Source organism: Dermacentor variabilis, chromosome 4, assembly GCF_050947875.1.
Source record: "Dermacentor variabilis isolate Ectoservices chromosome 4, ASM5094787v1, whole genome shotgun sequence".
NCBI lineage: Eukaryota > Metazoa > Arthropoda > Arachnida > Ixodida > Ixodidae > Dermacentor > Dermacentor variabilis.
Window position 1 is genome coordinate 171,888,506 of NC_134571.1, and position 144,179 is coordinate 172,032,684.

Sequence of the window (144,179 nt, forward strand, 5' to 3'; positions counted from 1 at the left end):
TTAGCCGATTGACAAGACCGAGTCAGACATTTGAGCTGCCGATGTAAGCAATTTCCACAACATGGCGCTAGCAGTCCTACAAACATAATGCCGATTTGCGCCGCCCGAGCTGAAGCGGGGAGGCAGTGTATATATATATATATATATATATATATATATATATATATATATATAGAGAGAGAGAGAGAGAGAGAGAGAGAGAGAGGAGAGAGAACGAGCGTGGATGAACTACGAAAAGCGGGCAGAGTTGTTGTACCGGCGAGGCAAGCGGGACATGAAATGGACGTCAGGCAGGCATCGGGACAGCGACCTGAGTCCACGTAGTCTCCGGCTACGTGCGTCTACGTAGCCGGAGCCTCCGTAGACGCGACCCTGAGTCCTTTCCGATCTTCGGCAGTGATGTGCGGTGGCGACTGACCCAGCCGCCCGGCGCCTCCCCAGCTCGGACATCCTACTCGACACTCCGCAGATAAGCCTATGCCACGTGTTCATATTTCTCAGAACTTTCCGCCGCACTTTTTTTTAATCGCGTTTCATCTTTTATTTAATCATTCACCGTGTGAAATTCTCCTCGAAATAGAAAAGGAACTCGAGCTACTGCGCGCAAGGAGTGATTGCGCAAGCAATCGTGGCGGCTCAGAAAGCCCGCCCAATGTAGGCCTAGTGACAGGGCAGTTCGCGGGGGTCAGCCCTCAAAGACTACTGGAACCCTTTAATAAGAAGTCGGATGAGCTGGACGCATGCCTGACGCGCTTTCGCTTTTAGCGAGAGGCCGAAGGCCAGGAATCGGCGAGGGAACAATGGGCCACCGCTGTGAGTACGTGCCTGACGGGAGAAACACTCAGTGTGTTCGACCGTATGCCAGCGTCGGAGGCGTTGGCTTACGACAAGGTTAAATGGGCCCTCCTACGTCGTTTTCGCCTCAAAGAAGAGGGCTTCCGGAAGAAATTCAGGACGGAAGCGCCCCAGGGCGACGACGCGCCATCGCAGTTTTTTGCCCGGCTGGAGAATTACAGGGAGAGTTGGGTCCACCTCTCGGAGGCCTCCATGTCCTACGAGGGAATCAAAGACCTCCTGCTAGCCGAACAGTTTCTTGAAAACTGCGAGCCCGCGCTGGCGATGTTCCTGAGGGAAAAAAAGAGCCGGGATCATCCTGAATATACTCCAGAGGGCCGACGAATATGTGAGCGCCCGAGATACAATCAACTTCGGCAAGCGTGAAGGAAAACAAGGAGGTCAAGCCGGGGAGAATCCCGACGCAGACCGAGGCAAACGACAATCCAACAGTGGAACGGGGTTCCGTTGTTACCTATGCTCACGGCCGGGGCATGTGGCGTCACAATTTACGAGCACCGATAAGGAGCCGGAACCGTTGAACAGGGAGCAGCCGGCCGCTAGGAATGTCTTGGCCGGCCTTGAGGAGGATGGTTACCTCGAAATAAAGGATGACCAGCACGTACCTGACGTAAATCTGGGCACTTCACCAGGCATGGGGGATCGGCCTGTCGTCGAGGGCCGGGTTGCCGGGCACGCCGTGAAGGTCCTGAGTGACAGTGGCTGCAAGATCGTTATAGTAAGCCGGGACCTTGTCCAGCCGTCGGATATGACAGGCCGGTACCGAGCCGTCTACTTCATAGACCGTTCAATAAGAACTTTGCCCGAGGCTCGAATCAGAACAGACAGGCCCTACTACCAATGAGAGGTATTCGCGGCATGCATGCAGGACCCACTCTTCGACGTAATCCTGGGGAACACCGATGGTGCCCGAGCCCCGGCCGAGCCAGACGGTGCGTGGGGTGAAGCCTTCGTGCGGGATGAAGGCGACTGGGCGGAGCCATCAATGGCAGAAACCCAGCCTCCGCCTGTAGCTGCTGTTATCACACGCCGGCAGTCACAACAGCAGTACTCCCAGGCATTCCGCAGATTGCAGGTGCCGTCCACCCTGGCTGGGGTTACTCCCGAGCAAATGAAAAGGGACCAGCAGCGAGACACTACCCTGCGAAAGTTCTTTCAGCTACACAGGGATCAACGCACCGTGAAGTGCAAGGGGGGCGGACCATTCAACATCCGACTGAGTGACGGCCTGCTGCACCGTGAATACATGCCGGACTCGCGATCGAGCACGGTGCAGCTGATAGTGCCGAGGCAACATCGCGGCAAAGTTCTCCACCTTGCATATTGCGGGCTAACGCTGGATCACCTCCGACATAAGAAGACCACGGACCCCATACTGGCCCACTTCTTTTGGCAGAGAGTGCATGAAGATATACACACGTTTGTCGCTTCATGCGGCATGTGTCAGAAGACGGCGAGCCGTGGGTCTGTAGGGAGGGTACCGCTCGAAAAGATACCTCAAGGAAGCCCAGTTCGCGAACTCGCGGGTGTGGGCCTTGCCCTACAGGAGTACGACTTTAACGTGCTTAGCGTCAAGGGTGCGGAGAATGTGGGTGCTGACTACCTCAGCCGGGTCTCAATTGGCGCGAACGGGTAGAGGAGTTCGTTCATATTTTCGTTGTCTCCGTTTTCTTCTCCTTTTGCACCCCTAACACTCATCCGGGTATTGCCTGGCTGCGTAGCCTCGTTGAGGGATGCCTTGTATTTTATCTCTTTTTTTGTTGTATGTCATGTGCTCGTACCTGTGCGGGGTCATTGCTAAATCGTGGTGCAGTGGTTTGTGCGCGGGTGTTCGCGCGACCCAAGAACGCTCATCGGCGCGGTGGTGCGGGTAACCACCAGGTGTGCAGGAAGCCGGGGCTCCTTTCAGTGTGCGTACACGACTTTGTGTTTTGTTCTGAATGGTATTCTATAACATTCTTGTCGCCGGAGTGGTGTCACAAAGTGCGTGTACTCCTCGGCGTCAGCACACCACCGCCAAGAGACGCCGACGCGGCGTGCCCGGCGCGGGGAGCGCTGTCCCTTGATCCCGCCGGCATCCAGACCGCTTACACACGTGACAGCCGGCGCGCGGTGAGAGAGAGAGAGAGAGAGAGAGAGAGAGAGAGAGAGTAGAGAGAGAACGAGCGTGGAGGAACTGCGACAAGCGGGCAGAGTTGTTGGACCGGCGAGGCAAGCGGCACGTGAATTGGCCGTCAGGCAGGCATGGGGACGGCGGCCTGAGTTCCCGTAGCTGGAGCCTCCGTAGACGCGACCCCGAATCCGTTCCGACCTTCGGCAGCGACGTGTGGTGACGACAGACCCAGCAGCCCGGCGCCTCCCCAGCTCGGACGTCCTACTCGACACTCCGCAGATAAGCCTACGCCACGTGTTCAGCATCTCTCAGATCTTACCGCCGGACTTCAATCGTGTTTCATCTTTTATTTAATCATTCACCGCGTGTTAATACTTGTCGCTTCTGTTAGTGTAGTGTTTGCGGCGTTTATTGTCGCGTGTATTTTTCAATTGTGTCGCATATTTTTTTTTTGTTTCGCGAGTGTTAATAGTTCCCACGTGGTGGGCTTTGTGTCGCACGTCGCGTCAGAGCTGATGTTGTATGTGACCCGCACGCCTTCCGCGAGGCTTGGTCCCACGTGCTTGTATTTTGTATATTCTTTTCTCCGAGTATGTCTCGGGCCTGATGTTATTTTATTAAACTGAGTGTTTGTCTTAAGCCGTCTCCCGTCTCATGCATCTGGTTCACGGTCAATCAGGCGTGGACCTTATCACCGGTCCGCAGTCTAAGCATCAGTAAGCGCACGCGGGGTGGGTTTGTTGTCACCCCATCACCTCTGGTTTGGAGAGTGCGAATAGCTCACCACCAATCTTTGACAACCAGCTAACACGGACCAAGATTTCGAAAAAAAACTTATGCGTTCTTCAGAACAGAAATCGCGTGGATGTTGTTAGCGTGTGTCTAAACTTACAGTACCATTTTATCGGTCGTAGTTTTTGAGTAATTAGCCGAGATAACTTAATTAATCCCTTAAACATAGGCTGAAACGTTTAGGCGTCAATAGGAAAGTTGTGGAGCTTGACAAATATTGCCCAAACAAGGCACTTCCAACGAGATAGACTTAGCGTGGCCGTTTTCATTCGGGTGAAACGAAAGCCCGCGGAGTTTAAAATATACCACGTGACAGCGCGCCCTGTGCGCCCGAATGCGCCGCGATTAGAGCGCTATCATGAGTGGTTTGTAAAAACATCGCCAGCGCCACGCATTTCCTTCAATGACGAGAAAGGGCTTCAACCTTTGCTCGGTTCTGACATTAACGGCAGTGGATGGCAACAGCACCCCGAAAAAGCGCGTCGTCAGCAGCCGCTTGCGCCTGCTGCCGAAGAACGCACCGTCCTCAGCCGTTTATTCCAATATGACGAGACGGGCAATTCTCTTGCCAGCGTTCAAGTCGATGTTGAACAGAAAAAAATACACATAAAACATGCATCCTACATCTGGAACATGTGCGAGAGAGAGAATCATTCGTTACAATGCTGCTTTTCTTACACGCTGTGCCAGGAGCTACATGCATATGAGCTCGATTGTCTATTAATGTCGTGCCGGGCAACCGTTTCGAAGAACTTGCGGTGCCTAAAACATGCGGTACTCAAGCGAGCAGAAGGCGAAAATGGTCTTGGCCTTGGGAGCTGCACGGGGCGACAAGAGGAAAGCTGCCAAGGTATACCAAAATTGGCAATTTGGGGAAGAGCTAGTGCGAACACAATTATTAGTTACTTGACGCTGAAAGAAACAGGTAGCTTCAAGAAGGCGGCACAGAAAGGGGACCATCAGTGAAGCCACTGAATAAGTTAGTTTGCCTTTCATGACTGTGAACCCTCATACCGGCGTGCGTGATGTGAGTGGTGAGGCTGGCATTTCAAAGTATTCGGTGTAAAGAGTTCTTAGGAAGGCTGAAATGCATAGGCATGACCTCAAACAGCAAGAAAAGCTGCAAGAAACAGACTTTCGATCGCGGCTTGATTTCTCAAATTGGATCATTGTGAACAGTGACGAAATGCCGGATTTGGTCGACAAAGTGCTCTGGACAGATAAGGCAACCTTCTCCAGAAATTCTCAAGTCCGCATCCATAATGCGCAATACAGGAGCGATAGGAACCCGCATTGGGTGTCGCAGACCAGACACCAGTACCAGTGATCATATAGTGTGTGGTGCGGTATCTTTGACGCAAGAATAATTGGCCCCATAATTTTTCACCGCATGCTCACTCTTCAGTGTTACGTGAATTACATATAGGGAGGCCGAGTTGAAGATTTTCGCTGTGATCTTCCTCTTGCGTTTTTAAAGCGAACTTGAGTATCAGCACGACTGTGCACCAGCTCACAGCAGCAGCCTTGCCCGAGCCTGGCTTGACGAAGCCTTCAAACGCCAGTGGGTCAGGTGGTATGGACCAGTGACATGGCCTGCAAGGTCACCGGGCTTGACACCTCTTCACTTCTTCTCGTGGGAAAATGTGAAAGACTGAGTGTACCGCAAACCTACAACTATACCAGAAGCGCTAAAGGCAGAGATTGCTGAGGCGTGCAGCGAGATACCGTCTTGGGTCATCAAGAAATCTACATCGGACGTGCTGAAAAGGTGCCAATACTGCAATATGGCAAAGGGCGACTTGTATGAATACATTCTTTAGACACAAATCACAGCGAATAAATCTCTACAACCATTATTCATGAAAAGAGCCAAGTGTGTGAAACTATTGTGCGACGTGGAAAAGGTACGTAATTAATATGAAATTACAAATTCTGTGCTGACAAGGAATGGACAGGAAGCTAAAAAGCATCCTTCTGTATCAGTTTACTATTCCTCCTTTTGGGACAAACAGCGTTTCACACGACGTTATCAAGCGTGTTATCATGTGTGTTTGTATGTTGGGGTCTTGCTCCCAAATTTGAACTCATGAATTTCAGTAATATGGAAAGTTGGGCTAGTTGGTGATTAACTCAGGAGCTTGTCATTTTTCCTCCGCATACATTCTGCTAGGGTGTGGGTGCCATTATACCCGCAGACACGGGAGCCGCGCCTTATTTCAACTGTCGCTCGAACTCACTGGCGTTTATCTCGGAACCAAGCACAACGCGAAACTCTGTCGTGGGCTGCACGAAAGACGCGAAGCGAGCGATGTATTTTACAAAGCACAGTGGAGAGCGCTGTAATCGTGGCGCATTCGGGCGAACAGAGCGCGCTGTCACGTGGTATTTTTTAAAGTTCCTCCGGCTTTTTTTTTTTCGAATAAAACTGCCCACGCTAAGTCTATCTCAGTGGAGGTGCCTGGGTTGGGCAATATTTGTGGAGAGTAAAAAATGCTACTGTAAGTTTAGACAAACGCGAACAACAATCACGCGATTTATGTTCTCAAGGACCCATAGTTTTTTTCAAAATTCTGGTACAAGTTAGCTGGGATACACTGCACATATATATATTCTAAAGGAGGTTTATTGGGGTTCGTAGCGACCGCCGGTTCTACGATGCACCGAGCACAGTTCCCGAGCTCGAGCCTCTGCTGCGCGCTTGATGCTGCCGATGCTGCTGACTGCTCGCACGTTCGTCATCTTCCTTACAATGGCCCCGCGGAAATAAAGGAGTCATCCTTTAGGCGTCAGATCTTCGGCGATGAATGGGCTGAACACAGCAGTCGATCTTGAGTCTGGTACGGAGAGGGCACTCAGTTCATGGGCGGCAGGAGAAGACACTTCGTCGAGGACGGAGACAATTCGTGTTGAATCGACCGACTCGACGTAACCAAGGCATTCGCGGCGGAGCAGTGATAGCGGCGATTAAAGACGATTGTAAATGGGCATCACGCTCAGACCGCCGGCAAGGTCAAGAGCTGCAAAGGGCAAAGGAAGCGCTTTTCGGGTAACATAGGGACGAGAGGGCATGAAGAAGACCGTCCCATCGGTTATGGTACTACAGAAGACTGGTAGGAATGCTCAAGAGCACGGGGGGATACAGGTGTGTTCTTTCACGACAATTTTAGTGGCAGGATGGGCATCGACCGAGGCCAGGTCACCAAGGTGGAGAAATTCAATCTGAGCCCGCGCGCAATTGATGATGGCACTGTGGCGAGAGAGAAAATCTCATCCTAGAATAACGGCGTGGGAGCACGATGAAAGAACTATGAATTCAATTGTGTACAAAACGTCCTGTATGATCACGCGGGAAGTACAAGCAGCGGTAGGGCAAATGGGTTGAGCACTCCCCGTTCGGAGCGACAATCCAGACCGAGAAGTCGTAACTTCACGAAGCGAATGAAAAAACCTGGCATCCATAACTGAAATAGCTGCACCGGTATCGACTAAGGCGACTGTAGCGACATCTTCGATAAACACATCAATGACATTGGCAGGTAAAGGAGGAGGACTTCGGCATGTCGACACTTGCGCAGTTCTTGCCTCAGGCACTGCGTCGTCTAGTTTCCCTCTTCGTTAGAGACGGGTCATCGACGCATAGGGGAAAGCGATCGACGACGTGGGGAAGGTCACCGAAGGCGTTCGAAGCGAGGACGGCGATTAGTCTGGGAGCGAGCTGGTGATGGGTCGAAGGGTTCGTAAGGCGCATTTGCATCAGGCGGCACATAGGGCGCTCGGCGATCGTCATCGAACGCCTGCGATCGGCGGCGGCAGACCCTTGCGACATGACCGGCATACCTACATACGAAGCATATATGGCGATTGTCCGGCGCACGCCACGGGTTAGCGACGGCGGTGGTGGTCCAGGGGACGGGAAGCGAAGGGCGGTGCACAGGCTGCTGGAAGCGACGCACGGGCACACTGCGAGGGGCCATTGCAGCCACCGTAGCATAAGTGACTGGTGCAGTCAGGAAATCCTGCTGGTGAACAGCCGGCAGCGCTTCTGCGACCTCTTCATGGATCACGTTACGGATATGAGACGTCAAAGTGCTGGCAGACTCCTGAGTGACGGACACCAGAAATCGCTGTCGTGCGACTTCATCGCGGACGAAATCCTTGATTTGCGTTATCAGGGAGGCTTGTTCTGGGCTGCAGAGTGATGCCGCATTTGGTGTGGGATGTCGCCTTGTCAGAGCTCGCAGCTCACGCAATTCATCATAGCTCTGGCACAAGCTGATGACGTCGCCAACAGTGTGCGGGTCCTTGGTCAGAAGCATCTGGAACGCGTCATCGTCGATTACCTTCATGACGTGCTTGATCTTTCCCACTTCCGCCATGCCAGCGTTCACGCGCCTGCACAAATCGAGAACGTCTTCTATATAGCTGGTGAATGTCTCACCCGTGTCATGTGCGCGTGTACGCAAACGCTGCTCGGCTCGGAGTGTCCTGGCGACGGGTCGGTCAAATACTTATGTAATCTACGTCTTGAGCGCCGACCACGCTCGGAGATCCCGTTCATGATTTCTGAACCAGAGACTGGCCACGCCCGCGAGGTAGAATGATACGTAAGCCAGGTTGTCCGAGTGATTCCATTTGTTGTGAAAGCTCACCCGTTCGTAGGGCGACAGCCACTCTTCAACGTCGTTGTCGTCGGTTCCGCTGAAGATGGGAGGCTCCTGCTGGCGAACGGTGCCAGCGCAAGGGACACGTGGCGATGGAAGGATCTGCTGGTCGGCGTCCGGCATGGAAGAGAGTAGCATCCGAGAACGGATTTCCAAGATGGTAGAGTGGAACGTTACCCCACTCGGCTCCACCACTTATAAAGGAGGTTTATTGGGGTTCGTAGCTACCGCCGGTTCTACGATGCACCGAGCACAGTCCCCGAGCTCGAGCGTCTGCTCCGCGATTGCTGCCGATGCTGCTGACTGCGCGCACGTTCGTCAGCTTCCTTACAATATATATATATATATATATATATATATATATATATATAAATATATATATATATATATATATATATATATCTATATATATATATGTATCTATATATATATATATATATATTCTACGCAACGCTTATGCCATTTACCAGAGAGAAGTGGTTCTTGTGGGGAAGGAGAAAAGGCTAGCGCTATTTTCTGCAACCCATGCCGGAGCACGGCTCAGCGCAAGCAGGGTGCGGGGCTGGGGTTAAAAGAGAGAGAGGGTAGCAGGGAGAAAGGTAGAGGGTCGTAGAGGTGGAAGCGAAGTAGTAGCCGATCAGGAAGCCTGAGGTGGTGGTGGGAGAGCCCCGACGAGCGGAGGTACTCGACGACACTTAGGAAGGCTGGTAGCTGATTACGACAGGGGAAGAGGATATCTTCCTGTCGTGAACATGGGAGCCCCAGGCGGTGTAACTCTTGCAGAAGTCGACCGCGGTGCTGCAGGTGAACAGGGCAGGCCAGCAGGAGGTGCTCCAGAGTTTGTGGTTCACCCCAGGAGGCACAGGCTGGTGAGGTGGCTTTCCCAAGGTGGGGCCGGCGGGCTGTCGTCCAGTAGCAGCCACGTCGCTGTCGGAGCAGCGAGGAATCTGTTCGTAGGAGGCCGTGCTGTGGAAGAGGCCGTGGAGGCCGGCCCACGGATACCCGTTTGTCCGGGTGGCAGGCGATGATGTGCCGGCGCAGCCTGTGTCTCGAGAAGTCTGCGGCCGTTACAGCAGGGCTGAGGGGGACGCTTGAGTGGTGGGCACTTTTTGCCAGAGACCGCCTCTTCATAGCCCGGGATCCCCACGTGTGCCGGTATCCAATGCAGAGATACTGAGCATCCTGCGTCTTGAAGGGCCGTCAGTCTGGAAGAGAGCAGCGCTACACCAAGGCTAACCCTGTCAGGGTTCTGCAGGCAGAGCATCGCCGCCTTGGAGTCGTAGAAGATGACTTCCGGGATCGCTGGTAGCTCCTCTGCAAGTAGGTCCACAGCAAGGTGGAGTCCTGCTAACTCTGCTGCGGTAGAACTTGCGTGCCCCGGGAGACGGCACAGCTTGCTCTTTTGTAGGGCCGATGCAACGCAGGCTGCTGTGGATGAGCCAGTCTCCGGTATCACGGATCCATTGGCGAAGATGTGAAGGTGGTCGCCAAGTCTCTCTTGGAGGAGAGAGGCTGCCGTCTGCTGTAGGGCACATGTTGGGGAACGGACACCTTCGAGACACCTGGCAGCTCCGTCGAGATAGGGATTTGTGGTCGATGTGGTGGGCGAGGCTGTAGAGCCTTTGCAGGCGTGTCCCCCCCTATGACCTCCTTATAGAGGCCACACAGCCGTCCCATGTGTGATGCTGGCCGGGAGCGTAGGCGGGTCAGGAGTGCTTGACCATCTGCGGCATGGTGTAGGCGATCAATGTGTCGTAGCCCCTGTTGTATGAAGAGTAATGACAGGGGTAAGGCACCTGCCTCAGCCAAAGTGGCGGCCACTTGTGAGGTTCGGGGAACGCCAAGACAAAGCCGTATTGCTGACCGATGCTGCAGCTCCAGTTGCCGCAGGCGGGGTGGGGGCAGCGCCATAAGAGGGAAGGCATACAGTAGCCGTGAAGTGACTGCAGCTTCAAATAGCTGCAGGGCCCACCTGGTGGTACAGCCCTGTCCACGGGCAAGGAGCTGTGAGATAGCCTTGCGGACCTGAAGCGCCTGGGCGCACAGTGCCTTAGTAGCCGGCAGCCAGTTCCGCCGATGGTCAATGCGCAGCCCCAGGTAGGTGACTGCCTTGTTCCATGGGATCTGGACGCCATCCAACCGCAGCCGGCCAGCTGAGCGGTGGGCTGATGCTCTGGGGTACAGTAGCAAGGCCTCGGTCTTCCTGGTGGAGATGGTAAGGCCGATGCTGCACACTTAGGCAGCCGCAGTGTCCAGGGCTCTCTGTAGGGCCGCACGTGCCTTGCGGATGTGTTGCGGTGGTCCCCACACCCATAAGGCGATGTCGTCCGCGTATATTGAGGACTACACGGGGAAGTGATGGTCGATTGGCAGGGTAGCAGGCAACCATGCCATAGCCAGGTTGAAAAGGAAGGGGCTCACCATTGACCCCTGTGGCACGCCTGCAGCGCCTGGACGGGGGGTGCTCTTCGATTGACCCACACGTACCCTGAGGGTGCGTTTCTGCAGGAACGACGAGAGGAACTCCCGCAGGTTGCCGCAGCTGCCGACGAGGTCCAGGCCCTGCTAGACAACTGCGTGAGGCAGGCTGTCGAAGGCACCCTGTACGTCGATCAGCAAGAGCATCACGAAGTCCCCGCGGCCTTGGCGTCCTCCAGGCTGGACACCATGTCAGCGATGGAGTCCGCAGTGCACCGCCGCCGCCGGAAGCCCGTCTGTTGGTCTGCCAGGAAGCCGCGAGCACGGGCTACCCAGTCCAGTCGTGCCAGTGCCATGGCCTCCCTCACCTTGCAGGCTGCGGAGGTGAGAGAGACTAGTCGATAGGATGACAGTTCCCTAGCCGGTTTTCTGGCCTTGAGCATGGGTGCCACAATGGCTGTGCGCCATGCCTCTGGCACCTGCCCTGCCCAACTACCCCGCCAACGTGTTTTAACCTGCCCTGATTGCCAGATCTAATTGAAGCACTCGAGCAGGTGCTATTGCTGGCTGGTCCCCAGGTTACGGAGCATCTGTGGCGTTACACCGTCTGCTCCTGGTGCGCTGCGGCGTTTTCCTCGTCTCAGAGCCGCCTGGAGCTCGTGCAGGGCAAGTGGCTCTTGGCAGAGGGCAGCGACCTGGCTGGACGTCCAAGCAGGGTGGATGCTGTGTGTACAGGTGGGTCGCTGGGCAGGGGTAAGATGGCTGACCGGTAAAATGGCTGCACTCTGTGGCACGGGAGGGGCGAACCGGTCCGCCAGAAGTTCCGCGAGGGCCTATTCGCTGATTCATAGCGAGATGGCCACAGCGAGTACGGGTTGACGGCTCGTCCTCTTGCCGGTGAGTGACTTGAGTAGTCACCAGGCTAGGGGGCCCCTTGAACGGTCCTTGATGCTGGAGCACAGGCTCACCCAACTCTGATTCCTCCTGCACCGGGCCTGTCTTCTACAGCAAGCATACACCCGTCTGTATTCACTCCAGTGCTCTGCCTTCCCTGTCCGAATTGCTCTGCGCTCCGAGAGGCGCCTGGAGGCGCGGATATTGAGTAGGTGGAGATCCGGGGCAGGGGTGTCCGGTGGCGCAGAGCACTGAACAGTAGCCGCCTGGGCGCACTCCGCGATGGCATCTAGAAAGTCACAGCAATCGGCCGCCTCACTGCAGTGCTTCCTAAACAGAGACCAGTCTATGACGTGGAAAGTTCTGGTCTTTGGCTTCCTTCCATGTACAGCGGTGATCACAATGGGGAAGTGGTCCGAACCCCTAGTGCCCGGAGTTGTGTCCCGGGAGTAGGAGCACTGTTCTGTGGTGAGGGAGAGATCGATGGCTGACTTCACCCCTCGGCGGACATAGGTGGGTCCTCCGCTGTTCAAGATCAGCAGTCCAGCTCTGCTGATGTCGTCGCGGAGGTTTAGGCCTCGGCTGGAGCAGCGGCGACTTCCCCAGTCTGTGTGGTGGGCGTTGAAATCGCCACACAGGACTGCCTGCCTCCCGAGGCGTAAAGCCAGCTGGTCAAGGATAGAGGAGTCCCATGGCTTTCCTGGTCGTATGTGTATGCTCGCCACGGTTGTGTCTTGGCTGCCGAGACGCACCGTGGCAGCACAACACTCCAGAGGGCCTCCTACGACATCGGCCACTGGAACCACAGCGTGCCCCAGATCGCACCGAACGTAGATGGCGGTCCGTGGCTCGCCGGGCTGGTGGCCGTCGTCCAGGCACGGTGCGTCCGTGCAGCCGCGTGTCGTGCAGGTGGTGGCGCCTGAGTAACTGGTGTATGTTGGGAGTCGCAGGTCCTCGGCCATCGCGTACACCTCCTGCAGAGCAAGCACGTCGTAGTCGCTCTGCAGGAGATGCAGGGAAAGGTCTGCGTGTCGCCGCCGCAGAGAGTTAGTGTTCAACTGGTGAACACTCGAACGGCGGCGACCTTTCCTTGCTGTTGAATGATCAGCCAGGGTGGTTGGCTGGCTGATGGCAAGCCACTGCCTGCAGGCAGATGGGTCGGAGTGGGTGGTCAGCTGGCAGCATTGTGCTGACTGCTTCCATGATGAGCAGCATGTTCGCTACCAGCTGATCCACGGTAGTCTGGGCAGGAGGCGCGGCAGTGTCCTGTGCCTTCTGGTGGTGGGAGACACGAGGGACTGGTGCTGGAGGCCTGGGTGGCGGGCTGGGGCCCTTCAGCGCGCTGACATAGGACCTCGCCGGAGGTGAGGACTGCTGCGGCCGCTGCTCCTCGCGGACTGCTGCCCTGACAGCGCGCCTCGACAATGGCGAGGTGGAGGAAGCCATGATTGTGGCTACCTTGCGTTCTTCCTGCAGAAGTGTTCGCACTGTGGGAGCCCCTGCAGTTCCTGCAGCGTACGGCCTGACAGGAGCTGTTCGCCGCGTGCCTTTTGCCACAGGAGATGCAGTCGGTCGGCCACTGACAGAACTCCAGGACGTGCCCAAAGCGGCCGCACTGTCGACACTGTACTGGGCGAGGCCTGGCTGGCCCCACCCTGACGCCGAGCTTGCAGAGGCGTAAGTACTCCGGGGGGACCGGTCCCGCGAAACATGTGGTGACGGTGCTCCCGTCCATCGTTGCCGACAGCACAGGGATGCTGGACTCGATGACTCCCAGTAGGTCCGTGTCTGCAGGGAGCCCTCTCTGACCGTGCAGGAAGCCGGTGCTCTTGCCGCGCTCGGCGCGTAGTCGGGCAGTCACAGGGATCGCGTGCAGCTCGGTGAGCTTGAGCAACCCCTCTAGGCACTTCTGGGTGGTAGTGTCGGCGGCCACGATGTTGCGCCTGTGGTTGACGCGAACCACTGATATACCGGGTCGCGAAGAGAGGGCCGCGGCAAGTGCGAGGCGCGGTGATCCTCGGAAGGCTCCGCCAGGCGCTGCGGCACGGAAGGGCACCGTGCCGATGACCGCAGGGTCCAGCGGGAGCGCAGCATTCTCCAGGGCCCGTGCACGCCGCCTTTCCCCCTTCGACTGCACCATAGTGAAGCCGTCTGGCGTTGGCTCACGGGCAGGTGGTGTCCCCCTTTGTACTGCCGCTGCAGGCGTGCTAGGGGTGACCGGGTTAGCAGGTTGGCGCCGCGAGTCGTCCGTTTCCTCGGGAGAGGAAGGCGAGACATCGGCAGGCTCGGTTCTCTGCTTCTGCTTCTTCTTCTTCTTCCCTTTTGGCTTCAGCCGCGGAGCAGTCTGGCGTGGCGGGTCCTTCAAGAACCGCGCCGCGGGGTGCATGGGGCCCTGCGGCGACAAAACGGTGGTTGTGTCCTCAGCCAGCTCCATCGCGTCTGTAGCGTTCTTGTGTGCAGCCGGACTGCTGGCAGACGACGCTGCGGGGGACGCGCCGCCATCAGGAGCAGACGGCGCTTCGGGGGTGGTGCCAAGCGCGTCATCGCTCGGAGGAGGCGCGAACGAGGTGGCTGTCGCCCTCACCGGAAGGGCTTGCTTCATGGGTTCGCTGGCTGCCGCGTGCTGCTCCGAGCTAGGGGCAGCGCTCGACGGCTGCTTGCGACGCACGGCCGTCTCCTCGTCGTCGCTCTCTGTTTCGTGATCGGGTTTTCTAGAACTGGACAGGTCCATGTCCTCATCGTCAGAGAGAGGGGGCGGGATTGAAGCATGGGGCTCCTCATGTACTGGGGAGCCGTCCTCAAGGGGCTCCGAGGCTTCCTCGGAGGCTGCCGGCTTCGTGGAGTCTCCTGGGGTATCCGCAGGATTGTAGGGGGGGGGGACCACAGCCAGATTGACGGAGGTGGCCCGTTGACTGAGCCACTCGCCCAGCATGCGAGTGGCACGGAGTTCCAGGTCCTCCCTTGCCCGGAGTTCATCGAGGGACGCGGGGCCGTGTGTCATCAGACTCAAACTGGCGTGGCGACGGTGGCGATGCGCGGCGGGTGCTTTCCGGGCGAGGCGAAAACCATCTTGTGCTGCGAGAGCCTCTTCTCGCGCACGGGTAGAAGGCCAAGCAACAGCGAAAAAAAAGCGATGATCGTCCGAGTCGAAAGACAGCAAGCTCTGCGTTCTATACAGGAGACTCAGCGTCGTTCATTTTCCTGCCATTTACCAAAAACAAGCCTATCAATTCAAAAAACGATAAATCCGATGGCGTGATAACTCCTTGACCGTTATTGGATACATGTTTTTGCATAGCCAAAATAGTTTCAAAAGCAATCACAAATGTACTTGTTTTTTGCAGGTTTCACTGAATGGTGGCATACCTGTTTTATTGTTTAATATTAATTACTATATTATTGGAGAACTATGAACGCGGTATGAACTGTGTACAAGTTCGTTAGGTCCTCTGCCAGGAATATGGCGTTTAGCTGAAGCATCCTCTTGTTTCGTCCTCAAGAAAATAATAAAACAATAAAAATAATAATTGCTTGAGATGGACTGCTCATTCTCTGGACTGCTCAATACAAGGGGTGGGACCCTCCTATCATGCTCGCGAACGTTGTCATTTACCTCAGCGGGACACCTAGTGTCTGACACCAAACCCATGAACACGAGTTCACAAGCTCGGACAGCTTCATGCAGAAAACCGACGAATTATTTGGGAACCACTTCGGTCAACAGCAGAACTTTCGAAGTTAATCAACAAGCGTAAGACAGCTGACATAAGGAAGTGTAATATGGATAGAATTGAAGATGCTCTCAGGAACGGAGGAAGCCTAAAAACTGTGAAAAAGAAACTAGGAATTGGCAAGAATCAGATGTATACGTTAAGAGACAAAGCGGGCAATATCATTACTAATATGGATGGGAGAGTTCAAGAGGCTGAAGAGTTCTATAGAGATCTATACAGTACCAGTGGCACCCACGACGATAATGGGAGAGAAAATAGTCTAGAGGAATTCGAACTCCCACAGGTAACGCCGGAAGATGTAAAGAAAGCCTTGCGAGATATGCAAAGGCGGAAGGCAGCTGGGGAGGATCAAGCAACAGCAGATTTGTTGAGGGATCGTTGGCAGATTGTTCTAGAGAAACTGCCCACCCTGTATACGCAATGCCTCATGACCTCGAGCATACCGGTATCTTAGAAGAACGCTAACATATTCCTAATCCATAAGAAAGGGGACACCACAGACTTGAAAAATTATAGACCGATCACCTTACTGTCCATTGCCTACAAACTATTTACTAAGGTAATCACAAATAGAATCAGGAACATCTTAGACTTGTGTCAAGCAAAGGACCAGGCAGGATTCCGTAAAGGCTACTCAACAATATATCATATTCACACTATCAATCAGGTGATAGAGAAATGTGCGGAATATAACCAACGCTTATATATAGCTTTCATTGATTACGAGAAAGAGTTTGATTATGTCGTAACATCAGCAGTCATGGAGGCATTACGGAATCAGGGTGTAGACGAGCCGTATGTAAAATACTGAAAGATATCCATAGCGGCTCCACAGCCACCGTAGTCCTCCATGAAGAAAGCAACAAAATCCCAATAAAGAAAGGCGTCACGCAGGGAGATACGATCTCTCCAATGCTATTCACAGCGTGTTTACAGGAGGTATTCAGCGACGTGGATTTGGAAGAATTGGAGATAAAAGTCAATGGAGAATAGCTTAGTAACTTGCGATTCACTGATAATATTGCCTTGCTTAGTAACTCAGGGGACCAATTGCAATGCATGCTCACTGACCTGGAGAGGCAAAGCAGAAAAGTGGGTCTAAAAATTAATCGGCTGAAAACTAAAGTAATGTTTAACAGTCTCGGAAGAGAACACCAATTTACAATAGGTAGCGAGGCGCTGGAAGTGGTAAGGGAATACATCTACTTAGTGCAGGTGGTGACGGCGGATCCGGATCATGAGACGGAAATAATCAGAAGAATAAGAATGGGCTGGGGTGCATTTGGCAGGCATTCTCAGATCATGAACAGCAGGTTGCCATTATGCCTCAATAGAAATTTGTATAGTAGCTGTGTCTTACCTGTACTCACCTACGGGGCAGAAACCTGGAGGATTACGAAAAGGGTTCTACTCAAATTGAGGACGACACAGCGAGCTATGGAAAGAAGAAAGATAGGTGTAACGTTAAGGGATAAGAATAGAGCAGATTGTGTGAGGGAACAAACGCGAGTTAATGACATCTTAGTTGAAATCAAGAAAAAGAAATGGGCATGGGCAGGACATGTAATGAGGAGGGAAGAAAACCGATGGTCATTAAGGGTTACGGACTGGGTTCCAAGGGAAGGAAAGCGTAGCAGGGGGCGGCAGAAAGTTAGGTGGGCGGATGAGATTAAGGAGTTTGCAGGGACGGCATGGCCACAATTAGTACATGACCGAGGTTGTTGGAGATGTATGGGAGAGGCCTTTGCCATGCAGTGGGCGTAACCAGGCTGATGATGATGATGATGATGACGATGATGATGATGACGATGATGACGACGACGACGACGACGACGACGATGATGATGATGATGATGATGATGATGATGATGATGATGGGTCAACAGCTGGCTAGCAAGAAGGAATTATCATCTCGCGGCCAGACGTCAACGGAGATGTATGCACCCTATATACAAGACGCCTTAGCTCTCTGCCATGAAACCGACGAAAACATGACCGAAGGAGATAAAGTTGCCTCCAAGTTGCGCACGTCCTTAAAGCTATTTCTCGCGATGCCTTTAACTGCCAACAAGCGCCAACGTTAAACAATGCCGCCTAGAAGAAGCGAAAAGCCGACGCTTTGCACATTATTTCAGGCGCCTTCCAAACTCCGCAGAGACATCATGGTAGGATGATGTCTTTCGCCAAGCTACTACCTGCGTTATTGTTACGCCTATCGTTCGGCGGAACTCAAAGCGACCACACTAACTGCCCGACAACCTAAGTCCTTCGGCCCGCCTTCAGTCCTTATGCCTGATATCCAAGCCGTCGTCCCAAAGGAGATCGCCAATATAGGTATCCCGTTTCCTCGGCGCCTCGCTCCGATGTCCGGCCACACTTTGCAATTCTGCCTCGACCCGCTTCAGCCTTTCCTCCCCGGTTCCGTGGTCTGTCCACATGGTACACTTCCAAGGAAAAGCACCTTTATTTTCATTATCACTGCGGGGGCCACATCTCCCGCCACTGCTGCAGTCACTGCAGTTCAACATCACAGCCGAATTTTCCGAGTTAGCTTAATACTCCTGGCCGCTATCGCTCGGGTGTGCCCCGCTTTGACGAAATTGCCCCTTAAGAACGTGTTGCTGAGCCGCACTACACCCGGTTGTCTTCAATCTAACGCCGCCAGTCTCCCTCCACCCAGCCCCGCCGACCCTCCTTCCTGGCATTTCTACGACGCTCCCACACAAAAAGCTAAGCTTTACACCTCAGAGAGGTGGCGCTGCATTCCTTCGAGACACTGGAGCTCTTCTATTGATGATCCTTGCCAAACACAATCTCCTCAACGTGCAGATTGATGGTGCATATGTATCTGCACTCATCGACGTGTGGTCCCACCTTTCTATCATGAGTGCTCATTTTAGGCAAAAATTCAAGAAAATTCTGATTCCTGCGATGACTGAAGTCGTCCGCGATGCCGATGGCAGAACCGCTGCCGTCGTTGACATGTGCACTGCTCGTGTTTGCATCGCTAGTTTGCAGAAAATTGTTCATTCGCCGTCTTTGCCAAGTGCCCGCATGACGTGATCCTAGGAGTAGACGTCCTTTCCGCGCACTTCACCTTTATCTAAAGTTCAGGCGGCACGTTTTGTCTTAGTCTTCCTCTTATAGACCTCACTGACCCTCCTGCAATCCACCTCTGTTCGATCGAGTACACCCGGCTGCCACCGCTGACGTTGACTTACATCGACTTCGTGTCGTCGCCGCCGCAGTTCCTGATGGTGACTAGGTTTTGATGCCCATCACTGACATCCTACTTGCCCACGTTATCACAATACCTCACGCCGTTCTGTTTATAGGGGCCAACTGCACCTGCCTTCCTGCTGTGAATTTCAGCTTGACGCCCTACGTGCTGTCATAAGGCTTCTCACTCGCCTCCATTTCCGCTTTCGATGGACATGAAGTCGAAGCTTTCACTGTGGCCGCTTTACCTGTGTCACCGGCTCATCAACAGTCACATTCTTGCCCTGACAGCGGTATTAAGTAGATGATAGTGACTTAGCAATTCATTTCCTACCTTGACATTTTTGACAAATATGGACCGTTGCTTGGGCCGAGGCGCAACCTCAGCTTATCACATATATACCAACGACGTGCTTCCTATTCGTCGGCGCTCATATCATGCGTATACCCGTGAGCGTGAAATTATTCAAACTCAAATTGACAATATCCTCGCGAAGAACATGATCGAGCGATCTTGCAGTCCCTGGGCACGACCTGTCGTATGGGTCAAAAATAAAGACGGCACATGGCAATTCTGTGTTTTTATCGGCACTTTAACAAAATTAGGAAAGAGGAAATGTTCGCTTTGCCACGTATTGATGATTCTCTTGATTTCTTGTATGGTACCCGCTTTTTCTCATCCATCGACTTACGTTCCGTGTACTAGCACATTGCTGTGGCAAATATGGACCGCGAGAAGAAAGAATTAGAAGCACCTTATAGCTTTTACCAATTGAGTGCGTCATAGTACTGAGTGCGTCATAGTACTGCTGGGCTCTCAGACGCTATGAGGAAATTTTTCCTGAACCAAAGCTTTCAGCGCCGGATATCGCAGTATGAGTGGAGCGCACCAGCTAGCTCCCGTCATACGCACAAATTGTCTGGAGTCAGGGGCACGAATCTTTACGTCGTAATGCGCAGGCGTGCTGATTACCCGTGCGCATGAACACCCGTGTACATGAACATCGGGAGCTGCGAGAGGGACGCGGCGAGCAGTTCCACCGTCTCAAAATGCTCTCAGGCGAGAGGAAGCCGTAGTATGAGGGAAAATTCAAACAAACACATTTTAATACTTGACTTTCTATGACGTCATACACCCTGCGCATTATTCTCATAAATGTGCACAGTGCGATGAATGCGCATCGCTCTGTTACATTGTATGGGATTTCTAGCAAGCATTCCGGAGCTCACACCCATAACACACCCAACCACAGGTCAATGGTAGTCAGCGCTGTCCAGCTCCTGCTCGACGGACCAGCTCAACCTGGTCAACTAAGCGAGAAGGGCAGCTCAGACCGCTGGACTCTTGGACTGAAGGGAACAGCAACTGGAGAGATAAGGAGCGACCTACTTTCGCGTGCTCTTATGTATAAAATTTAATATTTCTGTTTCTAAAGCATTGGCAAGAAATGCGTTCATTGGAAACCGCATATACCCAGTGCACTCGTGGCGCAGCCATCTATTGAGTCGGTTTGCTCTCCTCGAGGAATCCTTGTGACGTGGGTTCGATTCCGCTCATCATCCAACAAATTTAGGGGAACTTCTTCGTCATTGCACTGCAAAGCTATTTACCGAAGTTGGCGTCAAAGTCGTTCATCAAAGATTGGCGCACACCTACTGGCACATCCCGAGTGACCCAAGTTGGCATCAAAAAGATTAATTGAAGACCAGCACAGACAGAGTGTCGCATACGCAGTACTCCAAGTTGGTGCCAAAGAGTTTCTACGAAATGAGCTTCCTACTCAGTCCCGCCTCTACAGTGACTCATGTCGGCGTGTTAAAGCTACGGGGAAGTGTGCCACGTATGCACACATTTTCACATACTCAGTGATGCAACTTGGTGCAGTGGTTCGGTTTGAATTATGTTAACTAAGCAGAGCGGCCCGATGTGCTGTCCATGCGACCACAAACTACCCAGTGACGCAGGTAGGCGGGAAAATGGTTAGATACTAACCCGCATAGATACTAAAATACATAGCTGCCGGAATGTACATGGAGTACCTTAATAGCAACAATATGATTTAAGCTTGGTTCATTTTTAGTATAAATTGAAGCAGCGCAAGAAAGGCGAGGAAAGGAATCGAAAATTGGAGTCACCCTGACGTGTTTGTAGTCGATTCCTGTCCTCGTCTTCGCGCTGCTTCAAGGTATACCCTAATAAGGCTAACACTTTACTAGCTAAATCAGAATCGCGTATCACCGAAGTTAGCCAATTGTTACTTACGTTAAATAACCGAAAGTCATCGGTGGAGTTCCGCTGCTTCGCAGGTTCATGACAGCAACGTGTCAGAATAAAAAAAACTGCAAAGAGGACACACACACAACAAAGAGGCCACCAAGCACTGGACTTTGTGTAGCAATATCGTACTTTATTCGCATTTGCGGAAGCGATTATACTGACAGTGCTGAAATTTAACTAAATAAATCAGAATAGCATATAAAAGCATGTTTCGCATAGGTTTAAGATGTTTTGGAGGCAGAGTGCATTAGCACCGGCAAAAAGTGTATGAAGCTAGGCAAAGTTGAAATGTTTAAACGGGACCAGTGCTGAAGCTGATGGGTTTATAAGACCACATTGAAAGCAGCCTCTTATATATAGCAGAATACGAAACGCCAGAGCCTAATTTGTTTTGTCATTTCGAAATATATAAGAGTACGATGTAGCCACGACGTTTAAAACATGATAAAGAAAGCAGTGCTTTCAGAGGGTCACTGAACGCCAATACGAAAGGCGACGACTGTACGAAGTATAATTAAGAAATACTTTCACGCACTAAGCTTTCTTCGGAAGAAATCAGGTGCGTGCAAAAGGCCATTCGTCAGGTAATGCTGAGAAGAACGCCAATTGAGAGCGTAGGACGTTTTTCATTGATACGGAGAACTCTCATATGACGCACAGCGTTAAAAAGTGTATAAACAACTGTACGAATCTCATTGCCACCTTTCACGAGAAAAAATAAGAAGCGGCAACAGAGGGGGCAGGGTGCATGTTTTCTTCGGCAATCTGTACGCAAAAGAAAATTTACACAAATTAAAACTGGAATGCTCTGAGTGTACGCTTTGTGCGATCTACAATGACTACGAACGCGCGAATAATGGCGCGAGCCATTGCTGAAGAACATAATTTTTGCTCACACAGATTTCTCGAAGGACACGAAAAATGCAAGGAACCCTGGCCATAAACAGCTTCGCTGTAAAGAATTCAGAGTATATCGAAGCGACTGCCAACAACATAAACTTCGTTCTGTCCACCTACGTGGAGTTTTCATATTTCTGTATTTGGCGCTTGATATATGGGACACTCTGTTTAGGCATTCATCAAATGAAAAGGGGCGAGGAAATCTTACTTCTTCATCTTCCTCTCTCTGCCAATTTTGTGCAAGCGTTTATGTGCTGCTGTGATACTTCTCCCAAAATAAACAAATCAGGGGCGTTGGGCTGGTCAAGCAGCCTGTGAGATACTCTTTTCCCTGCGCCCTACCATCTAATATGTATGATGGCAAATAAACGTTCTCTCTCTCTCTCTGTCTATATATATATATATATATATATATATATATATATATATATATATATATGAATATGATCGTCCCTCGAACAAAAGCAAATTCTATCAACAATGCAAACCACGGCATCGCATGAAATCACAGCGAAACGGAGTATATCAAATTAAGCACACTATATTATGTGGACCTTGCTATAATAACAAGTCAATAAATCAGTCATCTATTTTTAGGCGTTCAAAAAACAAGGCAACCTGTAAAATAACCGCTGTTGTCCGGTATTAGGATGAGGAGTCCTGACTAACAAACTTTCTTCATACCTAGTTGGGTAGCATGTTGATTTTTTTTGCAAATTTGCAGCAGTTTGTAAACGAGTCAGTTTTGTTCGTCTTGATTGTTTGGGCAGTAGGTAAGTTTCGCCCTAACCTCAATGGGCGGCCTTTCACGGTTTTCACCAATCACCACGTACTGTGCTGGCTTTCGTCTTTAATGATCCAGCTGGTCGTCTCGGTCGGAGGCCTCTGCGCCTCCAAGATTACTCTTGCCAAGTAGTGTATAAGACGGGCCTACTCCATGAGGGCGCTGATTATTTGTCAGGTCATCCAGCAGAACCATTAGACCAGTCTGCGACCGGCGAGACAACTTGCGCCCTCGCGCTTACACCGTTTCCTGACCTCGCCGATGAGCAACGACGCGACCCTTACCCGATAGACACCATTTTCAGCCAGTGGACCTGACAAGTTCACCTTTTGCGAGTATCTTTGTCCTCAGAGATGGCATATTGTACCGTTATAAAATACATCCTGATGGCCCTTCCCTGCTACTGGTTGTCTCCAAGCGTATTCGAGAATCTGTACTCGTATAGTTGCATGATGTCCTAACCGCTCGTGATCTCGAAGTCTCAAAGACATATGACCGTGTTCGGCAGAATTTATTTTGGCCCTGTATTCACCCTTCCGTTTGCCGTTACGTCTTCTCCTTTAAATTTTGTCGGCACCACATAAAAAAATAACAGCAGCCCTACCAGCTGAAGCTCTCTGTTACGGCAACCAACAGTACTGAAGCCGCAGAAGAAACATTGTGTCGGGACAAGACGTGTTCTAAAGTCGCCAAATAAACACCTTTCCATCGCGACAAGGGCTTTGACTTAGCATCAAGAACTCTCTCTCCCAACGACAGACGCTTTCTTCCGCGGCGTTATAAGTTTACGAATTTCTGTCGCAACGACATAAGTTTTGTCGTCGCGGCAGAAGCGTTTTACTTCGCGGAGCTCTAAATTTGATGTTAGTTTCACATCGGTGGCATACCCTGTACTTTTATCTTGCGTAGAACACGTGTTCTCTGAATTTGAGAACGGTTAGCAAATGGCACTAGGGGGCCATGCGCTAGTAATAGGGCGAGGTGTAGTTTAGTGTGCAAATTATACAGGCTGTGTAAAAGCCTCCGTCTCAGTGTGTCGATGTCTGTACATGTTATTAGGATGTGCGTGACTGTAAGAGGTTCAGGGCATTTCTCTCTGGTTGGCGGGTTTTCTTTTCGAAAGAGGAAATTGTGCGTCAAATGCGTGTGTCCAATTCGAAGTCGAGCCAAGATCACGTCGTAGAACCATTGCTGGTGACTGCATGATTTCTACTCGCCAATTAGAGGTTTAATAAGATGTAGCTTGTTTTCTGCACAATGGTCCCAGTCGTGCTGCCACTTTGACGTTAAGGCCTTCCTAATGGCACGGATACTATCTTTATAAAGAAGTGTTGTGTTTATTATGTCTTTGTACGCTACCATTGATGCGCATCTATCCGCTGCTTCCTTATCCGGTATACCAATAGGACTTGGTACCCAGCAAAACGTAATTGACCTGCCGTATTTGTTTATTGTTATCATGTTTAAGATATCCCCTATCAGGGGTTCACATTCGGATTTCATGTGAAGAGCCTTCAGCGTGCTTAATGAATCAGTGTATATGATTGTGTTTTCATCTTTTTCAGCGATGATCTTTTTAACCGCAGTCCATATTGCATAGACTTCAGCTGTGTATGAAAAGGCATGCTGTGGCAAACGAATACTTCTTTCCCAATGTTATGTTACGGCCCCCACACCCACGTGTTCTTTCGATTTAGAGCCATGAGCGCAAAATTCCGTGTAATTTTGATATTTGTCCTGTAGAAAGCGGAATTCTTGTATAATGTGTTCGTGTGGAATGTCTTTCTTCTTTAAATGTGTCAATGTACAATCACATAACCGTGCGAAATCGAGCCACGGGGGCAAACGCAGTGGTTTTCTCGCATCCTAAAGGACGTCACGAGGAATGTCATAATCCCGAATATATTCCTCATATCGTAGGACAAGCGGCTTAATCGTGTTTGGTTTGTTTGTATAGTTTAGGCGTGAGTTACACTGTCTGACAATGTTGAAGCGTATGTGTTGTGGTGAAGACTGAATTCTGAGTACGTAAGAAAACGTTAGTAGCACTCTGCGATGCTCTAAAGGAGGCTCATTACATTCAACATGTAAGCTCTGGATAGGTGATGTTCTGTAAGCACCAGTGGTAGTCCAAGGTTATGAATTGGATCATGTCGACGGACGTAAGACTGTCTGGCTGAACCGTATATGATGCTACCATAATTTATTATGCTGCGCACCAAAGTACGGTAGATGCGTAGCAGGCATTCACGGTCAGAGCCCCAGCGCTTCCGGGACCGGACTTTGAGGACGTTAAGTGCGTCGTTCGTTTTTATTTTACGGCTCTCTATGTAAGCGAGAAATTTCAACTTTTTATCAAACAGAACACCCACAAACTAGCGTTCTTGTCTTACTGCTAGTGTGGATCCTTGTAGCTTAAGGGTGGGATCTGCTTGTACGTCTCTTTTTTGTGTAAAGACAACACTACATTTGGAACCCCTATTGTAGTGACCATATGCCTGCTATCATTAAAAAACGTCTCCTTTTCCTACCATCCCACAGAGGCCACCCCGTTGGAAACTCCATCTAGCAGACTGGCCTCTCTGTACTGAAGGAGCAACTCTGGATAACATATCAGATGAGTTAACCATAGACGAAAATATTGACAAGATCATCGCCTGTATACCTGCTGCAGCAGCAGAAACAATCCTACAATCATCTGGCTTCATAAGAAAAAACCTAAAACCCCGGTGGACGAAGGAATGTACGCAAACAAAAAACTACAAAACAAAGCGTCGGGTATCTGTCGGCGATACCCACTCAAGATAGTCTACTCTCTTTCAAAAAAGCAAAAGCGAAAGCCAGGTACACACGCAGACAAGCCGAAAGACAGTCCTGGAAAAATTGTCTGATCCATAAATAGCTCGATAACTTCCACAACAATGTGGGATCAGGTTCGTAAGTTTAGAGGCGACTACGCTCCTTACGCGATACCCATACTTTCATCCCCAGGCACACAAATAAATTTAGTAGAACAAGCAGACATATTAGGGCAGCATTGTTACGATATGTCAAGCTCGGTAAACTATTCTGCTGCATTTTTAAAATATAAGCAATCAGCGGAAAAGCTCAAACTTTCGAGCACTTGAAGTTCAGAGAGATCGTATAATGCCTCCTTGACACTACCGGAAATCAATAGAGTGCTCACCAGTGACAAAAAACAGCACCTAGTCCAGACAGAGTACATTACGGAATGCACGCTCATCTATCTCCTAATGCAGTTGAAACCTTGCTTCGTTCTTTTTTAATATAATCTGGGAAATGGGAGAAATGCCGAAAGAGTGGAAGACAGCCATCATTATCTCTTTCTTGAAAGCTGGAAAACCTCCCACAACAGCAACCAGCTACAAGCCTATAGCATTCACAAGTTGCCTTGCAAAGTCTTATGAAGCCATTATAAACATGAGATTGACATACCTCCTTCAAACGCAGAATCTGCTAGATAAACATCAGTGTGGTTATAAGAAAGGTTGCCCGACAACGGACCACCTAGTCTGGCTAGAACACGAGATACATGCGCCCTTTCTACCCGAGCAGTTTTGTCTGACTGTTTTCTTTGATCTAGAAAAGGCGTACGACACAACATGGAGGTTTAGTATCTTAAGGGACTTAGCAGATTTAAGAATCCGAGGTATGATGCTCAAATGTCTAGCCGATTTCATGTCGGACCGAACATTACATGTGCGCTTAGTAGCGGTGCTGTCACGTTTATTCATTCAGGAAAATGGTGTGCCACAAGGATGCGTGTTAAGCCTAACATTGTTTGTGGTTAAAGTGAACTCGGTCAATAAGGTAATTCCATCTCCTGTAATATATTCATTATATGTCGATGATATACAAATTGCGTGTCGTGCATCGAACTTGACATCCTGTGAACGGCAAATTCAAAAACATTAAACTAACTAACGCAGTGGGCATCTGAAAACGGTTTTCGTTTCTCAAGTGAAAAAAACTATTAGTGTTGTCTTTGCTATTTCAGGTCTGTGCAGGCATCATAAAGGCGAGGATGGTATTGCGGCAGGTATGTAGTACGATGGCAATGAGGTACGATTGGCAACAATTATACAACTGAAGTTGCGTGTGGCCTTTCTGCGGCTAGAGCGGCAAGATGGTGAGAAGGTAGTCGGGCAACGTGCCGAATATGCGCCCTGAGAGCGTCGGTTGCCAATTACGTTGGTATTGGCGGATCTCGAGCTATGACAATCGTTGCCGCTGTAGACGCACACCTCGGAAGACCGAGACAGGTCCTTAAGACTTGAGCTTGTAGTCCCTGGAGTACACGCAGGCTTGTTTTGCAGGCGTTAGCAAGCACAGGGAGGCTGTATCTTGCGAAACCTAGGAACAAGGTGTTATAAAGCTGCAGCATTGACCGCGCCGATGTGCCCCATGACTTTCCGCCGAGAAATTTGAGATGTATTATTGTGATTAACCTCTTCTTTACGTATGAAACGTGCGGGCTCCATGATAGTTCGCGGTCAATAATTACCACTAAAAAGCAGTGTTTCCGTGCACTTGCAACTGCTTGTCCATTGACACTTACAGAGTAACGCTTCATTACCTTTCAAGCGAATGTGACAAGGCAGAATTTGTCTGAAGACAGCTATAAGTTCTGTTTTCGCAAGTACAGGGATGTTAAGGTAGCTGTCTTTCGTAACCGTGCTCGCACCGGCAGTCGTGTTACAGTAGACGCCCAAATACAGATGTCGTCCGCATAGGCTGATACTTGAACTGTGTTAGGCGAGCATCTGACTAGGCCAACAAGCACTAAGTTGAATAGCGTCGGGCTCAACAAACCGTTGCGCCAAGAATGTTTTAATGGTTTAGCAGCATGAGTCGCTCTTTCTGCCCAAGATTGGCGAGCGCCGCATAGATAACGCCGTCCGGCCCAGGTGACGAAGAACACCGGCAAGTCTCCAGTGCCGCTTCAAGCTCCTCCACCAAAAACATTACATCCATGCGGGAATCCCGTGGCAAAGGAGTGGCACATGGTGTAAGGGCACGTTGGAGCTGCGAGCTGGCAAGTCTTGAGCAAAATTCTTCAGCAATGTCGATTTCGCTGCGACGTTGGTGCAAAACGATGGATTTGAAAGAAACACGCTGTTGCGTTGATACGCGAAGTCTACGCACAGTTCTCCATATTTGAGATAATCGCTGACGTGGATCCAACGACTCACAGAAACGTTTCCATCTTTGAGATTGTAGTGCATCAATGCGGCGTTGAATCTTCTTTTGGATCCGCCTTGCCTCTCGGAGATCGTAGATGGATTTAGTTCTCCTGTATCTTCTTTCAGCCCGCCGGGAATTGCTCGCATTCACCGCAGTTCAGCTTCAAATTCTTCATATCGTAAGGAAGATAACGAACGTGCGCACAGAGTCAGCAGCATTGACAGCATCAAGCGCGCAGTAGAGGCTTCAGCTCTGGAACTGCTCGGTGCATCCTAGAACCGGCGGTTGCTACGAAACCCAATAAATCTCCTTTATAATATTTCTGGAAAGGCTGAAAGCAAACTGCTCGGCCGCGCAGAAAGCCTCCCTCCCTCCGCTAGACAAATGGTTTCGTAGGGAGGCAAGTTATTGATTTAGGTGTGCGATTTCGACTTATTACTTGCGAGGACGGCTGCAGGATCAAAGTGTAGCACAAGTGCTATATTTTATGTATCGACAATGGCTTTCTTTGGCATTTCAAAACAAGCTTGCGCTCCATAAACCTGAGAGCAAAATATAATTTGGTGGTGTTCATATGCACAGGTAGCTGCCGGTTCAGCTTTAAATGAAATATGTCCTTAATATAAGGCATAGTATTCATGATTTAACTCTAAACATAAGCAAGGAATTTAAATATCTAGGTGTGTTTTTTACTTGTAATGTACGACGAAACAAGCATGTTAACTATATTGGAAATAAGACAGCATGAGTATTGGGATTTTTGCGGCGCAATTTTAGTCATTTACCGAGTAGCTCCAAAAGGCCGTTATATTTCAGTCACGTAGGTTCAATAATTGAATACGGATGTGTTTGTTAGGACCCGCACACATCTGAGCTTATAAACCCGGAATATGGCACTTAGATTTGTTCTTGGTAACTACGTAATTATGGGGTTTTACGTGCCAAAACCACTTTCTGATTATGAGGCACGCCATAGTGGAGGACTCCGGAAATTTCGACCACCTCGGGTTCTTTAACGTGCACCTAAATCTAAGTACACAGGTGTTTTCGCATTTCGCCCCCATCGAAATTCGGCCGCCGTGGCCGGAATTCGATCCCGCGACCCAGCAGCCCAGCACCATGGCCACTGAGCAACCACGGCGGGTATCTTGGTAACTATAGCCGGCAGCTTAGCATGACAGAAAGCAAACTTAAACTTAAGTCGCAAAAGCTGAAGGATCGTAGAAAGCATATCAGATTAAGATTTGCCATGTTCCTATGGGTGGGCAGCGCAACACGGACGAAGGAGGAAAGGAAGCACACAATCCGAGCGCAGTGTACATCTTCTCGTACATCTTCTCGCTGCCCATCCATAGTAACATGTTCAATCACCAACTCGCCCAGCTTGCTGTGTTAATTAACATTTTTCCATGATATTTATTATTCTAAAATTGGTATGAACCGCGAACAATATATCCACGCACCACACTACATATCTAAGCGACGTGACCACTGTTTGAAGGTCAGGGAATTTTCTTGTAGGGGTGACGTCTTCCGTTATTCCTTTTTTTTTTTGTTAGAACTGTTCGAGATTGGAACAGCTTGCCATCGAGCACTGTATACATCACAGAAAATGATGCTTTTTTCCACGCATTGAAATAATTTGTTCAAGTATTTATTCAAGTCTGTAACCTACCTGCTGTAATGCCCTATGGGGCGATGCAAGCAGCTAATAAATAAGAAATATATAAATAAAATAATAAGATTATTGTCCATACCATCGGCTACGAGTAATCGCGCGGTTACAACGTACTCCTGTAGTTTACTTCAAGAGCACTATGTGACTTGCCATCCACTCCATATTGGAACATCATGGTTTTTTATGTTACAATGTCACTCGCTCTAACCAACCATTACATAATATCTGTGAAGTTTACCAGTATTGTATTGTACTTGTTCTGATTCACTGATACTGATACTTTTTCACTGATTCACTGATTCACTGATACTTTTTCCTAGCAAGCATAGGCCATGTAGCTTCTCTCTGTTGAACGGTCTAGCGAAGTCAGTTGGCATCTATGACATTTTTGTAGCAAACACGAGGTCGTACGAACGTGGTACAAGTGTGAGAAACGGCGGTCTTACTTGTACGGTGTTGGAACGCAGCAGAGCTTTTGTACTATGATTTAGGTGCACGCTAAAATGCCAGTGCTCAGATCTAACTCCGAACGCTACAATTAGGTTTCAATTGTGGCCCACGTTTGGTTTGTGAGAGCGTTAGAAAGAAACACATTCATTATGTTTTACCTTCAGTGCGCGAGGAAACAACACTGCTTAATTGTAGGTGAATTATGAGTATTAGAATTTATTTTTCAACCGTGATTCTCTTCCTATTTACTAGTCTTGCATATGGCCCGTAGTATGCTTCGGCCGTGTCAAAGTGAACTGAACAAGGCATCTTTCTTTATGTTTGGCACCTGTAAGGGACACGTTATGGGGGATGCCATGATGAAAATAAAAAATCGCACATTAGTTGTTGCTTTTGCAGTAAATCAAGTATCCAAGTGCTGCGTAGCTTTAGAAGTGTTTTACTAACGGCATACGATTTAGCTCGCCGTGCTGCGTGAAGGGTGACTGCTACCATGAGCAAATTAAGGGAAAATGGCACGAACGCTCCGGCCAAAGTCGTTGCGAAGTTGACAATATGTGTGAATGATGTGCTAGCTTTGTAACACATTACTCACCGACTGTAGGAAAGCGTTATATGAGAGCAATGTTTCAAATATGTGAATCATATACGTGGCACGTTTATTGTATGTAGTTTATGTCTAGGCAGCTGAAGTTGTCAATGAAGGTGGCTAAGGGGCTGAGATCCAACAAGGTCACCCAAGCTTGCTGTTTTTCTTCTAAGTTCTACCCTTATTATCAAATAGGAATGATACAAAAAAACACCACGCTAAGTGTGCATTGTTCGGCCAGACAATAACGACGTCGGCTTGAGATGGGTGGAAGACAGATGTTGCCTTGACCGATGGCTGGCCAACCGTCGTTCTTCACACGATTGGATACGGCAGAAAAATGATTCAGTAATCACAGAGATTATGAATTGTATTGCTAAGCAGGCCCTTCGAAGGTGCACTTGAACATACATGCACATTGCAACATACGTCAAACGATTTTTAACCCTAGAAGCCGTGGTGGGGGGGGGGGGGGGCGCTCAATATCATGTGTCCTTATTGAGGCAGCAGCGTCTTTTACAAATATTAAGCTTGGTTACCGAGACTCATTAAGCCCTGGATCCATAAGGCTAAAAATTAGAGAAACTATACTGTGTGGATACTGTGAATATTGTGGATGCAGTGAGAGGACATGCCGCTAGTTGTATTCCTAATGCTTTGGCAACTTCTGTGCTTGCTTTCGATTTATTAGGAGTAGTTTGGACAACGTCTCCGTAGTCAGCACATTGCGTATACGCGTAGTGTTCGGTATGCGAAATCCCAATGATTTATTGACCGCGCTATTTTTAGCGGTAGTTTCGTCAGTATGGAAACCAACAAGGTGTTTGACGAAAAGCAGGAACGAAAAGCCACTGTTATTATTCTAAAAAATGCAAACACATTTGAAAACACAGACGGCGTAGGCATTTCCAAAATTAGAGGGAAGGCGAGCCGACATGGTGCTGGCATTTTAGTCTATTTCATTTTCAAGCACTCCTCAGATGCTGCACCGAACAGGAGATGAAGAAATCGACGGATTAATGGCAAGGAAGATTTTTTGTTACTTTGCGCGAAACAACCGAAAACAACAATTGCATATTAGAAACGGGTCTCAGTACCGGATTGTGTTTCGCTCCCACAAACTTGCGGTGCTCATTGCTCTCTGATTACCTAGTGTTCAGCGACATAGTACTGCTGTATATATGCAGTGCCTCTTACGAAGAATTAAGGTATATTTGTGCGATATGATTTTGAGGGAACTTGCAGTGAACAGCACTCCAATAAAATAGTGGTAGTATATTTCGCGCACTCCAGGGACCTACAGAAATGCATCTCTTCTTAATTGTACAGATATGTATTTGTACTTCTTTGCACATTTACATTGACTCTACCGACTGCAGCATGTGGGAATCAAGGCACGGCTGCTGGATCAGTCGCTCTATGAAGTGATCTGCGACGTCGCGCAGAGCATAATGCGCATAGGCTAGACGCCACAGATGACAGTTGCCGCCGCAGTTTTATACACGGTTACTTCACTACGGTTTCAAAAAATCTGGAGGCATTTTAGCACATCCTATTCCAAGACGCGTTCAACCAGTGAGACCCATAGGAAACATCCACCCTCAAGAAGCGCTGGTATTTAAAGCTGATCAAAATATTAACCGGATTGCAGTGGAGATAAGGAAACGACTTTCAGAGTATTGGTGGAAGAAAGCAGGTAACGTATTCATAGGACCGTATCTGTTACGGGCGCAGGTAGCTATACCAGGTAGGTATAGAGGTTTTAAGAAAGAGAAAATAATAAAACAAGTAGCAGGGGCAGAATGCTAGGCTGATGCATATCTGTACAGTAGTTGAATTGATCAAGCAGGCTAGGTGAACAGTTGCCGCCACCTTGTTTTGGAGCGGATGTCGATATATCATGGTCATCATCCTCTTTGCACTGTTTTTGCTTGTGCGGAAAGATGTGGAAGAGCGAAGAAAATGTTTTACGGCTCTTTTCGCCCTTCCTATCACTACATCGAGGCACCCAGTGTGTCAGGAAAACAAACGGAGCATTAGAAGATGCGTCGAATGGCCTATCTTGTGCATGTCTCTTTGATTAGCAGACATGCATCTGCTGATCGATAATGCCTGCAACAGTGCGACCCGACACATCCTCTGCTTCTCCGAATGGTGTCTCGAAAGTGCAACTCCTACGACCCACAATAGTGTAGACGGCTTAGATATGTTCGTGGCATACATACAGTGGGTGCGTGCAGTTCTACGAGCCTAGTTTAAGAAACTAGGAAATTTCCTTTCACAATCTGCCGCTGGAAGCTATCCATCGGGGTGCGTGTCAAGGAAACATTTCTGGTAAAGGGAAAATAAGCACAGCCAGTGCCAGCCTTGCTTTAGGACCATCACCCGCACATTCAACCTTACAGAAACTGACTAGAGAGTTTGAATGAAACGAAAGACTCTGCTACCAAACATGGCGCTCTCTCAGTGTGTACCGTGAGCGACTTCCAAAAATGAACCGCAGGTTTCCCAACACCACCGAGTAATTTTTCATACCTGACCTGGCACCTCTATGTAAACAAACTCAGCAGCAGTAACACAAGAGACGAGTTGCGAATTATGTACACTTGCCGAGGAAGAGTACGCACGTGAGTCTTGCGACGTTGATAAGCATATAGAGGAAAATTCAGCTGCTAAATTTAATTATCGCGCCCATCAGCAGAAACTGTTCAATGCAGACAGCCAAACTTCACTCTTTAGATTCTGTTTCATAGCGGATGCTAAAAGGAACTCACGCCGTCTTCTGTAGCAAGGTCGGAAACTTAACAAGAAATTGAAAAGCTGCACGGAACGTGCCTTTCACTGAAAGAGAGATCACAGAAGCATGAAAACGTCCGGCGGTGGTAGCCTTGGATGAACATTTTTTTAAAGCAAATGTAGAAGGTAACAAGAACACCTAGTTCATGATGTACAAGAATAACCTAGCTATTCCATTAATTTTTATTTATTCAAGCGCCTTCCTGCATTTGATGCAGTCACGTGAGCGAACACCGGTAGCACAAGAACTGCCGCTCCTTGATTCTCAGAAATTGCTATAGGAGGCGGCTGCCCACTCGACGCGACATTGCTCAGCTTGCGAAAGGCACGCGGGTAAGAAAAGTTTATTAAATCGAAATGTCTGACAATTTTTTTCAATGACGCCACTACGCTACACATGCATCGTCACCTTTCTGCTTCTAGAAACAGGCCGCGTTATTCAGAAATCTCTCATTAACTAGCAGTTGCGTCTGATTTCTATTGTGTCGCTCATTGACAAACAAATTACCGCAGCTCTTGAATTGATGAAGTCAGCGGCCGTCATTCATTTACCGAGTCACCGTGTGGCTCTTCCCACGCCCGATTCGAGTATAAGCGCCATTGGCTGAATTGCGTGAACAGCGCGGAGAACAGTCAAAATGCTCCAAGGCAAGGATGGGGGAGTACTAGGAGCCGTTCTCCCCCGGCAAAATTCAGGGCCTTGCTGAAGGTAGCCATTTATACCGGTATGCCTTGAAGTGTGCATTTCAAAGGGCGAACGGAGAGGGAAAAAGATTTCTTATGTGTAGTGCCAGGGCGTTCAGTGTGCCGATAAAAGAAGTGGTTGTGGCCATTTGACAACATCGCAAAACTTGTACAGCTGGCTTACTGAAAACTGTCATGGAATAGAAAGATCACAAGAACAGCAGCTATTTCTTTAAACTACTATCCGATGATCCCCAGCTCAAATTTTAGGCAATTATTAAATAAAGAAGAATCAATGAATAAACCGTAGCCGTTAAGTTGCTATGGGATTAAACATTTATTGACAGCACATTTACTGCTATGATCATTGTTTTCTGTGATAGTCGCTCCTTATTTATTTAACTGAAATGTGCAACACCACAAGTATTTATATAAGAAATACCTTGCAATAGCGGAATAGGGCTGGTCATCTTTCAAAACAAGTCTATTTAACAGTCAACATAGAGTCAACCGCAGTTTCACGATGACAATCTTCGAACTTGTCGCCTATTTTCCCCTGAGACCCTTCGCCCAGCACAATTGTACAAAATATGAAGAGAAACAATGTATTTTGTGGCATGTTTTGGGAAACCTTTATCTAGACAACGCAGGTAGTTGTTTCTGGCTTCTTAGTCGACCATCGTTTTCGCATGAAGTGGTTTCTGTCCAGCAATAGCAGCATGTTCTTTACAGCCATTACAGCGACAACTTGTGAAATACAATTTTATTGATTTGAACTTAGGTAAATGAGTTCCTAAATAACTTCAGCTGCTTCATGGAGCTAACTTCATCCGAACAAACATTTATTCTGCTGTTTTACATGGCTACGAAACTATTCTAGGACATTGCCAGTGTAATGTCCCAACTGCAGAAATGAAAAAAAAATAGTGCAAGTGGATAACATTAACACCGGCGGTATAGCACGACAATGCTGTTAATTATTTTGGACAGACTTTGCTTTGCAGTCGCTTGAATAAACCGTATACGACTCCGTACTTAATACATAAAAGTTCTGTTCGCAATCATCCAATGCTGTATCGACAGTTTGGTCCCACACAAACATCTTGAAATAGTCCTTGCCTGTAAATGAAAAATGACGCTCATTAGCAAAAAGAAATCACGCCCACTCCTACCAAACTTGCAAAATATGCTAAAGAAGTTATGCAAAACGCTAAATAATACTGCACCCGCTCCCTGTTTGCAAGAAGCCAAACAACATGTAAAATATAATTGTTCTAGAAACCAAATTGTGGAAGGGGCTTTGTACTGAAAGCCACATGCCACGCTACCACACATTTTCTTCCCTTAAGCACTCCACTGCTCCTTAAAATATGTGCTATTGATATTCGAATTTTAGCCGTTTTCTGCCCCTTCCTTCGACTTTTCCACTGCTGCTGCTGCTACTGCTGTGACTGCTGCTCTTTGAACGGTGGGTGGGTCACCGCGTCGGTGGGTTGTTCAGAGCGTGCGTATACGTGGCAGGAGCTTGGCAGAGAAGGATGATATGCCAGGAACTCGTTTGGGCTACAACCGCGTCGAATGTGCACAATGGCCTGTGGATATCCCAGGTCGTCGCGACATTAGCCTCTTGACAGCTGTAATGATCCGAGACTCCCGGCAAGCGCTTACCTTTCTACCAACGTGCTAGTCCAGAGGGAAGATAGATATAATGGAGGAGAGGAGGCGGAAGAGGGGCAGGGTATGCGTAGAGCCAACGCAGTCGCTCGCGGTTCCCATACAAAGAAGAAGGATCGCCCTATTTTGTTGAAGTGGCAACTTGACGAGGTAAGAATGTTCCACGGCCAGTTCTAAGATTTTGGTGGACTCGACACCAACCAGGAACGTTCGCCTCTGGATAATGACGAAGCGCCGCTGATTAGGCCTTGCTCCATGATAGGGCCATGATAAAAATTCACTGCCAGCTGACGCAGTGGCAAGCAGCAGGTCTCCTTGGCAAGATAGCCTCCAATATACCCCTATGAGTAAAACGTTTTGATGACACGCCGTGAGATCATTGGCTAGAATTGCTGCTCGAAGCCAAGATTGAGTCCGCGGAAAACATGCTGGCCATTACGACAAACGTTCTCCCTAAGTTAGCCTTTGTGCTTGCTGGAAGGAACGGCGACAGTTCGCGCGTAGACATAAGCCTCCGAACTGAATTCGCGCAGCATAGATGAATCTGACAACGTTACACAGTCAAAGTTCACACGTATACATCGGCACTTCACGACAGCAGCGACGCTCATCGAAATGCACGAAGAGCGAAAGCGAATTACCCCGGCAGTGTCGACCATCGCGGTATTTCATGTACACAGTATATCAGTGCAGCATCAACACAGGGAAAAATAAGTAAATTTTTCATAACGCTCACGTACCTTTCTTTCACAAAGTAACAAGTCTTAAAGAATGCATTTGTAGTGGCTAGATCACCTTGAAGGCTCTCAAAACGCTTACGATATCTTCACGGAGCATGCAGAAGTGCCGCAGTGCTTTTAGAACTAATTAATTGCTTTTGAAACACTTTAAGTCCACAGTATCGACTGCGATGAAGGTGGGGTGAGGGGGAGGTCATTTTTCGTGTATGCATTCAGTTTATTAGCCAGTGACCAGTTATTGCTCTTGTTTGATTTGCCCAATGTAAAAGCCACATATAATAGTTTGCCATCACTTCCATAATATCTGTTCCGAATGTGCAATGTACTGCTCGAAAACGCAATTTTTGCTGCTTCAAAAGCTGTTCCGAAATCTCTTCCGAATGTGCAATGTACTGCTCGAAAACGCAATTTTTGCTGCTTCAAAAGCTATTCCGAAACGACATTGGTCCGTAGCATCGCTACGAGCAGTGGTTTGCTTAGCATAAACAAACTAGCACATCTTACAAGATATCCGTCTTCAAACTGTTTTATGAAATTCATTAACGTTTTAACTGGGATTAGTTTGTTCTTGTTTTGATTGTTGGTTAAGGTGTTTGCTACGTTGGTTAAGGTGTTTGCTACAGGCGGGTGTAGCCCGGCAGTCTGGGCCGGCTTTTGCCCCTCCTGTGCAGCTCGTCCCAGATCAGGAATTATTTAGTATTGTGGACAAGTTTGGTGTCGTGTAGATATGCTAGTAGAAGTCAATAAGGGTTGCTTACGAGTTATTATCAGTCTTTTGGTGAATATTATATGTTGCTTGCACGATTCAGAAGAATGTTTTGTTTGGAGGTTGTTAATTAGCGGCTTCCTTCTAGCATAGGGGCCCCAGTCTGCACTAATGTTCTTCCTTGCCTATAATTTATTGACACTCTGTGCAGAATCAATAGGTAGCTCGCAAATTTTTTAATAACGATTCTTGACCGCAGGTAGATCCCTTCTTTATACTATTAAATATAGCACCTTCAAATCATTTAAGGCCTTTACTACACAGGGCTCGTTAGGTAGGATTAAAGTCGACAGGAAATGGTAACGCTGCATCCCTTTAAATCTAGTCGATGATGGGTGCTCTTACTGTTGTTGACCTTCAAAGCACTTCTTTCCCATACCATGCACTTTTTCCTTCTCACAACTACCAACAAGGGAAGGGATCCAATGGCGGACCAAATTGTAAACTTTGCTTAAGAAATGCGTGATTAAGCGTAGCCACTTGCGACAAAATTTCTCAGGATGATCACAACGGGGAGTTTCGAAGTGCAGCTGTAGAGTCCGCCAACACGGCAGTGTTTCGTAAAAGGGGCTGTTTCAGTGAGCGCAGCGCAACTGCTATAGCCGAAATATTTGTGATATGTGAACATCACTGGGTAGTCTAAGAGGCCTGACACATTAGCTCAATCGAAGGGATCCAAAACGAAGCAGCGCTGTCACTTCAAACCAGCCTGACCAACCTGTCCATTTACACCGTGCATGCAATCTTGATAAGTAGTGTCTAGGTGCCTAAACAACAAAGAGTGGGCCTCTAAAGGTGTGAAGTGTTCGTAGGGTAACATAAGGATGTGGTGATCATAAATGTTGTCCTCTAAAAACGAACCCGCCTGTGTCCTCTGTTTCATATGATTAATTCCAATGCCACATGCAGTACGTAATGCCACATAAAAGTGATAACGAAGTGTAGCGCTCTCTTCCGTAGAAGGGCTTTGCCAGGAATGGACTGCGTCGTAGGAGCTGGGTCGGAAACGCTTTAGAGGATAAAATACGAAACGACAGACTGTCTCGCACATAACTTTGTTGGTTGACTCTAACTTCACGTTCACGTTCACGCTGCAATGACCATCGCATGACATTCCAATTGTCACCGATACCTCTGTTGTAAATTGCGTGCGGATTAACTCAGCTCATCCACAGGAAGGGCTCGAACTTGTCTTTTAATTGATAGTTTTACGTAAGCGTCCGTAAAACAGACCGAGGAGATTTCAAGAATACCAATGCCTTTTTTGCAAAGCTTCCGGGAGATCGCACATCTCTAAAGTAGCCCTAGTGCTAGAGTCTCTACAAAGCGGACATGGCTTCACTGCTCCTCAGATTCAATTCGGCTTTTGGAACATGCGTTCGAAATCAATAAAAAGGTAATTATTTTGCAATCGGTCAAAAGGTAATTCCGACTTTTCCTCAAAGTAGCGCCCTTCTGTGCAGGTAATGTACTTTAGGTAAACTGCCTCTGCAGGGGGAAGTGCTATATATGTACCGGTCAGGTAAAAATATCCGTTCAATGTAGTAAAAGAAGAAACAATTCGCATGTGAAACATACGTCCGGGAATGAGCTATCCTAGGCTGTTAGTTCCATTGGCATGACCAGCACACACGCCAACCTACTAACGAACCTTTAGTGTTCTTCATACAGGTTAGGTTACTTTACTATAGAAAAGAAAGCTAACTGCAATAGGCTCAGGAAAGCTCCTCTGACAGTACTTTTCACCTGAAGCATGGTGGAACCGGTTAAGTGTACCAGCTGAATTATTGTATGTTGTTTCAACTGATTTTAAAGAACTGGCTTCTGCAGAACAGCGCATTTCAACCAATCCAGGTAGATTTCAGGAAAAAGCAAGAATTGCCTGCTCCACAAATTGCCTCGTCCAAATGCTTGATGAAGAAATGTTGAATAAGTGATCGATGTACTCATTCGCATAGGCCGCATGTTGAAACTAGGAAGCCAAACCTGAGCAGAAATCATCTGTGCTTAACAGACCTAGACAAAGTAGATTCCTAATTGCACTGATACCAAAATTTTTGAAGAAAGGCAGCATGTGTTCGTAAATATACAGATTTACAATATATGATGCAGCCTCAGGTTACAACCCGTGACATCAGCGCCGTTTGCTCTCCTAGCGGGCGCATTCCAACGTCGAGGGTCGCCCTCAAGAGCCACTGCGCAGCCTTTTGCGTTGCAGCGTGTGCTACTGGCGCCAAGGTTTAAACTGCGGCACGCATGCCTTCGTCATCCGACCTGCCTGGTACGAAACATTTTTGCATAGTTTAGAGCCACAACATCCGTGATGAGACGAAGCAGCGTGACCTGCCTGTTAAATTCTGGTCATCTGAGGGAAATGCATTGATTAGACAGAGACCATTCTGTAGGAGGAGTGAAATTGCACGTTTTTCCTTTTGTTTGCCTTCCTTTCATTCGAGTCGTGTCGTTAATCTAGCGGTCCGGAAGTGTACTCCAAGACCGTTATAAAGCAATAACATCAATAAAGATTTGTGAGCATATAGGGGCACGTTCACTAAATGCTGGGCCTTTCCCGGATGAAGCACGCTGGAAGTCCAGCTGACGAGAAAGATTGTCGTGGTTTCGGAGACAATGCGCTCACTTCAAAACCCTGTAATTTCGATAGTGTGTATTGGCCGCACTGAACAGGGCAAGTATAAAGTGTCGAGATCTGTATCGGCGGATTGTAAGGCGGCAGTTGTCGTACGACATCAATGACCGCAAATTGAATTGCCAGTTGTGCGCTGCTTATCATTAAAGACTTAGTTTTGTCTGTTGTCCCACGTCTTTTTCTTTAGCATCTGAAAAAATAAGACTTAACCAACGTAAAATATAATTTATACGCTAACAGCCTGTTAAACTTGTTTTGACATCTGCCGTTCTCATATGAAGAGTTTTCGAAGAATACAATGATGTCAAGGTCGGGAGTGAATGCAACCCATCTGACGTTGGGATTTTTCAACACACGTGTTCACGTGAAAGTTGCACGACGGAAATTTTAATGAAACAGTTGCCTTATTCAACCGCAATACGATATAGATCATTTGAGTAAGTTGTATATAGCTTTTGAAATTGGTCTCACAATACATCATGTCTATGTTTCTTAGCGTGGCTAGCATTAAAAAAAAGGATGTGCCAAATAAATTGAAGGACATTTACCAGAACACGAAGCTTATGAGTGTCATAAAAAGTGTACTCCTTTTCCGTTTAGCATATTTCTGAGCACATTATCTTCTGTCGATTGAAGTGACGTTTACCTCAATTTCGCAATTGCAAGATACCTAGTCGCTGATTAGGGGAACATTGTTTAATCACGTCTTAGATCCGTATTTAATTGGATATTTTACATCATAGGCATAGCAGACGTTCGTATTTCGTAAACCTCCCACCGCAAGAAAAGTATGCTGCGTCAAACTGTTTCTGAAAAACGGCACCAGGGTCTGCACATTGCTGTTTCCAAAGCAGTTCTCGTAGTACCGCTCGAAATACAGCGCGTGCGTCACGAGCAACGAGAGAAAGAAAGACCATGCCGCTGTACTGCACAGAAACTACAGTCGGTACTCCGCAGCGAATACCAAGGCGATGTTTTCAAATAAAGAAAGCAATTCTGGTTGGATGGATGGATGGATGGTATGAGCGTCCCCTTTGGAACGGGGTGGTGGGTTGCGCCACCATGGCTCTTGCTATTATACAGCCTAATGCCCTACCCAAGTTACAAAAACTAAAGAAGAGAAAACCACCATGAACTCCCACAACCACATTTTCTGACCCCCTATTGCGAACTGTGAATTTGGCACGTCCCCGTTTTTTGTCGTTTCCCTTCTTTTCTTGCGCCAATCCTCCAATTGCCTCTTAGTAGTCTCTATTGCGGACATGTTCACTTTTCCCCTGCTCTCGCTGAAACAGGCGCTGTTTACACAGGCACACCAGCGCCGCCTAGCCGTAGTTGCCTAGTCTATAAACCGTATCCTCGCCTTCAGGACGCGAAACCTCTTTAGGTTACCATCGTTTTCTACTCTCAGCAACCAGTGAAACTGCGAGATAACCATTTGTTCCACTCTGAAGAGCAATTACTCATACGTGCTCATCTTATACGCTAGTGTGCATGCTCGCACTCCTCACGCCAGCAGCGAAAGGCAGAAGAATGCCCGGGCTTCGCTTCGTGGAGCCTGACGATGCGTCCATTTGCTTCAACCGTTATAGTTCGCAGAAAACTTTCTGTGGGCATGTAGTCAAAAAAGAGAACCCGTTGCGCACGCGCAATACCTGGGATGCCGTTATTCCACATCATCTTCGCTTAGAATGCGACAGTGCTAAAAAGAACACAAACGACACCCTTCAATTGGGTTTACTGTAGGAAGCTAGGCGCAACGCTTGGCGTCATGCTGCCACACGCCGGCGATGAAGACAGCTTCGACGCCGCAGCCTACCTCCAGCGTGCCGAATAAGCTATCTCACCTGTCTGCGCATCAAGAAGCAGCAAAATACCTAATCTCGACATTATATATTATAACCTTCGCCGATGCTATGTGGAGTACCATCCCGGCGCCTGTGTTTGATTTTGGTTGCCGATACATCGACGGGGACTATGCAAAAAATTTTTGCGATGCTATTTAGTGAAGCGCAAAATACTCTGGCGTATTGGTGCACTGGAGTATCAGGTGATTCCAGACATTATTAAGCAATCACAGCGGCGCTGCGCACTGCCTGCAGTGGTTCGTGTTGAGAAGCTTAAGAGGTTTCATGTGTGCTATAAACAACCAACTGTGAAAATTTAAATTGTTACTTTCTTTATTACGTTCCTTTATTGTGCGCCCTTTTTGTTTCACGTTTTGTTGGTACGAGCGAGACATTTGGCACTAAGACGGTAGCGACGACACGTGCGCAGTGTCCTCGTTTTCCGACGACCGTTTTTATCAGCTAAGAGACGTTAGAAAGTCGTCGCTCGACGACTGATGCGCCTTTCTCTATGCTAACTTTCTCTAATGTTATCGCTAATTCAAGAGCAAACGATTCTTTGTCGAGTTAGATTCCGTGCGAGAGAGTGAATGGACGCGTATACTTTTGAACGCACGTGAGCACCACCGATTGATATTGACCTGTAGATCCGATTTCGACGAGCGATGGCTGTGCTCGCTGCTGTTGTTGAGTCTTGTGTGTTCTTCGTCTTCACGGGAACAAGATCGCCCGTTAATGCGCTCAATCCCTAAATGGCGTTATTGGAAGTACAATTCTTTGCCATAGCTACAACCTGACAATCAATTGAGGTAATTTTCGTGGGATTCTGGGCGACACTTTAAGGCTATAAACGAAGCTATACTATGAAGGCCGTTCGAAAAAATATTCCTGAATGAACCATACTCGAGGGATAGTTAATTGAGTATTTTACGAGCTTAACTTTATTGCTTAGAAGAATTTTGTCTGGGCCTAGTTGATCCGTAATTGACATAATCATCATCATCATCATCATAATCATCATAATAATCATCATCGTCAACATCATCATCATCATAATCAGCCTGGTTACGCCCACTGCAGGGCAAAGGCCTCTCCTATATTTCTCCAACAACCCCGGTCATGTACTAATTCGGACCATGCCGTCCCTGCAAACTTCTTAATCTCAGCCGCCCACCTAACTTTCTGCCGCCCCCTGCTGCGCTTCCCTTCCCTTGGAATCGAGTCCGTAACCCTTAATGACCACCGGTTATCTTCCCTCCTCATTACATGTCCTGGCCATGCCCATTTCTTCTTCTTGATTTCAACTAAGATGTCATTAACTCGCGTTTGTTCCCTCACCCAATCTGCTCTTTTCTTATCCCTTAACGTTACACCTATTATTCTTCTTTCCATAGCTCGTTGCGTCGTCCTCAATTTGAGTACAAGCCTTTTCGTAAGCCTCGTAAGCTTCGTAAGCCTTTTCGTAATTGACAAATATTTTTCAAAGCGCGAACAACGAACACAGAACAAAAGTAATGTCCTGTGAATAAAAAATATCTGTCAATTATCTTTATCTTTCGTTGATTTCGTAAAGGTCTTCGATTCAGTAAGGATACCAGCAGATTTTTAAGTACGGCGTAACCGAATTGTATGGTAAGCATGCGTAAAAATTGTCTAATATTACTAGAGTCTGTATACAAGGCGTCCAAACTGGCATGCACGAAGCCTTAAATGAAGCCGGAATTATTTATGTGACTAAACAAAAATGTTTATTGTGCAGAAGCTAAAAACCTGACTATAGTTTTTCATTTCTGGCTGCCAATAGTTGAACAATAGGATTAAGAAACATTTTATTTGTTGTTGCAGTTATAGACATGTCGATTTGAGTGTTTTAATTATTGTAAAGGATGTCAGAATATGTGTTTCGATCAGGCTACAAATCGCAAGTTCCCCTTCTTTTAGGGAAGGCAAAACTTTCGCGAAATATAGCAAAATACAATCTGACTACGCCCCCCGCGGACGAGATAGCGGCGCCATCAAACCGCCTAATTGGGAAAGCAAGCTGTTCACCTCCATACTCGCCATTATGGGCAACAACTTTCTTAGTTGTTGGCGCGAAATAATAAGCATGAGCTGTGGGTGGCTCGGGGGAAAACATGAGTGTTCTTATCGTTTCTGATCAGCCCAGTATTACAACTAATAAATCGCTGACTTCCTCACTCAGACTGTTTGATGGTGATGCTATCCTGCGAATGCGGGCAGGTAGTAACGTGGTGCCTTTCATGTTTCGCAGTATTCCTTTTTTCACCACTAATCATCATCGTCTATTTTTACGTATACTGCCGAAAAAGGCCTCTGGCAGTGATCTCCAATTACACGTGTCTTGCACTAGCTAGTTCCTTATTATGCCTGGAAATTTTCTCATATTATCTCCTCATCTAAATTCCTACCAACCTCGACTGCGCATCTCATTGGCACTTATGCCAGTCTAATACACAACCGATCAACTGCTCTACGCTTTAGATGTCTAGCCTAGCTCCACTTATTTCCTCCGAATGTCAACGGGAATTTCCACTGCACCCACTCACTCTCTCATCCACACCGCCATCTTCCTGTCACTTGACGTCACGCCAAACACCTTTCGTTCGTTGGATCGTTGCGCGGTCTTTCACTTATTGTGAAGCTTCTTTGTTAGCCTCAGTGAATAAGCCTTATAGGTTAATACCGGTAGAATGCACTGATTGTATCTTTTTTTCAACAATGGTGGTAAACAGCCGGTCTTTTTTTTTGTAATGCATGTCATGGGTGCTCCAAGCCATGTTTATACCAAAAAAATTATTTGGCATGATCAGGACCTTCTATGAATAACTGACGTGATCAACGCACCCTTTAACATACTCGAGAGGTTCACTGCCAATGACAAACACTTGTTATCTTGCCCAGCTATTGAAAATTAGCTTTACATTATCATAATAATTGTCGTCCCCACCGTTATACTTTCTTGGCGAAAATCTTCAACGTTATTCTCATTCAGCCCCCACTTTTCTCAACAAGACCATGTCATCTGGTAAGCGTAGATTTGAGGAGATATTCCCCGTTGATCTTTACTTCCAACCCCTGCCAACTTCAATACTTCTAAGCATGCAATCACCCGCCGGTGTTGCTCTGTGGCTATGGTGTTGAGCTACGGAGCACGAGGTCGCGGGATCGAATCCCGGTCGCGGCGGCCGCATTTAGATAAGGGCGAATTGCGAAAACACCCGTGTACTTAGATTTAATGCACCTTAAAGAACCCCAGGTGGTCGAAATTTCCGGAGTCCTCCACTACGGCGTGCCTCATAATCAGAAAGTGGTTTTGGCACGTTAAACCCTATAATCGAATTTTTAAGTATGCAATGAGTATATTTCTATAGAAATTGTGTATCCTTGGCTGACGCCCTTTTTAATCCTTATTTTTCTGTTTCTCTTGCGCTAATTAAAATAGTTGCGGAGTCTTCATAGATATATGATAATATATTCACGTATGCTTTCTATACTTCTTGATAATGCAATGCATCTGTGATTGATCAACGCGCAATGTTTGTTTTGCGGGAGAGTTTTAAATTATGTATCTTGTAAGTTTTCTTGCAACACCATAAATGAAATCTCGACAATTCCAGCAGTAATTAGACAATTGTGTAAATACTTATATAACAAGTTGCATGTCAATTATACAAGTGACAGTTTCGCAACAGTACTCCAAACACCATTCACTCAGTTTTATTCGCAAAGCTTGATTCGTCTTTCAATAATCTTTTGTGCACGATTAATGGGACAGCCTGTACACAATAACATCAACCCATAAAATTTTTCACACAAGTTGGGGTCGAAATTTGAGATCTTCCTTTGCTTTCACGATGTAGTATTAGGAACCTAACGTTGCCAACGACTTAATCAAGAGTAGAAGTGTCTACGATATAACTGTTTTGCTTTATACGAAGGAGACCCCCAGACAACGACTACGTGTTCAGCCAAAACTGATGCCCCAACGAATAATCAATGGGGCCATTCTTATGATACGTCGTGAGCAACTTCAGTCGTTTTTGTACAATACAGCGCACTCACCTTCCAAGTTAAATTTAAGAACACCGCACTTCTCTTTGTCGCTCGCAAACATTAGCGAGTATTTCCGTCCAGTTCCACCTATGTACAAATAGATTATGCATATGTTAGGACAACCAACATTACAAATGAACAACTGCAGCTGCACAGAAACAAATGAACATACTACGTTTTAGAATGTCAGACATGAACTATTAGCTTATATAGCTGTTGCGGGCCTGAAACGAACGTGGTTTTCATAAAAAAAGCACAGTTTATCGCCGACATTATTTCAGTGCTTATTTCGCAAGCAATATCTGTAAACTCTCATGTTATACATCCATACCCATATCTGAGACGATCGCTACAGTTTTCACCAGCCGTAAACAGCTTCATCATTGCATGCGATCTTTAGTCCATGAGAGCATAGACAAAGTGCCTAGATTTGGTGGCATTTACTGCACGTAAGAATAATTTAGGACACTAAAGTGTTGAATGAAATATTGCAGAAGTTTTACGGCCTTGAAAAACTTCGGAACATGCACGTATGGAACCTATCAAATAGATTTACCAATGTTGGTATCTTCGATGAACAGTCGCTGACACAAAAGCAAACATTCAAGTAGAAGTATGCCGGACTGCGGCATTGTGCATTTGTTTCGGCCGTTGCTGTGCAAGCTAGGAGATAAGGTTAGGTGATTTCAGTGGTCAGTCTGACTCGAATCTCATTTCGTTCTCGCCGTAGCTCGGCTCAGTTCAACTATTCAACGCACACGATGGCCTACGTCACTGCATCTGTCATCGCGAAAATTTGTAATGGTGCGAGCAGCTATAGGTGCGCCTTCTGTCCCGTGCGGCGACATAGTTTCGCACAGAGTTTCTAATTGCTGGCAATGAAGTGATGTTTTCGCCTTCTGAGTGTTTACAGATCTCTTTCTTGTTTTTTTCGTATTGGGAAAATGAGAGCACGGCAATCCTTAATTAAGAATACATAGCCAGAAATGCGGCATATCAGGCGCGCGAAACGGGGGGTGACCTCTTTGGGTGGTCACTTGATTGGTGCTTCTTGACTGAGTGGGCGTATGAGTTTACTAATTCAATTGATGTTTTCCAAGAAAGGTTTTTATCACCTAGAATTTGCTTTGCATATGATACTGACTTCTGTTGGAACATCTTTTGAAAAGTTCAATTATGCGGTATTAAAGTTCTGTTTTCCTGGACCCTTTGATTACACTCTGGCCTATTATACCTAACAAACTTACCAGGAACCTAGAATTTTTTAACACTTAAGTGACATATACCGAAGATGTGCTTAAATGGATCGTTTACATGCATCGATCAATTATTCATTGGCTCTTAAGCTTGTTTGAAATAGTCGATTTGTTTTTCAACTCTGCCGTATATTGAACGACGCGAACCATATGTGCGACCTTGCGGCAAAACATGAGAAAAGAAGCAGAGATATCTGTTCCTCAATTTCCTTCAAAACATTTCGCAGCTTATGTCAGAATTATCCAATATAACACTTCAGTTAGTTATCTAGTTTGTCGAAAAGCAGCTGCAAGTTTGCCTTTTTCTACGCATCTCGCTTTGATTGAAGTGCAAAACATTCATGCTACATCGATCCCGCCGTCGGCAATACGACAGAGCATGACCTTCAAGCTTAGATTCCAGTAATTGTTCGGGGATGCCTCCGAGAGGAGCAGACGTAGACATAATGGCAATATTTCGTAGAAAAACTATTAAAGTAACGAAAAAACCTTTCCTCTACGATAGTGTGCGCGAGTTCCATAAAGGTTCATCAATGAGCATCTACGTATGTATGTATGTATGTATATATATATATATATATATATATATATATATATATATATATATATATATATTTGGAATATGAACCTGGCAACGTTCAACGCTAGAACGTTATCTAGTGAGGCGAGTCTAGCAGTGCTATTGGAGGAATTAGAGGGAAGTAAATGGGATATAATAGGGCTCAGTGAAGCATATAATGGCCAAAAGAAGCACATGCAGTGCTAAAAAGCGGGCACGTCCTGTGCTACCGTGGCTTAGCGGAGAGAAGAGAACTAGGAGTCGGATTCCTGATTAATAAATATATAGCTGGTAACATACAGGAATTCTATAGCATTAACGAGAGGGTGGCAGGTCTTGTAGTGAAACTTAATAAGAGGTACAAAATGAAGGTTGTACAGGTCTACGCCCCTACATCCAGTCATGATGACCAGGAAGTCGAAAGCTTCCATGAAGACGTGGAATCGGCGATAGGTAGAGTAAAAACAAAATACACCTTACTAATGGGCGACTTCGATGCCAAGGTAGGCAAGAAGCAGGCTGGAGACAAGGCAGTGGGGGAATATGGCATAGGCACTGGGAATAGCAGGGGAGAGTTATTAGTAGAGTTTTCGGAACAGAATAATATGCGGATAATGAATACCTTCTTCCGCAAGCGGGACAGCCGAAATTGGACGTGGAGGAGCCCGAACGGTGAGACTACAAATGAAATAGACTTCATGCTCTGCGCTAACCGTGGCGTCATACAAGATGTGGCCGTGCTCGGCAAGGTGCGCTGCAGTGACCACAGGATGGTAAGAACTCGAATTAGCCTAGACCTGAGGAGGGAACGGTAGAAACTGGTACATAAAAAGCCGATCAATGGGTTAGCGGTAAGAGGGAAAATTCAACACTAATTCAACACTAAGAGGACCTTAGTGTTGAAGCAATGAACGGCAATCTTATGGGCATCATTAAGGAGTGTGCAATGGAAGTCGGGGGTAACTCCGTTAGGCAAGATACCAGTAAATTATCGCAGGAGACGAAAGATCTGATCAAGAAACGCCAATGTATGAAAGCCTCTAACCCTACAGCTAGAATAGAATTGGCAGAACTTTCGAAGTTAATCAACAAGCGTAAGACAGCTGACATAAGGAAGCATCATATGGATAGAATTGAACATGCTCTCAGGAACGAAGGAAGCCTAAAAACAGTGAAGAAACTAGGAATTGGCAAGAATCAGATGTATGCGTTAAGAGACAAAGCCGGCAATATCATTACTAATATGGATGACATAGTTCAAGTGGCTGAGGAATTCTATAGAGATTTATACAATACCAGTGGCACCCACAACGATAATGAAAGAGAAAATAGTCTAGAGAAATTCGAAATCCCATAGGTAGCGCCGGAAGAAGTAAAGAAAGCCTTGGGAGATATGCAAAGGGGGAAGGCAGCTGGGGAGGATCAGGTAAGAGCAGATTTGTTGAAGGATGGTGGGCAGATTGTTCGAGAGAAACTGGCCACCCTGTATACGCAATGCCTCATGACCTCGAGCGTACCGGAATCTTGGAAGAACGCTAACATAATCCTAATCCATAAGAAAGGGGATGCCAAAGACTTGAAAAATTATACACCGATCAGCGTACTGTCCGTTGCCTACAAAGTATTTACTAAGGTAATCGCAAATAGAATCAGGAACACCTTAGACTTCTGTCAACCAAAGGACCAGGCAGGATTCCGCAAAGGCTACTCAACCATAGACCATATTCACACTATCAATCAGGTGATAGAGAAATGTGCGGAATATAACCAACCCTTATATATAGCTTTCATTGATTACGAGAAAGCGTTTGATTCAGTCGAAACCTCAGCAGTCATGGAGGCATTACGGAATCAGGGTGTAGATGAGCCATATGTAAAAATACTGAAGGATATCTATAGCGGCTCCACAGCCACCGTAGTCCTCCATAAAGAAAGCAGCAAAATCCCAATAAAGAAAGGCGTCAGGCAGGGAGATACGATCTCTCCAATGCTATTCACAGCCTGTTTACAGGAGGTATTCAGAAACCTCGATTGGGAAGAATTGGGGATAAAAGTTAGTGGAGAATACCTTAGTAACTTGCGATTCGCTGATGATATTGCCTTGCTCAGTAACTCAGGAGACCAATTGCAATGCATGCTCACTGATCTGGAGAGGCAAAGCAGAAGAGCGGGTGTAAAAATTAACCTGCAGAAAACTATATTAATGTTTAACAGTCTCGGAAGAGAACAGCAATTTACAATAGGTAGCGAGGCACTGGAAGTCGTAAGGGAATGCATCTACTTAGGGCAGGTAGTGACGGCGGATCCGGATCATGAGACAGAAATAATCAGAAGGATAATAATGGGCTGGGGTGCGTTTGGAAGGTACTCTCAGATCATGAACAGCAGGTTGCCATTATCCCTCAAGAGAAAAGTGTATAATAGCGGTGTCTTACCAGTACTCACTTATGGGGCAGAAACCTGGAGGCTTACGACAAGGGTTCTACTCAAATTAAGGACGACGCAACGAGCTGTGGAAAGAATAATGATAGGTGTAACGTTAAGGGATAAGAAAAGAGCAGATTGGGTGAGGGAACAAACGCGAGTTAATGACATCTTAGTGTAAATCAAGAAAAAGAAATGGGCATGGGCAGGACATGTAATGAGGAGGGAAGATAACCGATGGTCATTGAGGGTTACGGACTGGATTCCAAGGGAAGGGAAGCGTAGCAGGGGGCGGCAGAAAGTTAGGTGGGCGGATGAGATTAAGAAGTTTGCAGGGACGGCATGGCCACAATTAGTACATGACCGGGCTAGTTGGAGAAGTATGGGAGAGGCCTTTGCCCTGCAGTAGGCGTAACCAGGCTGATGATATATATATATATATATATATATATATATATATATATATATATATATATATATATATATATATGTAAAGCGGATTTACGAAAGGCAGCGAAGAAGAAGAGAGGACGAAGAGAACGAAGAGCTATGGAGGTCGGACTTCGCTACCACCATCACTGATCTCCGGTGAATGAACGCATTTTGTCCCATCCCATCCGTCAGAATCCCTACCAAGTGTGATTCTCCGCGCGCAAAGTGATCGCAGAAGTCAAGGAGACGATGAACAAAGGCATCGTTCAAGAGTCGTCAAGCCCATGGACCGCCCCAGTAATCCTGGTTCAAAAAAAGACGGATCCAGGAGATTCTGCGTAGATTACAGACGTCTATTCGCAGTGACAAAGGAGGTTGTCTATCAGCTACCGCGAATCGACGACGTCACCGATTGCATAGATGGTGCTTCTTATTTCTCAACACAGGATTGGTGAGCGGGGTATTGACAGATACCTATAACATCTGACGACAAGGAAGAGAGCGCTTTCTTGGCTCTAGATGGCCCATCCGAATGTAATTGCAATGTTCTTGTTGCAATGTTCCTTTGCAATGTTCTTGCTTCATTCAAAATATTTATGGACACAGTACTATGTGGTCTAAGTGCCAGGTATGCATGTGTTATCTCCATGATGTAATATTCGGCCGTGTGCTTAAAGAACATAACGATAGCCTCAGCCTTGTTCTGGACTGCATCGCAAAAACTGGACTGGTTCTTAACCCCTAAGAAATGACGGTTTGGTGAACGCCAAACACTGGTCCTGAGACACTTAATCGAAACAATGGCGGAATATCCGATCCTCATAAGATTGAAGCGGTCAGCTCTTTCAAGTCACCGCAGTAAGCACTTGATCTTCGCTCACTCATGTGCCTATGTTCGTATTTTTGTCGTTTTGTTCCCCGGTTTCCCGACATCGTTTACCCGTTCACAAGTATTCTTCTAAAAAAATGCGGCCTTCAATAGGGCACCAGAGTTTGACGCATCATTTTCGCACATGAAGTTCACAGTAACGTCAGCCCCCTTCTCGCGCCACTTCGATCGACCTTGCCTGACTGAAGTTCACACGGATGCTTGTGGAATGGGCATATCGGATGCTTAGAAGCGGTGCTAGTACAGTGTCACAGTGACGTAGACAACCTGGTCACATACGCAAGCAGTTGTTGGAGTAAATCTCAATGCAATTATACAGTTACGGAAGAGGAATGCCTAGCAGCTGCTTTCGCCGTACAAAAGTTTCGTTGTCTTTACGGTCGACCATTCAAATTATTCACCGAGCAGCAGTCTGTGGCTGGTTGATTTCCGTGACTCCTGTGGCCATCTCTCACGTTGCGCGAGAGGAAGAAGAGAAGACGAAGAGAACGAAGAGCTTTGGAGACCAGACTGCCCTACCACCATCATCGATCTCCTGTGAATAAATCCATTTTGTTGCTACTTCTCGTAACAATATATATATACATATATATATATATATATATATATATATATTTGTATACCTGCCGTATATGGTGTTGGGCTGGCGAGCACGAGGTCGCGGGATGGGATCCCGGCCACGGCGGCCGCATTTCGATGGGAGCAAAATTATAAAACACCCGTGCACTTACATTTAGGTGCACGTTGAATAATCCAGGGAGTCAAAATTTCCGGAGTACCCTACTACGGCGTGCCTCATAAGCATAAATTGTTTTTGGCACGTAATAACCCATAATTTATATATATATATATATATATATATATATATATATATATATATATATATATATATATATATGTATATATATATTTGTATATGTATTGTGAGATCGGTTTGCATGCCCATGGTTACGTGGGCATCAAGAAAGCCCGTGAGATTGTGATAAAGCGGATAACGCAGTATCTAAGTGGTGGTCCATGGATTGGAGCTGCCGAGGCCAGAGCGTTCCCTGGTGCGACTGCATATCAGATCTGCTGTCCGCGATTTTCACTTTATCGCAGCAATACATTGGGCTTCACTGCTGTGCACAACGGTACTGCGATGGAACTACTTCCATATGTTATCACGCCTTGCGTATAAGCCCCGTAGAGCGACGTTTTCTTTGTAAAGCTATCTTCAGATGCACACCACGTTCGCCCACAATATTTGTTCTTCTGTGGTACGCTGAATGCAATAAATTGATCGGAAAATACTTGTGGAAATTTCGAGAAGTCTTAAGCTACGCCTTGAAGAGTGGAACGTGATAGAATTCAAAGACCCCTGACTGCTTCTCCCGCTTCCCGGCAACTGCAGCTTATGTAACCGTAACGTTTTCCGGGAAACGCTGGCGGCGAACGCCATGCGCGAAGACGAGCTTTCTTACAGAAACGCGGCATCTTGCGTGCGCCGCGATGCCGTGGAGGCGAGCGTCATCTGGAGATGTTGTAAGGAACCAGGCGCGCTGTAGTATTTGTAGTATTCTAGGAATACTACAAATGCTGGAAAAGCGGTTTGTGTTTGACTTTTCTCGTAACATCATTATGTATTCTCTGATATTTAAATTAGATTACGACGCCTAGTGTCTGTACATTGTGTGTAAGCCGTACTTTATAACTTTACTGGGGTATTTTACTTCGAGAAATTCAATTATTTCAGTAACTTCTTTGTGCTACACGGAGGACCTGCGTGGTTCGGTATGTGTAATTAGGCATCCTTTGTTTAAAATGACTTTTTCCCGAAACAACCGTGGACGCTAGGCGCGGGACGCCAACGCCGGATTTTCTGCAACACGGAACCTTAAGTGGTATCGCGTTAAAATATTATTGACGACATCCACTGGCAGCTCGCAACCACTAACCGCAAAATTAGTCATAAATTGAAGCAAAAGAAAACAAAAAGAAAACGTCGTACGACGCCTTCAGGTTCACATTGACGCCTGCTGTTACGCACACCATCTCGTCAAACGCCGGCACCTGGGAATAGAGCGGTGATCCAGGTTAGTAAAACTAAAAGGCTCATTGAGGTATTTACTGTGCAACTTCATTTTTCTTCTAGACTGAGCGTTGACACGACCAGATTGGCTCTGTATTAATTTGTCTGGTTGCTGTGCAGAACTATTTGCTTTCTCGAGCACATATATTCGGGACCAATCCAAGCGCATACGCGAATCACAATCGGCTAAGTAGTGCATTATTCTCACCTTCCACAGTGCTGACTGTAATCCAGGGATCTTCTCCCCTTTCTCCTCCTCCAAGTTTAGCGAAGTAATCATAGTTAAATCTGAAACAAGATTGGGAAAATGAAGCTGACACAATGTATTCGCAGAGTACATGCGCAAGTAAAGGCCGTTTGCTATGCACCTTTTGCATCCCATGTGAAATTTTTTTGCAAGAGCGGCGCCGTCTTTTTTTATTTGGAGCTGTGAGTTGACAGAATATTTGCCACAGGGGTTGGCCCATCAGACAAAACCAAAGCATGCTGTGAGACCGGGCTAGTTGGTTTACCATGCTGATGTAACCAGCGCAAGAGTGGACACGGGACACTAGTAAGGGGACAAGGACAATAAAGGACCCACAAAATAGGGCATCCTAATATTTCGATAGCCGCCACAAAACATGCGATTTTCAGTCGACAACACATGCCACATTGTGGCTATTTCTCTACCTTTCCGAAAATGCCTGGTCTCGTTTTCAGGAAAGCCGAGCGCGTACGCTGGAGGAAACTACATGCGGCAATGGCAGGACCACCATTAGGTATGCTTCGATCGGGACGAACAGCGACCGCCTCGATGAACACACGGCCGTGAGCCGGAAGTACACTCCGACTCTTTATTGCAGCTGTTCATGTACAGCCAAGACATGCGTAGATTATTGCAGGAGTTTCGCCGTTACCATAATAGTCAGTAAGAAGGATAAAATACACAAAGGCTCGCGTACCAAGCAGTCAAACTTATTCCGGAGCACCCCCTTGCAGCATTTCTAATTATTGAGTTTAGGCGTTAAATTTTATGAATGAAGCATACGAAGTGACTCTACTTTCTTTTTGTATTCATTCATACGTAGATTTCAACGGTGGCATATAGCAGGGGTCAAGATACAATTAGGCGGCATAAGACCTGTACCAGAGCCCCTGTAAATACCTGTATTCGACGGCCTGGCATACGACTTCAATTCCTAGGCTAAAACTAGCCGTAAATTGCATTCGTCAGTACCTGGAAGTTTCCATTTCTAATTATTAAAGCCTTTTCAGCATTAGCCATTTTTTTAACGAAAGGCTGAGACAATCGTCACATTTCCTGGCCCGCCCTGTGAATGTAATGTTCGTTATTATAATCTGCATATTCATGATATCGTAAGAGTCTGAATTATTTCTGATGTTCATGAAATTGCAAGAGTGCTGTGGGAAGATTTCTCCGTTTCAGCAAACACAAGGAGGGGTGAAATACTACGGTACTACATCTGCCAGAGGTTTTGGCAAATACTTCGTGAAGGTTCGAAATATAGGGTTCCAAAGATGAAAAGATAATCCCTTGAGCCAGATATAATTCTCGCTAGAAGACATGGGAAATCACCTGCTAATGTCTGATCATGTTCTTCATTACATCATATGTACGAATGAACAATTGGTTAAATGGTGGAATTTCGGAAAGGAATCCAGCGGTAGCATAGGGCATGTCCACTTAGCACCAAACGCAAGACAAGCCGACGTTTGCAATATCCGCGTGCGAACATGTTGGTAAAAGCATTTACGTTCCACACAGCTAATTAGGTATTTACAAGCTAGCTGACTTCAGAGCTTCGCGGTTCGTTAATGAAGAACTAACAGAAAACATGTCCTGTAGCCTTAAACCCCTACCAGGTGCAGATATTTTTAGCACTGGCAGGCCGCTCCAACGAATGCACTCAATAATTTAATCAATAAAAGCCATTGAGGATAATTTATTGAAATAGCTAGGCACTAAATATTGCACAAAACCTCCTGTTTACCTTCGCCACACAACCTACAGAATAAAGATGTCCTCTCTACCAGGTTGTACCAGCTCACTTCCGCGAAATGCATTCTATATTTCTTTCGTCACAGATCTAGCTCCTCCTATTACTAGCAGCAACTTGTCCTCCTTCTTGTTTCTTAGTGAAACGGCGCAACCCATTCTGGGGGATCGGGCATGAGTCGTGTAGTGAAAAGATTTTATAATTTTTTGAAGGAAATTAGGTGTTGTAAGTATCTTGCAAATGGGTATTAAAATGTCGGCTGTTATAGATATGAAAGCTGAAATATCTTAATATTGAAGTAAAATTATGTGAGCGTCAGAAGTAAAATATTAAAATAAAATACCAGTCTCCACTACACAATTGGGGTTTCGCAAATATGCTGTGGCTATAGCTCCCTTTTTGTTCATTTTCATTTTTCTTTTCATGATTAACTCTAGAGACCCATTGCTAATGTACTATTAAAGATAGCACTAGCATCTGTGGTTATATGGCTGCATTGTTCGTGTAGTTGTTGTCTGCCACATTTCAGCTCGGCGATCGCGCGCTGTTAGTAATTTACTTTTACCTACGATTGGGAGTGTGTAACAGGCTAGCACTATCGTAGTGACTTCAACATAAGTGTATTTTTCCCTATCTGCACGCTTCTTGCAAATATCGATATGGGTGAAAGGGAAAGACAGTAGCACCAACGAATCAGAAGCTAATTTCAAGTATGGGGCCTCGTTGAGAGGAATGAGGGTGAGAAGAAACGATGTCGAAAGGACAGACGCCCCACACGGTTTGTTCCTGGTTCTGTTCACATCGTTTCTTCTCGCATTCATTCCGCTCAACGACACTCCACGGTACACCATGTTGGCTAGCAGTCAACGCTATACCTTCTAGTATGCCAGGCATAATTGAGAACGAGACATTTGGGGCCCCCTCTTACAAAAACGTTTTTCTAATATTCATTATTAACATCGCATACGGAGGCAATACCGGAAGCGTAGTTTTCTCCAGCTGAATTATTGAAACAAGCGTTGGTGGCACCGGGCGATGGCTGCACTCCGCTGCTCCCCTCCGCTTGCGACGGCTAGCAGAGACGCGCACGACGGGCGCACGACACGCTTTCCTCTCAGCCTTTTTTCTCGTTTCCTTTAATTATCTTCGAACAGCATGGCAAGAGGCGCTCTTCATTGACGAACTCTTTTCGTTCTATTTTTTTGGCGTGTTAACCGTGTGGTGATTAAAAGTGAATGGCAGAGCGGTTCGCTCTCTGAAGGGCTCGTGACACACCGCGCTGTTGAAACTTCCGAAATAGTTCGAAGTGCTTGTAGGCGTGGGACCAGTGAAAAGAAATACAACCACGGAAGGTCTGCTAGAGCCAATTCCCACAAAAGTCGTAATGGAGAGAAAATAAAATGCTATTGACAACGTGAAAAGTGGATCGCACAAATACGACGAAGCGATGTACAACGCCAATAGAGGAACGCAAGAGCGGTTACTGCTTGCAAGCAGGTTTGGTGCATGCATTCTTTGTCGTCTAAAGAACAAAGACGCGGGAACCACGAGTACGAGCTTCTGTCGTGTCGTAGGCATATAGTCATCCTCGGCTGGTGGTTGCCCAGCATCTTTATAATTGTTTGTGTATCTGCATTTGGTACGAACGGGTGGATGTCTGATTTGCCCTTTATTAATATCTAACACAGGGATAAGTGACCTTTGGAAACCGTAACGTTCTGATAATACCTAAACTTGCAAAGGCGCATGACATCCGACCAAACTAGTAAATGCTTAATGTTAAACAGACACAACTGTGAATTGCCAACGAAACGCGGCCGTGCCACAGACAGCCGAACTATTCGAGAAGATAACGTAAAATACCCAAGTTATTAGGAGTACATGGTACTGCAATTACAGCGTTGGCTTCGATGGCGTCTTCCCAGTAAGGAAGCAGTATGCTCAGGCCTGGCAGGTGGAAACTTGAGCTTGCCTTGTCAATGGGGTGGCGCCTGTTGAACCCGAGGTCGTGCGTGTGTCCCCTGCCGGCGCGGCCGCAGTCTAATGGGGTGCAAAGAGAAACGCTTGCGTAACGTGCTTTTGCTGAACGGTGAACAAAATAACTTCGCTAAAATTTAGGCGGAACCCTCCAATACGCTGTTCTCAATAACCCAGTATCCGATTTCAGGGGTTAAACGGAACACGTGTTTAATGTTGTGATCTCTTGACATGCTATAACGACCATTGCCACGACGCTGCTTTCAGGATAGAAATGAAATGTGCCTTGAGTAACTTCCTGCTGTCGCTGTCTTCTCCTAAGTATAATGGTTCGAAAAGAGAAAGATAATTTGAAAGAAGGCAGAGAGGTCGGCCTTAGGTCGGCCATAACCACTCAGCAACCACGGCGGGTGATCCCTATGTTTGAAAGACACCCAAGGAACCCACTTACCGTTTTCGGGCATCGCTGCTGAACTTCTTCAGGATCTGAGCGTGCAGTCCTCGCCATCATAAGGACTACTAAGGCAGATTTTAAAACTGCTCGATGAAACAACTATGCGTCAATTTGAAATTAAACACGATGTACATGCTTTTTACACTGCTGCTGTAAAATGAGAACGGGGTTTAATGCTTTCCACTGGTTCCAAAAATGACCATCTTCATGAATAACGGAAAATTTTAAGGCTAGCAGATGACGCCACTCAAACGTATCCGTATTCAGTAATTTTTCTGCCATTGTGCCACTTGTCGCTCTCGGTGGCACATTCGTACCAATAAAGTAGTTTTTCGAGTTTTAAGAGGTACTGTCGGAGATATAAAGCTGTAAAATTTTTGCCATCGACTCGTCAGCGCTCAAGGAACTTGATTGAGCTATGGCACGAAATGGTTCTTGTAAATTATCTGCTCTTTCTTTAGCTGCATAGCTTCTAAAACAAAGTTTACATCGTACATCACTGGTTCCTATCCACAGTTCAGGCCCTGCATCTGACCAAGAACTATACTTCTACAGAGCTCTACAGAAAGGTCTTATATGACATTGTGTTCAAGACTCCTGCTGAGTTGAGGTTGAGGTGGCCACAAATGTCCTCACCGAAAAATATCACTCATGTGTTATGCTCGACTATGGGCTAAAATTCATTACCGTTTTGGAAGGAAAGAACAAACAAACTCAAGAAAATAGAACACTTTGCTCTATTCATAGATTGCATCGGCGTGCGTTTTGGTGTTGAGGGTATTTCTATTCGATACTACCCTTACACACTGGTTGTCTTATCGCGTGTTTTTATTCTGGTATTTTATTTTTAGTTCTCGCGGTGAGTATTTTTTCTTTCTCTCTATTTGATGAAATACATGTGAAATAACTGGGTTCATTCACAAAGGAACGGAAAGCTTCATGCTAAATGTAGAAGGAAGACTACTTACTTTTTTTCACTCACTTCATAATGTAGTTGGAACTCGTAATCAGTCTGGTTCAAAAACAACTTTGAAGCATATATACACTTCTCATTTGCTAGGTTATAGCTTCGCTTCTTCAACCAAATTTTTTCGGTAGTGTTCAAGGCCTGCGGAAAGCGTCGAATAATAACGCACGCTTTTAGTCGTCTGTGCACGATGACCAGACTTCAGATATTCAAGAATTTCTTTTCTGTGTAGGATTTCTTTCCATCGCGATTGTAATACGCGTGGGTAATTAGTGTTCTCGTTTCTATGTGAGCGCTCTCTCTAAATATAACCAATTCGTTGTTCGTTACAACTCGTCTTATCATCGTGACCTTCAATTATATTTTTCCGCAGTATATTATAATTAGAAAAAAAACAAGAATTACAGAGCAAACGGGGCGTAGCCGATAATCAAGGTCCGGATTCTGAGCAGTAATTGCGGCTGGGCAGATTACGTAGTGATTAGATGTGAGACAATTGGTGTTTTCTAACAGCAGCAGAATAAGTCTCAAGGCAAAAAAAAACGTGAACGAAGCATGGGTAGGCATGCAGCTGGTTGGCCCGAACCTCCAATTAATAAGTGAAGGTTGCAACTGTGTTCAAATAATCAATGAATAAGTACTGAATAACGCTCACGCTATAAAAGGCCAGTTCTTCCTTGACAACAGAAGTTTACACCACAATGTCCGCATGGAGCGTAATATAGGACGGGTAACAAACACAATAAATATAAGGCACTTTTTATGTATACGCCATTTATAGGAACAGGAAGCCAAGATGACCAAAGCAAACTCACGCGCAACCTCCTGGCGAACGTCGCGTTCTTCATTACTGCAGAGAAGCCGCACATAACCCTACCTTTCATAAGAACATTCACTCAAAAGGGTAACACTTTGCAAACCTCTAATGTCCTTACTAAGTGTTACCTCAGTAGGTTAGTGTTAGCATTAGCATTAGTGTTAGGGGTGATAACGCAATATGAGACGGACAAGTCATTATTTCTTGCTAGATATTCTTATGAAGACATCTGGCTATGTATAGCATGCCTACTATACCTTCAAGCAAATCTTCAAAAAGACATCGAAATAACTACTTCTAGTTGAAAAATAAAGGTATACAAATTATTGCTTTCGGAGCTGAACCCTTCATTGTTTGTGATTTGTCGCAATTTTATGTACAAAATGTGGATTTTTTTTATTTCATATGTATGTGGGTGTTCTTTGAAATGTTTTATCTGCGGTGGTGGTGCGGTGGTGCAGCGGTGGCGCAGCGGTGGCGTAGAGGTAGAACACCCGCCTCGCGTGCAAGAGGTCCGTGGTTCGAATCCCGGTGCCGGCAATTTTCCACCGGATTTAAAAAAAAACCGCGTGTTGATAAAATTGCACAAACAGGCCTGGAGTGTGGCCTGATCCCGGGGACCAGAACCGGTAACGCACTCCCTCACCAGAGCAGGATTGGCCACCCTGGTGCAGTACTTGGCCACAACCTCCTATGAACACAACAATCAAACCCCGGCCCTCAGTCCCCAGCAGCTGCGAAGCAACTGACCACGGCGGCGGTCAGACCTGCGACGCAGCAGAGGGTGCTAAGAATCACTGGCTCCGGACAGGCCGCCATTGGAATATGAACCTGGCAACGTTTAACGCTAGAACGTTATCTAGTGAGGCGAGTCTAGCAGTGCTATTGGAGGAATTAGAGGGCAGTAAATGGGATATAATAGGGCTCAGTGAAGTTAGGAGGCCAAAAGAAGCATATACAGTGCTAAATAGCGGGCACGTCCTGTGCTACCGGGGCTTAGCGGAGAGAAGAGAACTAGGAGTCGGATTCCTGGTTAATAAGAATATAGCTGGTAACATACAGGAATTCTATAGCATTAACGAGAGGGTGGCAGGTCTTGTTGTGAAACTTAATAAGAGGTACAAAATGAAGATTGTACAGGTCTACGCCCCTACATCCAGTCATGATGACCAGGAAGTCGAAAGCTTCTATGAAGACGTGGAATCCGCGATGGGTAAAGTCAAAGCAAAATACACTATACTGATGGGCGACTTTAATGCCATGGTAGGCAAGAAGCAGGCTGGAGACAAGGCAGTGGGTGAATATGGCATAGGCACTAGGAATAGCAGGGGAGAGTTATTAGTAGAGTTTGCGGAACAGAATAGTATGAGGATAATGAATACCTTCTTCCGCAAGCGGGATAGCCGAAAGTGGACGTGGAGGAGCCCGAACGGCGAGACTAGAATTGAAATAGACTTCATACTCTGCTCTAACCCTGGCATCATACAAGATGTGGACGTGCTCGGCAAGGTGCGCTGCAGTGACCACAGGATGGTAAGAACTCAAATTAGCCTAGACCTGAGGAGGGAACGGAAGAAACTGGTACATAAGAAGCCGATCAATGAGTTAGCGGTAAGAGGGAAAATAGAGGAATTCCAGATCAAGCTACAGAACAGGTATTCAGCTTTAACTCAGGAAGAGGACCTTAGTGTTGAAGCAATAAACGACAATCTTGTGGGCATCATTAAGGAGTGTGCAATGGAAGTCGGTGGTAACTCCGTTAGGCAGGATACCAGCAAACTATCGCAGGAGACGAAAGATCTGACCAAGAAACGCCAATGTATGAAAGCATCTAACCCTACAGCTAGAATAGAACTTGCAGAACTTTCGAAGTTAATCAACAATCGTAAGACAGCTGCAATAAGGAACTATAATATGGATAGAATTGAACATGCTCTCAGGAACGGAGGAAGCCTAAAAACAGTCAAGAAGAAACTAGGAATTGGCAAGAATCACATGAATGCGTTAAGAGACAAAGCCGGCAATATCATTACTAATATGGATGAGATAGTTCAAGTGGCTGAGGAGTTCTATAGAGATTTATACAGTACCAGTGGCATCCACGACGATAATGGAAGAGAAAATAGTCTAGAGGAATTCGAAATCCCGAAGGTAACGCCGGAAGAAGTAAAGAAAGCATTAGGAGATATGCAAAGGGGGAAGGCAGCTGGGGAGGATCAGGTAACAGCAGATTTGTTGAAGGATGGTGGACAAATTGTTCTAGAGAAACTGGCCACCCTGTATACGCAATGCCTCTTGACCTCGAGCGTACCGGAATCTTGGAAGAATGCTAACATAATCCTAATCCATAAGAAAGGGGACGCCAAAGACTTGAAAAATTACAGACCGATCAGCGTACTGTCCGTTGCCTACAAACTATTTACTAGGGTAATCGCAAGTAGAACCAGGAACACCTTACACTTCTATCAAACAAAGGGCCAGGCAGGATTCCGTATAGGCTACTCAACAATAGACCATATTCACACTATCAATCAGGTCATAGAGAAATGTGCGGAATATAACCAACCCTTATATATAGCTTTCATTGATTACGCGAAAGCGTTTGATTCTGTCAAAACCTCAGCAGTCATGGAGGCATTACGGAATTAGGGTGTAGACGAGCCGTATGTAAAAATACTGAAAGATATCTATAGCAGCTCCACAGCCACCGTAGTCCTCCATAAAGCAAGCAACAAAATCCCAATAAAGAAAGGCGTCAGGCAGGGAGATACGATATCTCTAATGCTATTCACAGCGTGTTTACAGGAGGCATTCAGAGACCTGGATTGGGAAGAATTGGGGATAAAAGTTAATGGAGAATACTTTAGTAACTTGCGATTCGCTGATGATATTGCCTTGCTTAGTAACTCAGGGGACCAATTGCAATGCATGCTCACTGACCTGGAGAGGCAAAGCAGAAGAGTGGGTCTAAAAATTAATCTGCAGAAAACTAAAGTAATGCTTAACAGTCTCGGAAGAGAACAGCAATTTACAATAGGCAGCGAGGCACCGGAAGCCGTAAGGAAATACATCTACTTAGGGCAGGTAGTGACGGCGCATCCGGATCATGAGACGGAAATACTCAGAAGAATAAGAATGGGCTGGGGTGCGTTCGGCAGGCATTCTCAGATCATGAACAGCAGGTTGCCATTAGCCCTCAAGAGAAAAGTATATAATAGCTGTGTCTTACCAGTACTCACGTACGGGGCAGAAACCTGGAGGCTTACGAAAAGGGTTCTACTCATATTGAGGACGACGCAACGAGCTTTGGAAAGAAGAATGATAGGTGTAACGTTAAGGGATAAGAAAAGAGCAGATTGGGTGAGGGAACAAACGCGAGTTAATGACATCTTAGTTGAAGTCAAGAAAAAGAAATGGGCATGGGCAGGACATGTAATGAGGAGGGAAGATAACTGATGGTCATTAAGGGTTACGGTCTGGATCCCAAGTGAAGGGAAGCGTAGCAGGGGCGGCAGAAAGTTAGGTGGGCGGATGAGATCAAGAAGTTTGCAGGCATGGCGTGGCCACAATTAGTACATGACCGGGGTTGTTGGAGAAGTATGGGAGAGGCCTTTGCCCTGCAGTGGGCGTAACCAGGCTGATGATGATGATGATGATGATGATCTCTGTTCCGTCAGATTGCTGCACTTGTAACAGTGGCTCAGCCCAAGCAGGCAATTCAAGTAAGCCTTCAGACGAGTCCCCTGAGACATACTTCTTCTAGATGTGCCTTGAATAGAGGAATAACTAAACAAAGAAGGGCGTGAGTCTCAAAGGTCACGCTTCATTTTCATTTCATTTTTTTTTCCTTAAAAGCTCGGAGGCATAACATAAAGTGGGACACAAAGACATGTGAATTTCAGTGATTTGAACGAAAATGAAAAACAAAAATATAGCAGAAAGACGGTTGGGGAAGTAAAAATACAGCTGATAATACATTGCAAATAGAAAGGTAAACAGTAGAAAAAATATAAAGAATTCTAGAAGGCAGATACTCTTTAATATGTGTTAGTGTAAAGAACTGTGGTCTTCTGGGGCTGCGTAGTGCATTGTTAGTTTTTCGCGGAATTTTTCGCATTCGGTGTATGCTACTCTATGTTCTAGGAGGAAATTCCACAACACTACTGCATTAGAAAAAAAGAAGCTGAGTTCACATATGCCGTGCGGCCGTCTACACGCGCTATTGAATTGGTATGGCTGATTCGAGAGGATGCGTTATTTTGTGGATTTCGCAACACGTGGCGGGATTTCGGGTGATAGAAGGAACAGTGGAACAGGCAACAGCGAGATATGACATGGCGGTGTGGGAGCGGTGACAGACCAAGTGATTATTTGAGCGAAGAGACACTGGCGTAAGACGAGCAATTTGAGATGATGACGCGAACCGAACAGTTCTGGATCGATTCTAAATGCGCGGTTAGATGTGCTTGAGAGGGATGCCAAATGGACGATGCGTATTCTAGATTTAGACGGATGAATGTTAAGTATGTCAATTTTATAACCTCTTGTGATTCAGTTGCTCAGATTAAGACTTAAATAGCCCAGTGTTCGTGAGGCATTGCATCAAATTATTTCTCTGTGGTTTTCCCATATGGGATCACAGTGTCATATGTATTTCGAAGTATTTGTATGCTGATTTGACTTCAATAGAGACAATATTCATCGTGTTCGTGTTGGTAATAAGGGTGTACTTGCAAGTAAATAACATTGATTTGAACTTTGAGAAATTTAGTGGCATATATCATTTGTGGCACCAGTCCTCAATGATGTGCACATAAAGTCGTAATTCCAAGGAAACATTATACGAGTTAATAGGGTTGTATATGACGCAGTCATCAGCAAATAGCCATCATTTTTTAGTAATCTTAGCCGGTAGGTCATGAAAATATAATAAAGTTACCAAAGGGTATAATCAAGCACCCTGGGGTACTCCTAAAGTGACGTCCGTTAGTGGCGAGCGATTGTTATTAGCGGAAGTCAATGGCTTCCGTCTGTTGAGAAAGTGCTCACTCCATGAGATTAGGTTCCATGGTGAGCCGAGGTTAGATAGTTTACTAAGCAAAACAGAATGAATTAGACGATCAAACACCTTCGAGAAGTCTAAATATGGCGTTTACTTGTATGCGAAGGTTCATGTAATGTAAAAGGTCATGAGTGAACACGGCGAGTTGAATTTCGCACGATAAAAACTATATAAGTGTGTGCTGGTTGGCGCAAAATGAATAAATTTATTCTAGGGGAGTCATTAAACCGTACGCTGACATGTTTTTCAGTAATTTAGACGAAATGCTTATCAGAAAAATTGGGTGGTAAATACTATCGTTAGTGCAGTCACCTGTTTCGAAAATAGGAATTATTTCCGCTTTTCTCTAGTCGTCGGGACCCTAACTTAAGTTTCATAAATGCGTAAATGTTAGGTTCAATAATTTAACTCATGGTGAAATAGTATTTTTAAGAACCTCAATAGATTTTGGTCGCACCCAGGACCTGAAGATAGTTTTAGTCTATTAATTAGGTTATGTATACCTTGAACGGTAATAGTTACTTCAGGCATTTTGTTCAACGGGAAGTTGGGGGCGGTTTAAACGGAAAAGCTTCTCAAGCCACAAAACACAGATGAAAAATAATTATTCAGGGCAGTAGCACATTGTTCACTTTTATTTGGCTCATGGTCGGCCTTAAAAAGATCTATAGTGTTGGAGCGTGGTTTATTCATCATCATCATCATCATAATCATCATCATCATCATCATCATCATTAGCCAGGCTGTGTCCACTGCAGGGCTAAGGCCTCTCCCATACTTCTCCAACTACCCCGGTGATGTGCTAATTGTGGCCATGTTGTCCTTGCAAACTTCTTAATCTCATCCGTCCACCTAACTTTCGGCCGCTCCCTCCAACGCTTTCATTCTCTTGGAATGCAGTCGGTATCCCTTAATGCCCACCGGTTATCTTCCCTCTTCATTACATGCCCTGCCCATGCCCATTTCATTCCCTTCATTTCAACTAAGATGTCGTTAACTCGCACTGGTTCCCTCGCCAAATCTGCTCTATTTCTATCTGTTAACGTTACACTCATTATTCTTCTTTTCATAGCTCGTTGGGTCATCCTCAATTTAAGTAAAACTCTTTTCCTAAGCCTCCAGGTTTCTGCCCTGTAGCTGAGTACTGGTAAGAAACAGCTGTTATACACTTTTCTCTTGATGAATAATGGCAACCTGCTCTTCATGATCTGAGAATGCTTTCCAAACGCACCCTAGCCGATTCTTATTCTAATTATTTCAGTCTGATGATCCCGCATCCGCGGTGACTACCCACTCTAAGTAGATAAATTCCCTTACCACTTCCAGTGCCTCGCTACGCATCGTAAACTCCTGCTCTCTTCCGAGACTGTTAAACGTTAGCTTATTTTTCTGCAGATAAATATTTAGAGCCAACCTAATGCTTTGCCTCTCCAGGTCATTGAGCTTGCATTGCAATTGGTCTCCTGAGTTACTAAGCACGGCAATATCATCAGCGAATTGCAAGTTACTAAGGTCATCATGATCATCATCATCATCATCAGCCTGGTTACGCCCACTGCAGGGCAAAGGCCTCTCCCATACCTCTCCAGCTACCCCGGTCATGCACTAATTCTGGCCATGTTGTCGCTGCAAACCTCTTAATCTCATCCCCCCGCCTAACTTTAGGCCTCCCTCTGCTACGCTTCCCTTCCCTTGGAATCCACTCCGTAACCCTTAATGACCATCGGTTATCTTTCCTCCTCATTACATATCCGGCCCACGCCCGTTTCTTTTTCTTGATTTCAACTAAGATGTCATTACCTCGCGTTTGTTCCCTCACTCAATCTGCTCATTTTTTATCCTTAACGTTACACCCACCATTCTGCTTTCCATAGCTCGTTGTGTCGTCCTCAATTTGAGTAGAACCCTTTTCGCAAGCCTCAAGGTTTCTGCCCCGTAGGTGAGTACTGGTAAGACACAGCTATTATACACTTTTCTCTTGAGGAATATGGCAACCTGCTGTTCATGATCTTAGAATGCCTGCCAAACGCCCCCCCCCCAGCCCATTCTTATTCTTCCGATAATTTCAGTCTCATGATCCGGATCCGCAGTCACTCCCTGTCTTAAGTAGATGTATTCCCTTACCACTTCCAGTGCCTCGCTACCTATCGTAAACTGTTGTTCTCTTCCGAGACTGTTAAACATTACATTGGTTTTCTACAGCTTAATTTTTAAACCCACCCATCGGCTTTGCCTCTCCAGGTCAGCGAGGATGCATTGCAGTTGGTCCCCTCAGTTACTAAGCCAGGCAATATCATCATCGAATCGCAAGTTACTAAGGTATCCTCCAATAGCTCTTATCCCCAATTCTTCCTATTCCGGGTCTCTGAATACCTGCTCTAAACACGCTCTGAATAGCATTGGAGAGATCGTATCTCCCTACCGGACGCCTTTCTTTACTTGAATTTTGTTGCTTTCTTTATGGAGGACTGCGGTGGCTGTGGAGCGCTATAGGTATATTTCAGTATTTTTACATACGGCCCGTCTACACCCTGAATCCGTAATGCCTCCATGACTGCTGATGTTTCGACTAAATCAAACGCTTTCTCGTGATCAATGAAAGCTATATATAGGGGTTGGTTATATTCCGCACATTGTCTATCACCTGATTGATAGTGTGAATATGGTCTATTGCTGAGTAGCCTTTGCGGAATCCTGCCTGGTCCTTTGGTTGACGGAAGTCTAAGGTGTTCCTGATTCTATTTGCACTTACCTTAGTAAATATTTTGTAGGAAAAGGACAGCAAGCTGACGGGTCTATAATTTTTCAAGTCTTTGGAGTCCCCTTTCTTATGGATTAGGATTATTTTAGCCTTTTTCCAAGATTCTGGCGCGCTCAAAATCATGAGGCATTGAGTATACAGGGTGGCTAGTTTTTCTACAACAATCTGCCCACCATCCTTCAACAAATCTGCTGTTACCTGATCCTCCCCATCTGCCTGCCTCCTTTGCATAGCTCCCAAGGCTTTCTTTACTTCTTCCGGCGTTACTTCTGGGATTTCGAATTCCTCTAGATTATTCTCTCTGCCATTATCGTCGTGGGGGCTACTGGTACTGTATAAATTTCTATAGAACTCCACAGCCACTTGAACTGTCTAATCCATATTAGTAATGATATTACCGGCTTTGTCTCTTAATGCATTCATCTGATTCTTGCCTATTCCATTTCTTCTTCACTGCTTTTAGGCATCCATCGTTCCTGAGAGCATGCTCAATACTATCGATATTATACTTCCTATTGTCAATTATCTTAAGCTTGTTGATTAACTTTGAAAGTATGCCAGCTCTATTCTAGCTATATGGTTAGAGGCTTCCATATATTGGCATTTCTTAATCAGATCTTTGGTGTCCTGCGATAGCTTACCGGTATCCTGTCTAACGAAGTCACCACCGACTTTTATAGTACACTCCTTAATGATGACCATAAGATTGTCCTTCATTGCTTAAACACTAAGGTCCTCTTCCTGAGTTAATGCCGAATGCGTCTTCTGTAGCTCGATCCGGAATTACCGGATCGAGCTACAGAACACGCATTCTTACCCCTAACTCATGGATCGGCTTCTTATGTACCAGTTTCTTCAGTTCCCTCTTCAAGTATAGGCTAATTCGAGACATCTTGTATGATGCCACAGTTAGCGCAGTATGTGAATTTGCGTGATTTACTGGACAGTAAACGCCAGAATTTCTTAGGGTTTTATTGAAGTATTGAAAGAAGATCAGTTGAGTAAAACTTCACTTTTGCGTCTTTTAAGCGTACCTAAGCGTATAAAGGGCGTTAGATACATAGGCAATGTAACTTCACCAAAAGAATATTAAGCCAGAGGAATTCTGAATACAGGGCAGTATTGGGGAGCAAATTCTCTATAATTTAGCATGCATGCCACAATAAGCAGATCTCCTTCATTTGTCGTTTTTGGAAGGGGGGGGGGGCTGACGAGATTACCGAACGCCGCATATATATATATATATACACGCGCTAATGCAAGAATAAGCAGCAGGATCAGCAGCCAGACACGAAAATGTCAGACACAAGGAGGACGGTTCACCAGCTGGCGCAAGATCCTTGACTTCGTCGTCTTCAATCACCGTTTTTGCTGGGCACGCAGCGCTGGCTCAAAACACCAGGTGGCATTATTCCCCCTCCCAACGGAGCATCGACTCGATGCTCAAACACAAAACGTACATGGAAACTACACAAATTAGGTAAGACAAAAGAAAGTGCGGGGGGGGGGGGACGCGCTAGCACACATACGGAAATGCACACGGAAAAATGTGTTCTGTGGTCGGGAACAAAAAAAAACGCTTCACAGTTCTTTGGAGGAAGACGCGAGGACAGCGAAAAAAAAAGGTTGTTTCACTAGTACACTTCACCGTGTAAAATACGGCTTGAGGCGGACCACATGTACAGTCTCTGCGCGTGGTAAACAGCGCTTGGACGATGGCAGGTCTCCATCTGGGATCACTTCATAGTTCACGTCGCTTACACGCCTTAGTACTGTCTTTGGTCCAAAGTACTTGCTGAGGAGTTTCTCGCTGAGGCCTCGCCGTCTAATGGGTGTCCAAACCCAAACTTGGTCACCAGGCTCATAGGTCTCTTGTCTATGGTGGAGATTGTACCTTATTGCATCGGTACACTGCTGCTGTCTAATGTGCACGCGGGCCAGTTGACGCGCTTCCTCGGCGCGCTGAATGTACTCCTCGACGTCAGGAGCTAACTGGTCGAGCTGGTCGGTATCTTCATATGGCATCATGGCGTCTAGCATAGTTTGGACATCTCGACCATAAACGAGGCGGAATGGCGGGAAGCGTGTAGTTTCCTGCATGGCAGTGTTGTACGCAAACGTTACGTACGGTAGGATTTCGTCCCACGTCTTGAGCTGCACATCCACGTACATAGCGAGCATGTCTGCCAGTGTTTTGTTTAGTCTTTCTGTCAAGCCGTTAGTCTGAGGGTGGTATGCAGTGGCCTTTCGATGACGCGTGTAGCTCAGCTTGAAGTTGTCATCCAGAAGCTTCGCCGTAAATGCCGTCCCGCGGTCAGTGATGATGAATGACGGTGCGCCGTGCCTAAGCACAATGTGATGCATAAAAAACTGGGCAACTTCAGATGCTGTCCCGCGTGGTAGTGCCTTCGTCTCAGCGTAACGCGTCAAGTAGTCAGTTGCGACAATGATCCACTTATTGGCGGAGGAAGACAAGGGAAATGGTCCAAGAAGGTCCATTCCAACTTGATCAAACGGCGTACGCGGATGGTCGATGGGTTGTAGAAGGCCTGCAGGCTTGCAGGGTGGTGACTTGCGGCGCTGGCATTCACGGCATCCTTTCACGTAGCGTTTGACGCAAGCAGTCAGTCTAGGCCAGTAGTACAGTTGCCGTACCCTGTCCAGAGTCCTTGAGTAGCCCAAGTGACCAGATGTCGGCTCGTCGTGGCAGGCTAATAGGATATCGTCGCGAAGGGCTTGAGGTACTACTACCAGATGTGGTTTGTCGCCGGCACCTGTGTTTCTTTTGTATAAGATGCCCCCTCGTAGGCAAAATGACGACAACCGTCGCGAAAGTGGGCGAGGAATGGACGCGATGCCGCCTTCTAAGTGATCGATGACGGGTCTTAACTCAGCGTCCGATCGCTGTTTAGCGAGCAGATCCGGCCCACTGAGGGCTCCCAGAAAGGCGCTGTCGTCTTCCTCGTCAGGATTCTGAGATTTAACAGGGGCCCGTGATAACGTGTCAGCATCTTCATGTTTCCTGCCTGACTTGTACACGATGGTGATGTTGAATTCCTGCAGTCGCAGACTCCAACGTGCCAATCGTCCAGAAGGGTCTCGGAGGTTGGTCAACCAGCACAAAGCGTGATGGTCGGTCACAACATTAAATGGCCGCCCGTAGAGATACGGCCTAAACTTTGTGGTAGCCCAAATAACCGCCAGGCACACCTTCTCTGTGGTGGAATAATTGGACTCTGCGCGTGACAGAGTGCGGCTCGCGTAGGCTATAACTCGTTCAGTGCCGTCTTGTCGTTGCACCAGGATAGCTCCGAGACCGATATTGCTGGCGTCAGTGCGCACTTCTGTGTCGGCATCCTCATCAAAATGACCGAGCACGGGAGGAGAAGACAAGCAACGTTGTAGGTCCGCAAAGGCGGTCTGTTGTGCATCAGTCCAGAGGAATGGCGTGTCGTCACGCGTAAGGCGAAATAGCGGATCTGCAATCTTCGAAAAATTTTCAATGAAGCGTCGATAATATGCACACAAGCCCAAAAATCGTCTCACACTTTTCTTATCGGTTGGAGCGGGAAAAGCTGCTACGGCAGCAGTCTTCTCAGGATCAGGCCAAACAGCTGCCGCGCTTACGACGTGACCAAGGAACTTCAGTTCCTCGTAACCGAAATGGCATTTCTCTGGCTTGAGTGTAAGGTCAGCCGATCGAATGGCTTCGAGTACATTCCGAAGGCGTCGAAGGTGCTCGTCAAAAGTTTCCGAAAAGACAACGACATCATCGAGATAGACGAGGCAGCTTTTCCATTTGAGGTCAGCGAGAACGGTATCCATCATTCGCTGAAATGTGGCTGGAGCGCAACAGAGCCCGAAAGGGACTACTCGAAATTCGTAAAGGCCGTCCGGAGTTACGAAAGCAGTTTTCTCGCGGTCACGCTCATCTACTTCAATTTGCCAGTAGCCGCTTTTCAGATCGATAGAGGAGAAATACTTCGCGTGCCTCAGCCTGTCCAGAGAATCGTCGACACGAGGCAACGGGTACACGTCTTTCTTTGTGACGTTGTTTAGCTTCCGGTAGTCTACACAAAATCGAAGCGTCCCATCTTTCTTTTTAACAAGGACGACTGGCGATGACCAGGGACTGCATGGAGGCCGGATTACGCCGTCGTGAAGCATTTCCTTCACCTGCGTTTGAATAGCATGTCGTTCGGTCGGGGAAACACGATAAGGCTGTTGCCGTATGGGGGGCACGTCGTCATAGGTGATGATACGGTGTTTCGTAATCGATGTTTGACGTACCTTCGACGACCGTGCAAAGCAAGAGTGGAACTCAAGCAACAGCTCGCACAGGGGTTGTCTGTTCTCTTCAGGAAGCGTTGGACTAATGTCGACGTTGTGTAGAGGTGCTTCAGCAGTGCCGATTGCCTCAGAAACAAAACACTCAGTGACATAGGCGATCGGGTCGGCGTAGGTGATGACAGTACAGGGGGAAAAGGTGCCGGTGTTCGTAGCTGAAGTTGGTGACAAGAACCTCACACTGGCCATCGTGGAGATCGACAAGACTTCTTGCTACGCAAACACCATGAGAAAGCAGGAGAGACCGATTCCTTTCTACGACTGCTTCACCGTGTATGAGCTTGTCACATGCCACTTGAACAACGACACTTGCACGCGGTGGTAACGTGACAGCGTCATCGATGACACGAAGAGATGCTCGAGGGTGGATGGTGTTGGTCGTCGCTGTGGCGCTTTTTGTCGAGAAAGTGACGAGGCGTTGTCGAATGTTGATTATAGCGCCGTGCTCCCTGAGAAAGTCCATGCCGATGATTAGGTCTCGAGAACACTGAGGGAGAATGCTCAAACTGGCAACAAACGTAGAGCCGCGAATCTGTATTCGTGCCGTGCACATGCCGAGTGGTGTGACGATGTGCCCGCCAGCTGTACAAACTGGCGTTGGATTCCAAGGCGTGGTCACTTTCTTCAGAAGGGTGGCCAGTTTTTCGCTGATTATAGAATAATCCGCTCCAGTGTCCACTAAAGCAGTCAATTCACGACCGTCAAGCAGTACAGGAATGTCCAAGGAAATTCTTTTTCTGGAATCAGCAGGTACTGTCGTCGTCGATGTATCGTCGGTCCGCGTACGCGTCAGTGGGGGTCCTTGAGCACGTCCAGACTGAGCGGCCTCGCCCCCAAAGGTCGCTGTGGTTAGTTTTCCCGTCGTGGGCTGGGCGACCGACCCTGCACCACGCTTGCATACGTACAGCGAGTCGGAGAAAACCGCCGCGGCGAAGGGGAGCGTGACTGGTGGCGAGCTGATGGAGATCCGCGCTGCTGGGCAACGTATTCTTCAATTTCAGGAGGACGCTGGCCGAACCTAGGTCGCGGCGAGTTCGCTGAGAATCCGCGTAGTCCGAGCTCTCGATAGGAGCACTGACGGTAGACATGCCCAGCTTCGCCACAGTGAAAGCAAAGGGGACGGCGATCAGGTGCCCGCCACACGTCTGATTTCCTCGGGGCCTGTCGGTGGTCCTGGTAATAGGAGGCAGCTTGGACGGGCTCTAGCATGGCCGGGCGCGCGGCGCGAAGCGGGGAGGGAGGTGGGGCAGGTTGCCTCAAAGCTTGCGAATATGACATATGTGGGCTGTCATGTCTTAGCGGTCGAGCTTCTGTATTGAAGGGTGGTTCTTTTAGCGCATGCTGAACTTCGTCACGGAGAACGCTGGACAAGGAGCTGAGCGTCGGCTGTGAAGGTACCGACAGTTTCTGGAGTTCTTCGCGGATCACGGAACGAATGAGCTCTCGAAAGAAATCGACGTGACCCCCGAGAGCTCCGAAGAAGTCCGTAGGTGAGGCAGTGTTCACTTGGCGTTCGTATGATGGTGTCCGCTGGCGAAGAGTCTGCTCCATGGTGATGGCCTCGGAAAGAAATTCTGACACAGTCTTGGGAGGACTGCGCACGAGACCGCCGAACTGCTGCTCTTTCACTCCGCGCATCAGGTACCGCACCTTCTTTTCTTCCGACATGCTGGGGTCGGCTCGTCGAAAGAGACGCGTCATGTCCTCGACGTACATTGCGACACTCTCGTTCGGCATTTGGATACGGGACTGGAGATCACACTCAGCTCGCTCTCGGCGATCAGGGCTCGCATATGTCTCAAGAATCCGCCTTTTGAATTCGGCCCATGAAGTTAAGGCATCTGCACGGTTCTCGTACCATACACGTGCGCCATCTTTAAGGCTGAAATAGACATTTTTCAGCTTGTCTGCGTCATCCCACTTGTTGAACGCGGCAATACGTTCATAGTGCAACAGCCAATCTTCAACGTCCTCATGTATGGCGCCGTGGAAGGGATTCGGCGTGCGCGGATTGAGTAGCATACAATGAATCGGCGTTGTGCCTTCCATACCGGTTGGGGTGGTCGGAGCTGCCATTTTCTCTGGGAGGAGTCCAAACTCAGGGGCTTGTCCACGGATCCTTCTGCTGGCGCGGTGTACAGGCGTAACCACCGGTACGGGGCTGGAGCTCCTGCTGCCCGGAGGGGTTTGGTGCATAGATTAGATTACCCCGCACCTCCATCAGTTTGTCACGCGCTAAGGCAAGAATAAGCAGCAGGATCAGCAGCCAGACACGAAAATGTCAGAAACAAGGAGGACGGTTCACCAGCTGGCGCAAGATCCTTGACTTCGTCGTCTTCAATCACCGTTTTTGCTGGGCACGCAGCGCTGGCTCAAAACACTTCCACTGGACGAAAGTTCGTGTGATCTCGAAGAATTGTTTGCTGAAGTTACGGCCTCACACGAGTATTCGCAAAAGCTCATATTAGGAGACAGTTCAATTTACCAGCCCGAGCCCCCTCGCGCCACCAATAGATGGCGCCTCTCGGATGAGCCATACGACAAGCGGAGTCAACCAAACACGTCAGAGATATAGTTGTGTTTATGCGTATTAGGTCGCACAAACATAGATGAATTAAGAAGAGCCATACAATGCCTTCTGAAAGTTTCAATGCACATAGATACAATTGAGCAATGTTTTCCTCACGAAATTTGCTTGATATGATAAGACATAACATATATACACAGATTACACAGTATATACCAAAAAAGATAGAGGAAAGGAAGCATAGAAAGACAGTATATATGTTTGGAACGCTACCTATGACAAGAATAATAAGGTTAAACCAATGTGACTCCGTAGCGCATTAGTTTATTTACTTGTGTTTTAGTTAATTACTCGTTTCCTTCATTATCGGGTGGCAGAAGAAATGATTATGGCGTAATATTTTATCAGGCCCACAAACCAGCAACCATAATAAGAAATGGATCAAAAATGGCAAGCGACCCTTATGTTTTATTTAGGTCTCTCTTAGAGGCACTCACACTTCGGCGTTGGTGTATAGGTTGAGCAAGCGAACGTCTTTTCCCTGCCACGATATGGGGGCGAGGAGCGAGAGAGAGCGACGAAGAAGCTCAGCGCGCGCCTCCTGGGAGGGCTTAGCCCCCTTGCGAGCTGCACACGCAGCGCACCTTACGCGCCTTCTCCGGTGGTGACATCAGAGCACGAAACACAGGCGTGTGCGCACCGGTTGCGAACAGCCGAGCGAGCGAGAGAGCAAGTGCGAGAGAGGAGTGAGAGAGGAGCGAGTGACATCACATCCGCTCTGCTAGGGCTATGTTTAGTCTATGCCAGGCAACTGTTTCCCTTAAGAGGAAGCTTTAGCTCGAGTGCTCCTATCTAAATACATGTAAAAGGAGAATTCGTTTTTCTCGGCAACCACTGCACCAAATTTGCCGAGGTTTGTTGCATTTAAAAGAAAAACTTAAAATCTAGTGACTGTTGGTTTCGAATTTCTGAGTTAGGTCGTCAATCTTTTATTAAAAATTGTCGAAAATCAAAAATTTTCAAAAAACGAAACTATCAAGTTTACAACTCTGTAACTCAACCACTAAAGATTATAATACAATTCTCTGAATTGCGTCTAAAAGTACATCCATAGCGGACAAAATTTATATGTTACACATGAATATAAAAAAATTTAATCATAGGGAAATACAACTTTTGTAAAACCGTTGTAAGCAACGTAACAAATTCATGTAAGATGTAAAATGACATATTGAATTTGTCCGCTTTGAATGATCTAATGGATGCCGTTTACAGAACCGCGATATCAGTTCTTGATGCATAGATATCAATTTGTAAACTTCGTGCTTCTATTTTTTTCAAACGGTCAAATATTTGAAAATCGTTTTAGGAAAATTCAAGCCCTAAATCGAAATTCCGCTTCCAACAGTCACTAGAATTTAACTTTCTCTTTCAAATGCAACAAATTTCATCCAAATCGGTCCAGGAGTTATCTCATAAAAACGTTTTTGCGTTTTACATGTATTTGAATAGGCCGCGTCGGAGTTGGGCCTGAGCTAAAGCTTCCTCTTAATTAGGTTCTAAAATATAATGACACCTTCATGTGTCTCGCATAATTCTTGACGCCAATACTTGCCCATTAAACTTACAGGTTTCCAGGAATTTTGCCGAACCCGTGCTTACGTGGCCGGTTTGTAAAATCTACAGTTCTGTTCTTTGGTGTGCGGTAATGAGTGATTTGTGATTGATTGTAATTACTCCATGCACTTCGATAACTGAGCCCGCAACTAAACTTATGCTCTAATTAGTATCTATTGTGCTATATCGTATCTGCATGTGCTCTTATGTACCCCATTTTTTTCCATTCTATAACTTTTGGCGTTGTTTTCTGAGTCACTTGGTTTGCTTGAAGCTTACCTCACTTCCATGAAGTTTCACTCACTGCCTACTCACCTCGTATTAGCGCCTGATACCTTTTGGCAATTGAATACCTCATGTATACCTCACTGTGGAAGCAGCACCCTCACTAAAAACTGGCGCCCTAGTACAGAACGCATCAGCTATGCGACAGCTCCCAACCTTTTTCTTTTTTCAATACTTTTCTTCACGCAATGTTCACGAAGGCGTACCCCTCCATCCAAAGGACAGCGGACAATTTTGCTAATCACTCCGTTACGCCGCTTGAGAGAGTTGAGCGAGACTTGTCGCCTAGTTTAGCTGCCCTAGTTTGGACCCTGGCGGTCGCCGCGCCTCATGAGTACTACATACGTGGGTAGGACGCTTCATTTTGGAGCCAATCTGCGCCGATATATATATATATATAGACGGACGATGTGGACGGCTACAGCAGCCCGAGTTTCTCGGTATTTACTGCGGTGGCCGCGCATTGGGCAAGATCCGGTGATGCTGCATTCACAAATAAGGGACACGCACAGCAAGGCCACTTTAAGGCTATTAAAGGAAATAAATATTTCAGCTACATTCGTGTATCACCTTCCCAAGATAAAGAAAGTTGCGGCAGAACCCGTGTCACGATGACTGTCGACGCCGATGCGTTAGCAGTGAGTAAATGTAGCGGCTCAAAGTATTGCCGCTATTCAAACGAGTTATTTGGGGAGCCTGTACATCAGTTGGAAGCTTCTTTCGCGCTTAACTAGGAACCGTCGGTGCCATCTACCGCCGTAATCGTCAAGCCCGTGCGTGACGTCCGAAATACATGGCGTGTGTTTGCATACGAACGCTGAGTAATGCGCCGTGTGACAACCGGGCTCCTCTCTAGTGCTTCTTTCTGCACACGCTGCGCCACCTAGGGGCGCTGCGGACGAGTGCCTGCCTGGCCTCCGAGACGAACAGCGTGGTGCGCCGGTGCCTGCAAACGCTGAGAATTGTTCCCTCGCTTGTCACACAATCACGTGGCACATACTAAGTGACCCAGGTTGGGGAGAAGTTCGTTGCAGTGCGGCACATACCCAACATAGTCATGTGGAGCTCGCGGAAGCGTTAACGCGAATGGCGTTCATTGAAAAGTGACACACACGCAGGACATTTTTGGCGCAGTGCTTCAGGTTACTGTCCTTGAGGAATCCTTGTTATGTGGATTCGATTCCGCTCATCATCAGATAAATTTAAGGCATGTGCTTCGCCATCGCTGAGCGGCACATTCCGAGTGGCACACACATAGTCAGCCATTTTGGGTGACTCTGTATGTATGAAGGTCGGCACACACCTACTGGCACATACCGGGGTCACCAGAGTAGGGATCAAAAATGTTCAATAAATACCACCGCAGACCGTGTGGCACATATGCAGTGCTCCAAGTTGGCTTTGAAGAGTTTCTGCGAAATGCGGTTCGTTACCAGTCCCGCTTCTACAGTGACTCATGTCGCCGTGAAACAGGTTCGTGCAAGAACAACACGTATATATACATTATCAAATACTGATTGATCCAAGTCGGTGCAATGGTTGTGTTCCATTGCTGTTAACCCAGCACAGCAGCCCGATGCGCTGCCCATACGACCAGGAACGACCCAGTGATGCACATAGAAAAGGAAACGGTTAGATGGAAACTCACATAAATACTTAAATACAAAGCCTCCGCAAAGCGCACGAAGTACCCAAATAGAAACTATTTGATTTCGGGAAGTTAGTCCGTCTTGAGTTTAACTTGAAGAAGCGCGAAGAAAATGAGGGCAGAAATTGGAAATTGCAATCGCCTAGCTGTGTTTGCTTTCGCTTCCTGTCCTCGTCTTCTTAGCGCTGCTTCAATCTATACCCTAATTATGCTAACGCATCATTATCTGAAATCAGAATGGCGCATCATCGAAATTAGGCTATTGTTATGTGGGTTAAAATACTCAAAGTCATTCGTTCACTTGCGCTGTCTGGCAGGTTCATCACAACAAGATGTCAGACAGAAAAAAAAAGTAGTGCAAAAAGTACACACGCACCTAAGAGGACACCATGCACTAGGCTTCGTGAGACAATATCGAATTTTTTTCGCCTTAGCAGAAATTATTTTATTGAGGACACTCATATTGACCAAAATAAGATAATTTAGAGTTATGTATACAGAATATTTTGCTTACCTTGCGGAGGGATTCAATGGTGAGTGCATTAGCAACGGTGAAAAGTGCAAGAAGCACAGCAAAGTTGAAATACTTCATAGTTGTCATTTAAACGGGACCCGTGCGCAAGTTTATGGGCGGATCGCAAAACTCTCAAAGCAAGCGTGTTACATATACCTGAAAGGAGAAGGACAACGAATAATTGATTTCGTTAATTTAAAATATTTCCTAGTGCGACGCAGATATAACGTTTAAAACACAAAACAGCAACGCTTTCTGAAGGTCACTCGATGCGCATACGTAGGTCGAATGGCGTACGAAGACTATTAAACAAATTTTTTCTCGCACTAGCTAAGCAGCTGCGCGCAAAAGACCATCTGTCAGATGAAGCTGAGAAAAACGCGAACTGAGGCGTCAGGCATTGTTTATTATATGCATTGTTTATTTATTATATTATAACACTTATATGACGCACAGCGTCTAGAAGTGTTTAAACAGCAGTGCAAATCGCATTGCCCCCTTTTGAAAGAAAAAATAAGAACTGGCCACAGAGGGGGCGGGCGAGCATGTTTTCTTCTGTAATATCTATGCATAATTCAAAAATTTACACGCAAAATAATATTGCAATGCTCAGAGAGCACAATTTGCACAATTTAAGTTTATTGATTGGCTTTAGACAGTGCGCCTTTCTTTATGTGAACACCTGCAAACTTACAAAGCTTACTCAAATTACTTTACTACGAAAGAGTCATCTGGCTACGCAGACATCATTTGCAGAAAACAAAAAAGAACCAAACGATCGGTTTTCTAATTCGTAACGGTGCACGGCGAGCCACAATTCAGAGTCTTGTTTGCGTAACAAGGTAAACTGATCGGACAATTTGATGCTAGTTATATTTTATACAGGTCCGTCTTGAAAGGCAAAAATCAGCTTTTACGACGATGCCTTCAACTTTTCATAAACAACATGTGCCGCTGAATCCGAATGAAGCGGGTAAATGTAATAGTTTGTTGCATTAATAAATTGATATGTTGGAGCTTCTTCCGTATGACGTTCGCTTAGACAGATCTGTAGGGACGTGATTCAAATAAGTGTTCTGGGCTCTGAAAAAGAAATCACAGTGTCCCTCCACACTGTGCAGAAGGATGTCCAGCGAAGATGTGTATGCAGGCCCCTTAAAGGCAAAGCGCACCTCCGCCGTGGGACGGCCCGGCATCGCACTATCATCGGCATCGGCCCACGTCTGGGGAGTTTTGTGTTTACACACAAACAAAGTCCTGGGGGAACTAGCGCTTAGCAATTTCCCTGTAAAAATTTGATGAGCCACTTCACGCTGTAAAGGTGGATGACCAGCGAAGCTACTTAGCACCCGACAGTGAGGTGACGGTTTTTTGAACAAAGGTGCGAACAGATTCATTGGCCTTATCAGTGGTCACCGTGAGGTCAGGTAGGCAAACACATTCTCGAATAACCTCTGTTATTAGATGTATCCATCACGTATGACAGTGAATGGCTCATTCCCCCTTAAGCAATAGTGCGTGCCATCGCAAATAAAAAAAAAATATTTGCATGGTCTCCCCATTACGACAACGGCAGAGAAATGAAATTCGATGATGAAATGACGAGAGGCAACACAGCCAGCTATGGAAGAAGACGAGGGCCCCGAACATGCGAGCATTGGCACGATCCCGCTCACGCGGCTGTGCGGAGTTGCCAAAGGAGCTAGTTCGCGGGTTGTTCGTGCACGACGGAAGTGCCCTAGCGATATATAGTTTCGCTGTGAAAAGTGTTCAAAATAAGGAACGGAACGCAGTCTTTTTTTGAAACATCTTGCAAAAAACAATCATTGGTGATTAAGAGGCAAATGCGACAGAAACGCGTAAGCATTACGTCGCACCTCTTTGAGCTCCAAGTTCCATCATCTTAATAGCATGCAACAAATTAGTCACTCAATGCAGGTTCTGCGTCCTAGGATTGAGGTCCAAATTAGGGCAGTCCGCAGCAGACCATCTTGAGTTGCACTAGATATACGTATTCTGAAATGAAGCAGTGGCCACGAATTGTAATCCCTTCATCTCTCGCTCTGCTTTATATATATATATATATATATATATATATATATATATATATATATATATATATATATATATATATATATATATATATGTATATATAGTATATACACGATATGCGAAGAAGGGGAGTTGGTCCCCGATGGTGACAAGTTATCTTTTCGTGCACTACTCGACGACACAAGGTGAGGAATTTTTTTTTTGACGATCTGCGGTGCACTTCAAGCATATTTAGGCTTACTGCACAAAACTGAACCTTTATAACGACGCAGTTATCGAAAAACAGCTCCGCCGACCAAGCCTAGTTGGTTTGACTTAATTACTCGTACTAGGAGATGTTTGCGACGCTTTCTATGGAGCCTAAGCCATATTATAAGTTGTTTCGGGCACCCTCGCCACACCTGGCTTTGTGACGAAATACAGCTCGGCCGTATGACGCAGTTTCGCGTGTACTGAATCTTACCGACACACGTTTTGGCACTTTCTCTGACCCCAAACATTATTGTAATTAATTTATCTACTTTTTCGGGTACTTTTCAAGCACAGTGGCCGCGCTCGGCGTATTGGCGCAGTTAGCGAAAAGCATCTCGGCCGTGTGCCGCAGTTTCGCGTGTACTGAATCTTACTGGGAGAAGATCGTGACGCATTCTCTGACCCCTAAAATTATTGTAACTCATGTCGTAACTCTTTGGGACACTGTTGAAGCATGCTCGCCGCACCTGGGGTTGTCAAGCTCTTAGCCAAAAAAGCAAGCCGGCCGTGGTGTGTTAGTTTTGCGTGCACTGAATTTTAGTGGGACAAATTTGCGACGTTTTTTGTGGCCCTGCAACCACATATACCTTATTTCGGTACTCACGTTTGTCGAAAACGCGACTAGCGATTGCCGGCATTGATAATACGGGAGTATGTTGCTTGCCCCGGCAGGACGCATCAAAGATAACACCGAGGAGCTGAAAAACTTGATATGTCTGTGTTCTGAGCGGCTGAAAACATGTTTTGCACCTACGAATCTGTCTTGAGTGCGACTATAAGGCATTCTGCGAACGTGTAACATGGTCTGGCTGAGAGCCTGTATTGTAGCCATATCTGTGTACTTGGCGTAACATCGCGTCGATTGAGGCAAAGTTGTTTTGGAAACGCGCAGTCACCCGTGTATTTGGGCTCTTAAAGTGCACGAAATAATGCGCCGGAAGGGAGGGATCCTTGAAAATCGGATGTTTTCTTCAGATTCATGTCATTGTTTGGGAGGAGTCTTTATGCTACGAAATGTATGTTCAAGTGAATTTACCTGTAATGCCACTCAATCACCACATTTCGCCACTATACGCAATACTCCTGTTAGGTCAATATACCAAATGATACATGATTGTAATCAAATTTTTTCAGCTGACGTCATCCGGTAGAGCATCGTACGGCAGCGGCTGCTGCTTACCTGGTGCCAGAACTTCGGATGAATGCACAAAAATCCCGGAAACAGCATTTATATAGAGCAAAATAAACATTTCATCACTTCGGAAGACGTCTTGCGTTTACCATATGAAATTTCACGTGACACAGGTTCGTTAAAGGCTTGTAAAGGTCGTTCGCAATCATTTTTACTAAATATTAAAACGATTCCGCGCCAAGGCCGTGCATCGTTCCATAGTAGAATGGAAAAAAGATTAAATTCCGCGCCGATCAGCGGAGCCGGTGTGGCGTGCACCAACTGGCGTTCTAAACGCGCACACCCAGAACCGAAACCGGAAGGCGTTAATACTGCCACGTGGTGGTGACGTTGAAGAACACAGTGGCAATACTGTGAAAGACAAAACGAACTTTTATTAGGCGAACCTGTGCTCACAAAAACAGGCTACACTTATAGCACAACGATAGTGGCGAACACGGTCGGCGATCGTCGAAAATTTGATGAGCTGGTCAAGCTCGTCGCTTTTATACAGCACTCGTCGAATGTTCCAGACTAATCTTTGGGATCTGCGTGCCTTCCACAAAGTCCTACATCATTCGCGTCGCGCACTCATGCGATCAGATTACTCAAAATTCGGTCAGAGATAGCGGATAGAAGCATCGATCACATTCCAGAAACTTCCGATACATGCAGGCGCGTCCTGCGCTGTGCGATAAAATTTGTTAGGCGGTAAAACGTGTCGTCCGATAAAGAAAAACAAGTACACGTGTCAGTACTATCCGCTTGGTGCGTTAGTCTATTCGGCCGCTGGGCTCTATGAGAGTGTCCACTCTTGTTGAAATTTCTTTCTCTGTGACTCAGCACGCCTTGAGCCACATGAAACTAAAGGTGCCTTGGCATGCCTTGACAGGCATCGCTTCGTACAAATCTACTGCTGGCGCTTCTAAATGTGCATTTTGGATGTGGCCACTATCCGGTGATCAAGCCGGTGCAGCGCAAAACCGACACGCAGAATGTAGCACGGCCACACTGGAGCAGATGAGCCGGGACGAGGGCGCGCTCCAGCCTTCTCGTACACATAACAAACGCACTACAGTTGCTTGTAGCTACGTCTGCTGTGTAACGTAAATACCGCGAAGTGCCCGCTCACTGAGTTTACTGCGGCAGCCTGAGGGCACTGTGGTGAATCGGGCGCCAGGCGCATGGCGATGCTGCCCGATCGCCAACTACCGGCTTAAACAGGTCGTATGCTTCATGAGTTGCGCACCTTTCAGGCCTGTCGCAGTCATGATTGACGCTCGTTACGACTGAACATACAGGCGAAGTTTGTTCGGCGGTCGAGAATTCTGGGACTGACATAGAGGCAAGTGCGAAATTAATTGTGCTGCGTACTACTCAGCCAGTTGCCCAGATAGCTACGCGAAAAGCCGCGCCCAGCTATCTAGCACACTCTACCACAACAACCGGACGAGACACCGCAAACTCGACCGTGCATATGGTTGAGCGACAGCTTCAACATTTAGCGCGTCATACCCGCTAAATTGCAACGACGCGCCAAATTGAGAAGTAGTGACGTTACCATGAAGATCAAAGATCGATATTAATGTTAGCGCCACGATGGCGTTCTATAGGCCTAGCTTTGCGGGTAGGCCCCACTGCGCCACGTCACAACAGAAGCATTCTGTTGACGACCGAGAGTTGTGAAGTCGCAACAGAAACACTGTGTCGCGATAACAGAGATGAATTCCCCTTACCCTACCTTGCACTTGTACAACCTGTACTGTGGTAGGAACGGCAGAGAGAACGAAATAGATGTCTTTTTTCTGCATTAGGAATTTGCCAGCTCATTTTCCTTTTACTTTGTTTCCTGAAAAAGGTATTCATTATTCGGAGTGCATTCTTTTCCATCAATTGTACAATCACCTATTGTCTACCGTCCCTACAGTCGACACCGTAATTTAAACCGCTTCTTCCCCAGCACTTGCGTCTTCCCTCACTTTTGCATTGAAGTCGCCTATGAGACTGTATGGTGATTTTGGACCTTTCTCATCGGTAATTACACGTGTTCATAAAAATATCCTAATTATTCATCACCATGATTGGAGGTTGGAACGCAGGATTATACCAGCTTTATGCAATATCTCCTATTTAGTTTTGTTATGATGGCTGATACCGTCTAATTATTGTTGTAGAATTAAAAATGTTTAGAATTAGAAATGTTGTGAATTAGAAATAAGTTTAACTTATTGGATAAGTGTTACTAGTTGCCTAAGCTTTCACCGAGTGTGCAGCGACATAACGTCTATGTGAATGTTACTCGGGGTTTTAAGTTTTCTGTGTGATAAACTACACGCACCAAGCACTGTTCAGGTGGTGGTACGGCGTGTTCATTTGCCTCAGTGTCACAGTGCCCAAGTGTAGAATGCCACAGGGCGCGAATTCAAATAATAGTGGTGATGTTAGACAAATTAATCTTTAAGAGCTTGGGTGGCTATGTTGCGTTTGTTGTTTATGTTTTAATACGTAACTTTCTTTGAATAGGGGAACGGCGTCATTCTCCGCCCCCTTGCCTTTGTGTGCTCACTTTGTGTACCCCCTCATTCTCTCCTGGAGAAAATTGGCTTGAATTAAGGCCAGTGACGCTGTGGTATCACTTCATCCTATAGATCACCGTAGCCATACACTGGGTCCTGCTGACTCTGAACACGGCTCCGTTGTGCGCATTGACGTGTCTGTTCCTTCCAGCGTCCATCGCATTGGCGCTACTCTTTGGGAGTCCTAATTATGTGTGGCCTTTCGGTAGCGCTATCAGAACACAAGAAAATTAGTTGCTAGGTGGGTTCGTTATTACACATGACAGTAATGATACGTCGCTCCCTGCATCGTATGCTACAGTTGCCGCTTCCAACCGATTGTAGCTGATGCAACCGTCAACTTTACCTAAAAAAGCTTGGTTTTATAATTTGGCAAAAATTATTGCGAACATTCTGTGCTCTTTCCAAGCCTCCATCGAATCTTTGGAACGTGCTATTTCGTAAACTAGATGCAAGAGTTCTTGTCAATTGAGGAAGTGTTTATTTCGGTCGGTGTAAATGCTCGTTCCAGGCCTTTTGTGCAGTAATCTCTTGCTATGGCGTCAGGAAAGCAGCATTAGTTCCCGGGCGAACCTCCAACCGATTCATCAGTTGAAGAAAGTCAATATCAGGGATTTGTATTTTTGGTATTTAGTTCAAAGGAATACTGCGCAGAGAGGCGAAACATGCGAAAGTCGTGGACAGGTAATATTACCAACAAATGCAATTTAGATTCACATACATGGCGTAGAAAATACCTGACTCATCCGAAACTGTGCAAGAAATTATTCAGAAAACAGCAGTTTTTCAAGCACTCACCCATTCTGAGGCATTACCTCCAGCACTTTAGCAGCAAGTGTACACGGACGACTGCACATTTTAGACACAACTTGACCTCAGCCAACGCGATGGCAGGCTGTGTACACATACGTGTCCCCAACTCAGCATCCCAGCACGAGTACGCTAGACCGTCCCAGAATGCTTACACTCAAGATAAATGCGTAGGCACGAAGAATTTTCAGTATTTGAGAAGACGAAAATATGTTCTTACAACTTCCTGGCCTCTGCGCCGATAGTACACCAGCAGCGTTCCTGGGGTACCAGGAACGCTGATGAATTAGCCATAACCATGGCAAACACTGGGATCAAGTGTCGCGAAAATGAGGGAATAAATTATATGTCCATGCAAATATATATATATATACATATATATATATATATTGAAGGCCCCTCGCCTTCGCTCAGGGGGTCCGCGAGACGGGACCAGCACGACATAGGACCAAAGGCGCAAGGAACAGAAACCGCTTTAATTTACGATAGAATGTAGCACTCAAACAATTGCCGCAGCCTCGCGGCCAATAGCAGAAAAGAGCAAGGCAAAGCAGCAAAACAGCGAGGCAACAAAATATACAAGCCAAAGAGAGCGACGAAAGAACGGCCGTTACAAACCATCAACAAACACAATATTTCGGTCGATAACAGAATGCATAAAGCGCAGAAAGCAAGCAAGCACCGAACCAGGCGCGCAGACACAGTTCCAAAAGCGAACAACAAGAGCACTCTTTCCGCGGACAAAAAACGCTTTTTCCCCTGCTCCGCAGCACGCTCGGAAAGAAACCTAGACGGCCACGCCCCACAAGCGCCTCCCCAGGCCCGCGCCCCGGAAAAAAGCCCCAAATGCAGTCTCCGCTGCCATCTTATCGGGCAGCCGCCTTCCCGGCAGTCCCCGCGCGAGTTCTTACGATACCGCGATCGGTGCGCATGGTCCATGCGACGAGTGCCGTTGTGGCGCGCGTTTCAAAGGCTTCCCCCGTGCGCGCTGCAGAGAGGGCCAAGGGCCCGACACTCCCCCCCGTACAAGATCGGACACCCGCCTGGGTGTCCAACAGCACTATGTAACGACACTATGTAACGACACTATGTAACAACACTATGTAACAATACTATGTAACAACACTATGTAACAACACTATGTAACAACACTATGTCCAACCACACCATGCATCGTCCTAGTCGAGTACATCGCGGCTTTTGCGAAGCAAGATGTTCGGGGTAGTTGGCACGCGATGGGCTGGAATGGTGTCTAGCGTCGTTCGGAGCTCCACGTGACAGCTCCAATTGGCGTGCGCTTAAGGGGTGCGCTCTTTCGGGGACGATGCACTTTTCGCGCAACTGACGCTAGCGCACATCGGTCGCCTCTTTGAGAGACCGACGACGTAGGTGATGTTTCGATGGGCCGCCGTGGCAGCCAGGCTGGTCACGCCCGTTGGAGTGGTAGCGTGGTATTCTGCGTAAGGCGAGGATATCCAAGGACAGCACATGTAAAAACGTCGCGATTAACAGATAACGGAAGTAGGGCACAGCCGCGTTAACTGCTGAACTCGTATAATGACTGAAGCACGGTTAGCTGTCTGATGGCCGCTCGTAGTATGCTTTGAGGTCGTGCAAGCTTACGGGCCCTATTACTCTGCTGCCGTGTTTTTCCCGCAGTAGGTACACCAAACTAGAAATACGTTTTGCGATAACGTAAGGGCCATCCCATCTAGGCGCGAGGGAAGCAGCAAACCCTTTTGCAGCATCGCGGAGTGGGTGCGTGCGGCGGAGCACTTCGTCGCTGACCGCGAACTCCAGGGGCCGCCTGCCTTTGCTGTATTGGTTCCCATGTTCCAGGCGGGCAAGGTCCAAGTTTTCCCTGGCCTCCTTCAGAGTGTGGGCCAGGCGGCTGGAAAGATTTTGTGTGAACGTGGAGTAATTGCGAGTTTGTAATTCAGAGCCGTTGGTGAATGCATGCTCAATAGGAAAACGGAGCTCGCGACCGAGAAGAATAGCCGCTGGCGTAAACTCTGTCGACCGGTTTACTGTGGTCCTTGTGGCAAAAGCCATCTCCTGGATACGAACGTCGCAGTCCTTGTGCCGCTCGCTGAAAGCCACCAGCATTGTCTTAAGGTTTCTGTTCTCACGCTCCGTGATGTTGGCTTGAGGGTGGTAGGGTGTCGTCCTTTTGTGCTGCACGCCAAGAGCTTTGCAAGTGTTAACGAATATCCTGCCTGTGAAATATGTGGCATTGTCCGTGATAAGCAGCGCTGGGAAACCGAAACGGGTGAATGCTTCCAACAGCCTAACCCAGATTATCTTAGAATCCAGCTTGCGTAGCGGGTACAGCTCTACCCATTTGGAGAAATGGTCAGTGACCACTAACAAGTATCGATTCCATTTAGCTGACCTGGGGTATGGGCCCATAACATCACATGCCACAATTTCCCATGGGTATCGGCTCTCAACTGGTTGCATGAAGCCTGGTGGCTTCCCTCCCCTCCGTTTCACGGTCTGGCAGGTAGGATATGTGCGAACGTATCTGAAGACATGCTTTCTCATGTGCGGCCATGTCGCGACGCGACACATTTTCTCAAAGGTTTTCTTGCCGTCGCTATGACCGGCGAGGCGGGTGTCATGAAAGTACTCTGGAAAAGGCTTGCGCAGCTTCCTAGGCACAACGACACGGAATGGGGACTCACCGCAATCCTTATCGGCAGCAGGTATATACCACAAAAGCAGGCCGTCGTCTGCTTGCATGTAGCAGTCGTAGTTGCCGCTACCGGCAGGGTTGGCGCCGTCCAGTTCCTTGCGTATCAAGTTGCACTGGTCGTCGCTTAGCTGGGCGTCGAGTAGCTGCTGGCGGGAGATCAGTGTTCCCCAGGCGTGCACAGGCACTGCCACAGCCAGGACTTCGGGTGCCGCCTCGCCATCCCCGGAGAGTGGTGCTCGGGACAGGGCGTCCGCTACCTTGTTGAAGGTGCCTTTCCTGTATTCTACTCTGTAATTATACTTCTGAAGAGAGAGGGCCCAGCGGGCTATACGGCTGGCTGGATTTTGTAGCTTTGACAGCCACGTCAGCGCCTGGTGGTCAGTCTGAATAGTAAAGTCAGCCCCATCCAGATACATGTCAAATTTCATGAGTGCAAATACGATTGCTAGGCACTCTTTCTCTGTTACGGTATAGTTCCGCTCTGCTTCTGTGAGAGTGCGACTTGCAAAAGCCAGAGGGTGAAGCTTCCCTTGGTGCTTCTGAAGCAAGACTGCGCCGATGCCATACTCACTTGCCTGGATCTGCACGGTGAATGGCAGGTTGAGGTCGGGAAGCAGCAGACGTGCGGTATCGGCGATAGCCGATGACAGAGCTCGAAATGATCCCTGCTCCACGTCAGTCCAGTACCAACTGGCACCTTTCCGTAGGAGCTGGTGGAGAGGTCTTGCCAGCTCAGCGCAGTTGGGGATAAAGTGGTGCAGGCTCTTTACGTCTGTTGGTGGTGGAAGCTGCAGTATGGCCCGGAATTTCTCCTCGTCAGGTTGGAATGTGCCTTGCTCGACGATGAAACCTAGGAAGTTGATTCTGGGCGAAACCAGTTGAACTTTCCGGGGGTTAATGGTGATGCCTGCGGCCTGCATTCGTTGTAAAACGGTGGTTAGGTGAAGGAGATGCTCCTCCTGGGTATTCGAGAACACTACCACGTCATCCATGTTAGCCGTCGCATAATTGAATTTGGCGTCTTGAAGCACAATATCTATTACACGCTGAAAGGTTGCAGGTGAATTGCACAAACCGAAAGGCAATCGGACATATTCGAACAGTCCCCGATGGCAAGTGAATGCAGTCTTTGCAATATCGCAGGCGTGATCGGAATTTGCAGGAAGCCCCTGCTTAAGTCTAAAGTAGTAAAGAACTTTGCGGATAGAAGTGAATACATCACTGAATCGATTGATGGGAAGGGGTACGAGTCTCGAACTGTGACAGCGTTCAACCGACGGTAGTCGACACACTACCGCGCCGTGCCATCTTTCTTAGGTGCTAGTACAACTGCGAATGCCCAGGGGCTCTTAGACGGTCTTACTGCAGCGGTAGCGATCATTTCGTCTAGCGCACTATCAAGAAGCGCTCGCTTGTGGATGCTCAGGGGCTGCGGGTTGAAACGAATTGGGCGGGCGCGTCCGGGGTCGATCCTATAAGTCAGCACATTAACGCTGCCAGGAGGTTCCGTGAACATTTCGGCAAATGGTTTAAGCGCCGTCTCGATTTTGGTCTTCTCCGCCGGAGATTCTGTGAAAGACTTCAGAACAGTGAGAATACCACTACCAGTCTCGGAGACCGCAGAGATATTGGCGGTAAACAGATTTGACTGTGGTTCCCTTGGCTTACTCATGAACTTGAGTGGATGTGCATACATGCCGTACTGGTAGGTGCCTTTAGAGAGATCGAGAACTATTACTGCTGTGGCTGTGAAGTTACGGCCCAAAATCACAGGACAAGAAAGTCCTGGAAAGTGTAGGAAGCGTTGCCAGAACTTTTTATCATTCATAGTAACCGTTAACCGGGCTGCTGACGTAGCGGACGCAACGTGAGCGGAAGCCATGCGAATGGTCGTGTTTACACTTCGTAACTGTAGACGTTTCGTCTCGCAGGCGCTTTTCACACGATCACCGAAAACAGAAACGAAAGAGCCGGTGTCTAAATAAGCAGTTACTTCTATTCCGGCCATTCTGACTGCTACCAATGGTGTTTTCTGAAGGTGGTCGTCAAGAAGACTGAACGTGGACGGCAAAGACCTCACCATTTGTCCGAGATCTTGGGCCTTCGATCTGGGGGGGGGGGGTGACACCTTTCCGGTACAGCTACTACCGTTTATGCCGGTGGTGATTCGAGTGTGAGGAGCTGTTTCTATCCGCCTCTCCGCTGCCGAGGTTGTCCGCGGCTCCGCGCCGTGACCGCAGGATAGTGAGACGACCAAAACACCCGGCTTTTCGTAGTCTTGGAAACGCCTGCCCCCGCTTGGTGCTTGACAGCCGCTGCAAGATGCTTCGATGTTGCGAGTAACGCCGCGTGAGGGTCGGCAGCTGCCGGAGAGGTCGTCCCGGAGCCTGCATGTTGCGAGGGGACGTCGGGGCGTGGTAGGTCGTTGGCCGGCGACTGGTAGGCGCTCACCACCACCGGCCCTCGTCGTTTCCCTACTGGCGGGAGCCAGGGGGGCTCGGGCACTGGCTCTTGTAGTGGCCTCGGCCTCCACACTGGAAGCAGACTGAAATGCTCCTGCGCGTATGGGCTGCTCCCGAGTGGGCGGCAGCCGCTACAGGCCTGCTGCGGCCCCGAGTGTCTCCCAACGTTGTGGCAGGTTCCGGGACCGGAGGCCGGAAAGGTACCTGGGTGGCAAAGGTGCGGTGAATGAATGGATCCAGCGCCCTTGGAGGCGGTATCTTATCCCCCGGGCTTGCAAATGGAGAACCGCGCCACGCGCAAGACGGTTCGAGGGAGGCTTGAGGCGGGGGTGGAGGCTGGTAAGCTAGCTCTGCCAACATCGCCGCCTGAATATCGGATGCCGCTTTAGCGAGATCGTCAAGCGAAGAGAAGGTGCGGCCCCTTAAATAAGCCTGGAAGCGTGGGTGAGATTGCCGGATTGCCCGGGTGACTCTTCTTCAACATGCCCAAAAAGGGAACACCGCAAGGCTCTGTGATATCCCCTACGCTTTTTAACATTGTTATGATCGGGTTAGCACGGAAGCTCGAAAAAATTGAAGGGCTCAGGCATGCCATATACGCCGACGACGTCACAATCTGGGTGACCAAGGGATCCTTAGGAGAAAAACAAGACCTTCTGCAGAGCGCAGCAGATACAGTCCATGCATACACTGAACACTGCGGGCTTGTCTGCTCCTCGGAGAAATCCGAGGTGCTCAGAGTCTACAGAAGAGGATACAATCTGCAAAACTCCATAGACATCTTCATAGGGGGGAAGAAGATTCCGGAGGTATCCCAAGTTAAGATCCTTGGCATGTGGATACAGAGCAACTGTCGTGTGGACCACACAATCAGACAGCTGGCAAACACTACAGCTCAGATCACAAGGATGATCGCAAGAATCTCAAACAGACGGCGAGGTATGAAAGAAGAGGACACATGTAGGCTAATACAGGCCCTCGTGATCAGTAGGATTGTATACAGTGTCCCCTACCAAACACCGCTCGAGCAGGAAAAAGAACAATTAGAGGCAATCCTTAGGAAAGCTTACAAATGCGCTCTCGGACTACCGGTCAACACCTCGACGGAGAAATTCCTTCAATTGGGCATAAACAACACAGTGCAAGAACACATCGAAGCTCACCTTCTCGCGCAGAAAATGAGACTCATGCTGACTCCAACGGGCAGGAACACGCTGAAGATACTGGGTATGAGAGATGCTTGCAGAGAAATTAACAGCACGGAAAGCATACCTAAAGAGATTCGAGAGATCATTGAGGTTAGCCCGATACCGAGAAACATGCACCCTAAATTACACAAGGCCAGAAGAAAGGCAAGATCAGAAGCACACAACAGATATTTCTCGGCGAGAAAAGACGTGTTATACGTCGACGCGACCACATACAAAGAGCACTCCGGGGCGGTAGTCAGCGTTGTTGATCACCAGCTTAGAGAAATCAATTGTGCTTCGATCAAGGGCAACAACATCCTGGAGGCTGAGGAAGCGGCAATCGCACTCGCCATGACCCACAAGGGCGAAGAGGCCACTACAACAATACTTACGGACTCGCAAGAAGCGTGCAGAAGGTACAGCAGTGGACGCATATCCACTGCGGCCATCCGCATACTCAAGACGAGAAAAATAACATTTCCGAGATGCTTCATTACGTGGACACCAGGTCATGAGACTGTGACAGGGAACCAGCGTGCCGACGCCAACGCCCGAGCATACGCCAACCGGGGGGCGCACCACGACGGGGAACCGGACACAGTCACCAGACGCTATGGAGCAATTTTAGAAAACCAAAGAGCCCTAAGGAGGATCTACCCCCCTCCCCACAAAGACCTTAGTAGAGAGCAGTCGGTTGCCTGGAGACAACTGCAGACTAATACATACCCCAATCTGAGTCTGCTCAGCAAAATCTATCCGTCAACATACGACAATAAATACCCGCTATGCGGTGAACACGCAACGCTTTACCACGTTACATGGGCCTGCCAAAAGCCAAAGGTAGCGCCAGTACACAAAACACCAACACCGGAGCAGTGGGAGGCTGCGCTATCCTGCTCGAAGCCTGAAGAACAGCTCAATCTGATCGACAGAGCTAGCAAGATGGCAAAGGCCACTGGGGCCCTGGACTGAGGGCTCCACCTTCGCCGGTATACCTTCTTTGTGAAAATAAAGTTTTTCATTCATTCATTCTTTCTGTTTCGGGTGCTGAAGGGTCTGCGCGCTCGTAAAGCTCCTGAAAGGACCGCATGTATTCTTGGAGGCTTTCTTCCTCCGCCTGACTACGGGCGCGAAGCTCGTCTTTTATGCGGACAACGTAGTCGGGGGGGAGGAATTCTGCTCGCAGTAGCTGCTCAAAGTGCGCCCAACTTTGGAATGACTGGCGACGACGCCAGTGGGCGGCGGACCCAGTCAGGGCGACGGGCAAAACGCGCTGAAGAAGAACGTCATCGGTAATAGCTTCCGCATCGCGGTAATCTTGCATTTCCTGAAGGAAGTCTGTCACCGATTTCTTATCTGTGTGGCCTTCATATGTAGGCACAGAGAGCTGCAAACGGAAACTGGCTGCTGGAGTTATGTTTGTCTGATGCTCGAGCAGCGCGGTCAGCTGGAAAATAATGCTGAACATATCTTGTGCTGGCGCGCCCTGGTCCTTTTTGTCAGGCATCGGACTAGCGGTTTCGCGAGTACGATTTTCAACCGCGCCCTTCTTGACTTTACCCGAACGTAGGTGCATTAAAATGCCGGCGGTGCATCTTTGGTGTTGAAATCGGACGGGCAAAGTGGTCCGACGGAACGGTCAAGCGGTTCTGCGAAGGCAGGATGGCGCCGATTAGCGGGGCGCAAGGAGAGCGAGATGTAGTATAAAAACGTTCAGTGAGCGGTTTTTGTTCCTTGCGCCTTCGGTCCTTTGTCGTGCTGGTCGCGTCTCGCGGACCCCCTGAGCGAAGGCGAGGGGCCTTCATCTGGCGCCCAACGTGGTTTTCTTCTTTCTCGTGATTTTTGTTTGTTCTGGAGTACGATTCCGCACCGCAGGGACCATGAGCACGGGAACAAGGGAACCGCCCCCATCTCGAGGCAGCTGGCAATCCCCGCTAGGTCTACTTGTTTCGCTCCGACATCGGGACCCCCGTTGGGCGCCAGATGAAGGCCCCTCGCCTTCGCTCAGGGGGTCCGCGAGACGCGACCAGCACGACAAAGGACCGAAGGCGCAAGGAACAAAAACCGTTTTAATTTACGATAGAATGTAACACTCAAACAATTGCCGCAGCCTCGCGGCCAATAGCAGAAAAGAGCAAGGCAAAGCAGCAAAACAGCGAGGCAACAAAATATAAAAGCCAAAGAGAGCGACGAAAGAACGGCCGTTACAAACCATCAACAAACACAATATTTCGGTCGATAACAGAATGCATAAAGCGCAGAAAGCAAGCAAGCACCGAAGCAGGCGCGCAGACACAGTTCCAAAAGCGAACAACAAGAGCACTCTTTCCGCAGACACAAAACGCTTTTTCCCTGCTCTGCGGCACGCTCGGAAAGTAACCTAGACGGGCCACGCCCCACAAGCGCCTCCCCAGGCCCGCGCCCCGGAAAAAAGCCCCAAATGCAGTCTCCGCTGCCTTCTTATCGGGCAGCCGCCTTCCCGGCAGTCCCCGCGCGAGTTCTTACGCTACCGCGATCGGTGCGCATGCTCCATGCGACGAGTGCCGTTGTGGCGCGCGTTTCAAAGGCTTCCCCCGTGCGCGCTTCAGAGAGGGCCAAGGGCCCGACAATATATATATATATATATATATATATGTGTGTGTGTGTGTGTGTGTGTGTGTGTGTGTGTGTGTGCGAGCACGCGCTTGCATGCGTGCATACGTTCTTGTACTCTATGCATATGCATGTAGATGCGTGGTCATAAAATAGACATTCACGAAAAAGCTTTGAAATATCTCGCAAGCCTTATTGGGGATGGTTTCGAACGGGCGTGTGGTATGCGCAGACATCTTTAATATATAAGTTTAATCTGAAGTAATTGAAATTACAGATACAACTGCTTGAACGAAACACATTTGCTAGAAATTGAGCTGTGATTCTGTGGAACTGCGGAACATGGGACTCTGTCAAGCCGCGCTCTTTCGCCTCCTCGCCCATGTTCCCTACACTGTGTAATCATGATGTCGAATAAATATGTCTGTCTCTCTGCACAAAAATACGTCCTCTTTTCTCATGCATCACCGTTGCGTGCTGACCTAAGAAACTAACGATATTGCAGCGCATGTTCATCTTGAAGGCTCGACTGGCCGAACATGCATAACATTTAAAGATAGTTTTAAGTGCTCGTCGCAGAAAACTCGGCTTGGCATAGGTTCAAATTTACCAGCCGTACGGCTGTCGATAATATCTTCAGATGAGATATCCGGAGGTGCGACAACACATTGGTGTTTGTTCGTTTGTTCGTAATAGCGCAGTGAAGTTTTTTTTTTTGCAAACTTCAACGGCGAGGCAAATCGTTGCATTTCAACCTCCTCAATATCGGAGCGGCTACGATCGCCCAGCTATCGAGAACACCCAGCTGCATCCAAACTACTCCATAACAAATATGGCAAGCGGAACAAGTGTTGTGAGGTGATGATGCACTTTCAATATTTATTATTCCAGTTCGTGAAGCACGAAATGAGGCGCGCGCCTGGAATTCAAAGTGAGTAAATATCACAAGTGACAACGTTCTAAAATTAACGTACTACGTGGAAATCAATGGAACTGCACAGAATGAGCGACGAAGGTTTCGACGCTCGCAAATTCCGCGTCGCTTCCTGGACTTAGTCTTGCGTAAAGTTCCATGTTCTGAACGGCAAACCTATTAGTTGCATGCGCTCAACGGGTTCGCTTGAAACGTCGTTTACATGCAAAAATCTTGCCTTAAGGTTGTGCTTGCGCTAAATAACGCAACTTGACAGCTGATGCAAGGTGTAGATGGTGTACATGTTTATTTCATGGAGCTCGTTCGCGCCCTTCCAAAGCGAACAGGCAATGAAAGGTAAATATTACTTGCTGCTTGGCTGGTTGATCTGTATAATCGAGCAAACTGTGCACTGTCATTTTTTATGTAGCTTTCTAAAGGTGTTCGTCAGATATCGGGTATAAAAGGCCACTAGCCGGAGAACGCTGACAAATAATAAAGGGAAAGGGAACTATTAGGTCAAACACTTGCCTTTGCATCGAGTTGTTGACAAATTCGACTTGGCACGCTCACAACTTCGCGTGTTTCGTCTGCTGTCTTATTTGCTTGTAATGTCATTCATTTGCCAGTAAGCTTTCTTAACACAACAGCCCAAGTTGTAATAGTTGTTTATCGTAGCGACAACCACTTTTTTATAGTCTTGCCGTGCACTCGCAAGTGTTGTGATATTTTGTATGACTGCTGGTCAATGCTTCTCTTGTTGCTTATGGCGGGAGATGTTGAGCAGAATCCTGGACTAAAGATAAAGGAAATGCTAGAAGAAATTATTCGGAACCAGACTGCGTTCGCTCCTAAGATGGATGACATTAAAAGTGAAATTGTCACACTTAGCGCAAAGACAGACAGGATACAGAGTCTGTTTGATGCAGTTGATACAATGAACAGCAGGATTGGCAATTTAGAAAGTATAGTTTAACAACAGGCTGCAAAACTAGTCGTTTACGAGAAGAGAAGCCGGTGTAATAATTCGTTAGTCTTTGACGTCACTGAAACGGGGACTGACTCTGCTGCAGAAACAGAGTCAAAACTAAAGGAACTTATTCTGGGAATATATTTAAAACTATGGGCGTACAGGTCCATACCATTGAACGAATTCATCGCCTTGGTAAACCCCAACCAACAAAATATATACCATTTATTAAGTTTTACGAAATCAGAGAAAAGGAAAGCTTGCTGAGAAAAGGTGCAAAACCAAAGGGTACTGTTTGGCGTATTAGCTCAGACTATGCCAACGAAACATTAGATATGCGCAGAAAACTATGAGAAAGCGCAGCCGCAGGCAAGGCCAAGAAAGCAAAGGTCCTGCTCGATCATGATAAACTTCGCATAAACAAAGATGCATATCTTTGGGATCACAACCGCAATGAACGCTGCCTGCTCTCTAAAAGCTTAGGGCATAGAACTGATAACAGAAAACAGCACAGGTAAGATGGGTCAAGCGGAACTGATGATCCTGATACCATAGGCATCATCTCGGGCTCATCATCACAGATATTGCTACGCCTTTTAAGTTTGAACGCGCGAAGTATTGTAAATATGTCTACACAGTTAGAATATCTGCTCCTTTCGCAAAGCCCATATGTTGTGGTAATAACAGAAACGTGGTTGCAAAAAATATATCTGACGACTGTATTGTTCCTCCAGTCTATGGAATGTTTAGGAAAGACAGGGACACACGTGGTGGGGGCATTTGTATCATAGTAAAAAACTCTGTATCTGCTGTATTGATTTATTGCGGTGTTACTGAAACGGTTTGGTGCAAGAATACATTTCATGGTATTGCCTACATTGTTGGAGCAGTGTATGGCGCACCCTCTGGCTCGCCTGGGTTGCTGGAAGACCTAAACATTTTTCTATGCACAAATGTGAAAGCAGACGCGAGATTAATTATGACCGGCGTTTTTATTCTTCATAACAGAGATTGGCAAAACCCATGTACGGTTGGCTCCGATTCATCTAGAGTAGAGAAGCTATTGGAACGTGTGTTCATATATAATCTGAACCAAATTGTACAAGAAGACACACGAGTAACGGCCACATCGCGGTCATTGTTGAATCTGTTGTTTATGTCAGATAAAATAGGTGCTTATACTGTTAACGTTGAGAATGGTATCTCTGACCACAAGATGATTATCGTTACAATCACAGTGGGAACACGTGTTTGTCTCAGGCCGTACATTCATGTACGCATTAAAGATTATGGACGTGCGGATGATGCTTCATTCTTGACTACCTGGACTCTGATGACTTCGAAATTGATTTCCATATGAAAACAGCAGAATAGTTGTGGCAGAACTTTAAGGTAATTGTACAACACTGCGAGAGCAGCTATATCCTTAAACGCGTAAAGAAGACAAAGCACCAATGTCCCTGGATAACCAGCAACATATATAATATGAAAATAAAAATAGAAAGGCTACGTCAAAGCAAAAATGAATCTACTAAAGTTTCGCGACTTCGACCTGAGTTGAAACAAGCCCTACAGGATTGTAAAAAAAATTCTTCAATGACACGCTTTGCGCTTCCTCAGAACATCACGGTAAAACTTTTGGCGATACTTCAATAATAGGAAGGAAGAGGTGAAGAAAATCAGAAAAGAAGATCATGTTCTGAGAAACAAAAAAGATATTGCAGAAAACTTTACTTACTTCTTTCAGACCCTATTCACCGCGACCGATGATGACGTCGATGTTGGTTCGGAAAGCACTGTGCCTAGCGAAATGGATGCCATCCTAATTACACAGGAGGGCGTATTTCAGCAGCTATTGAACCAGATGATATACCAACAGAATTTCTTCAAAGATATGCTGAATGCGTCTCGCGTTACTTGACAGCCATATTTCAAAAATCATTGCAAACTTATTCTGTACCCCAAGGTTGGCGCAGTGCAATAGTTATTCCGGTGTTTAATGACCGCAATCGAACAATAGTGAACAATTACCGGCCGATATCTCTTACATACATTTCTTGTAAACTTTTGGAACACATCATAGCTAAGCATATTATTCGCCATTTAGAAAATAATTCTTTACTTTACCCATACCAGCATGAATTCAGAACAGACCTTTCCACTACCACACAACTCGCAGAGACAATTCATGATTTCGCAATGGCGATTCATGCCAGGGAGTAGATTGACGTAATCGCCATAGCTTTTGCGAAGGCTTTCGAGAAGGTGCCACACAAAAAGCTGTTTTACAAACTGGAAACAACTGCTTTAATGCCACTCTAACTAAATGGATTAAAGCACACTTAACGAATCGCAACCAGGTGGTCAGAATGTTCGGTCATGTCTCCGGCTCACTGGCAGTGTTCTCAGGTGGCCCACAGGGATCTGTCCTGGGACCGCTTTTAATTTTGGTGTATATTAATGACATTTGTGATTTGTTCGAACCAGATGTACATCTTAAACTGTTCGTGGATGACTGTTTATGTCATTCTACAGTATGAAACACGGCAGACCAGCTTAAACTTATTAACTGTCTAAAGGGGCTAAGCGGATAGTGCAACAAATGTAATATGGAGACAAATTGTTCTAAATTAACATATGCACATATTACCACGAAAAAAGGCCGCCATTTGTTTCCATATACTATTGGTGACAAGTGTTTTACAAATACTAGTCAGTTTAAATACCTGGGAATAACGATAACAGAAAACTTATCGTGGAGCATAGATATTAATAATATTTGTTCAAAAGCATAAGGAAGGTTATTCTTCCTGCGAAAAATATTGAAGGGTGCTACATGCGATGTACGACTCGCCGCTTACAAAACATTTGTAAGGCCACCTCTTGTGTACACGTCAGAGGTATGGAGCCCTCACCAAAGTTAGCTGAAGAAACAATTAGAGAAAATATTGAGGCACGCGGTGTGCTTTATACGCTCCCGATATGTAAGGACCCTCGCAAGAGAGTTGACAGTATTAATAAATAAATAAATAAATAAAAATTGGCAACTCTTTATTCACGTCAGATGAAAGCTTCTTTTTGTATACGGGTATCAAAACTTGAGTAAGAATGCGCTTTCTATAATGATGTACCTCGGATAAGGTCAAACTTGCAGTGTACTTGCTTCCATACCTTTAAAATGTTCTGGAATGGTGTTTGTGTCTTGACGTTGCCAATGCTTAACAGTGGCGCAAGTCTTCTCAAAGCTCACGTATATTTTTCGACCGTGCTCCTTTTATTTTAGAGCCTTTATTCAAACCGGATCATGATCACGAAAAAAATACGTATACATCAGGCAAAGAAATTGCGAGGCGACTGTAAAACTATCTTTCAAAAACACAATGGTAATCGGCTACTGAGCACTTCTATTTTTTAAACGATACTTTATAACTGCTCTCTTGCCATAAAAAAGATGTACAAGCCCGTTTCTAGAGGTGTAATACATGTTGGTAATTGGCAAGCATTTAAAAAGATGGTGCAAGAAGTGGCAATAAATTGCTTTCCAAAATAGCCCTGTGTAAAGTACCCGATGCCATTTGTGTCTGACTTGCTCTGTGTTGTCAGCAAAATTGACACCTTCGGAAAAGCATGCAACCACAAACTAAGATGTGGATGCAAACAACATAAATTTATTAGACAAGAGTAAAATACAGCACTGAAAAAAATATCCTTTCCTGTAGCCCAAGTTTTCAAACAATAGTTGCCACTCGACAATAAAACACCAACCTAGCCTGCAAGTTGTGTTTATTTTAACATTACAACTGCAGAGTTATTGTGTGCAAGCAAGGGAAGCCTCAGTTTACCATCAGTGTTTCGACAAATGGACATGGAGGTCTTCGTAAGCTGTTCTTTCCCTCACTGTTCCTCGTGGTGTTTCACATGAACCTTCTGGGTTAACTGTAGGCTGGTGGCAGCCTCGTTGATTGATGTTTGCTTGTAATGAGTAGCAGAGTCAATGTTTACGCATTGACTCTGACAACGCATTCGTACTCACGCTGAAAAGTAATTGCTAGTGTATCAAATATAAATGGAAAGAACTCACGCATGCGCAAACTAACGAAATTTAAAGCGGCCCCCAAAGAACCGCTGTGTTTTGTATCGCATGAATAACACACCGCAAGGTCATCGTGAACTAAAGTCCTCATTTGTGAGCTTGTGTACCTGGTGCAACACTTGGCAAATGAAAATAAATTTTACTAAAACTGTGATAATGTCATTTTCTAATAGTGCCTCCGCTTCATTGATCAATTACACTTTCAACGATTTATCCTTGCACAGGGTCTCGGAATACAAGTATCTTGGCGTCATATTTACCACTAACATGTCCTGGTCAAAACACGTTAATTTGCACTAAAGCAATCCGGAAGCTCGGGTATTTGAGGCGCAATTTCAGCAATTCTCCAAAGGAAACTAAGTAACTAATGTATAAAACTTTAATTCGCCCAATTCTAGATTATGCTTCTGCTATCTGGAACCATCATAAGCAGAGTGACATTAACTACATTGAGAACCTACAACGAAAATCTGTTAGGTTCATATGTTGTCGCTATGATCACTATTTGTCACCCTCTCGTGCCTTATCTTCTTTGAACCTAACTCCTTTATCTATGCGCCGTCACATTGAGTCATTTAAGTTTCTGCATGGCATCGTCAATTTTTCTTATCGTCTCTCACATCCCATATATATTCCTTCAGATATTCCTCGGTCAAGTAGGAGTCACCATAGCCTTAATATGAAGCCTTACTTTGCTCGATGTAATAAATTTATATACAGCTTTTTCCCACGTACTATTGAAATCCGGAACTCAATTGCCGGAACAATTACGTCACTGCCATTAAACGATTGGCTGTTAAAAGTTTACCTAATTTTACGTATTTTCTTGTTGTTACTGTGCGTTGACTCATTCTCGTTTTTGTACTGACTCTCAGCGTTGCTGTTATATTGAGTTTCATTTGTGTCATCTGCCTTATTTCTTGTGAATATTAATATGCATTTGTTTACTTGTTTTTTGTATGACTTCTTTTTGTCTAACCCCCTCCGTAAATAGCTCCATAAAGGGGCTCCATTATGTATAAATAAACAAAATAAAAACACTAACGCTCACGCTAACAGTGTTTGTCTTGACCCGTCCATCCTTGTCACCTTGATAAATTTTTGCCCTTTGCCAGACACGCAGCCTGACTTACTGCATTCGAAGCCGGATCGGACAGCCACCCCTTCAGATGTTTTGGCGGCCTTCGCTGGATTTGTTCCATTTGCAGGGCATGGGAAAAGAGTTTCAAATCCTGAGTTTCGACTGGATTAGGCAGGCACGAATTTATCGTCAATCTTTAAGTGTTCAAGTGGATCGTGGACCTGGGAACCTTCAAGTTAAGGCCCGTAAACGACGAGAGCAAATGTGCTTATTGAAAACACCCAGGAACAGAGGTGGCAACAGGTATTGTTTCGTCTTCGTAACCGGCGACTGGCGTCTACCCCTAAGACAGCGAAGCAAGTTCACCCGGACGTAGGTGTGACCCTGCAGTACCGGACTTCGTCGCACAGACTCTCGCTTTCGGGCCTAAGTTCACCACAGTGGGAAGGAACACTCCAGCGGAACTTCTTACCATGGTGCGTGATGTGTCGAGTCGTGCTCCGGAATGCGAGGCTGACCGTTGCCTGTCTGAGGGTATGGACGTGCTCCAGTTGCACTCTCCTCGTCAAGACGCTATTCCTGTTGAAAGGGTGTTTTCGTACCTCACCGACAAAGGGCTTTGTCTTGCAGCAGCTGACAAAGAAGGTAAGTTTTTCGTCTCTAGAAATAATTTCATGGAAAAAGCTGCAGCTTCCATTGATAATGTGTTTATTAGGCGAACTGGTGTTGAACTGAGGAGGGTGAAATCATAAGCAAAATGCATATTACTGGAATTCAATCTAGGCATTCTTGAACAATCTGTAGACAGAAAGGAAGGATTGCCCCTACGAATATTTTTTTCTCGAGCAGCTCTTGTCTTCGCCGTTCTTTTGGGCCCTGTCTACGTACGCGCTGTAAGTCATGTTTGCAACAATGGAATACCAACTATCCCGTACCCAAACCCTGCTTCAGAGCCATGGCAACTGATGAGCTTACTTGAAAAGTACGTACTACGTGAATATATATAGCCCGATGAGAAGCAAGCCGTGCGAACCGCGTAGTTTACTGGAAAAGTCGCGCAAGCCAGAGTTGGACGCGCGGACTGATGGGCTTACTTGATAGGTAGGTACTACGTGATATTAAATAGCGCGAAGGGAAGCGTGCTGCGCGAACCGAACAGCTCAATAGAAACCACGTTTACTAACTGCATCGTTTTCAAAAGCTCCAAGCAGAGCGGGGTGCACGCACCGGACAGGTAAATTTAAGCGGTCACACGCTCATACTGCTGCTTCAGATCAATAATGTCAACGAAACTGCGCGGAAGTTAATGAGCAAACTTGGCACGCACAAGCGGGTCTTTTTTGAGGGTGCGAAGTTTTTGCTGCCAATTCTCTGCAACCAGGCAGAACGTCGAATCTGTTCGACCTTCTAGCAGGAAATGCAGAAAAATGCCTTTCCGTACTCAACTTGACAGCTCACGTTCTCCGTCCGCAGTGCCTCCGTCTCTTTTGACCGTGGGTACTGAATGTGCTTGGAAGAGACATGGCAGCAAAATATCACGTGACAATGGTGAGCCAGTCAACGACCATCACGGAAGGCGGCGGCGCGCGGTAAACAAATACGAAACTCTGAAGTTTTTCGTAGTGACCCTTTGACCAAGCGGGCAACGTCCAGCACGCTGCTGCTAGCTGTTTGCCGAGACGACACATGCAATGAGGTTCGTCTCAAGAGAGGCTCGTGTGGTTTAATGTGGTATTGTGGGATATGAGTTCGCAAAGATGCCTTATGCGTATTTCACGATTGGGTCTAGTACTATCTCCAACCAATCTGCTTTCCCGGTAGCCATTTCACGCTTTCATCGACTCTGGATTACGGCAGAGACAGTTTTTTTTTCACTTCACTGAACGCTCTCCTCTGGCGCTTGCTAATTCCTAGGTGTCTGTTTTTTCTTGTTATCTGCACGTGCGACACCGGAAACTTCGCGCTTTCATGCTCGAGCACGGGCACAACCAGGCTTAAGGTTAGCTCGCGCGTGTACGCTTCGAGGGCCTTGAGAACCTGCGCTTTGAAAGAGTGAGCGAGAAAAACTTTTATTGACTTAAACTATTTACGTGCAGTGGTCCGAGACCCTTTAGTCCAAGGCCCCACTGGCGTCGGCGGCCCGCTTGACCTGTCTTATGAATGACTGTTGTACCGCCAGGTCAAGCTGGTTAGCTGTGCCTCCCATTGCTCCATTGTGTGGTGTGTTTTATCAAACGGGTGTGATTCACAATCTGAAGTAATGTGTTGTAGTGTTGGTATGCCTCCGCACCACGGGCATTCGGGCCTGTAGCAAGTGGGGAACATGGCATTCTGTAATTTAAGGTGGGAAAATACCCCAGTCAGGGGGGATTATGCGCCAGCTGGCGGCTTCCTCTTCACTGAGGTGTGGGTGAGGGAAAGGTTTTTTTTTCTGGTTGCACGCTGATGAGCGAGGATCTTCCCGGCATTCGTTGTATTGGGGTCATTACATTGGCTACCTTTGACCGTCCCAGTCAAGTTGGCCCGGTTATTATTACCTCGGGCTTGCGAATCGGCCATTTCGTTCCCCTCATGGCCTGTATGACCTGGACACCATAGGATCCGGTGATGATGGGCGAATTTCGTCGATATTATTGAGTGACATGTTTTGGTCACATGGCCCGTCAAAAAAATGTGACATGTTTCTTGTGAGTCTGGTATTATGGTGACGCTTTTTTGCGTGCGTTCCGCGTGAGCGAGAGCCAGTGCAATGGCGAAAGTTTCGGCAGCTGCCGGAGTACCTGCCTTGACGGATGCCGTAAATTGTTGTTGTGCTTTTGTGTCGACGACACACACCGCGTACCTCCTGATGTTCTTTTGGGCATCACGGGCGTTCGATTGCATGTTCAGATACGCGGCTGCGTCCGTGTATATTGTGTTGTACGTGGGGTTATTTTCATACACTGTTCTAATACGTTGTGCGCGTGCTATTCGCCATGCTTTATTGTATTAAGGGTGCATGATTTTGGGTATGAGGAACACTGTTATTCGAGCTCGTGATGAGGCTGGTAGTGGTAATACGTGTTCGCTGATTAATTGAGGGCGTGGGAAAATACGTGCCCTTGTCAGTAGGGCCCGTCCTGCGTGAGTGTAGCTCAAGCATTCCCTCTAGGAGATTAGTGTGGCTTGTTTTAGTTCTTCGAATGTGTTCTGTACTCCTAAGGCTAGTAAGCAATCAGTGGACGTCCCCTTGGCTTTGTTTGTCCCCATAAAAGAAAAAGAAAGAAAAAGAAAGTGGGGAAGCCTGCACCACCAGATAGGTATGGCAGGCGTAAACCAATCAAAATAAATGAATAGGGGAGGCGAATGCCATCCCAAAGAAAATTTGTAGAAAAGCCAATTAGGATAAGAAAAGAAAAGAAAAGACGTCCCCTTGGGCACTCCGAGGGTCGCTTTGTATGCTGGTCTTATTATGATGTCGACCTGCCTTTCCTCCTCGCGACTAAGGAAGTGGTAGGGCAGGCCGTACGTAACTCGGCTTATCACTAGTGCTTGAACGAGCCTCAGCGTGTCGTGTTCTCGCAGGCGCGCTTTTCTTGCAGGCCCGCTTTTACGTGACGAATCATTTGCGCAATGTTATTTGCGGTGGTTTTCAGTGTTTTGATGGTGTGGAATGCGTTCCTGCTACTTTGGAGCCAAAAACCCATGATCCGCATCGCCTTAACTTCTTGGACCGTGTGTCCTTCCACAACGATGGTGACAGGTCCGTTGGATATGCAGCCCCTCGAGTGTACCTTAATGACCTGCGATTTTTCGGGAGCACTTTTGAGGCCACTGCTCCTCCAGGATTTGTCTACTGCCTCGGCTACTTGTTGTAGTAATTGTTCTTTGTGTCCCAGAGAGCCCCTTGCTGCCCACAGCGTTATGTCGTCAACGTACAGTATGTAACCCAAATCGGGGATTTGGCCCAGCTGTCGCGCCAGACGACACATCGCTATATTGAACAGCAAAGGTGAGATTATTGCCCCTTGGGGTGTTCCTGTACTGGGAATATTGACCTTTTGGGAAGCGATTTGACTGATTGCTATCGTGGCGGTGCGGTTTGCGAGAAAAGAACTCACGTAGTTGTACGTTCGAGTTCCTTCAATATTGTTTTGTGCGAAATGTTATCAAAAGCTCACTTGAGGTCTAGTGCGAGCACTAGCCTTCTCTGATCAGCAAGACTGCGTCTTGAGAGGATTGCCCCGTGCGGAACCCTATCATGGTGTTTGGAAACCATCTTATTTCTTCAAGGTACCGCTGCAGTCTTACTTGTACTACTCGTTCGTACAGTTATGATCCTTTCATTATTTGTGAGAGGCGTGCTGAAGCGACAACGTTAAGTGGAATATAATCTTTTTTCAACGGTTATCATCTTCAGTGTCATTATTGTCCAGTGCTCCTTTTTTGCACGACTTAGGGCATCAAGAAACTCCCCGTGCGTCCACCCAAATAGGTCTAATTTTGAATCGTAGCGTTATAAATATCCCAGTTAGCGCAACCACCGACCACTGTGCCCGAGAACTGTCAATCCGGGCCAAGGACGAGCCAGAGCTACTACACCCCGTGACAAATCAGAAAGATATCACCCAAATGTACAGAAGCGGCAGATATAGGCCTCCCAGTCCGCATCCGCAACACAGGCGATGGAAGCCAACGATAGTGCGACGCATGGAAGTGGGGTCGCTAGCGCATCCCGTGCTCTTGCACAAGATGTTTCCAACAGATCGTGACACTTCATGCCCGTTCTGCAGAAGACCAGAATGTACTCTACCACACATCCTTGCACAGTGCACTAAGCTCAACAATCCCGAAGCATCCCTACCCCCCTCCCCAGTCCCCCCCCTCTAGCGTTTGTAGACCTTGTTGTCCAGGCCCGACCTGCCAACCCAGCTCGCGCTGGCGGCTAGGGGCCAGGACCTGCTGGATGCATATGTGACCTGAGAAGAAGGTTCCACCCCGTCTGGTGCCAGCGCGCACCAACTTTTAGTAAGGGCTCAATAAAATTGATTCTCTCTCTCTCTCGCTCTCTTATTGCTCCGCGTACAATAGCCCAAAGGAATTTGGGTTTGTAGTGGTCACTGCCATGATTTTCGATGTCTGCACACCAGGTCCTGTAGGCAAGCGCTGCGAGGAGACCATGGTGACGCCACCTGCGATGGCTCGGCTTTTCTTGTAGCTCGTGGGCAGCCCGTTGTTAAGGACTGCCAGGCTATTTCGATGAGCTCAGTTGTTTGAGTGGTTTGTAAAAACATCGCCAGCGCCAAGCTTTCCCTTCAGTTACGAGAAAGGGCTTCAACATTTGCTCGGCTCTGACATTACAGGCAGGGGCTGGCGATGGGGCTCCGAGAAAGCGCTTCGTCAGCAGCCGCTTGCACCTGTTGCCGAAGAACGCGCCGTCATCAGCAATTTATTCCAATAAGACGGGACGGGCAATTTCTTTTCCTGCATGCAAGCCAATATTGAACCGAAAAAATACGCACAAAACATGCATCATACATCTGGAATATGCGCTAGAGAGAGAATCATTTCTTACAACGCCAGTTTTCTTAGAATCTGTGCCAGCGGCTACATTCATGTGAGCTCGACTGTCTATTATTGTCGTGTCGCGGAACCGTTTCGAAGAATTTGCGGTGCCTAAACCATGCCATACTCAAGCGAGCAGAAGGCGCACATAGTCTTAGCCTTGGGAGCTGCACTGGGCGGACAAGGCGAAAGCTGCCAAGGTATACCGAAATCGGCAATGTGGGGAAGACCTAGCGCTAACACAATTATAAGTTACTTGACGCTGAAAGCAACAGGTAGCTTCAAGAAGAGGTGGCACAGAATGGGGACCACCAGTGAAGCGGCTAAAGGAAATATTTTGGCGTTCATGACTGCAAACCCTCATTCCGCCGTGCGTGATGTGAGTGGTGAGGTTGGCATTTCAAAGTCTTCAATGTCAAGGGTTCTGAGGAAGGCTGAAATGCATAAGTATCACGTCCAACTGCATCAAAAACTGCAAGGAACAGACTTGCAATGGCGGCTTTATTTCTCAATTTGGATCACTATGAACGGTGACGAAATATCAGATTTTGTCGACAAAGTGCTCTGGACAGATAAGGCAACCTTCTTCAGAAATTCTCAAGTCCGCATCCATAATGCGCAATGCTGGAGCGATACGAACGCGCATTGGGTGGTGCAGACCAGACCCCAGTACCAGCGGTCATTCATTGTGAGGTGCGGTACCTTTGGTGGAAGAATTATTGGCCCCATATTTTTTGACCACATGCCCACTGCTCAGTGGTACGTGAACGACAACTTGGAAGGCCCAGTCGAAGATTTCCGCTGTGATCTTCCTCTTGCGTTTTAAAGCGAAATTGGTATCAGCACGACGGTGCACCAGCTCACAGCAGCAGCCTTGCCCGAGCCTGGCTTGACGAAGCCTTCAAATGCCAGTGGACCGGGCTGCACGGACCAGTGGCATGACCTGCAAGGTCACCGGACTTGACACCTCTTGACTTGTTCTCGTGGTAGCATGTGAAAGACCGATTGTACCGCAAACCTACAACTACACCAGAAGCGTTAAAGGCAGAGGTTGCTGAGGCCTGCAGCGAGATACCCACTTGCTTCATCAAAAAAACTACATCGGAAGTGCTCAAAAGGTGCCAATACTGTCATTATGGCAGAGGGTGACTTGCTTGAATACATTCTTTAGACACACATCACAGCGAATAAATTTCTACAACCATTATTCTTAAAAAGAGCCAACTGTGTGAAACTTTTGTGCAACGTGGAAAAGGCACGTAAGTAATAAGAAATTACAAATTCTGTGCCGACAAGGAATGCACAGGAAGCTAAAGAGTAACCTCCTGTGTCAGTTTACTATTCTCCCTTTTGTGACAACCAGCTTTTCACACGACGTTATCAAGCTTCTTGTAATGCGTGTTTGCTTGTTGAGGTCGTGAGGCTTATAGCGCGTTAAAAACACAAGGACGAAAGTGAGATGTGACAAACACAGGCGCTAACTTGCAGCAATCTTTATTTCGAGGGAGGGACCCATACATATATACAACTTTTTCACGTACATCATACATGCGCTGTTTGCAAAAACCCCTTACACACTATTGCACAGGTACGATAACTCTTTGCGGGAAAGGGCAATTGATGGTTTAGACACACAGTTATCGCCAAGCCTATTAATCATTTCTGCTTCTATAATTTCGCGAGTTATGCTACCTCGGGCTTTTCCCACAATGGAGCAGTCTCTGTATGCTGGAGCACACGTCGAGTGGTCACCATCATCCACCCCGGCGACTATGTAGCTGCAATGCCTGCAGTGGGCGTCAAGGAACCCACCCCGCTTTTCTGCTACATTATACCGGTGTTCCTTTAAACGCTCGTTGAGGCACCTTCCGCTTTGCCCCACGACGTTCTTCCCACACTTTAAAAGAAGGTTGTAAACAACTGCTTCTACACATTCAACAAACGGTTCCTGGTGTTTCTTTTTGCACGTGCGCTTATCAGAGAGGCCTGGTCTGGTTAGTCTGCACAGGCGTTGCAATTTTGTAGAAGCTGAAAACACAACCCTAACATTCGCACGTTGGCCTATTTTCTTTAAACGGTGCGATAAGCCGTGGATATATGGGATGACAGCAACGCTCCTCTTATCTACACAAGGCACGCTGGCGGAATTATTTGATAACTTCGACTTGAGCAGACCCTCAGCAACGCTAATAAGCAAATGTGTAGGGTAACCTGCCAATCGACGACGGAGGATCTGATCCTCGATGCTTTCGGTCATCAGCTCCGGGCATGACTTACATAATGCGTTTGACAAGCATGTCTTTGGGATTAGAGTGCGCCGACTGATATGGGAGCAGTGGTTTGTTCGCGCGAGGCTCGTACTTCCAGCGTACATGGTCAGTGAAAAATAAGAACTTAATGTCAAGAAATCGGATACTTCCGTCAATTGGCATTTCATGCGTTATTTTTAGAGCAGATAAACCCTCGCGTATAAAAGAAAGTGCATTAGTGGTTAAAAAATCGAAACAGAGCTGCTGTCAAGTAGAACTAAAAAATCGTCGACGTATCTAAATACTTTGCGAATCTTAAAATCTGGAAGCCGACCGCTTAAGTTTTCGTCTAGTTCAGCTAAATATATATCGCTAAGACTGGGAGCTATACACGATCCGATGCAAATTCCCTCCTTCTGTATAAAAGGCTGCCCTTCCCATTGAATGAAAGTAGACTGAAGATAAAGGCTAAGTCCTAAGAAATCGTCATACCGGTGGCGTTCGCGAAGTTGGTTAAGAGGGGAATCACAGGGACATGCTTGTCATACGCATGTGAGGGAGTGCGTTACCGGGATCAGGCCACACTCCAGGCCTGTTTGTGCAACTTTATCAACACGCGTTTTTTTTAATCCGGTAGAAAATGGCCGGCACCGGGATTCGAACCACGGACCTCTTGCACGCGAGGCGGGTGTTCTACCTCTACGCCACCGCTGCACGTGTTCTGTTCTCTCTCAAATTATTGCCGACATTTATCGTTCCTGTTCGACAGTACAAAGGCTAAAAACTTCTTACCATCCCCAGACCATCCGCCTAACGGAACACTTGAACCGAATTCTCATACTCATGCTTTGTTTTAGAGTTTCTACATATTGTACGGACGAGAGCCGACTTTACCTCTCGACACTATACTCTCACCGGCTGCCACATCCACTACCCGTACGTACATGATGCCATCGCTAGGGCTTACCACGCCAGTGATCTTGCCAGCGCTCGGTTCATGACATCACAAAGCAACCAGAGACGTTGCCATCATGCTTCGTAACACGACGCTACTTGCTTTTATGGTGCGCTTTCACTTCTCTAGTCTGCTTGCCGCCATGAGGGTCTCTCCGAAAAGCTTCTTTCCCAATTCTCGGGACCAACCTAGAGCTGCGCCAGGTGACAGCACCTGTTGCCGTCAAGATTAACACTGTCAGTTCCACCTCGCCGTCTCTCCTTCTTTCCAGGGATGTCGTACGTGTGAAAGGCCAAAATATACCTCTGTGATACCGACAACTCTATTCAGAACTCCGGCACGGGATTCTACCAGCGGGGGTTACGCTACGAACAGTTATTTAATATACCAAGAATAATTTAGCATGATTGAAGAGACGATGAAGGAGACGACATATATATATATATATATATATATATATATATAGTGTTCTAACTATCATGTACCAAGATTTAGACGTGGGGAAGTGGCACGTAGATGGAGAGAACCAAGGTAATATGGTGTACGATGGCTAGAAGATACTCACCTTATTTTTTGCAAATGTTTCCGCCATCTTGCACCTGCGCGTGGCCTCCAAAAGGCGTGGTGCGCCAGTATCACGAGGCACCCGGCTCCTCTTCGGCGCTTCTCTTTGGACAAGCTGCGCCATCCATTGGCACTCCCGAGAAGTCCGCGCATGGCTTGGTAGACGAGAAGCGTGGGGCGCCAGCGCCTGCAAACACTCAAAACTGTTCCCTCGCTTCCCGTATAGTCAGTGGCACATACTCAGTGACCCTTGTTGACGAGCCATTCATCGAAGAGTGGCATATACCTAGTGCAATCATTGCGCAGATCGCTAGAGCGATGGATTCACGCAAGCTCTGGTTGTGATCTGCGTTGCGTATTTCGTGCCCTATCTTAATTTCGGCAATCCGGAAGTGGAGGCTCTCGACCAGCTGATACTCAAGGCTTATAAGAAGCGCTCGGACTCCCATCCGGAACGGCCACTTCGCGTCGAGGAGACGGGCGCGTACTGTAAGGCACAGGAAATCATAGACGCCGAACTGGTAAGCCAGAAGGAATAGACATAAATCACTATAGTGGAATGCCGCGTCTTGAAACGTCTTGGAAATTCCGCACAGAACGCCAGTGCACCCATAAAGATGCCTACACGAATGCAGGAAAAGGACGTCTCCCGGATCGCGAGGAACATGCACAGATGCACCGCATTTGTCGCCAGCGCCGTCTACAAACAAGGGAGCGAAATAAATGCGCCGTCGGTTTCCGGAGCGAGCGCTATGAAGGCAGATGGACTAACGATAGCCTTAGCCGTCACGTCTATACCACAACATGAGTGCGTCATAGTACGGCTGGACTCTCAGATGCTATGCAGATATCCGGTGTAGACACCAAAGTTTTCAGCACCGGATATCACAGTATGAGTGGAGCGCACCAGCTAGATCCCGTCGTACGTACAAATTGTCTGGAGTCCGGGGAACGAATCTTTACGTTGTAATCAGCAGGCGTGCTGATTACCCGTGCGCATGAGCACCCGTGCGCATGAACATTGGGAGCTGCGAGAGGGACGCCGCGAGCAGTTCCACCATGTCAGAATGCTCTCAGGCGAGAGGAAGCCGTAGTATGACAGAATATTCAAACAAACACATTCCGGTACTTGAATTTCTACGATGTCAGACACCCTGCGCATTATTTTCATAAATGTGCATAGTGTGATGAATGCGCGGAGCTCCGTTACATTGTATGTGAGTGCTAGCAAGCATCCCGGAACTCACAGCCCTAACACACCCGTAACATAACATAACATAACACGGCAACAGCAGGCAGCGCTGTCCAGCTCCAGCTCGAAGGACCAGCTCGACCTGGTCAACTGAACGAGAAGGGCAGCTAAGGCCGCTGGACTCTTGGACTGAAGGGAACAGCCACTGGAAAGCAAAGGAGCTACCTACTTTCGCGTGCTCTTATGTATAAAATTAATTCTTTCTGTGTCAAAAGGATTGACATGAAAGGCGTTCATTGAAAACCGCAAATACCCAGTGCACTTATGGCGCAGCCGTCTATTGAGTCGGGTTGCTGTCCTCGAGGAATCTTTGTGACGTGGGTTCGATTCCGCTCATCATCCAAGGAATTCAAAGGAACTTCTTCGTCATTGCATAGCGGCACATACCAAGGGACGCAAAGCTATTCATAGTTGTTGGCGTCAAAGTCATTCATCGAAGATTGGCGCACACCTACTGGCACATCCCGAGGTACCCAAGTAGGTACAAAAAATGTTAATTGAAAACCAGCACAGACCGAGTGTCACATACGTAGTGCTCCAAGTTGGCGCCAAAGTGTTTCTACGAAATGCGCTTCCTGCTTAGTCCCGCCTCTACAGTGACTCATGTCGGCGTGTTAAAGGTTCGTGAAAGGGCGTCACGTATGTACACATTGTCACAGACTCAGTGATCCAACTTGGTGCAGTGGTTGCGTTTGAATTCTGTTAACTAAGCAGAGCAGCCCGATGCGCTGTTCATGCGACCACGAACCACCGAGTGACGCAGGTAGGCGGGAAAATGGTTAGATAGTAACCAGCATAGATACTAAACTACATAGTTCCCGGAATGTACATGGAGTACCTTAATAGCAACAATATGATTTGAGCTTGGTTCATCTTCAGTATAACTTGAAGCAACGCGAAAATTTCGAGGAAAGGAATCCAGAGTTGGAGTCGCACTTATGTGTTTGTAGTCGATTCCTGTCCTCGTCTTCGCGCTGCTTCAAGTTCTACCCTAATAATGCTAACACTTTATTACCTAAAATCAGAATCGTGTATCACCGAAGTTAGCCAACAGTTACGTAGGTTAAATATCCGAAAGTCCCCGGCTGAGTGCCACTGTTTGGCATGTTCATGACAACAACGTGACAGATTACAAAAACTGCAAAGAGGACCCACACACTACAAAGAGGTTACCAAGTACTAGACTTCGTGTAGCAGTACCATACTTTGTTCGCATTTGTGAAAACAATTATATTGACAATGCTGAAATTGAACTACATAATTCAGAGTAGCATATAAAACCATGCTTCGCTTAGGTTTAAGATCGTTTGGAGGCAGAGTGCATTAGCACCGGCGAAAAGTGCAAGAAGCTAGGCAAAGTTGAAGTGTTTAAATCGGAACAGTGCTGAAGCTGATGGGTTCATAAGACCACACTGAAAGCAAGCCTCTTATATATAGGAGAGTGGGGAACACTAGAGCATTATTTGTTTTCTCATATTGAAATATATACGTGTACGATGGTAGCCACGACGTTTAAGCATGATTAAGAAAGCAGCACTTTCATAACGTCACTAAACGCCCTTACGAAAGGCGACGACTGTACGAAGTATAAGTTAAAAATATTTTCACGCACTAAGCTTTTTTTCGGAAGAAATCAGCTGCGCGCAAAAGGGAATCCGTCAGATAACGCCGAGAAAAACGCCGATTGAATGCGTCCGACTTATTCATGGCTACGCAGAACTTTTATATGACGTACAGCGTTAAAAAGTGAATAAAAAACTGCACGAATCTCATTGCCACTTTTCACGAGAAAAACTAAGAAGCGGCAACAGAGGGGGGAGGGTGCATGTTTTTTTCTGTAATCTATACGCAAAAGAAAACTTACACAAAATAAAACAGAAATGCTCTGAGTGGAGACTTTGTGCGATTTACGACGGCGACGAACGCGCGAATAATGGAACGAGGCATTGCTGATGATCTTAATTTTTGCTCACACAGATTTCTTGAAGGACACGAAAAACGCACGGAACCCTGGCCATAAACAGCTGCGCTGTGAAAAAATTCTGAGTATATCCAAGCGACGGCCAACAACACAAACTTCGTTCTGTCCACCTAGGTGGATTTTCATATTTTTATATTTGGCGCATGAGACGTGGGACACTCCATTCAGGTATTAATCAAGGGAAAAGGGGCGAGGAACTCATACTTCTCATCTCCCTCTCTGTGCTAATTTTATGAAAATGTTTATGTGTTGATGTGATACTTCTCCCAAAATAAACAAATCAGCGGCGTTTGGCTGCTCAAGCAGCCTGTTAGCTACTTTTTGCCTCCTCCGTGCGGTCTAATATGTATGATGGCAAAGAAACTTTATATATCAGTTTGTACAAGATTGACTCAATAAGTGAACCGTAACAAAGAGAACAATGATCGTCTCTCGAACAAAAGCAAATTCTGCTATCAATGCAAACCGCGGAATCGCATGAAATAACAGCGAAAGGGAGTATGTAAAATTAAGCACAGTATATAATGTGGAGCCTGCTGTAAGAACAAGAAAATAAATCACTAATCTAATTTTTATTTGTTCAAGAGACAAAGTAACGTGTAAGATAAAGTCTCTTGTCCGGTATTTGGATGAGGAGTCCAAACTAACAAGCTTTCTGCGTACCTAGTTGGGTAGCATGTTGATTTACTTTGCAAATTTGCAAGAATTTGTAAACAGGTCAGTTTTGTTCGTTTGCTCGTTTGGGCAGTCGGTAAATTTCGCCCCAACCTGAATGGATGGCCTTTCACGGTTATGAGCAATCACCACGCACTAAGCTCGCTTTCTTCTTTAAAGATCCAGCTGGACGTCGCGGTCTTTGGGCTCTACGCCTCCAAGATTATTACCATTTGTTCCATTACCATTCTTACCAAGTGGTGTATAAGAGCGGCCGACCCCATGAGGGCGCTGATTGCTTGTGACGTCATCCAGTAGAACCACCAGACCAGTCTGTGACCGGCGAGTCAACTCTTTTCCTCACGCTTACCACGTTTGTTGACATCGCTGATGAGCAACGACGCAACCCGTACCTGATAGACATCATTCTCAGCCTGATGGACTTGACAAGTTCCCCTTCTTCGAGCATCTTTGTCCTCCAACATGGCATATTGTACCGTTATAACATACATCCTGACGGCCGTTCGCTGCTACTGGTGGTCTCCAAGCATATTCGTGAGTCTGTACTCGCACAGTTGCATGATGTCCTAACCGCTGGTGAGCTGGGAGTCTCAAAGAAATATGACCGTGTTCGGCGACGTTTCTTTTGGCCCGGTATTAACCCTTCCATTTGCCGTTACGTCACCTCCTTTAAACTTTGTCAGCAGCACAAAAAACCAGCAGCCCTACCAGCTGGAGCTCCCGTTACGGCAAACAATAGTTCTGAAATCGTGAAACAACAGTGTGGCGAGACAAGACGTGTTCTGAAGTCGCCAAAAAACCTTTCTATCGTGACAAGGGCTTTGACCTCGCATCAAGAACTCTCTCTCCCAGCGACAAACACTTTCTGCGGCGGCGTTAGAAATTTACGACTTTCTGTCATATCGACATAATTTCTGTCGCCACGGCAGAAGCGCTTTCCTTCGCGACGCTTTAAAATTTGATGTCAGTTTCACATCGGTGGTATACGCTGTACTTTTATCTTACGCGGTATTAAACGCGCGTTCTCTGAATTTGAGAACGCTAGCATCAATGCCGGTAATAAAGTCGACGTCGCCAATTGTCGTAACTGTGCCGTCACAACACGACACCCCCCCCCCCCCCCCCCCCCCCCCCACGCAATCGCCTTACCGGACTCTTCAACATAGGCCGCTAATCGAAATTAGCGCATCTGCGGAAACGACTGTGCAGCCATTCTCTTTTACTTTGTAAGGTGTGGCATACAGGCCTGTGGACTTGCAAGTATCGTTACGCAGGTAAATTAGTTATTTTCCCAGAAATGTTACATCATCTTTTAGTGCACAAGCAGAAATGGTGCATTAAAAAAGCTTATGGTTCTACAAATCTGTGTGAAAACTTTGTCTTTCGGGGGTGTGAGGTTTTCCACTGCATGAGTTGCGAGAGCGAAGTTTTTCCTGAAGTTTTCGTAGCGTCCACAGTGTAATTTATGTTTTTCATCTTAACAAAGCACAATTTAAGATATGTTGACTCACTAAAACGTTGATTGTAAAAACTGGGAGCAGCAATTACTACGAGTTGCAAGCTACCTTCTCACGACTGCTGAAAGATAGCGTTCTTCGCGTGCCGGTTTCCCAACGCAATAATAAAAAAAACAATGAACTATGATGACATCTGTACTTTTGCGCAAGAGGCACCGCTTCAATGAAAACAGAGAACGTTTTGTAATTGCACACCTTATAAAACAACACGTTAGGTTAATTAGTTTCGGATGCCATAGCCGCGCTCACGGTTAAAAAATAGGCGGGAGATTTCTTGAGAATCATGGCCCACGTGTTCTTGTTTCACCTTTGCCTAACACTACCGACCATATCAGCAAACATTAGGCAGAGAAGTACACTATAGGTAAAGATATGTCAGGCGGGCACTCACCTTTTATTTAGTTTTCAAGCACCATACAATTTTCAAGCTGTCGAAGGCTAGTGACGACGTAAGATCACTGAAATAACTTTCAAGGTATGCAACCTTTTGCTGAGATGAAGGCAGCAAAGCAGTTAGGGAAAAAGAAACAGAAACCTGCGGCGGCTAGCTGCCTTCCAGCTAGGAAGGTGGGTTCATCGTCTTCACAAACGAAGAGTACAAGAGAAGAGCCATAGAGGTTATCGTGCTGGAAGTTTCCACGCATATAAACATAGACTCTTAGAGAATAAAATATGGCGGAAGAATTGTGCGAAAAGCTTAATTTCAGCACCGTGAAGATGTATATTAAGAAAAGCGTGGACCTAAGCCTTAACCTGTTCTCCAGTGTTAAGACGCACAAAAAACTATTTCCCTAAGGACGACTATATCTGAATGTGGCACAGGGCAGTTGGCACTGGGAATGTAGTTAATGAAGGCTGTGTACACGCTTAACAGTGAGCACACTTATAGATCCCGCAGAGCTTGCAACATCACCAACTACTTGAACGTGCCCGACGAAGGATGGATCGCACGCTTCTCCGTATTAAAAAAAGAAACATGTTGAACGTATAAGGGGTTCCAGCAACACACACGAGTGAAAGAGCACTTGTTCTCGCGTCCGTACTTGCCTGAACTCCTTATACGTTCAACATGCACGAACTGGCCCACCAAACCACACTACTGAAGAAGCATGTCATACATGTTTCTCATATACAAGAACATAGGAACGTTTTCCCTTTGCTTTATTCGAACGAAGATAGTTTCGAAAGAGAGAGAGTGAACTTTAATGAGAACCAGCAGTTTCGTCGGCTGGCCCTACGCCTCCCACGATGGGACGTCGGGTCTTGCCTCTTTGGCGCTTCGTATTCCAGTTGGGTAGCCCAGAGTTGGTCGTCGAGATGGGAGCTGCGCAGGGCGGCGTGCCACCTCAACGAGACGATCAAGGAATTAAGGTCTTGGTATTGATGTTTTCACTCCCACAGCATGTGGGCGAGTGTTGCTGGTTAAGTTTTACAGATCTTGCACGTGTGGCTTGGGTAGATCTCGGAGTATATGATGTGATAGCGTTTGAGGGAGGCGTATGTATTGGCCTGTAACTGGCGAAAGGTGGTCGCTTGTACTACAGCCCGGGGTGAGAAGTGGGGAAGGTTCTTTGTTCGAGGTAAAATGACTTCACAAGGTCATTATATCTCGTAAGGTGGTCGCGTCCTGCGGGTGCACCTGCACCGTCCCCGGCACGGTTGACTAGCCCTCGTACTACGGAGGGTGTAACCCCGTTGAGGTTGGTGAGGTGAGCGTGGACATCGCCGGCTTAAGCAGGAATCCAGACAAGGGTGATTTGATTTTTAGAAGAAATTTTTATTCTTTCGAAAGAATTAAAATTTTCTGAAATGGTGAATATTATTTAAAATGCAAGCCTTGCTTTTACCACCGGGTGTGATGTGCTTGTGAATTACCCTATCAGTCTACAGCTAAGTTGCCAGGGATGGAAACGCATACAGCCACAATCACCGCAATCACCGGACGGTGCACCTGCACCGTCCCCGGCACGGTTGACTAGTCCTCGTGCTACGGAGGGTGTAACCCCGTTGAGGTTGGTGAGGTGAGCGTGGACATCGCCGGCTTAAGCAGGAATCCAGACAAGGGTGATTTGATTTTTAGAAGAAATTTTTATTCTTTCGAAAGAATAAAAATTTTCTGAAATGGTGAATAATATTTAAAATGCAAGCCTTGCTTTTACCACCGGGTGTGATGTGCTTGTGAATTACCCTATCAGTGTACAGCTAAGTTGCCAGGGATGGAAACGCATACAGCCACAATCACCGCTAAACCGTTTCATTTGCGGAAATTGGAGGAATAGAGCAGATGAGCTAAGCCACTGCTGTAGTCTAAATGGTCCAAGGCTCTCATTACAAGCAGTTAAGAGGAGTGTAATTACGTGGATTTTGCACTACCCAGATGTCCACTACCCAGAATAAAAGGATGATAGGCCGTTTTAGCCCTCAATGTAGCGTAAAAGGTCTGCTCTGCACCGAATAAAAATAGTTCAAAGGGAGCCAGTTTATCCATTATTATTAACAACTTTTATAACCAGTACACAATTTTGAGCATAAAAAATAAAAAAGTGAGAAGGCAAGCGCATATTTTATTGTTCGCGCCCACATACTAAGAAAGAATAGATGAGGGGAAAGCTGAGAGCCAGCTGTTGTTTTGAGAGAAACGTACGTGTGCGTGGCCGGCTTGTTACGCCACGCTGCCAAAGAAGGTTTTCGATTACACGGCTTGCGAGAGGCAAGTTTCTACGGAATGGCTCGTGGTGCCCACGGTGTGATTCAGTGTCATGTCTCCATGTGTAACAAAACACGGCGTAAAATATGTTGAATCACTTTACGATTGATTGCAAAAACTGAGAGCAACAATTACTAAACGTTGCAAGCCACCTTCTCATTACTGCTGAAAGAAAGCGTCCCTTACGTGCAGGTTTTGCAGTACAGTTTTACGCAAATAAACGCAGATATCCATACTTTTGGGCAAATGACAGAGCTTGAATGAAAACAAGAAATGCTTCATAATTGCACATCTCCACAAAGAACGCGATTGGGTCACTAGTTTCGCAGGCCGTAGGTACGTTCACGGTTAAAAAATAGGCGGGAGACTTCTTGATCATACCGGCTCACTTGTTCTTGTTTGGCGATTTTCCAACGCTGCGGACCACATCAGCAAACAATAAACAAGAAACACACTACAGATAATTACCTATAAAGCTGGCGATCACCTTTATTTTGTTTTTAAGCAACATTCATGTGATCCTGAAATTATCAGTGGTCAAGGAACTAAATTTCAAGGCAGGGCTTTCCGCTTTAGCCCAACGTCGCTTACTGCTGCAGAGTAACTGTAGGGTGGGTGCTGAAATTTTTTAGTTTTAAAGCAATAATAATGTGGTTCCAAAATTATCAACGCTTGTTGATGAGGTCTGGGCATTAAAATAATTTACTTTCAAGGTACGCTTCCCACTTTAGCCCAACATCGCTTACTAGTGCAATTTTTAATACTGCAATATACTGCTCCAGCATTTAATATGCTGCTTAACTTGAAAACGAAAAGCTCATGTGGTCTGGGCGAAATTCCTTATGTATTTTTCAAGCGATATGCTGAAACTCTTGCAAAATTTCTTGTGATTTTATTCCGTGTCTCACGGATGAGACCACAATTACCAAATGACTGGAACACTGCCCGGGATGTCCCTAGGTTTAGGATAGGTGATCGCTTACTTATGCAGAATTATTGAGTGATATCACTGACTTCGCAATGCTGCAAACTTGTAGAACATATAATTGCTAATTGTATACACAAATGTTTGGAAAATATAGCTGCATTAGCCGAATACCAACACGGCTTTCGAAACGGGTATTCTACGGTAACCCAACTCATAACGGTAGCTCAATTGCTCGCTTAATCTCTTGATCGTAACGGTCAAATAGACATAATATTTCTTGACTTTACTAAAGCTTTTTATAAGATCCCGCATGATAAACTAATTTTAATGTTTAGAATCATTGGCCTCCGTGAAATCTTTGTCAAGTGGATTTCCGCATACCTGGCTGATAGGAAGCAACACATTGACATTGAAGGACAACTTTCTGGATGTCTCCCAGTCACATCAGGTGTACCAAAGGGTAGTGTACTGGGCCCGCTGCTGTTCTTGGCTTACATTAACGATATTGTAAATGTAATAACTCCTGGTGTGCAAATCCGGCTGCCTGCAGATGACTGCGTCTTGTTCAAGGAAATGTTTTGTTCCCATGAACAAATGGAGCTTCATAACAACAGGAATAACATATTGAAATGGCGCAAAGATTGGGGAATGGTTGTTAACACCGGCAAAACTGTATTCCTCCCTAAAACACGTAAAGAACATCTGTGTCTTTTCCTTAGGCTTAGCGCATCGTCATTGAAAAAAGTCGACAATTACAAATAATTAAGTGTTACCTTAACTGTAACATGTTAACAATATTTGTTCATCTGCCTTTCGAAAGCTCTGCTTCCTGAAACATAAACTTGAAAATACCACAAGCAATCTTAAACTATTATGCCATTATTCGTTAATCGGACCCAAATTAGGATACGCCAGTGCAGTATTGGACCCGTATACTCAAACATTAAGTGTCTAAAAAGAATATAGAGGAAAGCAGTGCGGTTTATTGATAACAAGTTCTCATGAACTGACTCTCCATCCGAAATAATGATAGCCAATGATATTCCCCTTCTTAAAACGCGTCGAAAACAGTTCCGAATCGACTTCCTTTCACTGCTTCCTAACCCCGAACTTGCGATAGATCCATCACCGTATCTATCACCCTTACTAAACAGACCCACAGGGCACCATCAGCCTAACTCCTTAACACCTTATTTTGCTGGACCTGACACATATAAGTGTACTTATTTTCCACGCGCGGTCTTAGATTGGAACAAATTAATCCAGGAATCTTCTTAGTCTCTCCTACCACACCGATGTGTCACTGTTGCACCATTTCACATCTGTTATTGTGGTACTATTATTGCACTAATCTAGAAACAGACTCCGTTGTTGTTTTCCACTCAGTTGTATTATATGTTATTACACTGATCTTGAAACAGATACCCTTCTTTACATTTTGTGTTTCATTACCTATAGTATTAGACTAATCTTCGAACAGTTTGGATTGGCATTTTTTGTATTCTGACTGTTTTTTGATACTACCCACCTGCTTAGACCCATGGGTCTGCAGTATGCAATAAATAAAGAAAGGACCTCTAAGGCAGGCGCTGACCTTTTATTTAATTTTCAAGCAATATTGATACGATTCTGAAATTATCAGCGGTTGATGATGATGTCATGTCATTGAAATAATTAACTTTCAAGGTAGGTTTCAGGGTCTCCCCTTTTTCCTCGTCTCACTCCGAAGGAATACTGCCGGACTACTCTTAAATAAAGTTTTTTCCTTCCCGAGGTGTATGGCCATGTTTGACATAAAAGGAAAAACACTTGTGGAAAAAGAAACAGAAACCTACGGCTGCTGCATTCAGACATTGAAGGCGGTTTCGTTGATTGATAGATGTGTGGCGTTTAATGGCGCAAGGGCTGGCTATGGCGGTAGCGTGCCATGAAACATGGTTAATGAATTGTTTAATAAATTGATGAAATTCGGTGGTAACTGCAGACGTGATGTGGCTGTGAGGAGGCCTAAGTACGCGTCGCTTTCGGCTACGTAAAATATATAGGAATCAAAATAGTGACAACGGCTCGTAATAAAATCGGGCATAAACGTTTTGGCAACCATATCAGGATGTCATCTACATAGACAGAATAAAACATAGTACGAGGTATCATAGTGTGGAGAGTATTTATTTTAAGAAATAAAGAGTGCAGCTCAGCACATAACTTTGTGGAACACCAGTCTTTTGCAGAAAAGGACGAACCAGAACGTAAGCAACTCTAACTCGGAACGCGTGATGGGAAATTTCACTCTGAATCACATTCCGTAAGTTGCCTCGGGCTCCCATTGCAGAAAGATCACGAGTTATTCGGAAGCGCTAGATTGTTCGTACGCCTTTCCCGTATCTAAAAAAATATTGACACGAAAAACTGTAAGTGGACAAGAGCTTCACGAATTTGTGCTGAAAGCGTATCAAATGGTAATTGGTTAATCAACCCTCGCGAAAGCCGCCCAGGTATGGGTCAAGCAGTTTGTTCAATTCTAGGAAATGTAGTAGGTGGCAGTTTATCATTTTTTTCGAAGACTTTGTAGAGGCAGCTTGTTAGGGCAATAGGCTAGTAACTCGAAATAGACGATGGATCCTTGCCCTGTTTCAGAACAGGAATTCTGATGGCCTTTTACCACGCAGACGGGTTCTCGTTGGAAGACCATACAGCGTTGTAGAGGGAAGTGAGGGTTCTTTGTGTTTCAGAGGGTAGGTGCTACAACACTTCATATATAAAACAGTAAGCTCCTGCAGCAGGTTTATTGCAGCTGTATTCTGATGGCTGTAGCTCAGCTAAACATATTGGCTCATTCTATGCCTCGCATTTTTTGCGTTTTCATTTGAGATTCTGTTCTTCTGTTATGGCTTTGTATCATTTAAATGCTTCAGAATAGTGCGCCCACCTGGGCACATGTTCAAAATGAGCGTGCCGGAAGTTGGCTAGGCCTTCAATGCTATCGCCTTCTCTGTTTACCAAAGGGAGTGAATATGGTTGTAGCCCTTTTGCCTTCTTCCCCTGTTCCAGAGGTTTGCCTCATCTGTACAGAAGTTGATATCGGATAAAAACTTCGTCGAGAGAGAGAGAGAGAGAGAGAAACTTTATTGCAATTGTAAAGATTTGAAGGAGGGGGGGTCGGAGCCTCTCAGTCCAGGGCCCCACTGGCCTCTGCCGCCTGCCTGACCTGCCTAATTAAGGACTTTTGTCCTGCCAGGTCGGAGCGGGCGAGCTGTGCCTCCCACTGCTCCATTGTCCTACTGGTATTTAGCCTATGAGGGTGCTTAGTGCACTCCCAGGTTATATGTATTAGGGTAGGTATGCCACCGCACCAAGGACAGTTGGCCCTATAACGAGTGGGATACATGGCGTTTAGCAATTTTAAATGGGGGAACACCCCGGTCTGTATTTTACGCCAATCGGCGGCCTCTTCCCCGTTAAGTTGTGGGTGGGGCGGCGGGTATTTTCTGCGGACTCCACGCTGATGAGCAAGGATGTCTTTGGCATTTAAATTGGTGGAATTTTGTGAGGGATAGTGCGGGTGGTTGGGGTTAGAAGAGGACGCCGTCGCTCGCTTAGTGAACCCTCGAGCAAACGCGTTAGCCTTTTCGTTCCCCTGTACCCCCGCGTGGCCCGGGCACCAGAGTAGGCGATGATGGTGGTTGAAGGATTTGGGAATTATCGCGAGGCTAGCCGCAGTCACGTGCCCCTTGAGAAACATGCGACATGTCTCCTGGGAGTCCGTGACCACGACCGAGTCCCTTTGCGAACGCTCCGCGTGGGCGAGTGCGATCGCCACTGCTAATATTTCAGATCCTGCCGTGGCCGACGCGGTAATTTGCTGTTGGCTGATAGTGTTCACGACTGCCAGGGCGTACCTCCTTTGGTAGCGCTGCCCGGTCGCCTCTGCATACAGAGCTGCGTCCGTGTAGTACGTGTTGTACCTATGGTTATTAGAGTACGCTGATTGAATGTGTTGTGCGCGTGCTTTGCGCCTTTCTTTGTTGTACTCGGGATGCATATTCTTTGGAATTGGGGCTACTGTAATTTTGGATCTCATCGAAAAAGGGAGAGGCACGGCCTGCTCTGTGAGATAAATGGGGTATGCTGGGATATTCAGTCTAGCCAATATTGCCCTACCAGTTTTTGTGAAGCTGAGGCGCTCCCTCTGTCGCATCAGGGTGGCTTGCCTCAGTTCGTCGAAAGTATTGTGCACTCCCAAAGCTAACATGCGCTCCATTGAAGTACATTTAGGCAGGCCCGGAGCAGCTTTGAAAGCGGTTCGGATTATTGTGTTAGCCTGCTTTTCCTCCTCCCTGTTCAGGATTTGGTACGGTAAGCCATACGTTATTCGACTAACCACTAAGGCCTGTACGAGCCTTAGGGTATCGTCTTCTCGCATTCCCGCTTTTCGATACGTCATGCGACGTATCATTTGGGCTATGTTGTTGGCTGTGGATTTGAGGGTCTTGAGTGTCTGTACTGCTCTCCCGTCGCTCTGAAGCCACAAACCCAGGACTCGCATCGTGGGTACCTCTCGGACTGATTGGCCCTCAACCACGATGTTAATGGATCCTCTGGATTTGTAGCCTTTCGCGTGTATCCGGATAACCTCAGATTTTTCGGGTGCGCACTTCAGGCCACTCCATCTAGAAAACTTCTCCGCCGCTAATACTGCGCTTTGGAGCGTATATTCCTTATCCCCTAGTGAACCTCTGCTCGTCCACAGCGTGATGTCGTCCGCGTAGAGCGTGTAACCTAGGTCGGGTATCCGATCCAGATCGCGCGCGAGGCGACACATCGCTATGTTGAAGAGAAGAGGAGATAAAATAGCTCCTTGAGGTGTTCCTTTGTCAGGCATTTTAAATAAATCCGAAGTTATTTGGCCTATACTGATTCTCGCCTCGCGGTTGGAAAGAAACGCTCTTAATTAATTGTATGTGCGCTCACCACAACCCCCGAGTTCGAGTTCCTCCAATATTGCGGCGTGAGAGACGTTGTCGAAGGCTCCTTTCAGGTCTAGTGCTAGGACTAGTCTCTCGTCGCCGTACGGTATATTAGTTAGAATTTCGTCTCTAAGTAGGAGGAACGCGTCCTGGCAAGATAAACCCGTGCGAAATCCTATCATGGAGTCTGGGAACCAGCTCCGCTCTTCCAGGTATCGCTGCAATCTGCTATGGATAACCCTTTCATAGAGCTTACCTAGGCAGGACGTGAGCGACACCGGCCGTAGTGTATCAATAGAGGGATTCTTTTTTGGTTTGGGGATCATGATTATTTTAGCCAATTTCCACTCTTGGGGCAAGTCTCCCTTGGCCCAGCACTCGCTATTAAATGTCTTTGTGAGTTTCGCTAGGGCTACCGAATCCATGTTTCGAATCATTGCATTTGTGATCGAGTCTGGGCCCGGTGCCGAGTTTTTAACCGCGGATTGTGCCGCCTCATACACTTCCGCGTACGTTATATCTTCGACTAATTTAGGGTTCGCTTCCCCCACGTATTGTCTCCTCGCGTACGACAATCCCGTGGCAGGTGAGGGTCCTGTGTACTTTTTCTGAAGCGCATGGACGAGATCTTGGTCTGTACCCTCGAAGTTGTCTGCTATAATTTGGAGCTTCTTGTTATTCTCAGTACGCGTGCTCATCGGGTCTAGCATGCTTCGTAGTATTCGCCACGTAAGGGTCGTTCCAAGAGTTCCTGACAGGGTTCCACAGAACGTCGCCCACTCGTTTTTAGCGAGCTCGTTGACATGGCCTTGGGCTTGCTCTGCCAAGAGAGCGATGCGTTGTCTCAGGTGTTTGTTTAGACGTTGCCTTTTCCACCTCTTGGCCAGTTTCCGCCTCTCTTCCCATAGGCTGACCAGGTGAGAGTCTATCACCGGCACCTCCGCTGTACGCTCAATGGCTTTAGTGGTGTCCCCGTGTGCTCGTCGAAGGAATTCAGTCCATTCTCGCATGTTAGTCGGGGCTGTATCCGACTCCTCCAGCGCTCTCTGGAGTTGTCTATGACGAGGCCAGTCAGTTAATTTAGTCATTCCTAATCTTCTCCGTATGTTGGGCGTGGAGAGCGCTATTCGGATTATGTCGTGATCACTTCCCAAATTTTCGTCAAAGGAAACCCATTGTGCGTCTCTCATGTTAACTGTAAAGGCACAGTCGGGCGCCGTGTCTCTGCTGACGCTGTTACCTGTGCGCGTCGGTTTGCCGATCTGATTGATTGCCCGTAAGCCCAAGGCCTTTGCGGTGGGCTCGAGTAGGAACCCTTTGGGCGACGTTTTCGCGTATCCCCATAGTATGTGGGGTGCATTGAAGTCACCCACTATCACCACCTTATCCCTGGTGCCCGCTAAATCTTTTGTTGCTGAGAGAATTTGGGGTAGGTCGTCCCCTTTGCTTTTGGGAGGACTGTACAGATTTGTGATTAGTGTGTGTGCTTTACTTCGTTTCCTTGGCATCACACTGATAACAATGGAATTAGTCTCTCCGTCAGTTTGCGGAAGTGTTAATAATTGAGCGTTTATCGACTTGCTCACCAGCGTGGCGACCTTCGAATTTTGAGGATCGCTCAGAGTGTAGTATCCCTGCAGTTTGGCCGGCTTGGCCCCCACCTCCTGCAGACATATTACATCCGGAGCGATTCCGGAGTTTTTGATAAACTGGTGGAACACTGCTGCTTTCCTGGAGAAGGAGCGGCAGTTCCATTGCCATATTTCTAATTGGTCTGAATTTTGTGTTCGTTGTGATTTCTTAGCGTAATTAGCCATGTTGCCCACTCTTATTTTAAGCCCGTGACGTTTCCGTGTCCGAGCCGTCGGATTCTGTTACGCAGTGGCTTATTTTAGTTTTTGCCGAACCCGCTCCTATCGCAATTGCGCGTTTTTTGGTTGGAACAGCCTTCGAGACTGCCTTAAGCTGTTCCGCCACGAATACCTTGTGTTTCTCGAAGTCCTTCGTGCATAGTTGTTGAAATTCCGTTAACCTTTGGGTAACTAACGTCATCATTCTATGCATAAATATTTTCAAGTTTTCCGCGATCATTGTATGGATCTGCGCTGCCGTTATCTGCGTGTTTTTTGAGATTTGGGTTGTCGGAGACTGCGTGGAGACGGAGTTTATACCTGCCGCCGCTTTCGCTTTGGCTATCTCTTCGGACTGACGCGGTGTTTCCAGCTGCTGTAGTGTGCTATTGAAGCGCGCCTCTAACTCTGATATTTGTTTCTCAAGAGATTGTCGTTTGCGTTCTTCTCCTGAGAGCTGTTCTCTTAGCCGCGCATTTTCCTTTTCCAATTTTTGAATACGCTTATCGTTTTCGCCAGTATTCTGTTTTGGAGCAGTCGGAGAAACAGCCCTCGCCCAGCTAACCTGCTGTTTTTTAGGCAGTGGCGAATTTGACCGCTGCGAAGCCCTGGAGCTGGAGGGGTCCCTCGAGGGGGTATTGCCTTTCGCTCTGCTTCCGTGTGGAAATCTGGATCTCAATCGGTGCCGTTAGAAGTCCTCCTTTTCCGTCGATTCAAACCAGCGCCCCGGTGCCTTTTTGGTGTTCTGTCCCGACCGCTCCCGCGATCGAGACTGGCGAGTCGTCTTCACGCGCTTGGCGGCAATCAGTTTGTTAGGGCATCAGTTTGTTCGGGCAAGAATAAGTACGCAAGTAAACGTGCCAAATACCTGCCGTGTTATCGCTGTGGTTCTTTTAAGCACGATGCGCAAGCGTGTCCGCACGTACGAGCTACTTGCTTCGAATGTAACCGGCAGGGGCACATACGCAGAAAGTGCAGAGCAAGAGCGGAACCAAAAAACCAGAAGCAGCGTATGCGCAGGCTTGAGTGCGAGATCCAGCATGACTGCACGAAGCTCAACAGTGTCTACGTGTCACGAACGGCACCCATAATGTTAGGCGCAAATATAGAAGGAACTACCGTAAACATGGAGCTCGACACTGCAGCAGCAGTATCGGTCATGTCGCACCATCAGGCTAAAGTGTACTTTCCTGGTGTTCGCTTGCAACGAACAAAGGTACAACTGAAGACGTACACAGGGGAAATCGTAAAGCCTGTAGGAGTAATGGATGTTCTGGTGCGCCACAATAACCAAGAGGCACGATCGCCGCTTTACATTGTTCCGCAAGGCGGCCTACCGCTCTTAGATCGCAACTGGCTTCAGCATATCGGGCTAGACTGGGGTGGCATTCGAGGTCTTTACAAGGTGTCCGCTGCGTCAGGCAGTCCACCTGCAGCACTAGAAACGCTGCTACGGAAAAACGAAGACCTGTTTAAGGGTGAGCTAGGGCCCATACAAGGAGAGCAGGCAAGCCTCAAGTTTAAGAATGACCAAGTGCCTCGTTTTCTAAAAGCACGGAGTGTGCGTTTCGCTCTTGTGAAAAGGGTAGAGGCTGAATTCGAAAAGCTCGAGAAGTTGAGAATCATTTCTCCTGTCGCCACTAGCAAGTATGCTACGGCAATTATTCCCGTAGTAAAGAGCGACGGGTCGATTAGAATCTGTGGAGATTACAAACTCACGCTGAACCCAATCCTAGATGTCGAGACGTACCCGCTTCCAAAGCTGGATGAGCTTTTGGCAGCAATAGCGGGCGGTCAGAAATTCTCCAAAATTGATTTAAATCGGGCTTATCAGCAAGTCGAGATGGACGAGGAATCCAAAGCCTACCTGACCTTGAACACGCCCAGGGGCTTATATGTTGTTAACCGCTTGCCTTTTGGCATCGCCTCAGCGCCGGCGATCTTTCAGAAGATCATGGATAATATTCTGAAGAGCCTTGACAGACTTACTTGTTACATCGATGACATCATGGTCACCGGAAAGAACGAACAGGAGAACCTAAAAAAATTGCGGTATTGAGACGGTTATCAGACAGAGGCATCAGGGTAAAGAAAGAAAAAATCAGGGTAAAGAAAGTGCTCTTCGCTCTGCTTCCGTGTGGAGATCTGGATCTCGATCGGTGCCGGTAGAAGTCCTCCTCTTCCATGGACTCGAACCAGCGCCCCGGTGCCTTTTTGGTGTTCTGTCCCGACCGCTCCCGCGATCGAGACTGGCGAGTCGTCTTCACGCGCTTGGCGGCAATCAGTTTGTTCGGGCACCGACGCGTCTCGTGCCCCGCAGCCCTGCACACGGCGCACTTCACTTCACATTCGTGTCCTTGTGGGGGTGGATTTTCGAGTCCGCAGCCACGGCATATGTTCTTGGGGTTCGGACAAACGTCCGAGCGGTGTCCCTCTTGCATGCACTCCAGGCACATTTGGACTGTTGGCCTGTATTCCGTACACCGCATCTCTACTCCCATGTAGTACACGCATTTGGGGTGCGTGCCTCCCGAGAAAGTGAGGAGAGCAGTTTTAGAGCTTCCTAGCATTCGGGCCCTTTCGATGGTGACTCCTTGGGTCCTGACTCGTAGGTGTTGCTGCAGATCTGCTGATTCGGTGTGTGCTGGGAATCCGTGCACCACCCCTTTGTAGCTATCATCTGGATCCGCTACGTACACGTTGAAGGGGTGTTGCTTGCCTCGCAGCTCCATGCACGTGATTCGACGAATGACGTCCGCCACTTCCAGTGAAGGTGTGGAGACGATGATGATATTTGTTCCCTCTCGGATTCGCAGTATGAAATCTTCTCCAGTGATTTTTCGATGGTTCGGTCCGTTTCCTGTGATGATCGTCCCGGTAGCACGAATAATCGCTTGTGGTATTTCTGTTCTCAGATATTCCTTGAGCATTAGTCCTTTGTGGGGCTTCAGTATTATCTTGATGTCATTCTTCGGTAATTGTGGCAGAGGCTTCCCCTTTCTCGGGCACATGTTGCGACGACCGATTTGCCCGTCTCCTTGCGCGCCGCCTGCTGATGGCTGTCCGTTTATGTTATTCTTGTTGTTGGGAGCCGTTTCCCTGTCGTTGCGCTTGACAGCATTTCGCTGTCGCCGCGACAGAACTAACTGCCAGCCGTCCATCGCCTGGTTGTGGGCGGCGATCTCTTGGCTTTTGCTAGTCCCCGCTTCGGAAATTATTCTTGTGTCCCCGTTTTCGTCCGCGTTGTTAACCGGATGTGGGGGTGTTATTTGGAGGTCCATCTCCTCTGATGTAGCCATCTCGTACGCTCAGCAGAGGCGATCCAGTTATTAAGTGGTGAGGCGGTCGCTCACGCGCTAAGCCTATCGAGGCCTAACGGGGCTTCCGCCGCTTCGAATTTTCAAAGTCGCGTGGAATGACGAAAAATTCACTCACGGACTTGAACTTGGTCTTGAAACGAAGCGTTCGTCGAGTGGAACCTGATAGGATAGTCGAATCTGGTGCAGTTGACGAGTTTTCGGCTAAAACGTCGATAGTCGGCGTAGCCCATGTGAATGAGCGTGCTCTGCCGGAACTTCTTCGTCTTCCTCCCAACTTCGTCGAACTTTCTCTTCTGGCCTGTCAGCGCCTTGTGCTACCTTGGTACTTTACTTTCTTAAAATTTACAAGATGCTCGGCAGTGGGAGAAGCGCGTCGCAAGCCCCATAGTTTCTTTTGTTTTCTACAAGCGTTCCTACATTCGTTTTTCCACCACGGGACACAGCGTTTGCATGCCAAACCACTTCAGATATGCACCTAGAGGCGGTATCAATCATTATAATGGTAAAATACTCCCCAGCAACGTCAATTCCTAGTGAAGACATGTCAGCCCACCAGGTAGTACTAGAAAGAGTTAGAAATTTCTCTTATTCGACTATATGAACCTTCCACCGAGGAGCCTGTAGTCGAGATTCCTTTTCTTTGAATATTCTCAGTAGTATGGGGAAGTGATCGTTCCAGTATGGATATAAGTTGTATTCAGGTAATATACACGGAAAAATTGTGTTAAGATCAGTAAAGAAAGGTTCTGTTTGCGAGACAGTAATACGTGGGTTCCTTTTTATTCAGGAGACATGCACCAGAGCAGAAAATAAACTGTTCAACAAAACGACCTCGTGCCGCCCCGAGTGCCGCCCCAAAGGGTGCTGTGTGCATTGAAATCGCCAAAATCAAGACAATGTTCTGGCAATTCATTTACAGAAGACTGAAATTCATGTTTCTGTAAGTGGCAATAGTGGGGTATGTAAAGCGAGCAAATGGTGACGAGTTTTTTTAGAAGAACAATTGGAACTGCCACTGCTTCTAGGGGCGTTTGTAGCTATAAATATTGATACGCTATGCTTTTGTATGCGACAAGGGCAACACCTCCTCATAGTGCCAGAGCCCCATGGCGATCTTTACTAACCATAACATATTGTCACAGAAAGCTTATGTGTTTCGATTTTAAGTGCGTTTCCCGTACACACAGCACTTTCGGATTGTGTTTGTGGAGAAATTCTTGCACATCACCAAGGTTTCTAGAAAGGCCTCTACCGTTCCACCGTATAATTTGTGTATTCATACCGAACGTAAATTGGTGCTTTGTGTACAAATAAAGTAAATGTTGTTTCAGATTACAGAACCCTTTCCAGGTCATGTAACGCGGGGGTTGTCCTTTTTCGAATGGTGGAAGGAGCTTTGCCACTCCTTGATGCTTGGTGCGCCGTACGGACATAGGTGTAGTGTTCATTGCCTCTTGTGAGCCACCTTACATGCTACTAGCGAGAAGTTCAGCGAGAGAGTCTCGCCTCGGCGGATGAGACCTTTATGTCCACCAGCCACGAGGCTGATGGGGATGCCATTGGATCTGAGCTACGCAGGCTGTTGCTAGTGCCAACAGGTGCCGGGGAGGGCGAGGCAGCCTTGACTGCTGCCTCCATGCGGGTTGGTGGTGGTCCTGCGCATCCGCTACGCATAGCGCAGGCTGTCGCCGAGAGCTTTTGTGGTGCCGGCAGCCCTAGTGCTACCAGGCCTGTTTACTGACTGGATGGAGTAAGCTTAACTATTGCCATCCCAACGGTAGGAGCCACAAGGGCCAGCTCGCTGTACGCGGCCTGGGTGCTTGGCGATGGCCGCCAAAGATAAGGTAGGCTGTGGAAAGGTGATCACCTCTTCGAGGCTTCCTTAAAACAAATATTTTCCTTGTCTTTTAGAGTAATTATATCTCTTTTTTCCATTTCGGACAGGAACGTGAGTAGGTTGGTTGCTCACCACTGCAGCTCACAGAGTGAGATGTGCCACTACAGTCGTTGGAGGGTTGGCCCTGGACTTTGTACAGATTTGGTATTGGAAGCACCGTCTAGCGCTTAGGATACATGGTCGGAGAGTTAACTGTTTCAATGGTTTCAGGCAGAAAGCTAAATGAAACTGTTAAGACAAGATGTTTGGGGGTGATTCTTGTGTTGTCCCTCCTAATGATGATACGTTTGACATCGGTGACATTTTGATCTTTCTGCCCTTCCAGGAGTTCAGCTTCCGACAATCCTTGGAGGTCTGGTAATGATACTACTCCGCGTGAGCTATCAACAGAATGCGGTGGTGATGCAGAAATTGGAAGTGTACCAAACCTCAAAGGACTGCCGAGTTTCTCGTACATTTGTTGCTCAGAGACCTCAAGAATAAGGCCTCAGTTTGCTATTTTAATGACTGCATAACCTGATCCTAAGGCTTCGGTCAAAACTGTAGCAAATATGAAGGGGGATATGGATCTAGCGGGTTTGTCAAAGTTCTCATTGTGTACGACATATAATTTCGGATAGGGGTCTTTTTGCTCGTTGAAGCATGCGTTCAGTTCATCGGTGCGTCGCCACTTTTGTGGGTGGCTATCAAGTATGAAGAAAATTGCTGGTGTTCCCATAGTAGTTTCATTTATTTTCGGCAGTAGTGGCGGCCACCCATACCGGAGCCTAACTAGGGGACGCTGCAGTGCTGAACTCGTGAAGCTGCAGGCGCCAACCACACATCGCCACTATAACCTAATATATTTTACCCAAGAGTAGCACATACACAACGTTAACCTAAGCTACCTATGAAAATTAGGAAGTAATGGAAGATGAGAGACTATAGGAAGACAACAGAAAGGAGATAGGAAAGAAAAAGAAGAGGGGGACAAGAAAAAGCGACTGCCGAATTCCTCCCGGTGGGTCAGTCTGGAGATAGCGTCTGTGTGAAGCAGAGGTCGAGGAGTTGTGTTGCCTCCGCCGCGGGGCCTCAAAAGTCCGAAACTTTCCATCGGCTCCACACCGAGGATCCCATTTTCTCGAGACACGGCTACAGCGGCCCCGGCAACACCCGGGAGGGTCCAACCCTCGTGTGCTCGGGTACGTGGTGTCACCACACCAAACTTCTGCTTACGCACACGCCCATGGGGGGAGGGAGGGAAGGAGAGTTCAGCGTCATCCGAAACGAAAAGGAGCCGTAGAGAGGAAATATTATGATGAAATTTGCCACGCACCATCACATAGACTCCCCGATATTAAAATATCGCGTAAGAATTCAGCGAGAAGATGAGCTTGAGAACCTTGAAGATGTATATGGGAAAAGCGTGGGCCTAAGCTTCGAGGTATTCTCCGGTGCTAACCACGAAAAAGAGGCATGTTCTCAAAAACGACCTCATCAGAGTGCGGCACCTGGCAGCTGGCACTGTGAAGTTTGTTCGTGAAGGCTGGCTGCACGTTTCGCATTAAGAACCGTTTTATGGGCCGCAGAGCTAGCGACATGATTGACTAATTGAAGGCGTCCGAAGAAGATGTCTTATATCATGTATGATACAGGTGTGGAATGTGAGATACCCTTATCATATGGCCGACCATACATAGGATTTAATTTGTTGTAGCGCAAGCTGTAAGACAAGGACAACAGAACGGCAGATGTGACACGCACAGCGCTAAAAGATATGTCTATTCGTTGTCGTTGTGTTGCTGCTTCCGCTACAACAAAATAATATTTGCGATGCGAACAAGCCCCTATTGCTATACTCATCGACTATATAGGACAAAAATGCAGGCACATCAATGACAGGACAAGATGGCATGCAGCATCTTTGGAAGGAATCTCCGCTGGGTATCTCTTTGTTGTTTTCATTGCCAGCACCATTGCACCATTCAGTTGCGCGACATCAAAATTTTAGGGAAAAGCAAAGGCACGCTGTCGCGCAAAATTTTCGAAGCCATGGCTATTGAAGGAAGCGGGCAATCTTGCCTCAGAACACCATCAATACTACTAACCGAAAAAGAAAATGTTACTTGCGCCACAACGGTAACTCAACCTAAAATATCGGATAATCGGCATGACAAAAGAAAGAAGCATTTCTGCGTATAAAAATGTGTGAAATCAATAATAAACAATCACTTTCTAGTCCAGCGTGGGTCTTCGTCTCTTTTTTTTCCATGTGACGAAGTTCTGCTAGAAACCAATTGTACTATATGCCACCAACAAACTCGGAAACACCATTTTGATGCGGGAAACACCGCATGTTTTTTTCATTAACATAAAAGAATTATATAACTCATTGCTGCACGGCACCTTGTGCCCTGTCCTAACGGATTCTCTTCAAGCAGCAGCAAGTGTGAACTCCAGAATTTGTTCAGGATCATCATCGACAACTTTGTGTAGCTGATGATGTGTTACCTGCCTCGTCGATGAGCACCTGCGTTTCGCACTATCTGTCAGACCTCGTCTCGTCACATTTTCTGACTTTATCTTAACGTATCTTACTGCTGTAAATAGAAACTGTGTAAACATGGAAGCTAATTTAAATGATAAAAACAAATATTATCTCTACATCCGCGACCCGACAACATTATATGTAGACCTTTGAAATAGCCCAGAAAAAATAGAAAACACAACGCAAGAAAATTTAATTGAAACTGACTCGTACCCCCTAAACATGCGGTGGTACAAAGCTCACTGCTTTCAAAAGTTTAGAGTGATGTGCTCAGGGATGTTCGACTGCGTGAATTTTAAATCTAGGTCAGCCAAACATATTTCGCCATGTTTTGTTTGTTTTTTTCTCTGCAGTAACAATATGTTCCCTCATATACATACATACATACATACATACATACATACATACATGGCACTACTTTCCCGTCCTGCCCATTGCCGTGCCCACGTTTCGGCGAACTGCTGCTCATCTTGGTTCGAGGCTCCACATCTGAATATCGCTTCCTTGAGCGTCGGACATACATCGGCACGATGGCCGAGCCTTCCGCAAACATAGGCGATGTTGATCTGCTTACGATATCAAGTACATCAGACCCATGTATTGTAATACTTGACTTAGCTTGGTACTCTGTAGCCATCAAAGGCAATTATGACGGTGCCGGTGTCCTTGAGCCGTTAGGTTGCCAGCGCTAGGGGGTTTCTTCCATAAAAAATTTTGAGCTGCAGCAACTCTGGCCCGTCACAACGGGCAACGTCTCGTATTACTCATTTGCACATAGCACATGATGCTGTGTGGTATGCGGCTACTTCGTGCAGACGACCTGCCACCAATATATTCCTGATCCTGACATACTTGGTTGCATACTCCACCTCAAGAGTGCTGACCACGACGATATACACGGTTGATAGCTGGGACAGATCGTGCCCGCTTCACGCTTCGAGTTCTCAATGCAACATATACTCACGGTGCTAAAATGCAATGCGAATATTTCCAGTCTAGAAACAAGACATCACGTGTCCAGGCTCAATCTTTATCACAACTTGGTCATGCCCCGATTGCCAACAGCTTCATATCGCCCCGTCACCGTCATTCATCCCGGACTAATCATTCAAAGTCACTATACCCCCCGCATGCGCGCACATTATCCCATCTGCATTCATTTTTCGAACGTATAGCGAGCGGCTGGAATGATCTGCCTGAAGAAGCGGCGCACCACTCCTGCGCAACTGAATTCAAGACTGTCATCGAACACTTTCTTCTTTGAAGCTGCCCACCCTCTCGTGAAATCCCCCACCAGGGAATTTGTGGAATAAATAAATAATTAAAGCAATCCGACTGCAAAAACAACTAATATTTCTAATTATTTTGACATCTTCAGTCTTTTTCGAACCGGTAGAAACCGCTGAAATTGTAAAGTTCGAAGTATGAACATTTCTCTCCGAACATTGGAAAATCCAGAACTCACATTGTAATGTAGTATGGCAGCCAAGCTGACGTAGTCAAGCTGAAAAAAATACTTTAAATTTTAGGGTCAGGCCCATCGCCTGAAAAATAACTTTAAAGTTGCAGCGTCTTCCAAAATGATTCGTGTTGAGGGCCAAGAAAGTTGCTTGAAATAATATTTCTGATGCACCATTCGATATCTATATGTCTGTTATGCTGCGATATGTTGCAAAAAGAAATTACATTCTAAGCACGAAAATGTTTTATTTAAAATATCTATACGTCGCTCGCGCTGACAACAAATATATGTCTTGCCGTCTAGCAAGGAGATATTCTTGATAAAATAGGCCGCGAATGTTTTCCACTGTGTCTGGCTTGTATTATTATTAAGAAAAGAAGTGACGTTAAGCGCCACCGCCTCAAGTCATTATTTTTGCACGAATGCGAAAAGTGGACGTCATCCACGTCTGATCACGTCATCCTGAGCAGGGCACATATGAATTTGATAACCGACCAGGTTCAGGCGGTCGAACAGCGGTAACAGGTAACACCAGAAGACTTTGCTTCCACTCGTGTCAGCTTTCTGATGTAATTGTGCAGATGCCCTCTACTTGTGTCGCCTTATGGCAGTCTTTGCGTTACAGGAGCAGAACACCTAGTGTCGTACTCCCTGTATGTCTCACTGTAATGCAGTTCACACAAAGGTTTGAAAAGACGTGTTCCACTGTCATACAATGCGTCATGTGTTTTCAAATTATTTACATAAGTTCAAACATTTCTTCTTAATAAATACATGAAACATTTAACTATGCAGTAATTATGTGGTTTAACTATGCATTGATTATGTGGTTTTCCTGGCACGCGCCAAGCACAAGCCGCATCACGTGAAAGCATGCATCCCTTGGCAATAAAACGCAGACGAGGACATGGTTTCTCTATCATCTGAGCTGAGATGAAGTCAGTAGCGTAGCGTGCAGCCCAGGCCTGCAAGCATTGGTGCATGCACCTCAGAAAAAAGCCGGTGCAGATCTTTTTTGTAAATTGTCACGAATATCAGGGATGTAGAGCTATCCAACGATATATTACATATATTTGTAAGCCGATCACCAAAGCTACTTTTTCAAACTTGAACACGAATCTGTTTGGAAAGGATTATAACCTTACGGGTATTTTTCAGGTGATGGACTCAACCTTCAAAGTTTAGGATATTTTTCAGCTATATTATGGAAACTCGACTACCATTCCATATTTCAGTTTTGGGTTCTGGATTTTCGGACATTCCGATAAAACGAATTCTAACTTTGCAATTTTACAGGATATTGCCGGTGCTAAAAGCATTCGAAGTGTTCAATTTTTGAAATATTCGTTATGGTGGCAGCCACACCACTTCATGTTCTTGCGATGCACCACATTTGATAAAATGTGGCTTTCAAAATAAACGTTGATTGATGCATTCTAGCTCAGCCGGGCAGGAAAAATAAATTACCGCTGAAATTCTACAATGTCTTTGGCAAAAAATACACCCACAACGAGCTTTGAACTGAACTAAGATGTGATAATATTTCAGCTATATCTGAAATGTGCGAAAAAGTGCTTGCTGATTTGGCATGGGATGATCTCATAGCGAGGTGGAATGATATGGGACTGTGTCACATATAGGGAAAGCAGCGAAAGTATTACAGTAATCACTACACACGGTAAATAAGCGTGACTTCAGATATACGGTGTCTCTACATTGCTTGACTGCTAATCACATGGCCATGTGCTGTCGTCGCGAGAAAACTTTGTCCTTTTTCTCATGAAGGTCTTTCAGACCAATGCTTTAGCATACTGTCTCATGAATGCTGAACCTATTCACTGCTCTTCGATGAACCTCGCCTCAATTTCGGACACGGGGCACGTGCCATAAGGTGTGCGGTTCGAGATACCAATTCCTCACCTTTGAACGCACCGGTGCATTTCGTTCTCGAAGGGAACACGCAGACATCTTGGCTGTGCCACTAGAGTGCTCAACATGTCTTGAGAAGAAAGTGCACAGTGGAGCCGACTACCGCATGATGCATCTCTCGGAGGAATGTACCTGCGCGCGATGCATTTCCCATGCCGCAGATGGCGCAGAGTGCTCATATGATATTCTTAGACACGAGTCCCATTCTCGTAGAAGCTTCATACATGAGGCGTTTTGATGGTGCGAATGCGGTCATTGCGTCGCTATATTGCTGCAATGCTGAGTGTATTACCTTTGGCGGTAATGGCGAGGCGGGTATTGTCGAATTTTATTTCAACTTTTTTTTTTCAATTTCAGTTAGTACAAATCGCTTGGTTGCGTGCTTTTTCTTAGTTTTCCCGTGTTTACTTCCGCTGTCAGCAAAACTGTCTGGGCTTGGCAAAATACGTCAGATTTCATCATAAAAGATGTAATACTACACCGTAAATATCCTACAGAAGGGTAATTACGCTACAACTGGCAACAGCGAAAGATACCTTGACAAGCGGCAGCAGTTTTCACTTTAGTTCGTCGTCGTACAAGCTTATGTACAGTGGTATCCGGCGTTCATAGTGACCGGCTGGGATCTTTGTATCTCCCCTGTGGCCCTTTTGACCTCTGTATAGCAGCAAACAGGATTTCCTGTTGTCATTACCCTCCCTGTTCTTTTCTTTCCTTCTACATCTCTCCCGCTCTCTGATTTTTGCGTTTTGTTGCGATCATAATTGTATGGAAACTCGTGGCGAATAACCATCCCATAAACTTTTGCGTTAAGTTGATTTATGCGGTTCAAGTGCGATTAAGTGCTATTGCATGCCGGCCACCACATGCTGTGAGTGCGAGTGGAAGCGTGATGCACGCCAGTCATAGAGATAACTTGATGAAGCGGGGGTGTTGTGGGAGACAAAGGACGTGCTTCGCCTCCTCTAGTCGGGCCGCACTACACCCATGCCATATCTTGGAAGTAATATCTCCAGTGACTGCAATGACTGGCGATCCAAGATGCATCCGTAAAACAGCGTTGTCGATATTAATTCCGGTGCCATAGATGCAAAATGTAATGTTAAATTGCAACAGCAAATTATATGGACACTCTAGGCGCATTTCTGTCGTCGCCGTCACCATCGCCGTGATGATCCGTATAAAGTCCAAGGGCGATAACACCGTCACCGTACGCCATACGCTTTTTGCGCGAGTGATAGCGTTCGAGGGGAGCTGATAATCCCGGCTCAATTTCGCCCGCGCAAAAGGCGAGGAACCGGGTAGGGAGCGTGGCGTTCTCCGTCATGCGAGACAGATAGATAGAGAGAGAGATAGAGAAAGGGAAAGGAAAGACAGGAAGGTTACCCAGAGATGATCTCCGGTTGACTACCTTGTACTGGGGGAGGGGCAAGGGGATGCGATAGGTGAGACAGAGAAGCATAATAAAACTTACACACACGCACGTACACTGGAACTATTTCATGGGCACTGCCATGCATCCCGCAAATGCGTTCCTAGTGTTATGCAGTGTCACCGTACAATCCTACGTCACACAGTGTAGTCATAATTTGTCAGAAAGTAGAGTGTCTTTTACGTACCGTAGCAGCGCCTTCATAGCGAATCGCGCTGATGTTCGTATAGGCCAGTTTTTAAGGATCGTGTTTTCTGTCATTGGGCGCTTGTCCAGTTTGTCTAGGGTGGCTGAGAGGACTGCTCTTTGCGGGTTAAAACGAGAGCACTGACAAAGTAGGCGCGCAATTGTTTCATTGCTCCCGCAGATGTCACAAAGTAGGCTGCTGGCCATGGCGATAAGAAAAGAGTACGCATTTGAATATGCGGCTGCAAGCCATAGGCGAACTAGAAGGGTGCAGTCACGTTGTGGAAGCACGGATGGATTACGGAGCTGTAAATTAGGGTCCAGGGTATGAAGGCGTGTACTTGTGAAATCAGATGAATTCTATTACGCTAATGTTAGGTCATCTATAAATACGGAAAGTTTTTGCGCTGCGTCCACTCTCGAAAGAGAAATGGCAGCGCAGTTGACACCGTCATGGGCAGAGCGGGCGGCTGCGTCTGCTCGATCATTGCCATGTATGCCGCAGTGATTAGGCAACCACTGATATATTATCGCATGTTCTTGGTCAACTATGCGACGGTGGACTTTTATGATCTCTGCGATGAACTGCTCATGTGATCCATGGCGCAGTGTTGCGATTACACTCTGTACGGCTGCCTTCGAATCACAGAAAACTGAGCATGCATGTGGCCGGTCCTCCTGAATGAAACGAAGAGCCGCACGCAAGGCTACCAGTTCCGCAGCTCTCGTTGATGATACATGCGACGTTTTTAGTTGTATTCTGACGGATCTGATAGGTATCGCCACACCAGCTGCTGAACATTCAAATTTCACTGAGCAATCAATGTAAACTTCTACGCGGCCACTGTACTCCTCATGTAAAAGGTCTAATGTGGCTTCTTTCAGGGCAAACAACGGCATGTTAGCCTTCGTCGTGATTCCTGGGATGGTGACGCGTATTTCGGGTCTGTGCAGGCGCCATAAAGGCGAGGATGGACCTTGCTGCAGGCATGTAGTTTGATGGTAATGAGGTACGATTGGTCACAATTATACGACTAAATGTTGCGTGCGGCCTTTCTGCGGGTAGAGCGGCAAGATGGGGAGAAGGCAGTCGGGCAACGTGCCGAATATGCGCCCTGAGAGCGTCGGTTGCCAAGAACGTTGATCTTGGATTGTGTAGAGCTACGACAATCATTGCGCTGTGGACGCACACCTTAAAAGTCCGAGACACGTCCTTAGGGCTTCAGCTTGTAGTCCCTGGAGTACAGGCAGGTTTGTTTTGCAGGTGTTACCAAGCACAGTGAGGCTGTATCTTACGAAATCCAGGAACAAGACGTCATAAAGCGGCAGCATTGACTACACCGATGTGCCCCATGACTTTCCGCCGAGAAATTTGAGATGTATTATTGTCATCAACCTCTTCTTTAGGTATGAAACGTGCGGGCTCCAGGATAGGTCGCGGTCGATAATTACCCCTAAAAAGCGGTGTTTTCGTGCATTTGCAACTACTTGTTCATTGACACTTACAGAGTAACGCTTCATTGCCTTTCAAGCGAATGTAACAAGGCAGAATTTCTTTGAAGACAGCTACAAGTTCTGTTTTCGCAAGTACAGGGATGTTAAGGTAGCTGCCTTTCGTAGCCGTACTCGTACCTGCATTCGTGTTACAGAAGACGCCCAAATGCAGATGTCGTCGGCATAGATTGATACTTGAACTGTGTTGGGCAAGTATCTGACTAGGCCAACGAGCACTACGTTGAATAGCGTCGTGCTCAATACCCCGCCTTGTGGCACGCCACGGAACGTTTGGTGTTGAGTCGTGGCGCTATCCTCGGTCATCACGCTATCCTCGGCTATCACATCATGTCGGTCAAATACCTGCACAGCCAATGAAAAGTGCGGCCATCGATTCCGGCTTCAATGAGAGCCTCTATAATGGCATAATGTGCTATATTATCGGAGGCGCCTTTTGAGTGAAGGAATAATGCCGCAGTTAGTCATTTCCGACCTTTTTGGTATTCAACAAATATGACCAAATCGATGACATTATCTATGGATGAGTGCCCACGCCGGAAACCAACCATATCATCTGGGTACACGTTGTAATTTTCCAGGTACATTTCCAGGGGAGTCAAAATCATTCTTACCATTATTTTCCTTATTCAACTGGCCATAGCGATGGGGTGGTACGATGACAAATCCAACGGTGATTCACCAGGTTTGAGAAGTGCAACTAAGCACCTGCATTCATATTCACGTGGAACCAAACGGTTGGGCAAGAATCGTTGTAATGGTTTAGTAGCATGAGTCGTGCTTTCTGCCCAAGATTGGTGAGCGCCGCATAGGTAACGCCGACCGGCGCAGGTGAACAAGAGCGCCTGCAAGTCGCCAGTGCCGCTTCAAGCTCCTCCACCGAAAACATTACATCCATGCGGGAATCCCGTGGCGCAGCAGTGGCACATGGTGAATCTGCGCGTTGGAGCTGCGATCTGGGAAGTCTTGAGCAAAATTCTTCGGCAATGCCAATTTCACTGCAACCTTGGTGCAAAGCGAGCCGTGTGGGGTAACATTCCATTCTACCATCCTCGAACTCTGTTCTCGGACGCCACCCTCTGCCATACGGACGCCAACAAGCAGACTCTTCCATCGCCACCCATCCCTTGCGCTGGCACCCTTGGCCCGCGGGAGCCTCCTATCTTCCGCGGAACCGACGAAAATGACGTTCAAGAGTGGCTGCCGTCCTACGAACGGGGGAGCGTTCACAACAAAAGGAATGACTGGGGCAATCTGGCTTACGTATCATTCTACCTCGCGGGCGTGGCCAGTCTCCGGTTCGGAAACCATGAGAGGAATATCCGAACGTGGTCGGCGTTCAAGACGTCGATTACAGAAGTATTTGACCGACCCGCTGTCAGGAAATTCCAAACCGAGCAGCGTTTGCGTACACGCGCACAGGACACGGGTGAGACAGTCACAAGCTATATAGAAGACGTTCTAGATTTGTGCAGTGTAGCGGCTGCACGTCTACCGATAACCTACACCTGCGCTAGTGCGACACGCACCTTTGATAAGAGCTTATATACCACGGCGCCGAGCGTAACCGGAGCACTTCTTCCCAGCCTATCACAGCCGGCGGCCCAGCTGTGCTGGCGCTCGCCAGTCACCTTGTCAATGGAATAAAGCAATTCCCTTTGCGTACTTTCCCTGCGACCGCCTGGTTCCTGCCTGCCCAAAAGAGCACCACATAATGGCGGCGAGGATGGGATCCTGCAGCTAAGTTGGCAGTCTCTTCTTCGGAACCGACAATACTGCGAAATGGCCTCCCAGCTGGGACAGATTGAACGTTCTGACGACTCGACCAGTGACTGGACGCCGTACGACGAGCGACTCTCATCGTACCTGAGGGCAAACACGGTTCCAAGCGACCATCAAGTCGACGTTTTCGTGAGTCTCATTGGTCCGAAAACCCACCAACTGTTAAATTCTTTGACTGCTGCCTATACGCCTACATCGAAGTCGTTAAGCGAGTTAAGGGAAGTTTTGAGCAAACACCTGTCGGCAAAGCCATCCGTTATAGCCGAGAGAGCCAAGTTTTATCGCGCCGGGCAGGGCGCAACGCTGACGATAGCTCAGTTCGTAGAAGAGATACGCAGGCTAGCTCAAACCGGCGATATCGGTTCTTTTATCGACATTGCGCTTCGCGACTAGTTTGTGAGTGGCATGCGGCGAATAGACATCCAGAGACAGCTGTTAGTCGAGGACAAGCACTTAACTTTCCAAAAGGCAGTTGACCGTGCTCTGGCGTTCGAGGCCGCAATGAATAATGCAGTGACAACCCATGATTTATCAGACAGCGGTGGCCTAGTTCACCGAATGCAGAGCGGAAAGTAGAAGAATAAGTACGCAAGTAAACGTGCCAAATCCCTGCCGTGTTATCGCTGTGGTTCTTTTAAGCACGATGCGCAAGCGTGTCCGCACGTACGAGCTACTTGCTTCGAATGTAACCGGCAGGGGCACATACGCAGAAAGTGCAGAGCAAGAGCGGAACCAAAAAACCAGAAGCAGCGTATGCGCAGGCTTGAGTGCGAGATCCAGCATGACTGCACGAAGCTCAACAGTGTCTACGTGTCACGAACGGCACCCATAATGGTAGGCGCAAATATAGAAGGAACTACCGTAAACATGGAGCTCGACACTGCAGCAGCAGTATCGGTCATGTCGCACCATCAGGCTAAAGTGTACTTTCCTGGTGTTCGCTTGCAACGAACAAAGGTGCAACTGAAGACGTACACAGGGGAAATCGTAAAGCCTGTAGGAGTAATGGATGTTCTGGTGCGCCACAATAACCAAGAGGCACGATCGCCGCTTTACATTGTTCCGCAAGGCGGCCTACCGCTCTTAGATCGCAACTGGCTTCAGCATATCGGGCTAGACTGGGGTGGCATTCGAGGTCTTTACAAGGTGTCCGCTGCGTCAGGCAGTCCACCTGCAGCACTAGAAACGCTGCTACGGAAAAACGAAGACCTGTTTAAGGGTGAGCTAGGGCCCATACAAGGAGAGCAGGCAAGCCTCAAGTTTAAGAATGACCAAGTGCCTCGTTTTCTAAAAGCACGGAGTGTGCGTTTCGCTCTTGTGAAAAGGGTAGAGGCTGAATTCGAAAAGCTCGAGAAGTTGAGAATCATTTCTCCTGTCGCCACTAGCAAGTATGCTACGGCAATTATTCCCGTAGTAAAGAGCGACGGGTCGATTAGAATCTGTGGAGATTACAAACTCACGCTGAACTCAATCCTAGATGTCGAGACGTACCCGCTTCCAAAGCTGGATGAGCTTTTGGCAGCAATAGCGGGCGGTCAGAAATTCTCCAAAATTGATTTAAATCGGGCTTATCAGCAAGTCGAGATGGACGAGGAATCCAAAGCCTACCTGACCTTGAACACGCCCAGGGGCTTATATGTTGTTAACCGCTTGCCTTTTGGCATCGCCTCAGCGCCGGCGA

At 47.0% G+C, this 144,179-nt stretch overlaps 2 protein-coding genes across 3 annotated transcripts; both read right to left on the minus strand.

The window, feature by feature from the left end:
• Window positions 1-34,419: 34,419 nt before the first annotated feature.
• Window positions 34,420-78,717, minus strand: LOC142578069 (uncharacterized). Of its 2 annotated transcripts, XM_075687487.1 has the most exons (5): window positions 78,406-78,717; window positions 58,829-58,968; window positions 53,638-53,717; window positions 45,808-45,885; window positions 34,423-35,169 (listed from the first exon to the last, which is right to left on the minus strand). In XM_075687487.1, the coding sequence occupies exons 1-5, from the start codon at window positions 78,490-78,492 to the stop codon at window positions 35,024-35,026; spliced, it is 531 nt and encodes a 176-aa protein (XP_075543602.1). In that variant the 5' UTR covers window positions 78,493-78,717; the 3' UTR covers window positions 34,423-35,023. The 2 variants fall into 2 exon arrangements, with proteins under 2 accessions (XP_075543603.1, XP_075543602.1); XM_075687488.1 differs by lacking the exon at window positions 58,829-58,968 and having other exon boundaries at window positions 34,420-35,169.
• An 11,718-nt stretch (window positions 78,718-90,435) lies between these two features.
• On the minus strand, window positions 90,436-93,120 carry LOC142578423 (uncharacterized). Its single transcript, XM_075687810.1, has 2 exons — window positions 92,648-93,120; window positions 90,436-90,898 (listed from the first exon to the last, which is right to left on the minus strand). Exons 1-2 carry the CDS (start codon window positions 93,118-93,120, stop codon window positions 90,436-90,438), a joined length of 936 nt encoding a protein of 311 aa, XP_075543925.1.
• Between the last annotated feature and the right edge of the window lie 51,059 nt (window positions 93,121-144,179).

Coding starts and splice junctions, on each gene's coding strand:
- LOC142578069 (XM_075687487.1), bottom strand. CDS start 78,492: ATGACAACTATGAAGTATTTCAACTTTGCTGTGCTTCTTGCACTTTTC. Junction 58,969..78,405: donor CCATTGAATCCCTCCGCAAG/GTAAGCAAAATA, acceptor CGCTTTCCGCAG/GCCTTGAACACTACCGAAAA. Junction 45,886..53,637: donor TACAGTCAGCACTGTGGAAG/GTGAGAATAATG, acceptor ATTTGTACATAG/GTGGAACTGGACGGAAATAC.
- LOC142578423 (XM_075687810.1), bottom strand. CDS start 93,120: ATGCCTGACAAAAAGGACCAGGGCGCGCCAGCACAAGATATGTTCAGC. Junction 90,899..92,647: donor CCTTCAGCACCCGAAACAGA/AAGAATGAATGA, acceptor GGCATGTTGAAG/AAGAGTCACCCGGGCAATCC.